A 121,896-nucleotide genomic window follows, 5' to 3' on the forward strand; every position below is an offset into this window, starting at 1 on the left:
GAATTTTTCATCCATATCTTGTATTTTTTTTTAAGTTCCTTAAGTTGGTTTTCACCTTTCTCTGGTATCTCCTTGAGTAGCTTTAATAATCAACCTTCTGAATTCTTTATCTGGCCATTCAGAGATTTCTTCTTGGTTTGGATCCATTGCTGAAGAGCTGATGTGATCTTTTGGGAATATTATAGAACCCTGTTTCGTCATAGTACTAGAATTACTTTTCTGATTCCTTCTCATTTGGGCGGGCAAGGCTTGCTGTTCAGATTCTCTTGTGTCATGGAGTGATCCCTTGAAGTGGTGCTCTTCCCCTTCCCCTAGGGATGGGGTTTCCTGAGAGCTGGACTGCAGTGATTATTATTGCTCTTCTGGGTCTAGCCACCCAGTGGGGATACCAGGCTCTGAGCTTGTGCTGGAAGATGTCTGCAGAGTCCTATGATGTGATCTGTCTTCAGGTCTTCCAGCCGTGGATACCAGCACCCGCTCTGTGAGAGTCTTTGGTTGTAGATATGTTTAGTGTGCTGACTTTCTTGAATGCCGGTTACGCTAGTGATGAGGTTTCATGTGGACACCCTCAGGACCTCTGGTTAGCCAAGATATTGCAGGCAGCAAAATTAGGTGTTGTATTCTCCTTCCTGGGATCAAGGTTATTCTGTCCTGAGTTGTTGTAATGACCTGAGTTGGTTGGCCTCCAGCCAGGAGGTGCTGCTTTCAGGGGAGCAACAGCTGCTGTAGTAGTAGGAGGCTCTAAGCTCTCTAGGCTTGCCCAAAGATGGCCAGGGTAAGTATTTTGATTTATCAGGCAATGGATAGGGCCATAAAGCTTCCAAGAGTCTCTGTGTTTTGTGTTTGGCTATGAGGACAAGTAGGGAAATACCATCAGGTCCAGGCAGGGTTAGGCAGGTCTAGGCTCACACTCTTCTCGGGGAGGGTTTACCTTGGCCACTGTGGGGAATAGCGGAGTGTCTCTCAGTCCAATGGGGTTAGGTCCAGAGGGGATTATGACTGCCTCTGCCATGTCATGTAGTTTGCCAGGGAAGTGGGGGATAGTTGGTAGCAAGAGGCCTCACCCAGCTCCCACATAGTTGGCAAGACTAGTCTTGCTCTTGCAGTGCCCCACTCAGACCTTGCCCCAGGCCATGAGCTACCCCACTGAGAAAGCAAGCACAGCTCTCAGACCTTGCCCCTCGCCCCTCCCATCTGCCCACTCTGACAGTGGCAGCTCCTGTGCTTCTATGCTCCCTCACTCACTCATATCCAGCTCTTGCTCGTCCCCTGGACTCCACTCAAGAAAATGTGTGCCCAGTCGAAACCACAACCAATTTCAGTTGGGAGTTTCCTTTGTCCCACAACCCCTCCCCAGTTCCACTGGCTGCCTTCCCCAAGGGCCCCTGTGAGATATAAAAGCAATGGCTTCCCAGGGCTCGAGCTGGAGACTGAGAGCGCGTTAAGGCTCTTCCCTTGAAGCTAACTGTACTTTTATATTTCTTGCACCTCCCTAAACCTGTTTCATTTCTAGGTAAGGTTAAATCCTTCTCCTGTGATCTGGATTTTCAGATTCCCAGTGGGGATGTGTGTTCAGAAGTGGATTTTCCCCCTGTCACACTTTGGGAACTCACAGTTTTTCACCTGTTTCATGGAATTTGCATCAGGGTGCCGCTTCTTTCAAAGGATCTGTGGATTCTTTTGGTTTTCCTGGTACATTCCTACAATGGTTCTTGGAGCAAAAGATCATGGTGTGAGTCTCCACACACTGTTCTGTCCATCCATGTGGGAGCTGCATGTTAGCCCTGTCTCCTATCCACCATTTCTATCCTTAAACATCATTAACTGAGTGGTTACTATATGCCAGGTACATAGTACAACACAGATGGTTCAGGTACAAAAATCAGAGGCAATTTCTTTCTTCTAGGAAATTTTAGTTCAGAAAGAGAGATAGGTAAAAATAACCACTGAATTTCAAACAAAGTTAACCAAGTAACCATCATCACTCCATCATCATCACATCTGCTAACATTGATGGAGAGCCTATTACTCTGGTGCTAGAGTACTCTACATGTATCACCTCATTTAATTCCCACAATGACTTATGAGGAAGTTCCCATTATTGATTCCAGTTTACAGATGAGAAAACAGAGACTAAGTAATTGCCCCAACATCTTAAAGCCAACATGCACCAGACCCAGTATAAAACTTGAGTCTGCCTCCAGAGTTTCTTTTTTTTACATTATTATTTCTATTATTTATATTTCTATTATTTCTAATTATTTCTAATTTCTATTATTTCTAATAATTTCTAATTATTTCTATTATTTCTATTATTTTACATTAAAATGGGATATGAGCAGACTCCCATGGGGCAGTGATGGGCAGAGCAATTCCGAGAAAGAAATCAAGGAAGGCTTTATGGAGGAGGAGGCACTGAGGCAGAGCTTTGAATGATGAGTTGAATTCCAAAAGGTGAGGAAGAAGGGTAATGGCATCTTGCACGGTAGAAGCTGCTGGGGGGCTGGAGCCTTGGTTGCCCTGCAAGAGTAACCCAAAAGTTTGACCAGTGCTACAATAAATCAATTTTATTTAACACTCAATGGCTACTTGATTATTGTTCTTCAAAGGAGGCCTCTCCTGCATGTTCTCACTTGTTATGTAACTCCTACAACTCGTCAAAACATAATCTCAAATTCCTCTTTAGTAATTGGAGAGTACCAGCCAGGCACGGTGGCTCACATCTGTAATCCCAGCACTTTGAGAGGTTGAGGCAGGCGGATCACGAGGTCAGGAGTTCGAGACCAGCCTGGCCAACACGGTGAAACCCCATCTCTACTAAAAATACAAAAATTAGCTGGGTGTGGCGGTGCATACCTGTAATCCCAGCTACTCGGAAGGCTGAGGCAGGAGAATCACTTGAACCAGGAAGTCGGAGGTTGCAGTGAGCCGAGATCGCACCACTGCACTCCAGCTTGGTAACAGAGTGAGAAATTGGAGAGTACCATATTGTATGTGATGGCCTCAATGGTGTTACATTGCTTCTCTTTCACTGCCCATTTTTATCTGAAACGTTACCAGACACCAGAGGCTGACACATCAGGAGAGTGCTTTTGCCTCGTGAAAGCTGCCAGATAACAGGCTCAAAATGTGGCACTATCAAAGTGCCAGCAAAGATGCTTGGGGACACTAAGATGTGGCTTGCCTTGCTTGGAGACAGGCTGAGAGAAAACGCCCTGCTCACTGGCCTCCCCCCTTGTCCACTACGTGTGGCTTGGCAAGGGAGCCTTCGTGGACACTTAGATCATGCTGCTTGGTGAAGGTGAAGCCGGGGAAGCAGGCAGGAGTGGATCCTGGAGGGCCTGGAAAGCCGCGCTGTGGAGTTTGGCCTTGCCCTGCAGACGATGGGCAGCCGTTGCCCGTTTTTGAAGAGAAGGGTATTATGATCCAAAGTATGTTTCAGGAAGAGAACTCTGGCTGTAGTCTAAAGAAACTTTAACATCCCTCTCTCCACAACTGATGAAACAACTTGACAACAACATTAACAACTTTGAAACAAAGTTGAGTAAGATGTAGATGAGCTAATGGTATCAATCACTATGCTCAACAGCTGAAGGCTCTATCTTTCAGTGGACTATGTCTGTTTACCTGATGCTGGGTCATAAACTAAGTCTCAGTAAGTTTACAAAGATTTAAATCATGCAGAGTGGAAGTAAATGGAAATAAATTAAAAATCAATGATAAAACTGTATCTAGAAATTCAACAAGTATTTGCACATTAAGCAACAAACTTCTAAATAACCCAGAGGTCAAAGCAGAAATCACAAAGGAAATTGGAAACTATTTAAAGCAGAGAGAAAAATCTGTGCAATAAAGCTAACACAGCGCTTGGAGATAATTTATAGCTTTAAGTACTTACACTGGAAAAGAAGGAAGGTCTAAAGTTAATAGTCTAAGTTTCTACAGTAAGAAATTAGAAACAGAAAAGCAAAGTAAAATCAAAGGAAATAGAAGAAAGAAGGTAATAAAGATAACAGCAGAAATAATAAAATAGAACAGAAATACTACAAAGAAAAATAACAAATCCAAAAGTTTATTCTGTGAAAAGATACAAGAAAAAAATAATAAATACCTAACTAGACTGACCAAAGAAAAAAATAAATACAAACTACCAGTAGCAGAAATAAAAGAAGGGTTTTTCTGCAGACGTAACTAGACAGTGTAACTCTAATATCAAACCTAACAAAGATATTACATAAAAAGAAATTACAGATAAATATGCCATATGAATATAGGCACAAAAATCTTAATAAAATATCAACATACCAAATCCAGTACTGTATCAAAAGTATAATGCATCGTGACTAAGTTGGTTTTATTACAGAAGTACAAAATTGATTTAACCTTTAAAAATCAAATAATATATATTGCCATATTAATAAGATAAAAGAGAAAAACACATGATAATTTTAATAAATACAAAAAAGATACCAAAAAAGCATTTGACAAAATTAAATGCACATTCATAATAAAATTATCAGAAAAGTTTGAGGAAAGGACATTTATTAAAAATACTACAGCCAGACGGGTGAGGTTGCTCATGCCTGTAATCCCAGCACTTTGGGAGGCTGAGGTGGGCAGATCACCTGAGGTCAGGAATTTGAGACCAGCCTGGCCAACATGGTGAAACCCCACCTCTACTAAAAACACAAAAGTTAACTGGGCATGGTGTCGGGTGCCTGTAATCCTAGCTACTGGGGAGGCTGAGGCAGGAGAATCACTTGAATCTGGGAGGCAGAGGTTGCAGTGAGCCGAGATGGCACCACTGCGTTCCAGCCTGGGCAACAAGAGCAAAACTCTGCCTCAAAAAAAAAAAAAAAAAAAAAACACAAAACTACGGCCAAATCGTACTTAATGGTGAAGTAGTTAATATTTTTATCTAAAGACCAGGAGTAAGGCAACATATATGTTATCATCTTTTCTACTGAATCCTGTACTGGAGGTTGTAACCATATAATAGGCATGTAACAATCGAAAGACACAAAGGTAGGAAGGAAATAAATAAAGCATTTTTGCAGATGACATCATTGTTTACATAGAAAATGTTAAGCTACAAAACAACTACTAGAATTATAAAATGAATCTAGCAAGGTCACAAAATACAGGGCAAATATACCTTAAAAAAATCAATCAATTTTTTTTTTTTTCTTGAGATGGAGTTTTGCTCTGTTGCCCAGCCTGGAGTGCAGTGGCATGATCTCGGCTCACTGTAACCTCCCCGTCCTGGGTTCAGGCAATTCTCCCACCTCAGCCCCCAACTAGCTGGGATTACAGGCATGCATTACCATGCCCAGCTAATTTTTGTATTTTTAGTAGAGACGGTGTTTCACCATGTTGTCCAGGCTGGTCTTGAACTCCTGACCTCAGATGATCCACCTGCCTTGGCCTCCCAAAGTGCTGGGATTACAGATATGAGCCACCAGGCCCGGCCTCAAATTTTTATATATTAGCAGCAAACAATTTGAAATTTAAATTTAAAAAGTAATGTTATTTATCACAATATCAAAACCACAAATATTTATAAATAAATGTTTCTTTAAAAAAGTGGGCGAGATCTATACACTGAAGGCTAAAAAGCGTTGCTGTAAACAATGAGAGAAGACTTAGAGACAGAGCTAGACTATTGCTCATGAATGTCAAGACTCAAGTTTTATAGATGTCAGTTTTCTTTTAAGTGATGTATGGATCTAATGCAATCCCAATAAAATCAGTTACAAGCAGACTTTTTTTTTTACAGAAATTTGACCATGTAGTTCTGAAATTGAACTGAAAGACCAAGAACCTAGAGTATCTAAAGCAATCTTAAGAAGAGAGAACAAAGTTGGAGGACTTACACTATCTGACTTCAGACTTCAAGATTTACTCTAAAGCTATATTCATTAAGAGAATGTGATACTGACCCAAGGCTTGACAAACAGATAAATAAAACAGAATAGACAGCCCAGAAATAAATCCACACTTACATGGCTATTTGATTTTTGATAAAGTGCCAATATAATCCAATGGGGAAAGAAAAGTCTTTTCAATGAATTGTGGAACGATTGGATAGTGATATGGAGGACAAAATGAACCTAGACCTCTGCTTCATACCAATAAGCAAAGCTAATTTAAGATAAACGGTAAGCATAAAGGCTAAAATAAAACTCTAAAAGAAAATAGGAAAATATCCTCATGATTTAGGGTAGGCATGAATTTTCTATACAGGACACAGCGACAAGCATAAACTTTTTTTTAATTGAAAAATCAGAATTTATCAAAATCAAAGCCTCTGTGCACCAGAAGACATTGACTAAAAATAAGTAACTGGCCGGGCACAGTGGCTCACTCCTGTAATCCCAGCACTTTGGGAGGCCAAGGTGGGTGGATCACGAGGTCAGGAGTTCGAGACCAGCCTGACCAACAGGGTAAAACCCCATCTCTATTAAAAATACAAAACTTAGCCAGGTGTGGAAGCGGGCACCTGTAATCCCAGCTACTCAGGAGGCTGAGGCAGGAGAACCATTTGAACCTGGGAAGCGGAGGTTGCAGTGAGCCGAGATTGTGCCACTGCACTCCAGCCTAGGTGACAGAGCAAGACTCTGTCTCAAAAAAAAAAAAAAAAAGAAAAAGAAAAAAAGAAAAAAAAAAAAGAATAACCCAGCCAAAGCCTGGAAGAAAATATTTTTACAACATATATCTGATGAAGCACTGGAACCCAGGATATATTTTAAAACTTCTATACCTCAATAACAAAAAGACAACACCACAAAAATTTAGCAAAAGATTTAAACAAAGACATTTCACAAAAGAAGATATACAAATGGCCGATAAGCATATGACAAAGTATTCAACATTATTTGTCATCAGGAAAATGCGAATTAAGACCACAATTACATACCATTCATAGTCCTCAAGGAGCTAAAAGTTGACAAGTCTGACAATACCAAATGTTGGCAAACATGGAACATCCAGGACTCTTGTATACTTAAGCAGTATACATTCACACGCTATAAACTATTACTGTATTCGCACACACAACTTCTTATAAAGTGCAGCATATGCTTACCTTATAATTGGGATTTCTGCTCCTAGGTATTTGCCCAGGAAAAAAAATGAAAGCATATATCACAAAGCTTCTGCATAAGAATGTTTTCAGTAGTTTTACTTAAAATATCCCCAAACTAAGGCCGGGTGCAGTGGCTTATGCCTGTAATCCCACCACTCTGGGAGGCCGAGGCAGGCAGATCACTTGAGACCTGGAGTTTGAGACCAGCCTGGCCAACATGGAGAAACCCTGTCTCTACTAAAAATACAAAAATTAGCCAGGCGTGGTGGCACAGGCCTGTAAACCCAGCTACTTGAGAGGCTGAGGCGAGAGGATCGCTTGGACTTGGGAGGCAGAGTTTGCAGTGAGCCAAGTTTGTGCCACTGCACTCCAGCCTGGGTGACAGAACGAGACCCTGTCTCAAAATAAAATAAAATATAAAATATCCCCAAACTAGAAACAACCCAAATGAACATCAACAGGCAAATAGATAAATAAGTGTAGTATTTTATTACAATGGGATATTGCTCAGCAGTAGAAATCACCAATATACACAACACTGTGGAAAATTCTCGTAGACATATTGAACAAAAGAAGCCACACACAAAAGACCACACAATGCCTGATTCATTTTACATGAAGTTTGAGGACAGGCCAAACTAATCTACGGTAGTATAAATCAGAAAGTGGTTGCCTTTGAGAAGCTGAGTGCGGTGGCTCACGCCTGTAATCCCAGCACTTTGGGAGGTTGAGGTGGGCGGATCACCTGAGGTCAGGAGTTCAAGACCAGCCTGGCTAACATGGCAAAACCCTATCTCTACTAAACAAACAAACAAACAAAAAAATAGCTAAGTGTGGCTGTGGTGGCAACCACCTGTAATCCCAGCTACTTGGAGGCTGAGACAGGAGAATCACTTGAATCCAGGAGGCAGAGGATGCAATAAGCTGAGATCATGCCACTGCACTCCAGCCTGGGTGATGACAAAACTCTGTCAGAAAGAAAGAAAGAGAAAGAGAGAAAGAGAGAGAGAGAGAGAGAGGGAGAAGAAGGAAGGAAGAAAGGAAGGAAGGAGAAAGAAAGACAAAGAAAGAAAGAAAAGAAAGAAAGAAGGAAGGAAGGAAAGAAAGAGGAAGGAAGGAAGAAGGAAAGAAAGAAAGAAAGAAAGAAAGAAAGAAAGAAAGAAAGAAAGAAAAAAGAAAGAAAGAAAGAAAGAAAAACGGTTGCCTTTGAGAGGTGAAGGTTGACTAAAAGCGGCCATGAGGGAAATTTGTGGAAATGAAAGTATGCGTTCTCTTGATTGGAAGTTGGTTTTATATACATACATATTTGTTAAGATCCACCAGATTGTACATTTAGGATCTGTGCATTTTGTGGGATGAAAATTTTACCTCAATTTAAAAAGAATTGCATATATAAATAAATATAAAAATGAGAAAGGAAATTTATACAGAAAATAAAATAATTGAATGGTTAAGCAGAAAAAGTAAAGAAAATAAATATTAGAAAGGCATAGCTTCTCCCAGGCATATGGGCCCATGCTGTAGAGCATGGCTTGGAGGACTGAAAGCGAGCTTGATTTTAGCTTAATTCGTTCCTGGCTAGACACCCTTGGGCAGGGCACCACCTACATGATTCTACAAAGCACTTGTGCCCAGCTCCCTCCTCAAGTGGAAGGACAAGGATGCACAAACTAGTATATGAAAAGCCCAGTTCCTAGGCTGGTTAGAGCACTAGGATGGGAATGTGGAGACCTGGGCTCTTTTTATGGCACTGCCATAAACTCCCTGCATGTCCCCAGGTAGGTATGTTCCATCTCTCAGGCTTGTTTTTGTCATCCCTACATCAGCAACCTTGTGCCTGTGGGAGGTCTGTGGCTGGGGAAAAAAATGGGTGCTGGAGCTTCTAGGTTATTGGCTCTAATTTTGTCCTTGGAGGGAGTGTGGCATTGAGGCCCAAGAACCATCTTTTGGACCAGCATCACAGGTGACCCTAGGGTAGTTACTCTAAGAGTCAGACTTGCAGATTCCCAAGTTGCCCTTCCCAGTTTCAAAATTCTGTGATTTCACCTTCTGCTAAGTGTAAAAGAGCATTTTCTTGAGGAGTCCACATAGATGAGAAGGCAGCCCTGGCAGTGGGCTTAATGTGCATACAGACAGATCCCTGGAGAACAGCTGCCTGTCTGGAGGCAATGATAGCAGAGACATAATGACCTTAGCCTCCGAAAGGCAGCTGCAGAATCCGATCCTTTGCAGGGCTAATCACTTTTGGGACTTATACTTCCTGGATTGCAGTGGGCAGTGGCCCAGGATGCAGGTCAGATAGCTGAGAACTATGTGGCAGGTTCATTAGCTGGAAAACCTCCCCACCCCAACTAATCAATTGTGCAAGGCCTGAAACCTGGGAATGAGGGAAGCCAGCCACCTGCAGCACACCACAACCCCTTTCCTGGGTAGGTAATAGCTGGTTCATGCAGAAATGAGTTGTATTAGCACAAAGAGTGGATCCCATGAAGAAACCAGGAGTTTGATGGAAAAAACTAACTCTATTCCTGTTCACTGTTCATATATACATATATATATACACATATATATTTGTTTTGTTTTGTTTTGTTCCGTTTGAGATGCAGTCTCGCACTGTCGCCTGGGCTGGGGTGCAATGGCGTGACCTTGGCTCACTGCAACCACCGCCTCCCGAGTTCACGCATTTCTCCTGCCTCAGCCTCCCGAACAGCTGGGATTACAGGTGCACACCACCACACTCGGCTAATTTGTCGTATTTTTAGTAGAGACGGGGTTTCACTATGTTGGCCAGACTAGTCTCGAACTCCTGACCTCATGATCTGCCCACCTCAGCCTCCCAAAGTGCTGGGATTACAGGTGTCAGCCACAGCGCCTGGCCATTCACTTAAATATTTACGGCTGCACAAACAATCTTAGTGCTGCCCTAATCGTCCAGTCTCCTACGGGTACATGGAGGCTTTAAAAAACTACATTTTGAAATATGGCATTGTTGAGAAAACTATTTCAAGTCCCACACTGAAGAGTTAAATGAAGCTCGGTTTTGAGATGGGAGCAGCCTGTCCAGCAGGAGGGCCATAGGTGACAGAGACAAAGGCTTGTGGCCCAGTTTGGGGAGAATTGGTTTCTGCTGGGCTTTGACATGGAATTTGACTCAAGAAGAAGGGAGTTGGAGTCTTTCCAAACGTAAAGCACAGCCAAGGATGAGGATGAACAGAGGTAGAAGGGCTCTGGAAGGCATCTGGTAGACCCTGAGGTTGGTAGCCCATCATTTCATCCCAGTGATGAACCTGACCATTAGAACATGGCATTCCCCTGGTGACGATGATCTGTTAAGGGGTGCACACGCCCCCTAAATTGGCCCAGTCAGATTCAAGAAAAACTTGACAAGACTTAGAAGAGAGGTTTCTCCATCTTCTCCTTGTGGGTGTGGATAAGGCCTTTGGGAGGCCAAGGTGGGTGGATCACTTGAGTCCTGGAGTTCAAGACCAGCCTGACCAACATGGCAAAACCCAGTCTCTACTAAAAATACAAAATTAGTCGGGTATGGTGGCACAAGCCTGTAAACCCAACTACTCGGGAGGCTGAGGTGAGAGGATCGCCTGAACCTGGGAGGTGAATAAGGAAGCATATTGACCTTGTGGTCACTGGCTGCCACCCCACAACCACGAGATGGACCAGCCTCAGGGTGACGTCAGTGCTGAGAATGGAAGAGCAAGAGACTGGAAAGGACGTGTTCCCTGATGCCAGCATCAAACCACAGAGTGTCCTGTACCTGAAGGCCCCCCTGGCTCTGCACTGCGAGCTATGTGAGATGCATTTCTTTATTGTTTAGCCCCCCCTTTTTTTGAGACAGAGTCTTGCTCTGTCGCCCACGCTAGAGTGCAGTGGTGCGATCTCAGCTCACTGCAGCCTCTGCCTCCCGGGTTCAAGCGATTCTCCTTCCTCAGCCTCTCGAGTAGCTGGGATTACAGGTGCCTGCCACCATACCAGGCTAATTTTTGTATTTTTAGTAGAGACAGGGGTTTCGCCATCTTGGCCAGGTTGGTCTCGAACTCCTGACCTCATGATCCACCCGCATCAGCCTCCCAAAGTCCTGGGATTACAGGCGTGAGCCACTGCACCCTGTTTAGCCCCTTTTTAATCAGATGTCTTTTCTTTGCTGCAAAAGCCTCCTGGCTGGTACAACATCCTGCAGAAGAAGTTGCACATGGAAATGTGGACAGGAGCCTCACAGAGAATCCTAATGAGTAAGGCAGGCTAGTCTGTAGGAACCTATCACGTTTGTTTCAAACATTTACAAAATGTCAGTTTTGACGGTGTTTTTTCTGCAAAGACACACTTGATTTGTATATTAAGTATTAGGAATATTCTTCCATTCCACCAAGAAAAATGTTCTCACCCATGTTTGATAAAACCTAAAGCTCTCTCAGTGTTCATTTTCTATTTTTGAAAAAAAGTATAGGTAGGAGAAATATCTCACATTTGTCTTTAAGAAAAAAAAAATTCAGCGTAGGTGCAATGGCAAATTGTTAGAGCCACATGGCCTCCGTGTGAAGGAGACAACAGAGAGTGGTGGGGACTGGGGCAAAACGGAGAGCTCATGGCCCATCTAAAGGGCTTCAGCAGCTGGCGACATGTAGGACTGTGGGCCTAGGGTCACCTGTCTCTACTAAAAATACAAAAATTAGCCGGGCATGGTGGCATAGGCCTGTAAACCCGACCACTCGGGATTCTTCAACAGAAGCTATAACATCAAATTTGTATGTGAATTCTCCAGACTTTCCCATTTTAAAAAAAGTAAATCAACCCTGTGTGAGCCAAACATCATAAATCTGAAGTTGTTTATGCTTGACTGAGGCTCGGCATAGCAGCTGTCATGCTGCACGGAACAGGCCCAGCATCTCCAAATATATGGCCAACTAGGTACAACATCACAGTGTCATCACACTGTTATTTATAACACTGGCAATGTGGAAACAACCTTAATTTCTGTAACAGAGATTAAGTAAATTATGGCAAATCCACTTAGTGGAAGATTATGTAACTGTTTAAAGAAGATATTTACAAAGAGTAACTTGAGAGAAGTGCATATGATACAATGTCAACTGGGGAGAAAGAGTCTGAAGAACTGTCTACCAACTTGGTTACAACTCTGACAAAGAATACAAAATAGAGCAATGCCTTAAAAATTAACTCTGAAAGTAAACAAACCAGATAGTAACAGGAACTGTCTCTAGGTGGAGAGAATGTTGCTCAATCTTCATTTCCTTATACTTTTCTTAACTTTGCAAGTTGTCTATAATTTTATAATCATGAAAGAATAAACTTGGTTTTCAGCTTTCTAAAGCGCTAGGGTGATGACTTCCCTGAGCCCTGTCTTCATCCACATCACCCTCAGCAGGCCAAGTTCAGTTGGGTTCAGGTCTGCAAACTTTTCCAAACCAGCGATTTTGTGCCATACTCTGGTCCAGGCATGGAGGGTGCAGCCGAGTTAGAGCCAGTCTCTGTCCTGGAAGAGCCCACGGAACAGTTGCACAAACCAGATAACTTTAAAACCAGGTAGTGAGAAGACAGGCAGCTCAGAATACCACCTGGAGCCCAGAGATTGAATGGCCTGATCTTTAGATGAGAGATGAGGAGACAACATCCAGGCTGAGTTGGGAGGGCTTCTAAGAGCCCTCTAGCTGAATAAAAGTGGCAATGGGGTCCTAGGAGAAGATCCTCATGGTGCAAAGGCACAGAGGCAGGAACCAACCTGGCCCACGCAGGGGACCAACTTACCTGGGGAATAATGAAGGCCAGGCCTCATGTGTGGGCCTCAAATTCCTCAGATCATCTGTCTCGACTGCTGTTGGGGGCGAGTCAGGTTGTATGAGTCTCTCACTAGGGAGTGGGTCAGTTGTCCACTTGAGGCTTGAGTCACCTTTGGGTCACCCAGGTTCAAGGACAGAGGCTCTGCCATTGGTCAGTTCAACTGCATCCTTTCATCTAAGGGGTGGGGTGGCCTAAGCGCGAAGCAAGGTGCCTGTCCTCCCAACACACCTGGATATCCACTGAGATGGGTTACACGGCACTGTTTTGGGGGAGCCTGATTCTGGGGAGACTCTGAGACCATCAGTGTAGTTGCCTCAACCATTGTCCAAGATGGGAAGGAGAGAAGGAAGGAAATAAACATTTTGAGTGCCTGCCAAAATGTAGGAAAGAGAGGAACCAGACTTTCTGGCACTTTGCTAATTGCTTTTATACATACTACCTCGCTTATCCTAGCCCGGTGCGGGAGGTTTAATTGTCTTTGCTTCAAAGCTGGAAAAGCATGCCTCAGAGAGGGCAGGTAGCTTGCCTGAAGCCACACAACTAGTCAGTGGTGGAGCCAGGACTAGAACCAGGCGTCCTGCCTTCCAGGTGTGGGCTCTTCTCACCAGTCCACATTACCTCAATGACAGGGACTGGGTTTATAGACTTATTGAGCTTTCTTCACTCCATAATTGAGTGCGCTTCTGGACTCCTTTGCCAAGCATTTTAGTACCAGAGCTGCTATGAACACCATCTATCTAAGCAACCTGGGCTTTTGAGCCATTTCCACTCTTAATTGCTCCTCCCAGAGAGCACCTGTCTTCTGGGGAGGGAAAGAGTGTGTCAACACAACTGGAGAATGTCACAGCAGAGCTGATGCCAGGCTCATGATTCCTGGGATGCTGTCTCTCAGGCATGGCATAAAGATTCCAGAACTCTCCTTCTCTACTTTCCTATGGGTTAGAGGTAAGCTTCTGATTTGTTAGCAAGGCAACATTTAACCCTTCTAAGAAAAGGCAAATGATGTGGCAGTGAGATGGGGAACAGCCACCCAGGGGAGGCAGCCAGGTATGGCAGGCAAGCCATCCATGGATCACAGATGGCGGCCTTTAAATGATGCTGGACAAATCATGGTCCTCTCTGGGCCTTAAGGACTAGGTCTGAATTGGAGCCAAGGCTTTCGGACTTGGGGAGGGAGGAAGAAGTCATCTGTGGCACTTGTTACAAACTTGCAGCCCCTCGCTCTCTCTAGATTGTCCATTTTAAACACTCTGCCCAGATGAGTCTCAGAAAAGATGATTCATAACAAATCTTAGTCTGTGGTCTGAGCTCCTCTCAGGCTCCTGACCTGCACACAAGTCAGTCTGCTTGACTCCTTTGCTCTTATTTTCCTTAGATGTCTCCAACTAGAAGTGTTCTAATCAGAACCTCCAAGTCTTCCAGGCCACCCTCTACCCCCATCCAGCCTCACCTCCCACAGGCTTCCCCAAGTCTGCCTTGGTTCCTCTCTTTCCTGCATACTCCACATCCAATTCATCAGCAAACCGCACCCTCTTCCTACGCAGTATATCTGCAGTCCACCACTTCCCTCACCTCCCCGGCTACCCACTCTGGTGAAGGTGACCAAGACTACAGCCATAACCACATACTTGGTCTCTCAGGTTCTACTCTTGCCCCCTAAAATCCATCCTTTGCACAGCAGACACAGTGATCCTTTTGGAGGACCTAGCAGATCGTCACACCACTGCTTACATCGCCCCTGCCCCCCAGTGATTTCCCAGTGATGCTGGTACAGGTCCAGGCCCTGGGTGATGTCAGGGTCTGCATTTCTATGAAGTTCTTGGCCTTTTCCTCATGGTCACAAGAAGGCGGCCTCATCCAGGCAGGAAATGGTTGAGATCTGTGGCTTTCCAGTTTCCAATGATCTCATGCCTTGAACCATGCCCAAGGGCACTTTCATGACTTGCATGGGCCCAGTGAGTACCAAGACAACTCCGCTGGCCTCCTGGAGCTGAGCCCCTTCTATGTGTCAGTGGCTCTACCACACACTTGACCTCAGCTCATTGTGGTGGGAAGAATCCTAAAGATGCCCTCAATTCCCATCCGCTAGTTCTTCAAGCAAACACTAACCTAGGTACTGCTGTGAAGGGACCTTGTCAAGTGGGCCTGAAGTGATCAGGTGAGCTCTTTAAAAACAGCACATTTTTAGCTTCTTCACCCCTAAAGAAACAACCAGCAGAGTGAAGAGACCCCCTACAGAATGGGAGAAAATATTTACAAACTATTTATGCAACAAGGGACTGACATCCAGAGTATAAAGGGAACTCAAACAACTCAAAGCCAAAAAAGAAATAATATCATTAAAAAGTGAGCAAAAGATCTGAATAGACATTTCCCAAAAGAAGACAGATAAATGGCCCACAGGTATGTGAAAAAAATGCTCAACATCAGGGAAATGCGAATCAAAACCCCAATGAGATATCATCTCACCCCAGTTAGAATGGCCATTAGCAAAAAGACAAAAAATAACAAATGCTGGTGAGGACACAGAGAGAAGGAAACCTTTATACACTGTTGGTCGGGACGTACATTGGTACAGTCATTATGGAAGACAGTGTGGATGTTTCTCAAAAGTCTAAACACAGAACTATCATACGACCCAGCAATCCCACTACGAGATATTTAAACAAACGAAAGGAAATCAGTATATGAAAAGGATACCTGCACTCACATGCTCATTGCAGCACCATTTGTATCAGCAAAGATATGAGAACAACCTAAGTATCCACCAATGGATGAATGCATCCAGAAAATGTTGTATATATACACAGTGGAATACACAGCCATAAAACAATGAAATCTTGTCATTTGCAGCAACATGGATGGAACTGGAGGTCATTATGTTCAGTAAAATAAGCCAGGCACAGAAAGACAAATATTGCATGTTCTCACTCATGTGTAGAAGCTAAAATGTGGATCTCATGGAGGTGGAGAGTAGACTGACAGTTGCCAGAGGCTGGGAAGGATATTGCGGGGCCAGGGGAGATGGAGAGAGGTTGGTTTAGGGGTGCAAAATACAGTTCAATAGAAGGAACACATTCCAGTGTTCAATAGCACAGTAGAGTCACTTCAGTTAACAACATAGTGTGTATTTCAAAATAACTAGAAGATTTGAAATATTACCCACACAAAGAAATGCTAAAGGCTCAAGGTGACGCATATTCTAAATACACTATTTGATCATCACACGTTATATTCATGCATCCAAATACCATGTGTATCCCATAACTATGTACAAATATTATACGTCAGTTTAAAAAACAGAACAGTTTCTCCAGTTGGAGGCAGAAGTCAGAGTTATCGGAAGCACAGAACGAGGTCTATACATCATTGTTGTCTCTGAGGATGGAGGAGGGAGGGGAACATGCCAAGAAATGCAGTGGCCTCTAAAGGTTGAGAGTGGTCCCCAGCTCACAGCAAGCAAGAAAATGCAGGCCTTGGTCCTACAACTGCAAGGAACTGAGTTCAGCCCACAGCGTGAGTGAGTTTGGAAGCAGATTCTTCTTCCAGAGTCTCCAGATAAGAGCCCAGCCTGGCCAACACCTTGATTTTGGCCTTATTAAAACCTAAGCCGAAGGCTGGGCCTGGTGGCTCATGCCTGTAATCTCAGCACTTTGGGAGGCCGAGGCAGGCAGATCACTTGAGGTCAGGAGTTCCAGACCAGCCTGGCCAACATGGTGAAACCCCACCTCTACTAAAATTACAAAAAAATTAGCCAGGCGCGGTGGCATGCACCTGGATTCCCAGCTACTCAGGAGGCTGAGGCAGGAGAATCACTTGAACCCGGGAGGTGGAGCTTGCAGTGAGCAAAGATCGTGCCACTGCACTCCAGCCTGGACGACAGAGCAAGACTACATCTAAAAAAAAAAACTCTAAGCTGAGAACCCAGCTGGCCTGCCTGGACTTCTGACCTACAGAACTTGAGATGACAAATGGGTTTTCTTTTAAGCTGCTTCTAAATGTGGGGTAATTTCTTATGCAGCAATAATAAACAAATGCACTCCTATAATCTTCCATCCTTAATCCACTAATCCTGCTGGGTAGATATTTTCATCCCCCATCTTACGGGTGAGACTCAGAGAGGTCTAGTCCACCAGGGCTCCCCAGGGGACCCCAGCCTGGAGCCTGACCTCTCTGACTCCCTGCCTCACCTCCCCTGTCTTCGGAGCACTCATGGTGTGCAGGCCCAGGGCTGGGCGCTACAGACTCAGAGATGAACCTGACAAAGTCTTTGTGGCTGAGGAGCTCACAGTTTGGTGGTGGAGAGTTACCAATGAGATGGGAAGAAGACAGGAAGAAATTAACCAGAGAGAATCACAGAACAGAACTCAACCAAAGCCTGCTCTCTAATCCAACAACATTTTCAGACTAGAAAGGGGAGTTGGAAAAAAAAGTCCAAGCCTAGAACCCACTTCTGACCCCTGTGTGTGCTCTCTCTGTTAAGGGGCAATGGTGGACTCTTTCATCCCTTGAAAAACAAGGAACCAGTGAGGACCAGCTGCCATGCTGGCCTCCAGGGCAGCAGAACTCGTCCTCTGGAAAAGCAGAAGACACTGACATGCATGCCAAGGCTGGGAGGGAAAGAGGAGGTGGGGACGGAAGAGCCACCCATCTTCTTCCTCCCCTCTCCCTCCCTACCTTCTCCCCTATCCCCAGAGGCCAGGACAATGGGGGATGAGTGGGGGTGGGGGAGGGGGAGAGGCAATGACAAAAATAAAAGAGTCAGGGGACGGATTGATTGATTGATTTGCCTTCAAGAGCCCAAGGGTAAAATTCCAGTGTGGCAGGAGCCTCATCTCAGGTGTCCCCAAGCTCCCTCCCCAGCTGTAAGCGACTGCCTGTCATAAAGAAGCCAGGGAAGATGAAGCCCAAACCACGGGACTTCGCAAGCACTGCTCTCTGGCCACACGCACTGTTCCTGTAACACCGCATCAAGACACAGGGGAGCTTAAAACCCTGACCACAGGGGTGGCCCAGCCAAATACCTCTGCAGCCTGGATCGCCTGCCTGGGGCAGAGGAATCCTTAAGCATGAATATGGAACAAATGTTCTTATGGCCAAGGATGGAATGTGACAGCACAAGGAAACACTGGGCTGTCACTTCCCTTCCAGGCTGGCACACCTCTCTGTCCAGGAAGCCAGGGAACACGTGGTTCTATGCAACCCAACAGGAGACTGATGTGGGCTCTGTATAGGAATATAGGAACCCGAGAGGTGGAGCTGCCACTTGCAAACATGTCTCTCTACCAAAGGGGAAAGATCGTGTTCTATGGGAGGCCCTTCTGTCCTGCAGAGTACGGGGTGGGTTTGGACAGGTAAATATGGGCTGGGGAAGGGTAGATTGCCCTGAGGACCTGCAGGGAGGGTGGGGAAGGAGGAAGAGAAGGGGAAAGACAGAGTCATGAATTTGTAGAATGGCAGGAAGCCGGGACTCTAGGCTGGCAGGGAGAGACCCAGTGGAAAGTGGCCAGAGGGTTTTATAGGCGGGCACAGCTGGTGGCATTGCTGCAATGCACACGCCCACCACCTTCTCCCCAGACCTTCAAGAGAGTGGGCTACACACTCTCAATGTGCAGGGTTGTCCTATTTCTTTTGTTTGTGGAAAGGGAGAGTCGAGTTCCATGTTGAGCTTGACACAACACGGGTGAGACACGGGGCAGCGAGATAAGCCCTAAATTGGAAGCAGATGCTTGGGGCCACAGGCATCCTTGGGAACTTAAGCCCCCAAGACATCCTGGAAAAAGCCAATCGTATGTAGGTTGCAAGAGTCAGGGAAATCTCTGCTGACTGCAGGCCCACGTCATGAAAGTCTCTCTATCACACATGCCCACACACCTGGCCACCCCCAGTGCCAGGTCAGAGTCCCTCTGTGAGTGCCCACTTGCATTGTGCCTATGACTGCCACTGGGCCACCCACTACACCATGTCATCATGGCCAGTTCACTTCCCTGCCTCCCTGTTCAGACTCTGGGATCCTCAAGGCCAGGGACTGTATGTTAATCACCTCAGACACCCCACCACCTCGCTCAAGCCTCAACAAAAATTGGCGTTGGGTAGAAGAGAACTGGATGGACACTTCTGGAGTCTGACATTGTGCCAGGCTCTGAGGGTACAAGTTGACTAAGACCTGCAGCCTGCTCACAGGGTGCTCATGGGCTCAGTGAGATGGGTGTCCTAAGAGGCAGTGAGGTCCTCATCCCTGGAGGTAGGGAGGTGGGCTGGGCCCCAGCTTGGCAGGAAACTGAGAAGGGTGATCAAGCTCCCATGGGTGAGGGTCTAGATGGTTTCAGTGTCCGTCTGGCCCTTGGATTCCCTGACTTCTGAGATCTTGGTCCTGTAAGATACTGGCTCCAAAACATTCAGCTGTCTCTCCACAGTCTTCCAGTTGCTAATGAGTAGTCCATGACCAGAGGGAGGTAAACAAGAGCTGAGTCACCCTGTGGAATCCCCGAGTAGAAGTCACCTCCCTTCTTAATAGCCATTATAAACACATTAGCAGCAGCTCTGTTTATTTGCTGTTTGGAGTTTATGTAGCTGCACGGAATGTAATATGGAGGATGAGCTACAAACATCTGACCACCCCATATTTAGCCATCTTTGTGTCTGGTCTGTATGTCATTCCACATTCAACATCCTTGTGCTGGCCAAGAAGAGGAGGTGGGCGGGCTACTGCCAGCCCCACCAGGGGAGCCCTTATGGGCCTCACCATCAACTAAATGGTGTCCTCATCTCATAGGAAGCTGAAGGACCCTTTGGGCTGAACCCCGGGGAGCCACAGTTTTCAGCACCTGTCTCATGCTGTTTTCTCTGATCTTTGACTGCCATCAATCCCTCAGCAAGGCTGGGTTCCTCTCTCCTGGCACTACAAAAATAAATCCATGGCCGGGCGTGGTGGCTCACGCCTGTAATCCCAGCACTTTGGGAGGCCGAGGTAGGTGGATCACCTGAGGTCAGGAGTTCAAGACCAGCCTGACTAACATGGAGAAACCCCATCTCTACTAAAAATACAAAATTAGCTGGGCGTGGTGGCGCATGCCTGTAATCCCAGCTATTCTGGAGGCTGAGGTGGGAGAATCACTTGAACCAGGAGGCAGAGGTTGCAGTGAGCCAAGTTCGCATCATTGCACTCCAGCCTGGGCAACAAGAATGAAACTCCATCTCAAAAAAAAAAAAAAAAAAAAAAAAAAAAAAAAAAAAAAAATCAGTCAGGCACAGTGGCTCATGCCCATAATACCAGCACTTTGGGAGACCGAGCTAGGTGGATCATGAGGTCAGATCGAGACCATCCTGGTAAAACCCTGTCTCTACTAAAAAATACAAAAAATTAGCCAGGTGTGGTGCATGCACCTGTAGTCCCAGCTACTCAGGAGACTGAGGCAGGAGAATCGCTTGAAACAGGAGGCGGAGGTTGCAGTGAGCCAAGATCATGCCACTGCACTCCAGCCTGGGTGACAGAGCAAGACTCCATCTCAAAAAAAAAAAAAATCCGTAAGTTGCTGGGGACCCACAGCATGTATCAGATGAACTTGCTGTTTCTGGTTTTCTCAAAAATTGAGCTTTAAAATCCCATTTCACAGATCAGGAAGCAGAGACCAAGTAGGGTAAAGGATTTTCCTAGGGCCCCAGTTGGCCACAGGCCATCCCGGCTCTAGGTGGCAGGCTCTTTTCCTGCCACTCTGATCCTTCCAAACCTGTTCCCCTTCCAGGGTTCCGAATTTTAGCTGATAGCATCAACCTCCACATGGTCTTCATCCCCACTGTATGTTGTAGAATTGGCTTGAACTGCATGTGTCAGAAATCCAGCTCCAGTGGCTTAACCAAGGAGGGATCTCTGTGTTATGTGGCAAAATATCTGGAGGTAGGCAGTTTGGAGCTTTGCACCTGTGTGAGAAAGCCACTAAGAACTCAGGTTCCTCATTATATCCTGTTCCACCCTCCTTACCTCAAAACTCTCGTCCTCATGATCACAAGAGAGATGCTCTACCTCCAGACATTGCAACAACTTTCCAAGCAGGAAGAAAGGTTTATGTCACCTGAATTTTTTCCCTTTTATATAGGAAACAGCAGCTTTGCCTGGTAGATTTCTGTTTACGTTGCATTGTCACAACTGGGCTACTTGACCACTTTTAACTGCAAGGCACCTGGGAAGCTGAGCAGTAACCAATCACATTGCTTCCCTGAACAAAGCTGAGTTTCTGCTGGGAAGAAAGAGGAGAATGGATATTGGATCAGCAATCAGCTGCCTGTGCCTGCCACACCCACTTCCTACATTTACCCAGCCTCTGAGTCCCATGCAGTCTAACTACTCAGTTTCTTGAAATCCACTTTTCTTTTTCTTGCCAAGATTACTACCCCAGTGCAGCCCCCTCTAACCCTGCTGTCTGCGAGGCACAGTGGGGTGACTGGCTGCTGCCCACTCCCACCCTGCCACTATCAATCTTTCCAAAGCACAGAGCATGTGGCTTCCCTGTTCTCAAATCCGCAGTTCCTCTCCATTGCTTATTAAAGACATCCAGATTCCTCAAGCTGACACTGACGTCCTTTTACACTCCAGCCCTAACCTAATTCTTCCCTTGCCTCCTAGAACTCCCGATGTCCAGCCACGCCACTATCTCCCAATCTGTGGGCAGTGGGTTCTCTCCCAGGCCTCCTAAACTTGGCTTGTGCCGTCTCCCTGTGCTTGACATGGCTTTCTTTGTGCCTATTCTACTCATTGGAAATTATCCTTTAAGTCTCAGCTCAAATGCCACGTTTCCTGTAACCATTTACTAAGCACCCCAATCAGAATCCACCTCTCCCTCCTCAGCGCTCCCCTTGGATGTACAGTGTGACATGGAGTCCAGCTGGTTGTTGCAGAGTCTCTGATGGCTAAGGCTGCCCAGCACCGATCTTCCTCCAGTAATAGCCTTTTGGGGATCCACCCCTTCCCCATCCTTGGTCCGTGGGGTCCTGAGGTTCTGGTGACACCATATGATACATTAACCTGCTTAAACATCTCCTGACCTAGATATATCTCTAGACTTTTCAGTTACATTAGACTCTATAATTCCTTTTCACTTGAATCCGTTTCTTTTGAATTTTCTTTCAGGTGTGGTCAAAAGTCTTCCCAGAGAGTGCTGAGCATCTCTTCCTGGCCGGGTTGGAAACTCCTTGATGGACAAGGTCTATAGTTCATTGCACTTTGCTCCCCTTGCCTGGTACAGAACACCTTCCTTGGGAAGGAGGAGGGATGGGGGAAATGAACTGAGATACTGATGAGATGAGAGATCCACGCCCCCACCCCTGACACCTGTGCGGCTTCATCCTGGAGCCTTCTGGGTCATCACCTGTTTCCCGATGCCTTAATTCTGCTGAACCGCGTTAGCCATGTGTGTTCTGAGGCCTTTCCCTGACCCCTGGCATTTGTTTAGCAAAGTCACACTCAGTAATGTGTGCAAAATGAAGTCTCTCTGCTGGCATCTCTGGTTCCAAGCCTTGTTCTGTTTAAGCTGGCAGGGCCTGGCTCATAGTAGGCATTTAACACTGTCAGTTGTTTTTATTACCAGGCGTTTAATGCATATTCATTGCATTTATTGTCCAATTATTTGGGTAAGCTGTTGAGTGAAACACCTGCCGCCTATCAGTGCTCAGTAGACACCCATTACTGTAATCACAGTGTGGTGTGAACATGTAACAGTGGCTCACCTTCCTTTTACGATCCCAAGTGATCCATAGAGATCCAGTGAGCCCCCAGCCTCAAGCCACCATCATCTCTCTCCTGAATTGTTGCAAAAAGTTCATGACCATTCTCCACCACCCACCCTTGCCTCCCTGCCGTCGGTTATGAACACAGCAGCCAGCATGATCTGTTGAAAGGTTAAGTCAGATCTGTTGCTCCTCGGCTCAGAACCCTCCAGGGCTTCCTCCCATCCCACGCAGAGTAAAAGGCAACATGAATCACTTGGCTGGCCCCCAGGCCCTCCAGATCTGGCCCAGGACCCCTCACCTCTCTCCAGGCTCACTCTGACCCGGCTCCACCGCCTTTCCTTGGATGCTTAGGATATTCCAGGCTCCCTCCCATCCTACGACCTCCCCACTTGTGCTTGCTTCTGCAAAGCTGCTCCCCCAGAGAACGGCACACCTTGTCCGCTTCCCTATCATTTGAGATCCTCTAAAGTGTCATTTCATCTGAAATAGCATGTCCCCCGACCCCCATGCTCCACATTCCCCCTCGTGCTGTCACGTTTTCCAGCATGCCATGCTCACTGCCTGACATAGGGCTTAGCTACATGCACACTCATTTAGCGTCTGTGTCCAGGGCAAGCACCGTGTCTGTTCACAACTGTAGCTCCAGGCCAACTGTGCACAACACACAGGAAGTGCTTTCATCCTCCAGAAAAGTATCAGCAGAACCCCTCGCCAAAGGGTATAGTTGGTGAAGCCCTTCTGGGGCCATTCTGCACTTCCTGTCTGAGAAGAAAGGATGGATAGAAAAGTGGCAACGTTTATTACGCATCTGTTATGTGTCAGGCAAAGGGTTAGGAGTTTGCCTTCAATGAACACATGGAAGTGGAAAAATAAGTCTTCACCCACTGTCTTTGTCTGTGTGGGCTGCTGTAAAAAAGTACCTTATACTGGATGGCTTATCAACAACAGAAGTTTCTCACCTTTCTGGAGCTTGGGAAGTCCAAGATAAAAGCCCCAGCATGGTCGGTGTCTGGTGAGGGCCCTTCCTGGTTCACAGATGGCAGCTTCTTGCTGAGTCCTCACATGGCAGAAGGGATGAATGAGCTTCCCTTCACCTTTTTAATGAAGGCACTAATCCCATCCATGTGATTCCACCCTCATGACCTAATCGCCTCCCAAAGGCCACACTTCCTCACACCATCATTTTGGGGGTTAGAATTTTGACATATGAATTTGGGGAGGTGGGGGGGCAGAAACATTCAGATCATAGCACCTGCCTATGCTGACCACCGTGAGCCATTATTTAAAGTACCACTTTCTCTCCCCCTCCACTTCATCTGCTTGGGTGCCTCTGCTATGTGGGTGCCTTAGGCCCCCAGCTTCATTGCCTGTTAGACAATCCAATAGTGACTAACTCCACTTTACAGATGACAAAACTGAGGCACAAAGACGTTCAAAACTTGCTCCGTGATTCAATTCAGGCCCATCAAATCCTAGAGCCCCCCGCTAACCATCCAACCCCAGATGGAGCATCTCCTGTGACATCCCAACCTGCTGGTTCCCATTTCACTCCTGACCCTGCTCTTGAGAGAGCCCTCCCAGGGCTGATGCCTGGCCCAGGAAGACTGAAATCTAACTCCAGGTGCTAGATCACATGTACATCTCTCAGGTGGGTCTGCTGGATTTGGGTCCAGCTTTTTTTTTTTTTTTTGAGATGGAGTCTCGCTGTGTCGCCCAGGCTGGAGTGCAGTGGCGTGATCTCAGCTCACTGCAAGCTCCACCTCCCAGGTTCACGCCATTCTCCTGCCTCAGCCTCCCAAGTAGCTGGGACTACAGGTGCCCACCACCACGCCTGGCTAATTTTTTGTATTTTTAGTACAGATGGGGTTTCACCATGTTAGCCAGGATGGTCTTGATCTCCTGACCTCGTGATCTGCCTGCCTTGGCCTCCCAAAGTGCTGGGATCACAGGTGTGAGCCACCACGCCCGGCCTTTGGCCCAGCTCTTAAACCAACCACCCCAGTGTTGTTCACCTCTCAGCAGCAGACACACCAGAGGCATGGATGCATGTTGAATTCTTTGAGATTGTTTGCTGCTGTTCTCAAGAGCAGCATATTCTCTGCACTGGGCCTCCCCACAGATGATCTGGGTTGTTGATGGGTAGAGTCCTAAATGTAAAGGTGGGTTAGCATCTCTCAAGGACTTCAGTGTCCTACAACCCCAGGAGACTGGACTTCACAGAAGGCTTTTCCTCCTGCACCAGGTGGCTGCCTTCTTTTCTCTCTGGTTATGAGGGACATAACCACGGCAAAGTCAAGAGACCTCTGGCAGCCCCTGGGCATTGCCAGCTCCTGTGTCCCTTGCTGTCTTTTCCTGTCCTGTGCCAGCCCCACTGAAGCTGCATGGGGTCTGCCCTGGCACATCTCTCCTGCACAGCCACAGTCTGTGGACACGCCTGGCTACGCTGAAACAGACCTTTCAGTCATGACTTCTTCCACTCATCTCATGGGCTGGTAGCTGCCTCTGAGAACCTGGAGGCCTCAATCTGTCAGGCAAGATACACTTTCTGAGCCTCCACTATTGCAGGCACCTTCTAGGCACTGGGGACACAGCCATATGGATGGACCTCTGCCCCCAAGGAGCTGATGTCCTGGGGCAGAGTGTAAAGATGTAAGATACACATGAGTAAGACAAAGCCAGAAACCAAGGGTGTCTGAGAAGAAGAGCGGGGCTCATGGAGAAAGTGACAGGGCAGCTCTGTAGAGGTGGCGTCTGTCTAAGTCCTGAATGTCAAGAAGGCAGCAGCACCAAGATCTCGGGAAGAGGCATCCAAATGGAAGGAGGAGATGTGTAGAAGCACAGAGGGCTTGCAGGGTGTGGAGCCAGGACAAGGTCTGTGTAGCTGCAGCTCAGAGGGAGACCTGGGGACATGAGGGTGCGAGACAGGCAGGGCAAGGGCGCTGGCCCCATCAAGGGATTGGGATCCCATTGACAGTGTGATGGGACCCACTGGAGGGCATTAGCCGGGGCGTGGCATGATCTGACTTACACCTCAGTGAGACCACCCAGCTCTGTGAGGAGAGGGCAGGTGGGACATGGGTCAGCAGCCGCTGTAGGCCCAGGGGAGCTGGTGGCAGCCTGGGCTCAGGGGAAAGGTAAGGTGCTGAGGGGCAGTCACCTCAGGATCAGCTTTAGAGGTAAAGCCATCAGGAGTAACTGCGGGGTTGGCAGTAGGGTCTCAGGAAGAGAGGAATCAAGGGTAACGTCTGAGTTTTGACTGAGCCACAAGGCGCGTGGTGATGCAATCTCCTGTCTCAGGGAAGATTGGAGAAGCAGCAGCCTTGGCGGTGCGCTGAGAGTCAGTTGTTCTACCTTGTCACATTAGTGGGAGGTGTGTGTTATTCATCTAGGAGGAGAGGCCCAGTGCCGGGTAGACAGAAGGGCCTGGGGCTCGGAGGAGTCCAGGATGCAGAAGGGAATTTTAGAGTCAGCGTATGGCAGGTGGCATTTGAGCGGTGGGGCTGCATGAGCTCCCCTAGAAGTTGTGGACAGAGGGAGGAAGGCTGAGGCTGTCCCCAGGGCGCTGTACCTTCCAGGGGTCTTGTTGGCAAGAAGGAGGATCCAGCAGAGGAGACAGACAGGCAGCGGCTCGTGAGGCAGGAAGCCTGGAGAGGGAAGAGCTTCCAGAAAGACAAGGTTGGTCACATCACATGATATAGGAGGTTGAGTCAAACGAGGACAGAGAAGTGAACACTCGCTGTGGCCACATAAGGCATCAGTTACCAGTAGACCCATCTCATGGGGTATGATGGGGACAAGAACCCAGGTGGAGAGGCTCTAAGAGAGGGTGAGAACATGAGCCAGCAGCCAACGTGACTCTTCGAGGTGCTGTGAAGGAGGCAGAAAAGGAGGTGGTGAACAGAAGAAGATGGACAGTCCAGGGGTGTTCAAAAGGGGCTGTGCGGGCTGCTTGGGGACGTCTGGCAGGAAGGTGTCATTGATGACAGGGGAAAGAGATGGAAATAAGTAGAGAAACAAAGTCCTGGAGAGGGAGAGAGGGAAAGGGATCCTGAGCCACGTGCATAGAAGCAGAGACCCATCTTCCACGTGGAGCATGTGGAGACCAAACATGCTGGCAGGCTGGGAACTGCTGAGCACTTCTCATCTGAGTACATAGACTCTATCAAACATGACAGGAGGCCACTGGCCAAGAGAGAGAGAAGAAAGCACCGTGGAAGATGTAGAGAAAGGAGTGGTGAACTAGGAAAGTGAAAGAGTACGTTTCTAGGGAAGTGTGATGGATGTAGAGAAAGTGTTCATTGCCCTCTAGAGATCTGTGCTCCTAAATTTAAAGTGAGAGCAACTAGCAGCATTGTACGATGTTTCCCAGCCATAATCAGCTTCCAGGTGAGGGCTGAGGAAGAGCAGAGTTGGGGCAGAGATGTTTTGGAAGGTCATGAGGTGGAAAAATAGGAGACGATAGCAAGAGGGATTCTTGGAATCAAGACTGAATGGGGGTTGGGCGCAGTGGCTCACGCCTGCAATCCCAACACTTTGGGAGGCCAAGGCAAGTGGATCACCTGAAGTCAGGAGTTCAAGACCAGCCTGGCCAACATGCTAAAACCCTGTCTCTACTAAAAAAAATACAAAAATTAGCCAGGTATGGTTATACATGCCTGTAATCCCAGCTGCTCTGGAGGCTGAGGCAGGAGAATGGATTGAACCCGGCAGGCAGAGGGTGCAATGAGCCAAAATCGTGCCACTGCACTCCAGCCTGGGCAACAGAGCGAGACTCGATGGGTGGCTAGGCTGGGTGGCAGAGATGATCACTGGCTGTCCCTTGAGATCAGGCAACTGGAAATGCTTGGGATTAGACAGTGGAGTGGCTGCTGCTGGTGCCCTGTCCAAGCCCTTTCCAGACCCCAGGAGGCTGTGCTCTGTGCACTCTGCAGACCTTGGCCAATGCCAGCCTCATGGCTGCCACAAAGTTTGCCCTGGAGATAGAGGGCACTAACTCATTGGTGCGCCAGAGCCCCCCATGGGATGAGGCAGAAGCTGGGCTCCAACCAAGACCACCTGCTTAGCTTTTTCCACCTGCTGCATCCTGCTTCCTTTGCCCCCCTTTTCCTGGGAGTACTCCCCAGTAAATCATCTGAGCAAGAATCCAACCTCAGGCTCTGCTTTAAGATCTATGAATTTTCATGTGCCAAGAACCATGATGGGGGTGGTGGTGGAGAAAGAGCCAGTGAATCCAGTACTAACAATATCGGTGAGCAAGGAGGGTGATGGGGCAGTCAGGAAATGACAGCTGGCAGGAGTCGGGGTCATGAAGAAGGACCATGCCTGTCAAAGGGGCTTTGAAAAGGAAGGAGACAGGTAGGGGACTGGCTGGAGGGCAAGGAAGGTATTGGCCCTACTACTTCCAGATCCTGCAATTATGGAGTGTGATAGAAAGAATTAGCCACTTAAGAAGATTTGGGGGAAAGCAGGACTTTCAACAGACAGCCAAGTTTGAGATAGTATAAGAGGGTGAAATGATCAGAACTCATGATAAACCAAGAGTTTTGGATGGCTCAGAGGAAGGGGTGGATAAGCAAGGAAGGATGGGTGATGGGGTCAGATTAGGAAATATTCAGAGCATCTGTAGGAAGTGGAAGGTCTCAGATGATTCAGAAGGCTAAGTTTCTGCCAGAAGCTGAGGGGAAGGGACATTTAATTCTTGGTGGATTTGGTCCTGGGGCTGAGCGCTCATACTGACAAGTGCCCCAGGGCAACAGACTCAGCAGAAGGATGTTGGCCATCATGGATGGGAAGAGCAACTTTCTCAGGCCATTTATCCAGGTTCCTGAAAAACTAATTTAACTGGTTTGCATACACAAAACCAAGGGTTTAGCGGGGCCTCCCTGCCTCTTGGGGATTTGGAGGAATTTCACCCAAACTCCCAATGTGTGGGCCCTGAGCATCCCAAGGATTCCTCCCCACCCCACCCTCCAACCCTCAAAATGATTTTTCTGGCTGTTTGACAGCTTGAATCTCCAGCGCTGCACTCCTGTATCCCGGAGGGACTGACTGTTTCCTGGCCTCAGCTCTCTGAACGTGAAGCTCAGGCTTTGCTTCAGCTGCCAAATTTTGTGAGTTGAGCAATTTAAGGCACAGAGGAGCAGGAGGAAGAGGGGCAGTGTGCGTGCATTGCTCTCTGCCGAGCTGGGGCTCACCGTTCCTCTCTTTTTCTCACCCCACTGACCTCAGCATGAGTGCATGTGCACGCGCGCACACACACACACACACATGCTCACACACATCAGAGTAGTCAGCATCTCCCGTGGTCTCAAGGAGGATGTTTCTGCCCACATGCAGGCCCTGGGGGCTCAGCTTCCATTCCAAGTGCCTGTCCAGGAATTTATTTCCAAGACATACAATGCTCTTATTGAAAGAAATTTGGAAAGCAGTTTTGTCCCTCTGAGAAAACAATGTGGTGTCGTGGTCAGGGGTACAAACTCCGGGATCACGCCACAGCAAGGAGCTGAACCTTCCTGAGCCTTGATTTCCTAATCTAGACAATGGGGGTGATAATACCACAGTTGACATTTTCCAGCACTTTCCTTGGGCTTGGCACTAGGCCAAGAACTTTATAACCATCATCTTAGTTAATTCCAACATTAGCCTTATGAACTGGGAATTACTCTCACTGATCAAAGGATAAAAATGAAGTTCAATGAGTTTAAATAACTTGCCCACCATCTCCTGGTTTTTAGTTGGCTGAGCTAGGATTCCATGGCGGGTCTTTTTCACTTTGAAGCCTTTGCTCTTAAACTCTCTGCACCATACAGAGTCAGGAGCCCTCGGAGCACCTGCTGGCTCTGCCACTAACTTGACCCCCCTCCCCTTGGGCCTCAGCTGCCCAATCTGTAAAATGTAAAAAAGGTCCCTTCCAGCTCTATCCCAATTGAATTTTTGAAAATGGCAGTCTTGGCCTTGAAAGAGTTAACACAGATGCATGTGAGTCAAAAGTCCCTTCTTACTCTGCTTTGTCCCAAGTTTCCTAAGATAGCTTTGAAGACCAAAAGCGCATAACGGCTTAAGATTGAAGGCAGAGTTTAGGAGGAGGTGAGCGTGCAAACAGCCACTGCAGTTCTTCTGGGAGGCCCGTACATTATCCCTAAATATTGCTTAACTTTTTATAGTGTCCTATTTTATCAGTGATGAGGCTTCCACCATGAAATCACAATGTTAGAAACCGACTCAGAGAGCACTTGGGTTTAACAGAGAAACAGGCAGGGGAGGGGGGTTTCCTGAGGCCCCTCACGTGCCAGGCTTCATCACAAGTTCAGTACACGGAGGGGAAGCTCAGGTCCTGAGAGGGTGGGGCATACCCTGCTCCACCCACACACAAATCGTGGCAGAGCCAGGACCCTGAGCAGATCTTTGAGCCCAGGGCGTTCCTTCCGAGAGCTCCCCTGCCAGTGCCTGTCCTTTCTCATCTGTGTTTTTCCAGAATTTCTTAAACAACACCGGGGGATGAGGGGGCTGCCCAGTGACCAGGGCTCTGGGCCCTACCTGGCTTCAACCTGAGCAACTTTGTTTTTATCAATCTAAGATTTTGTTGGAAAAAGGCTTTGGTTGCTTACAAAATTTTTTAAAGTTTATGTTCCAGCCTGGGTAACATGGCCAGACCTCGTCTCTACAAATAATTAAAAAAAAAAAAATTAGCCAGGCATGGTGGCTCCTGCCTGTAGTCCCAGATACTAAGGAGACTGAGGAAAGAGGTCGAGATTGCAGTGAGGTATGATCGCTCCACTGCACTCCAGCCTGGGTGACAGAGCCAGACCCTGTCCCCCTGACAAAAGCAGTTTGGAAATGCAGCTACACTTTCCACATTCATTTTTTTTCTTGCTCCTAAATTGATTTCAGCAAAAAATGGAAGCTCCCTGATACCAGGAATGCAGAGAAGGGAGACATACAAAGCAGCTCTGCATTTGGGGCAAGGAATTCAATTGCGCTGTAGCGGTGTGAGTGTGTTTGTGTGTGATATGTGTGTGCATGGGTGTGCATGTGCGTGCCCCACACCCACTCACAGCGAGTCAGGGTGACAGGTTTTGCACAGACATCCTGATCCCTGCTAAGAGGTAACCACAGCTGGCACCCATGGCCTTGTTTATGCTCCCAGATGCTGAGTGACACAAGTGATAAATCCAAGCAAGTTGTTTGCCTGCAGAGTTCCTGGCCTGCTCCAAAGTTGCAGCTGGGGGAAACCCACAGGGCTCTAGACCCAGCCGTGCAGGTAGAGCCCTTCCATGTGCTTGAAGATGGCACAGCGGGAACGTCCCAGCAGCCAGGCCATCTGGTGGCTAAGAAATGAAGTTCCAGACGGAGCCCTGGGTTGGACACATTCTGGTCTCAGATCAGACCTTGGTCTCTAGACCCCTGGCATGTCCTGGGCTTCAGTGGCCTTCCCCAGATGTCTTCCAGAGCCCTCACCTTCATGTTCACCCAGCTACAACCATCTCTCACCTCAGTGAGCTTCTGACTCTGTTCCAGCGCACACCTAGGCCAATAGGAAGCCACCCAGACCCCATGGCATGATGTGCGAAGCCCTTCATAGCCTGGGCCCACCAGGAAGGCACTCCATCAATTCACTCCTGACTTTATTCCTGGATTCAGGGATACACAAATGCCTGATCCAGGATCTGTTTCCCCTCTGTGCCATCCAGAGCCTTGCCAGCACTTGGCAGAAAGGAGGTGGGATCAGAGCTGATGGAGAATTGAATAAATAAAAGAACCAATGAAATATGCAAGAGTCCATTGAACACTATAAAGAACTGAAATCATAAACGTAAGAAATTACTACTATTAGGAAGAATGTGATTATCACATGCCCCACTGGGCAACTTTTTTGGCCCTGTGACAGGGCTTTATGGAAATAAATAATTTAGCTTTAAGAAAATCAGTCAACCAATTTTAGAAAGTAATGACACCTGTTTTTTCATTGTAGAAAACTTTGAAAACACGATGAAAAGATTAGTCACATATAGTCCAAACAACCAGATATAGCCCAATGACACTGGGTGTATTTTCTTCCAGGCTGCTAGGCAAGTGTGTGAATGTAAAAAGTAATGTAAGTGGGATGAAATTGCATACTGTTTTATATCCTGTCATTTTCAGGTAATATTTTGTTGTTTATACTTTGCTATGTTTTGACCCCTGAAGTCAGGTTCCAGCATCCCCACTTTCTGGCTCTGTGACCTTGGGCCATTCATTTCACCTTGCTGAGCCGCTATTTCTCATCTCAGAAATAACCACACTCTTACTGGAGCCAATATCAATTTTCTCCTCTTTGTGAACATATTGTTAAACTATATTTCCCAGCCTCCTTTGCAGCTAGATGAGGCCACATGACACTCTTCTGGCCAATGGGATGTAGGAGGAAGTGATGTATGCTGCTTTTGTGCTTGGCTCATAGAATCTCCCACCAATGGTCCTCCAATTTCCCTCCTTACCCTCCAGGGCCCCCATGCTATTGAGTTGCACTAAGGCATTCAGGAAACCCTGAGATGGAAGAGCCACCAGCAGGACCCAGGATGGAACAGATCTGGGTCCCCATGTCAGACCCTGGAGAAGGAGCCAAGTGGCCTATGATGTGAACAAGAAATAAACCCATGCTGCTTAAAGGTATCAGGATGTATTTGTTGCTGCAGCCCAGCTTAATCTGACAGCTACTTACCTCGTAAGGCATGCTGTGCCATTTAAATGAAATATGTGACATCAGTAGCCCATAAAAAGCACTTCAAATCTGAGCCATTACAAATTAAAGAACATTAAAGGATAAATAAGCCATTTAGTAAATTGGATAATACACACCGTAAGGTTTGTGGGACTTCAGGGAAGACAGCAATCACTTTGGACAGCATGAGCAGTAAAAGGCGTGTTGAGGGGAATTTCTAGGATGTGTGTGGCTGTGGATCGGAAGAAGATTTGGAGATGTTTCATTCAACCAGTGTGAGTTTGCCAACCTCCAGGAGGCAGGAAGAGCAGTGAATGGGGGTTGGCGGAGGGGCCCTGTATGATTACAGGAAGGTGAGAAAGCACCCGACTGGAGACTCATGCCCAGCTCCCAGGGCCTGCCCAGCAGAAGCTGATCCCGCCTCACACAGAACCTAGGCTCCTCTCTCCAATCGGCCTCTCTGTCTGTTCAGCTTCAACACAAAGCCTGAGGACCCCCTGACATTCCAACTCCCTCAGCCACGCCCAGTCCTTCATGAAGTCCTGCAATTCCAGCTAGTAAACACCTCTCCAAACAGAATCAGCATCACCACCTCCCTCCTACCATCTTCGAACAGTCACTTTCATCTCTCCCCTGGGCTGCTCCTTCTGTACCTCTCCACACACATGCACGCCAACCACACACATGCACGCCAACCACACACATGCACACCAACCACACACATGCACACCAGCCACACACGTGCACACCAACCACATACATATATGCAGGTCCATCTCCCACAACAGCAGAGCGCCCTGGGAAACGCACATTGGATCATGTACCACACCCCATAAATACACACCATGATGATTAATGTAATGTGTCAAATCAGCTGAGCCACTGTGTCTAGATGTGTCGTCAAACATTATTCTGGATGTTGCTGTGAGGATGTTTTTGGAGATTAACATTTAAAGGGGCAGACTTTGAGTAAAGCAGACTGCCCTCCCCAGTGTACAGGGGCCTTACCCAATCAGTTGAAGGCCCAAATAGGATTAAAAGACTGACCTTGTGCTTAATATTCATCTTTCCCAAAAATCAATGTCCTCCATCAAGGAGCCGACAGAGCCTGCTTTGTTCACATGGAGTCCCCAGTGCCTGCGGTTGGGGCATGTCATAGGCCTGCATACAATTTAAAAGACTAAATAAATGAATATCTATTATAATCCAAATATGTATTTCCAGCTGGACACAACAATGATCGTTCCTTCTCATTTCTGATCACATATTGTTTGGCTGCATGACGAATGCTCACACTCAAAAATGTCTCCATCATTACACAATCCATGATGGGAAACTGACTAAAGCAGGTTGCCCGTGGCAGCAACCCCACCCGGGACATTCAGCCACGTAGCCAAGCGTCCCTGCTGCCCCTCCTAGCCTTTCCCTCCCCAACCCTCACCATCCAGCCGAACATCCTGATCTCGGATGCCAAGGCCCCCAGGTCTCCCCCCAGCTTCCCTCCTTCCTTTCTAATAAGAGGAGACTCCGCTCTGAGGCTAATTCTCTGTGTAGCCTGGGTCATATTCCTTAACCTCTTTGGCTCTGGATCCTCCTCTATAAAGTGAGAGACTGGATCAGAGGGTTGTCGGAGGCCCCCTGGCCCTGACTATGCGATCCACAATCATCTACGTCTTTCTGCACCTTGGCCTGACTGCCCCTTCTCACACTGCCAGGACTTCCGGTGGCTCAGAGCCAAAACCCACTACTCAACCGTTCCAACCCAAGTGATTCTTAAGCCACCACACCATGCCATGCCAGCCTTGCCAGCCTGGAGGTAAAATCAGGATCACAAATATAAAACAGGATTCTTCTCCCTCTTTCCTTAACTGCAATTGTAGAAGTGGACTCAGCTGTCCTCAATGGGTCTCTCCCACACACTCACTCATATATGCACATACACATACACAAACACTCACACATACACATTCACATCACATTTTCTTTGTTTCAGGCAGGGTGTTTTCATTATGAGCAACAGAAACCAATTCTGGCATATCTAAGGAGGAGGGAGAGAGGAAGCAGAGAAGGACCATGAAGAACAGGATGAGAAAGAGGAAAAATTGGAAAGTCTCCCAGAATCACAGGAGCCTGAACAGCGAGGTCTTGGGAAGGACAAGGAGCAGCTGGGTCAGAGATCCAGGAACAGGAACCAGCCAGCGACCTCTTCAGAGCTGGACAAGCAGGATCACCAGCCACCACTGCATCCTTGTTTTTGTTATCAAATTACGTCATACATATAAGAGATTATATTCAGAACATATCAGTATCATTTCAAAAATATACAAATAAACTGGCCTCCATGGATCCAACAACCAGGTCAAGAAATAGAACTTCACCAACATGTCTGAAACCCCCAGGAGCCAGTTTAGCCTGCAAAGCCTTAACTCTTGTCCATCCTCACCTACACGCACTCAAGGGTCAAGCTGCTCTTCCAGGAACTTGATTGGCCCAACTCAGTCATACGCCAACCACTTGATTTTAAGTCTCAATGAAACTTCGTGCACTGGGGAGCCAGAAGGCCACCAAAAGGCAATTGGGGGACTACTATGAGAAATGTGGACCTGAGTACTGGCTGGCACAGCAAGTGTCCCCTGGTAGGTTACCCTTGGAAAACTTGCCCCAAAAGATGCTTCTTTCACCTGTGTTTGAGGATTTGTTTTTGGTTTTGACTTGCTTTTCTTTATACCTCCTCTTTGACTTAGATGTGTGTCCACGGGACTGAGCCAAAACAACGCTTAAATGGCAGACAGCAGGCTGTGCCCACAACCTCTTTTCTCCTATTTTGGCCATTTTTGTCTTGAACTTAGCAAAAATGGATTAGTCCCCTAGAAGGAGTTATTTCCCAAGAAATCCCTGGCTTCTTTATATAAAGACGCCACTGATGGGACTGGCCTATGGCTTGAATCCTAAGGTGTGCCCAGCACCCCCTTCCCAACAAAGAAGGCAGAGATGAGTTGAAGCCAACGTAATGGTTTCTCCTGTTGCTCAGTGTGATCAGGATTACTAGCTGTCCACCAAAACTTATTCCCCTGATTTCTTAGTAACAGGCATGTAGCCAGTGATGGGCTGCCCTGTTAGATAACACTCCCCATGCTATCTTGGATGTGATATGTGCTATTTGCAGGTCTAGAATTTAAGCCTCAGGGCACGCTTCCTTCTCACTCTCTTTTTCCTTTTCCCATAAGCTGGAACCTGGACATGGCAGTGACCCAACTCTAATCACAGAAATGACCAAGGTGACCTGGAGAATAATGGAGTGCCACCACCCTGACAAGCTGAATGGCTTGCTCCAGGACTGTTACGTGAGAGCGAGAGATTGCAAGCCAGTCCTCACGTAAATGAATACACCTACAATCAAAAAGGCCTTTCTCTCAGTACCTAGAGGAGGCATCCCATGATGTGGAACCAGGAAAAGCCTTCTGGTCAACAGATACCAACCCAACTTCTAGCCATTTTGTAGGACGTTGGCCTTTTGGTAAAAGCATTTCACCCCAGCACACTGACCAAGAAAGTGCACATGAATCCTGAATAGAGTAATGCATTTCTCTATGTTCCATTAGCCGAGATAACGGGATCTGAAAGAATGATACACAAGACTGACAGAATTTTGGAAGGGAGGACAATAAAAAAAAAACGCTAAGACTAAATTATAGTCTGACGAAGATTGAGGAGATAGGGCACTGGGGATACCAGAGATTAATTTGTAAGAACTGCCAGGTGCAGTGGCTCATGCCTGTAATCCCAGCACTTCAAGAGGCTGAGGCAGGCAGATGACCTGAGGTCAGGAGTTCGAGACCAGCCTGGCCAACATGGTGAAACCCTGTCTCTACTAAAAATACAAAAATTAGCCAGGCGTGGTGGCAGGCACCTGTAATCCCAGCTACTCGGGAGGCTGAGACAGGAGAATCACTTGAACCCAGGAGGGGGAGGTTGCAGTCAGCCGAGACTGTGCCACAGCACTCCAGCCTGGGCAGCAAGAGTGAAACTCCATCTCAAAAAAGAAAAAAAAAAAAACTTTGTAAGAACCATGAGGGAAAATGAGAAGCCAAAGAAAAGGACACAGAAAAAAACAATGAGAAGCATAGATAAAAAAACAGATGCAAAATCTGCTTGCAAAGTAAACCTTAGATTCAGAGGGAGAACTCTCACCAACAAGGACAGAGGGGAAGGGAGATAGAGACGGAGACAGAAAGGGAAAGAGACAGAGTGAGAGAGTGAGAGAGCAAATAAGGAGGCTGGTGTTAATGATCACATTTATCCACATCAAAGCCTAGGATTTCCATCTGCTCCCTGGTGCCCAAGTTCCATCATCGCCAAGATGGAAACCATCTGGCTGTATGCACGCGGCCCTCCCAATGTTTTTCCCACAACACTGGTGTTTTTCCAGCTCCCCGACCTCGTGGGGAATTTCATGCCTGAGTCAGAGGCACAATGTCAACTGGGCCTCAATCCTCTCCCCCACTGGTCTGTCATTGCCAGTGGAAGCCATTGCCCAGTGTGTTGGCCCCGTGCACATTCACTGAGCCAGTCTCCCTCTGACCCCTCACTCGGCTGGTTTCTTACAGTGCCATCTGCCCAGAGCATAACCAGAGACTCAGGTATTGTCCCAGGTCAGGGGAGGAGGGAATGTGAAGAGCCTGGGTGGGCGCTGAGATAGGGGACCTGCCCGCAAGAGCTGACCCTTCTGTCTCTCAGTTGTGTAACCTGAGGCAAGTCACTGCTCCTCTCTGAGCCTCAGTTTCCCCATATATAAAATGGGACTGGTAATACCTATTTCACAGTTGTGTTTGAGGATTAAATAACTATTATAAGAAGACTTAAGCCAAGTTCTAAGGAACAGGAGAGGCTGAATCATAGCTGATAATCATGTATTATTATTGGCAGGCAGGTGAGGAGGTAAAATCTTCCTGGCTGGCTCCATGGTTTTTTAAAACATGCCCCTAGACTATATCTTTGTGTGGGTCCCGGTCCAGGTAAAAGCCTCCCCAGTCAGTGGCCAAGCCCCAGGGCCAGGCATGAACTCCCATGACCTGGAGCCACAGAGAACGAAAAGCCTTGAGCTGTCCTGATGTTGTTGCCCTCATGAGTAATGAGGATGCACTAAATGAGCACAATGTTAAGGAGATGTGGTGGGACCCAGAGTGACCTTGGGGAGGCGGAGGCAGGGAAGGGAGCAACGTCCCTGTAGTGCCAGGATCTGGACATTACACAGGGCACCTAGCTGCCTCTATTTTCAGCCTTTACTAACCTGACTCAAGTATGCCACATTCTCCTCCAAAGATGCAGGAAGGCAGTTCTGGAAGCTTCCTGCTACCCATGGTCATGGATCAATTGCCTAGAACCCAGAATAATAGTTCCTGAGAGATGCATGCAGGCACTGTGCATGCATTAGCTTGTTGAATCCTGGCACAAGCCTAGCAGATAGGTTCTGTTGCAGCTGCGTTGAACAGATGAAAAATCAAGCTAAGTACCTTGAGATTTGCAGCAGAGGCAGAGGCAGAATTTGGACCAGGCAGTCCACCTCCCTGGCTGCTGCCCTGCCTGCCATTCCGGGACCACAGGGGACCTCTCTTCACCATGCTTCAGAGGGCTTGGGTGTCAGCAGCCCGAGTTCTGGAGGTTTGGCTGACATGGACCCCAGAAAGCTTCCAGGACAGAGAGAGCCCATCCAAGTTCAGTCAGCTCCTCCTCAGGGTCACACGGGCTATGCCCTGGGTTAGCAGCCTCTGGGCCGGATGAGATGGACATACAGCACCTCTGAGACTCCACAACATCTGATCTTAGCACCACTGTGTCTGCAAGTGGATTTGAGAATGCCATAAACACCCAAGAGGCTGTTTCTTAACCTCTCAGAAGCTTCATGTGCAATTTAAGGCTTTTATTTCCGAGCTGGGAATGGACTACTTTGTCTGTTGTAAGATAGCTTAGGGCAGCAGTGAGCATAGTGGTGATGCCTGGCAGGCCAGGGGCCACCAAAAGTCCATACTCATTCTAGGAGATAGCCCATTGCATCTATTATGCACCAGACGCTGCTCTAAGAGCTCAGAGTCCACTGGTGAACAAGACAGGCAAGGTCCTTGATGTCTTGGAGTTTACGTTCTAGTGAAGGAGCACCTCCAGTGAGCAAGTAAACCCATGGCCCTCAAAAGCAGGACAGTGATCGGGCTACGAGGAAGACAAACAATGGTAAAGAGATAGAGGTCAAAGCCTCCGTGCATATGTGTGTCTGTGTGCGTAGCATCCATGGGGTGTGTACGTGTGTTTGTGTGATGTGTACGTTGGTGGAGTTTGCATTGGTGTGCCCATTGTGTGTGGTTTATCTGTGTGATGTGTATGTGTGTGTTGTGTGTGGTCTGTGTTGGTGTGTGTGCGCTGGTATGTGTGACGTGTGTTTCTCTGTGTGTGCATATGTTTATGTGTTGTGGGCTACTTCAGATTGGGCGGTCAGGCTGGCTTCTCTGGGAGAAGTGACACTTGAGCCAAAGTGGCCAGGGGACCTGGCTATGGAAGATGAGACAATCAGGGTGATGGTTGGGACTGGCTGCCCCCAGGATTAGGAGACTCCCAGCTGTGGCATGTGGTGCCCCATCAGCCCTCCTCTTATGTGGGGTTGCTCCTGGTGAAGGAACATGAAAGGTGTCCTCCCTTCCAGGGTCCACAGAAGGGCAGAATGCAAACCCAGGCCTGAGCTTCCCAACTCTTCTGAACTGCTGGCAAGATTACAGCTGTGCTGGTGGAGCTTCCCAAACACCCAGAGGAAACCCATGCCCCAGTGGGGCCTTTCTCCAAACAAGTCATTGTTCTTAACTGCCTCTTGCAGGGACCCTGCCCAGCAGGCACAGCCCTCAGGCATCCACTAGCTGTCTAGAGAGCCCGGATTCCCTGGGGGACTTTCCAGGCCTCTGTGGCCTGCCCAAGTTCACCCATCTGCATGGAGCTCATTCATTTCTTCTCACTCTGGAGTGCAAGAGGCCAGACGTTTTTTGCACAGCAAAACTCCAAAACCAAAACCACAAAAGTCCTGTACCTGCTTATCTACACATTCCATTCCATCCATCAGAGTGAAAATCCAAGCAAGGTTTTCATATGCCTGATACTGGCTGACTGGGTAACCATGCACACATAAAATCATTTTTTCACTCATCCACCTTTCTCAAGTGACCACAGGATTGGAGACAGTGATGTATAGAAGATGAGATCGCTGCCTCCAGGAGTCCATGGGAGGGAGAAAAGACATCCATCCAAACAATCACTGAGCACCTGCTCAGCTCCAGGTGCCCAGGGAAGGGGAGTAATCTCTTGGCAGACACAAAGTAAGACAGGGAGGCACAGGCGCAGTGGATACGCATGGCAGGGCAACAAGCCCCTGCAGGCTGAGCTTCCAGAGAAGGTTCTGTGGAGCACGGACAGTTAAGCTGGGGCCTGAATGATAAATGGGTGTTGCCAGATGCAGGGAACAGTGATGAAGCAGGTGGATTACTTGAGGCCAGGAGTTCAAGACCAGCCTGGCCAACATGGTGAAACCCTGTCTCTACTGAAAATACAAAAATTAGCTGGGCATGGTGGCGGGTGCCTGTAATCCCAGCTACTCAGGAGGCTGAGGCAGGAGAATTGCTTGAACCCAGGAAGTGGAGGTTGCAGTGAGCCAAGATCTCACCACTGCACTCCAGCCTGGGTGATAAAGCAAGACTCCATCTTAAAAAAAAAAAAAAAAAGTAATGAGGAGAGTTCCAGGACTAGCAGAGGAAAGATTTAGCCAGTACACACTGGATATTAAATACCAACATACTTCCTTATGTATGAATAGACACCTTCCCACATCCCATCCCAACACTCGGCTCACCCCAACCCCTGCTCCTGGAATCCCCTTTTATGGGGTAAATTGTGTCCCCCAAAAAGGAGTTGATGTTGTAACCCCCAGTAGCTGTGGACATGACCTTATTTGGAAATAGAGTCTTTGCAGACAATCAAGTTAAAAGGAGATCATTGGGGTGGCCCTAATCCAATGTGTTCTTATATAAAAGGGAGTAACTTGGACACGGATGTGCACACACAGGGAGAATGCGATGTGCAGACAGGAGTTCTGCTGCCACAGCTAAGGAGTTACCAGAAGCTACAGAGAGGCCTGGAACAGATTCCCCCTACAGCCTTCGCAGGGTTCCCGGCCCTGCCCACACCTTAATGTCAGACTGCTAGTCTCCAACACTGTGAGACAATCAATTCCTGTCGTTTAAGCCGCTCCATTTATGGTACTTTGTTATGGCAGCCGTGGGTAACTGACACACTCCCTATGATCCAAACGTTAAAGAGGAAACTCCTGGTAGACCAAGAGGTCTCCAAGAGGCTGTTCCATCGTATTGCCATTGGTAAAGATTTTAAACATCACTCCTGGAGAAAGCAAATGTAAAAGTCCTGAGTCCAAGATCTCTCTGAAACTGAAAGAAAGCTCCAGGGGACAGGAGAGAGAGGATGAAAGTGGGAAGAAGAGATAGCAGGAGCCAGGCACCACCGGTGGCTTGGTCCTTACTCTAAGAGCAACAGAAGCACTGTAGAGTTTTAAGTGACAAATGCTGACTTACGCTTTTGGAAGGGCCCTTGGGCTGCCAGGAGGGGAAGGGGCAAATGTGGCCATGAAGACACTTTGTAGGAAGCAGAGCCTTATCCAGGCTGGAGACGTGGGTGGCAGCTCTGTGCTGGGAGTGGGAACAGCTGGGGGAGTCCTCACTTCTGTTTTGTCTGTAAAGTAGCAGGAAAGGTTATTTGTGTGGGATGATGGGGAACTAGAAGGTGTCAGGGTGTGAAGGACAAGCAGATGGGAACCCCAGGGAGGCTCTGGGCAGCCCGTGGGGTGCTGCCAAAGCTGGTGATTCTGAGTCGGCAGTGGTGTTGTGTGTGGTCTGTGTTGGTGTGTGTGCGCTGGTATGTGTGACGTGTGTTTCTGTGTGTGTGCATATGTGTATGTGTTGTGGGCTACTTCAGATTGGGCAGTCAGGCAGGCTTCTCTGGGAGAAGTGACACTTGAGCCAAAGTGGCCAGGGGACCGAGCTGGGGAAGGCCCATCGTCAGTGCCCTAGCGAATGTGGAAGTGCTCGAGGGACAGGGAGGGGCTGACGGCCATCACACCAGTGAGGGGGAAGGCAGACGCAGTGGGAGCAGTCCAGTAACTTATCTGGAAGGCAGGAGGGTTATAGGCAGAAAATTAAATGACAGTATTGGCTAAAAGTGGCAGATTCATCACACGTCAGTGTGCTCCCTCTCCCAAAACCTCTTTAAAAATATTAGTAAAGGTGTTGCGATTTTTCAAAAGATGTTGCTGTACAAGAACACAGCACACAGAAGATGCTGCAGTAGCAGCCGAGAGTCAATAAACTGTTAGTTGACTGAAAGCAAGCCAGGGATCTAGCAGAGTGAAGACGGTGTCCACCCAAGGGCATGAGGAAAGGGTGCCGTCAACAAGCCACTTGACCACAGAATCTAGGGGCTCAGTGTTTTGAAGTAGCAGGTGTCACAAAAGGAGGGCGTTAGATATGAGACTCAAGAAAAAGGAGATTGGATAAAAATTTGTCTGCAAAATGGTTGTGTTCTCAGTCCCCTCCTTCTAGCCTCTGTTACGCTCCCTCTGACCCAAACATTAAAGAGTAGACCGAGAGGTCTGACTCCAGCAATAGCTTCTTCTCCCTTCCCCCACTAAATACCTCCAGCCCCTACACTAGCTTTACTCTCTGGGAAAATTAAATGGGAGAGATTAGAGGTGAGGCATGCGGCTGAACAGCTTAGGGTTCCATGGAAATCTGTATGTGGAGCTCTGGCACCCCAGGCTCCTTCTGGGTCCTGTTCCCACAAGGCCGATGCCAGGCCTATGCTTGTCAGGCAGGGACTGCAGTGCTCTAGAGGGAACACCTGCAGAGCTGACATTGGAAGTGTTGATGAAAAGAGTCAAACTCTGTAAAATATTTGAAGAGATTTATTCTGAGCCAAATATGAGCAAGCATGGCCCATGACACAGCCCTCAGGAGATCCTGAGAACATGTGCCAGGGTGGTCAGGGTGCAGCTTGGTTTTATACATTTTAGGGAGGCATGAGACTTCAATCAAATACAATTAAGAAATACATTGATTTGGTCCAGAAAGGTGGGACAACGCAAAGTGTGTGGTGGGGAGGGGTGTTTCAGGCTATAGGTACATTTAAACATTTTCTGGTTGACAATTGGTTGAGTTTCTCTTTTTTTTTTTTGGCATTCCTCCTTTTTTAATTTTTTAATTTTTATTTTTTATTTTAGTTTAAGTTCTGGGATACATGTGCAGAAGGGGGACGTTTGTTACATAAATATACATGTGCCATAGTAGTTTGCTGCACCTAGCAACCCATCATCTAGGTTTTAAGCCCCATATGCATTAGGTATTTGTCCTAATGCTCTCCCTCCTTTTGCCCCTACCCACAGACAGGCCCTGGTGTGTGTTGTTCCCCCTCCCTCTGCCCATGTGTTCTCATTGTTCAACTCCCACTTATGTGTGAGAACATGCGGTGTTTGGTTTTCTGTTCCTGTGTTAGTTTGCTGAGAATGATGACTTTTGGCTTCATCCATGTCCCTGCAAAGGACATGAATTCATTCCTTTTTAAGGCTGACTAGTATTCCTAGTGTATATGTGCCACATTTTCTTTATCCAGTCTACCACTGATGGGCATTTGGGTTGGTTCCATGTCTTTGCTATTGTAAATAGTGCCGCAATAAACATACGTGTGCATGTGTCTTTATAGTAGAATGATTATTTAATGGGTGCAATATTTTATCCTTGTGAGGTTTTAATAATAATTTAATTTTTTTGATAGTCTTCACTGCTTATTCTTGGTGTCTTTCCTCTTTGCTTGCTTTAGTGGGTTTCTTCAAATGGCCAGTGCTGCTGGCCCCCTGCTTACACTGCATAGTGAGCTGGCCCCAGGGTCTGCACAGCTGGTCTGGCCTCAGTGCCAAGAGTGCTTCATGGAGGAAACATCCAGCAGCAAGCTAGGAATGCCGGTGGGGGCCTTTCTGAGGACTAAGCTCTGATTTTTCAATCTTGCCCAAATTCCTATCTAAGGGGTCTTGGGAGTCATGCCTTACAAACCATAAATTCTCATCAGATGTGTTTTATTTAACCCTATATATCGTGACTTACTTTCCAACCTGACTCTGGCATAATATGAGATAAGGAGGAAAATCAAAATATTTTACCCCAAAACATTTTTCTTTGCCGTATCTTGAAATGGCCCTGCAAAGCTGTCCTTTGTGAGGGAAAATTTGCATCTGAAATGAATCTCTATTAACATAGCTAGATCTTTTTCTTCCAGGCCCTGCCAATCCTGAAGAGATTAACTAAGAGTCTAGCACATTGTAAAGATCTGAATAGGAAAGATTTGTCATCCATTGTCTCTAAGGGCAGCCAATATAAGACTTCAAAAGAACCCTGGTCTCCACAAACTTTTATCTTAACCTGAACATTTCTTTTGTATTGATCCCAGGTCTGTAGACCATTTGACCCAGCAATCCCATTACTGGATATATACCCAAAGGATTATAAATCATTCTACTATGCAAACACCATCCTTGGGGATGTCAATGTTTTGCCAAGCAGGAAGAGCAGCAGGGACAGACATCAGAAGGGCTCTTACTGTCCTCATGGGGTCCAAAGGGCGCAACACAAAGGCAGCGAGGAAAGGGAGGGTGGCTCTAGGCTCAGAGCCTGGTGGGGCTGCCACTGTGGGCAGTGACCATGCAGTGGGGATGGGGCCTGCTGGATGGAATTAAGTCACAGGACCTCACTGGATGAAGCTCGTGAGGAGGGGCTTAGATGGTGGGGAGGGGTAGGAAGCGGTCCTCTTGCCCAAGGACCCATGGCACTGGTATGGGTGAGCAGCTCAGGGGACCAACTCTGGGGCAGGCATTACAGCAAGCAGCGGCCGGAGTGTGAGCAGAAGTTTGCTCATCTGACACCTGGGGCTGGGCAGAGCCCCTCCCGGGGGCAGCTCTGGGCACCCTGTGGAGAGACTGATGCAAGACGGGCAAGTTCAGAGAACGAAAGATTCCTTCCAGCTGAGGGACACCTGAAGGAGGGGACATTGGCGCTGAGACGTTCTAGAAGGTGGGACTTGTAACATGGAAAGATGGGGAAATACACAGCGTGGATCTTGCTAAGTGCAGGGGGCTGTTCAGGCAAAGGCTCAGAGGCAGAGAACACCAGGGACATGTGGCCCAAATATGGGAGGTCTGGAGCGGGGTCGTTGTGAGTGTGTTGGTTCTTGTGGGTCTTTCCTGCCTCTCTGAACACCCTTTCTGGGTGTGGGGGATTCTCCACCTGATGAGGGTGGCAAATGCTCTCCCACCCTTTTCTGCACCTGGGGTGCAGGTGGTAACCAGGATTCCCTCATAGGATGCTCCCCCATGGGACTTTGAACCAGGAGCCAGTGATGGGGAGAGGGGAGCGCACTAGGATCCCGTCCAAGGAGGGTGGCAGAAGCTGCAGCCAGCTCCCAGATGCATCGGGGCAGCGTGAGACTGTCCAGCATGGCCTGGGCTCATCAGCAGCAGCAACTCCAGATCTGTGCCCACAGAGGCAGCGGCAGTGTCTATGCAGGAGCAGCTCTGAGGTGACTTTTGGGCACCATCATTCCTGGCTGCTTGTCCCCTAGAGTTCCCCCGACCCCCACCAGCCAGAGAACTGCTGAGTCCTTCTCGGGTGGAGGAGATGCACAGACCGCCTGGGTTTCTATTGTTTGTCTCGAAGCACTCCGTATTCAGGGGAAGAAGGCGTTTGTGATTCAATCAATAATTATTCACGACACAATTCCCTTTGCCAGGCACCATGCCAACCTCCATAACGACGTAATTCACTTTTGCTTCCATTAAATTGCTAAAAATGTCCCCAAATAAACCCTGGAATCAAAAAAGGGACCTTCGGGAAAGGAAAGGTCACCTTCTCACTTTCTGAATCATCTGGTCTGGGAAGAGAGCCTAGCTCAGTGCCCGGAAGGGCGGCCAATCTAACAGCCTCGACCCACATGGGCTCTGCTGCAGGGGGCCCTGGCTATTCCTGGCAACAGGGGACTCTGGATCCTGCTCCCACCTCTACCCCTTGGGGTTCGTTCCAGGGCCATGTTTAGGAAGGTGGTGTCTATTTACGGGGCAGGAGCGACAGGATGTGTTGCTCAGGGCCACCTTGATGTCTCCAGGCTGGCTCCTCCCTCCGTCCAGCACCCCTCCCCCAGGACTGCCACATCTCCCAAGACTGCCACTCTCATGACTCGCCAGGAGACCAGGGGACCCTTTGCCACCTCCGAAGTGTAGTGGGTAGAGGGCTGGGGGTGTTCATCTTGACAAGGAGAAAGCGGGACCAGCTTCCCAGCTCAGGGAGTCCTAGGCTGGCACATGGGGACAGAGGTGGCCTCCATGGCCATTTGAAGAGCAGATGAGTGAGAATTCTGGGGGATCCATGAAATGGAATAGGAAGGGTGTAGACTGAGGAGTCAGCCAGAAACTGGGTTCACAGCTGGCTGCAGCCTCTCTTTCTCTGGCCAAGGGGTGTTTATCGAGCACCTGGCATGTGTCTGCCTGCGGATCAGTGGATGGCACAGACACAGCCCTTGCCCTCTGCACGTTCATGGTGACACGGGAGAACAGCAAATCAACAAGCTCACCACTCCACAGAGGAGGTATGCTGCATACAGGGAGGGCAGAAGGCACCTCCCTAAGCTGCTGCATAGGGAGGGCAGAAGGCACCGTCTTCGTCAGGATGGCAGGGGAGGCCCCTGAGGAGGAGCCACTGAGCCTGTGCCTTGGGGAGGAGAGGTGCTGGCCATGTGGGGCAAGGGGAGAGCTTTCCTGACATAGCCAGTGGTGCCAGTGGCCTGCGGCAGCACGGGGCAGGTGAGGAGGCCTGCAGAGGGTGGTGATGGGGGCTGGGGATTGCTGAGAGACGGTCGGAGGTGTGGGGCACTGGTGAGAGACGGTCGGAGATGTGGGGTCCTGGGGCTCACACCCGGCAAGGTGAGAGGGTGTTTGGGTTTTATGGTGGGGGCAGTGGAAACCAGAGGATGGCATACCTTCTTAAAAATTTCTCTGGACAGTGGTTGCCAAGGGGTTGGGGGTTTGTAGGACTTTGACCACAAATGGGACACGCAGGCCATGAGGGTGACACACTGCTCCAGGGGGCCAGAGCCATGGTTCTGCACCTGTCAAAACCCACGGAACTAAACACCACAGAAAGTGAACTGTACTGTTGTGCAATGTTTTCTAAGTTCTTTAATTGAAAAGGCCCTTCCAGCAGCTGTATGAAGGTGTGGCCGAAGTGTGGGAGGCAAAGGAGGGGAAGTGAGAAACCGGCCAGAGTCCCGGAGGAGACCCCTGGTCAGAGTGTCTGGGTGAGGTGGGTGATGGCCGTGGGGAGGGGGCTATGAGCTCAGGTCCTCTGGGAGCCTCTGAGGATCCTCAGCTTCCTCATCAGGGACACTGTGCAGCAATTTCCACTCAGGAGCTGTCCATGTGGTCTGGGGATGGTGCCTATAACCTGCCTGGCAGGGCCTGGCTGGAGCAGGTGCTCAGCCCTTAGGAGCTGGATGATTGACCTTTTTCCAGAGGGTGGCTGTGGCTGGCCTCAGGGTGCCTGGAGGTGAGCCATCCACCCAGGGAGCAGGGAGGGGGCCACCTTCAGAAAACAGACCTGAAGGGCAACTGTTCAACAGTGAAGGACACCTGGCTGGAGGCCCTTGGCCTACGGATCAAGTGACGTCACCCCAAGCCGAGGAATGTGACCCAGAATGTTGTGTACTTAGAGGGTTTCTCTCTCCCAGGGAGGTCTGAGCATTTTTGTGGGGCCGAATCAGGATCTGGCTGAAGCACCAGCCTTGGGAGGGGGAAGGTGCAGGGCGGGCAGCTCCCAGGGAAAGGTGTCGGCTCAGGACTGGAGCTCCAGGCTGCAGACCAGGGCACTGGGGTCAGGAGGACTGGATTCCTGCTTCAACATGGCCACACATTACCTGGGCGGCCCTGGGAAGGTCGCTCGCCTCTGCCTGTTTATAAGGTCAGATGAGTAGAACATGGGAACGCCCCTTGGTGCACTATGAAATACTCTCCCAACACAGGGATGGACAGGATGGTGATGCTCACGGTGACATTTGGCACCTCGAGTGGGTAGAAACTCCACTGCCCCTGGGTCAGTGTCCTTCCAGACTCAGTGAGCTGTGTTTGAACCTGAGAGTGGAGATCAAAAGATAAAAGGGATATTGCTGGTAGGAATGTGCAGCAGCCACTGAGTAAACAGTCCGGCCACTCCTCAAAAAGTTAAGCATAGAGTTAACCACGTGACCCAGCAATTCTCTGGGTCTTCCAAAAAGAATGGAAAACAGACTCAGGCAAACACTTGTACGTGATTGTCCCTAGCAGCATTAGCCACATAGTCAAGAGATGGGAATAGCCTGAATGTACATCAGCTAGTGAATGGATAAACAAAACATGGTATATTTAGACAGCCTTAAAGAGGAATAAAGTACCTACACATGGTGCAATATGGATTGTGTTAGTCTGTTTGCATATAAATACCTGGCCGGGCACGGTGGCTCATGCCTGTAATCCTAACACTTTGGGAAGCCGAGGCCGGTGGATTGCCTGAGCTCAGGAGTTCAAGACCAGCCTGGTCAACACAGGGAAACCCTGTCTCTACTAAAATACAAAAAAATTAGCCAGGTGTGATGGCATGTACCTCTAGTCCCAGCTACTCAGGAGGCTGAGGCAGAAAAATTGCTTATACCTGGGAGGCAGAGGTTGCAGTGAGCTGAGATTGCACCACTGCAATCCAAACCGGGAGACAGATCAAGGCTCCGTCTCAAAAAAAAAAAAAAAAGATAGAAAGAAATACCTGATACGGGGTAACTCATAAAGACAAGAGGTTTGCTTGGCTCACAGTTCTGCAGACTGTACAGGAAGCACAGTGCTGGCATCTGCTTCTGGTGAGGGCTCAGGAAGCTTCTGATCGTGGTGGAAGGCAACTGGAAGGTGGCGTGTCATGTGGTAAGACAGGAAGCAAGAGAGAGAGGGAGGAGGTGCCAGGATCTTTTAAACAACCAGCTTTTGAGGGAGCTCATCGTGTAAGAACTCATTACTGTGAGGACAGCACCAAGCCATTCCTGAGGGATCCACCCCCATGACACAGTCATCTCCCCCTCAGCCCACCTCCAACACCAGAGTGACATTTCAACATGAGATTGGAAGGGGACAAATATCCAAACCATATCACGGATGAGCCTCAAAAGCGTTTTGCTAAGTGAAAGAAGTCAGACACAAAAGTTCACATATTGTAAGGTTTCATTTATATGAAATGTCCAGAATAGGCAAATCCATAGAAACAGAAAGTCAGCTGGTGGTGGCCAGGGGCTGGGGGTAGGAGGGGGTTATGGGAGCAACTGCTTAGTGGGCAATGTGGTCCTCTCTGGGGGTGATGAAATGCTTTGGAACTAGATAGAAGGAATAGTTGTACCTTATTGTGAATGTACTAAATGCCACTCAATTATACACTTTAAAATGGGGAATTTTATGTTATGTGAGTTTCACCTTGATTTTTTCAAAAGGGAGGAAAAGGAGTGCTTGTGGCCACTGCCAAGAAGAGAGGAGTAATCCAGTGAGGACTGGGCTTCACGCAGATTCCCACCTGGCCATCCCAGTAGCCCTGTGATGGACCTGTTCATATTAATACTTCCATTCTACTGGTGAGGAGCCTGGGGCTCCTGCCCAGGCTTGTGTGGGTTGTGAGTGGCGGCACTGGGCTTGAAGGCGAGGTCTGTGGCTGTCTTGTGCAGTCCTTGTCGCAGGCCTGCCGCTCTGCTGCTTGCCTCGTAGCAATCGTCTCATCTAATTTTCACAAGCCGTGCAGCAGGTGCTATCTCTGTGTTATAAAGGGCATGGGTGGACAGGGGGGTTACAGCCACCCTGGTGACAAGTGATCAGAGGACAGGAGGTCCCTGGCCCAGGGCCTTGAAGGAAGACAAGTCATGGGTCACTTGGGAAGGCACAGACAGACAGTAAGAGGCTGTGACAAAGCGGCTCAGAGGGAACGCGGGCTTCGGGAGCAGGCACATAGCGCGGGACTGGAGAGGAATGGGACTGGTCTGCAGCGCTGTGAGGAAGGGAGTCCAGGGGAGGAACAGCACACGCCAAGCACAGTGTGAGCCAAGAACAGGGCCCCAGGGGACTGGAGGCCTGGTCAGGTGAAGGAGCTGATTGGTAGACAGGCGGACCAGGTGGACATGGCTAGATCATGGAGGGCTCCTGCCAGGTGCCAACCCCCACTCCTGTGTCTTCTCGGAGGCAAAGGCCCCTTGTGCCACCTCTGGTGGCCAATAGGCTGGAACCTGAACTTGGGATATGGAGGGCAGATAAGGGTGGGGAGGGCAATTCTATGGGCAGGCCGAGCGGGCAGCCTGGGACTCTGGCTCAGCTGTCAGTCCCAGGAGAAGAGGGGTCTGAGGAATTCCAGGAAGCAAGGGGAGGAACCAGCCCCACTGCCCCTGCCTCAGAATCCCCCAGGCGGAAGTCCCAGCACCAGGAAGTGAGTAACTGCCTCTCCAGACCTGCAGACAACAGCCCTGCAGCCAAGGATAGAATTAGGAAGCATGGCCAGGCCGACTGCCAGGCTGAGGGCTACTTCCCGCCAAACCTGGGGACCCACCGTCACCTCCCAGGGCAGCAGAGGGATAGACGGACAGAGGAAGGACTGGCCTCTTCTTCACCTTGCTCCCACCTCAGGTCCCTCTCCATCTCACTTCTGAAGGTTTTTGCACCAGGAATAGCCAGGACTTTGCTTGCTTTAAGCGTTTATTTCTTCCAAACGCATTTCATAAACCCTTCAGAGGACTTTGCGTATTTCCTTAACACTAAGGACCTCTATTTATAAGACACCAGCTTTCCAGGGAAAGAATAATTGCAGATTAAATCTACCCACTTCAATTTCTTAAGTGTCAGAATGGAGAAAAGTCTCTGAGTTGGGGAAGTCCCTGCCAAGCCCTGGGTGAGGAACTGGGCATTCCCTCTCTCCCTTGTTTGCCCAGCAACCCCCAGAGGTGGAGGGTAGGGCTCACTTCTCCAGAGTCTTGTCACTCCAAGTCTCTCTGCTGGAAGCGGTGGTGCCCGGTTCAGAGACACTCAAAGTGAGTCCAAGGCGTTCCATCCAGAGGCCACGCTTTCCATTCAAACCGGGACTTGCTTCAAAGGCAGAAAGAAGGCAGCGGCGTTCTAACAGATACCAAGGCAAGAGACCCGGTCACATCCTTCCTTACTTGTGTTGTTTCCCTACATTGGCCAACCACACCCACCAAAAAGGGGAGGGCAGTGCCCCAGAGTTCCTGCTCCTTTGAGTCCCCCCACTCCTTGTGAGAGGAAGGTAGAGAGTGCTGATGAAACATGCACATACCAAGAAGTGAAAGGAAAACAGATGAGCTTGTTTTCTGCAGTGTTTCTGCAAGCTGTGAAATAGGCACAATTCTGGTGGTTTTAAATAAGAGCTAAATGCACTGGTTTTTGTGCTTATAACTGGCATTGAGTGATATCAAGGTGAATGGTAAATGCATGCTAGTAATTTAACGTTTTAATTTTTCTATACTTAGAACAACATTAAACAGCAAATTTTAAAAACACCGTGACAGGCCAGGAGCAGTGGCTCACTCCTGCAATCCCAGCATTTTGGGAGGCTGAGGGCAGGGAGATCACTTGAGGTCAGGAGTTTGAGACCAGCCTGGCCAACATGGTGAAACCTCATCTCTACCAAAAATACAAAAATTAGCTGGGCATGGTGGCACACACTTGTAATCCCAGCTACTCGGGAGGCTGAGGCAAGAGATTTGCTTGAACCCGGGAGGTGGAGGTTACAGTGAGCCAAGATCACACCACACCACTGCACTCCAGCCTGGGAGAGCAACAGAGTGAGACTTGGTCTCAAAATAACAAAACAACAACAACAACAAAAAAGAACACTTGTCATGACAAGACAAAAGAGAGACCACAGAAGAAAGGAAAAAGCCTTATGGCTTAATACCTTTACCAACACTTCTTTCCTGCTTTTTGAGGAATGGGCCCATTTTTCACTTTGTACGGAGTCCCACAAATTCTGTAGTTGGCCGGGCTGTCATACGTTTTCGTGAATGCTAAGGAAAGGATGGTGGCTGGAGGCGGAGCTGTGCAAGAAGAAACAGAGCAATACAAAAGGGGGAAATTCGGCCGGGCGCGGTGGCTCACGCCTGTAATCCCAGCACTTCGGGAGGCTGAGGAGAGCGGATCACGAGGTCAGGAGATCGAGACCATCCTGGCTACCACGGAGAAACCCCGTCTCTACTAAAAATACAAAAAATTAGCTGGGCGTGGTGGCGGGCACCTGTAGTCCCAGCTACTCGGGAGGCTGAGGCAGGAGAATCGCTTGAACCCGGGAGGCGGAGCTTGCAGTGAGCCGAGATCGTGCCACCGCACTCCAGCCTGGGGGACAGAGCGAGACTCCGTCTCAAAAAAAAATAAAGGGGGGGGTGGGAATTCCGCTTACAACAACAGCATACATAATATGATGCTGTTCATGTAAAGTGGGATATATTGAAGTACAGACATATATAACACTATATAATGAATATATGTAAACACACAGAAACATGGCATCAAATTCTTTTTTTTTTTTTTTTAATTTGAGACACAGTCTCACTCTGTCACCCAGGCTGAAGTGCAGTGGCGCAATCTCAGCTCACTGCAACATCCGCCTCCTGGGTTCAAGTGATTCTTCTGCCTCAGCCTCCCAAGTAGCTGGGATTACAGGCTCCTGCCACCACACCTGGCTAATTTTGTATTTTTTAGTAGAGACGGGGTTTTACCATGTTGGCCAGGCTGGTCTCAAACCCCTGACCTCAAGTGCTCCACCTGCCTTGACTTCCAAAGTGCTGGGACTGCAGGCATGAGCCACCGTGCCCAGCTGGCATCAAATTCTTAATCATCTCCAAGCTGTACACTTTTCAGTTGATTTTCACTTTTTATCATACACATTAAGTTCAGATAATAGAGAAACAATACATCCATATTATGTATATGATCAGCTTTTTTTTTTTTTTTTTTTTTTTTTTTTTTTTTATGACAGAGTCTCACTCTGTTGCCCAGGCGAGAGAGCTTTTTTAAAAAGCTGCATTTTCATTTGGGGAAAGGGAAGACATGCCGATGGAGTCAGACTTGGACTCAGCTCTTGGCTCTGCTGTTTCCACTGTGCAGGATTTAGGCCAAGTTAAGTAACTTCTCTCAGCCTCTGATTCTCCATCTGTAAAATGGGGATACTGACTGATAACCACCTCATCAGGCTGTTGTGAAGGGTCGTGTGCTTACGTAGGGCCTGCTACAGAGATCACTTGGCAGTGAGTCGCCATGCGGGGCTAGGGCTGGGGGGCTCATGCCTGTGCCAGAGGACAGTGCCCCCACAGGCTGTGCAGGAGGCTTCTGGGAAGGGAGGCCAGAGGCAGAGAAGGCAGGCCAGAGATGGCACGCATGGGCATGTGGGCTGGGAGGCACTTTGGGGACGCAGAGGCTCTCTAGAGTTCTTAGGTGTGAGTGTTAGTGCCAATCAGGCAAAACTACAGGCTCTGCATGGGTTTTGCAATGAACCCAAATCAGCACTTATCCTCTGACCCTGCTTTCCAGTTTCCCTGCTGGTCTGTCTGACCTGTGTGTAACTGGTCAGCCTTTTGCAGGGTGGCTGCTGATTCACAGAGGACCAGGGAGTGCCTTTCTGGTCAGCACTGTGGCATTCTGGACAAAAGCACAGCCCGCTCCTGGAGGCCGACGAATAGAATAATGGCCTTCCTGGGAGCACCTGTGCCTTACACACAGACATGTGGAGAGAATGATCTGGAACATTGGGGTGGAGGGTGGACTTTCATAAACAAACATGTACACACATGTCTACAGCCCGCTTTTATGCTGTTCTGTTTGGCCTGGTCTTTCCTTCATCCCAGTAAGGTTGGATCTGGGCACTTTTCCCTATAGACTGCTTGCGCTCCTTGCAGAGGGTGCCTCCTATGTGCCGGGTGATAAATAGCAATAAGTAAGACGGAGTCCTTGCCTCGTGGTGTTCTCAGACCACCAAGAAAAATTCCGGGGTGTGTTAGAAAACAGGCATGCAAGAGGTGCGAACAAGACCAGGGGCTTCAGGAAAGGCCCCCAAGCAGCCTCCCAAGAGAAGAGCAGGCTTGATTCAAGCGAGGGCGAGAAAGGGCATTTCAGGCAGAGATTGCCACATCAAAGGCCCCGGGTCAAGTGCAATCCTGCCCCACTCAGGAGTGCGACGGGGGTCTGTGGGGCTACAGTACAGAGGGCTGGCCATGGCTGGGGAGGCTGCAGTGGCCGGGGAGGAGACAGCAGGAGGAACAGCTTCTTATCGTGCCGTGTGAAAGAGCCCTGCTTAGTGGGGCAGGGTTTTGCCAAAATAACTGGATCCCTCCTGTGGTCCTTGCTGAATGCAGTTGGGCTGACTCGAACCTGGAGGCTTTACAGGGCTGAGCCACCACCTGCAGACCCCAGCCAAGGAGACTGAGTGGTGAGGAGTGTGAAGAGGCTGCCACTGCAGGGACTTTGCAGGGGCGTTGAGACAAACCTTCTCGTAGCAAAAATGCAGTACAAAAGTGTGCTGCTCCAGACATAAACTGGGTGCTACTGAGTCCTCAAGGAACACTTTGAAATCCTCCGCCTGGCTCTGCCCATAGGCAGGGGACTGGCCTCAGGGTAAACTCCTCTGAGGCACGGGGATGTCTGATTCATTAACTTCTGCTTGACAATGCACTGCCTGGCTATGTGGGTATCTGATAAATGAGTGTGTGGGTGGATGGATGGATGGAGGGAGGGAGGCAGTGAGAGAGGGAGGGATGGACTGATGGATGGACAGACAGACGGATGGATGGAAGGACGGACGGACAGATGGATGGATGGATGGACGGATGGATGGATGGATGGATAGATGGATGGACAGAGAGACAGGCGAATGAGTAAATGAATGGTTGGATAGGTGGATAGGCAGGTGGGCGGATGTGTGGGTAGATACCAGTGTAGATGAATGGAAGAGTGTGTAATTGTTTTATAAGATTAAAATATTCTTTTGATGGCAGGACACAACACAGTGACACTCAGATAAATGAAAGGTAGAACTTTTGTTTCTTACAGCTCCAAATGAGAGGCTGTCAGGCTGGGCCACACAGGATGTGCAACTGGGGACAGGGTCCAAGCAAGCTGGAGCTATAGGCGGCAGCTACGTGTGGCACGTAGGGTGGTGTTAACGAGGTTTCCTTGGCTCGCTATGGATTGGCTAACTTGAATAAGTTTGTGAGTTCCAGATGATGGGAGCTGTCCATTATTGTTTGGTACCTGGCTCCAAGGCCATCAGGGCAGGTGGCTAGTGGCCCAGAGTGTGAGAACCTGGTAAGAGAAAGGGCCAGAATGTGAACTTAATCAGCTGCTCATGACCTGGCTGGCCTCCAGCCAGGACCTCAAAACTGGTTTAAAGTAGCCTTTTTAAAAAACTGTATGACAGAGATGGATGGAGATGTGTGCAGATGGACAGATGTCTTTTGGAGATTTCTGCCAATGATATTTACAGAAGCATCAACATTGGATTCAGATCCTTGAGGCTTTTCAACTCATAGATACAGAGCCGTACAATATCTAAGTTGGAAGAGACTTCAGAGGGTCTCTGGACGCTCATGCAGGTCTCAATATGTTGTAGATCTCAGAGCTCTTCAATATTTTAGCGAAAGCTATAGATGAGGCTCCATAGGGGATAAAGCACAGACACACCTTTTCAGAGGGCTTGTGGACTCTGGGCAGCCTGTCCATAGACCTCTGTCCCCAACTGGCAAGTCAGGAAACTCCAGATTAAGGAGCCCCAATGTGGTTGAACAGCCAGGTGCACAGATGAGTCAACCACACAGCCAGGCCAGGGAGGGCCTTCACTCAAGAGCCTACAGCCAGTTCACAGCCAAGCCAGGGCTAGCGCCCAGGCCGTCCATAAACTTATCTGAGACTCTGTTTCCCTGTCTCCATGATGATGGGATCAGGCTTGATTGCTGGTTTGTAGGCTTGTTATGAATCAAGTCACAGGGAAGAGGAGCTGATGGGCTGGCGGGGAGGTCCTCTGGCCCTCCTGTCTCTTCCCCAGATCCACTGGGCCCACTCTTATCTGAAGGAAGGGTTCTCTTCTGAAGGAAGGGTTTTAAGGCTTCAAAAACAAAAAAAAAAAATGTTTTGAAAGTCCCTGCCCTTTCCAGCTCCTACCGTCTCAGCCCTGGGAGTGTAAAGTGCTACAGATAGTAAGTCTTTGAGCAAAACTGAGAAAGCCAATCTGAGCGTTGACATGGGAGAAACCTCCGCCATGCATCTCCGAAGAAATGGCCGCGTGTCTCAGGGGAGCGCAAACACCCGTACCCAGGAAACAGGACAGCTTCTGCCACTGTCGCCCTTGGGAGCCGTACATGGCATACAAAGAAATCCCAGGACTCCTCCTGCCCACCTGACCACCCTCTGTTTACACCTTCCGCGTAAACGCCCACTGTTTACATCCAAAACTCAGACACAAAATAACCACCTCAAGAAGATAAATAATGATAAGAAATAAATGTTACGTGAGGCAAATTTATTCACATGGGGCTTCCCAGGCCACTTTGTGGTCAGCCGAGAGGGACGTTTTTGCCGTCCCACGACTCCAACGGGCAGCCGGGCTATGCAAACATGGAAATCTTCCAAGAGCCTCGCTGGCCCCCAGGGCTCAGAGGGTGGCAGAGCGGAGAGCGAAGGTGGCCGCAGCCTTCCCGGCCCCACAGCCAGCCTGGCTCCAGCTGGGCAGGAGTGCAGAGCTCAGCTGGAGGCGGAGGGGGAAGTGCCCAGGAGGCTGATGACATCACCACCCAGCCCTTGAAAGATGAGCTGTTCCCGCCGCCACTCCAGCTCTGGCTTCTGGGCTCCGAGGAGGGGTGGGGACGGTGGGGACATCAGGCTGCCCCGCAGTACCAGGGAGCGACTGAAGTGCCCATGCCGCTTGCTCCAGAGAAGGTGGGTGCCGGGCAGGGGCTGCTCCAGCCGCCTCACCTTTGCTGGGAGGACAAACTGTCCCAGCACAGAGGGAGGGAGGGCAGGCAGTGGGGAAAAGTTTCCCTGGGGTCGTGGGGAGTTGGGAAAAGTTCCCTTCCTTCCGGAGGGGAGGTCTGACAGGCGATGGGGAGAAGGGTTCCCAGCAGGAGGAATCGCCCTGTTTGTCTGTTGTAGGTTTCTCTTCTCTGAATCAAGGTGACAGACAGGCTTGTGTGTGTCCAGTGTGTGAGGGATTTCGTGATTGGATTTTCACATACTTTGGGTGGACACCTTGGAGTAAGGCAGCGAGGTGTGGTGCAGCAGGGATGGGTGCTGGGTAGAGGCTCCAGAACCTGGCTTTTCACCCACAGCTGTGCCACTCCTTGGCCCTGTGTGACCCTGGACAAGCTACTCAACCTCTCTGAGCCTCAGTTTCTCTGTCTGCAAAGCAGCCTGCTCGCTGGCTCCCTGGGGATGGCAGGGTTAAATCAGAAGCAGGCGGGGGTGGGGGGGGGGTGGGGGGAGGGTTTGTGAATGCTGGCTGATGTGCCTCCAGGAGGCAGGTGGTAGTGACTATCTCAGATGGGCTTAGAGACCCTCTTCCCACGGTCCTGGCTGACCAGGGCAGGGGGATAGGATGGTGCAGGGGTTCCGAGCACCGGCTTTGCATCCAGCCCAGGTTGCAGTTCCAGCTCTGCTCTCACCCTGTGGGTGACGTTTTTGGGCGAGTTATTTTGTCCCGTCTCCTGAGCTATAAAGAAGACCTGGAAGTTCCTCTTTATGCAAAGATAGAGGTAGGCTCTTGCCTGTGAAGCACCACGTGTGTCATAGGCACTAAACAAATGGCAGCCGTGATTCGAGTTGCTGAGAGTAGGTTGTTTCCGCAGCCTGGGTGGAGGTGAACAGCAGGTGTTGCTGTTCCAGGCAGGTCAGAATGTGCCTCACTGAGTCACAGGCCGCCTGTGGCTCCCCAGCCTACAGGAAGTGGGAGCCCTGGCCTGGGTGTGGGGTGATGGGGGCCTCCCTGGCCAACCCCACCCCTAATTCCATTTCTGAGTTGGAGAAGGGCTTAGGTGGCAGGGTAACAGGTAAGCAACCCCAGAGGACATTGCAAAGAGGCCCTGCCCGAGGTTCTCTGGAGAAAAAACTGTGCTGCGTCCTTCGGGCCCTGGCAGCAGCAAGAGACATTCCACAGTTGTGAGCCCCACAAGCTTGGAGGAAGCATTTGCTGTTTCCCCTGCTTGGGGTGAGAGCAGGGGACAGCCAAGAGAAGGCGTCTTTGGATGAAAAAGAGGAAGCATGCGTGCTGTCCCCACAGGCAGGACCCCAGGCCTCATCCCAGCTCTCCCTGCAGCCCTGCACTCCAAGCCTCTCACTGCACTGATGAGGAAACTGAGTCTCAGAGGGGGAACATGACCTCAGCCAGCCCCTCACTCAGTGTCCAGGGAAATGCCTCAATCTCTTTGGGATTCAGTCTCTTTGGGATTCCCTCCCTTGCAAACGGGGAGGTTCCCATGGTTGGGCCTGCACGATGGGTCTGAGGACTTTGAATTTGGTCGTTGCCTGCCGGTGGGACCCAACATGGAAATATTAGGTTGGTGCAAAAGTCATCTCGGTTCTTGCCATTAGAAGTAATGCCAAAAACCGCAATGACTTTTGCACCAACTGAATAGCTGCGCCACGTGGTTTTTGCTAACACAGTGACTGGTTCAGTAACAAGTTTGGTGGCTCCAGAGGTAACATTAGGGCGGCCTCCTCACCTGTGCTGCTTGTGGTCAGGGAGGGGCCCACCTGGGCGCAGCGGGGGGAGCCCTGCAGATTTGCCCAGTGTCATAGCCTGTTTGAGCTGCTATAAGAAATACTTTAGACTGGGTAATTTATCGAAAAACAGACATTTATTGCTCTCAGTGCTGGAGGCTGGGAAGCCCGAGATCAAGGCACTGGCAGATTGGGTGTCTGGTGAGAACCTAATCGTCATAGATGGCACCTTCTATGCGTCCTCGTATGGTGGAAGGGTGAACACGCTCTCCCAGGCCTCTTTTAAAGACCACCAATCCCATTCACAAGGAGGCGGACCTCATGATCTAATCTCCCCCCCAGAAGCCTCACCTTTTAATATCACCAGCTTGGGGATTAAGTCTCAACAGGTGAATTTTGGAGGGACACAGGCATTTGGATCATAGCACCGGGGGACTCTGGTTTTCAGAATGAAAGTAGGGGCCTTGTCTATCCGCTCAAGCTGCCTCCTCTGCACTGAAAACGATGCCTAGCCCAACATGGATGGATCAGTGTTTGCTGAAATGCTGAATGGTTAAATGAATAAATAAATATTGGTCATATAGCAGGCAATAAAAAAGCATACAGAACCTATCACTAAGTGAATGAAGCCACTCTGAAAAGGCATATGCTGTATGATTTCAACTATATGTGACATTCTGGAAAAAGGCAAAACTATGAAGACGGTAAAAAACAAAAAAATCAGTGGTTGCCAGGAATTAGGGGAGGGAGGAGAGAATGGGAGGAGCCCAGAGACTTTTAGGGCATTGAAACTTCTGTATGACACTGTAATGGTAGAGGCATGTCATTATGTGTTTGTGCAAACCCACAGAATGTCCATCACCAAGAGTGAACCCTGATGAAAACTATGGGCTTTGGGTGATGATGATGTGTCAAAGCAGGTTCATCAATTACAACAAATTGACTGCTCTTGTGGGGGATGTCAGTAACGGGGGAGGCTATGTATGTGTAGGCACAGGGGATATATGGTAAGTCTCCGTACTTCCTGCTCAATTTTGCTGTGAATCTAAAACTGCTCTTTAAAAAACAAAAAGGCACACACAGAGCAGATCTGCATGTTGCTTTGAGGATTCAGAAGGCACTTAGGACAATTACAGTACCTGAGGGTCATGAGTCAAACAATCAGAACTGCCAAGACTTGACACCCCAAATGCATCACTTCTGACATCCGTTGGGTCCAGGAATCCCCTGCCTCATGAATATTCATCTTAGTGTGCATGCCTCCAAGAATGGGGAGCTCACTACTTTGCGAGGCAGCCCGTTCCATCTCAGGAGAGTTCTACTGTTTAAAAGCTCTTCCTCCAACTGCCCCCACTGAGCAATGGGTCCACTTTCATTTCCTTGGGGTTTGTACCATTCTAGTCCTATTGCTTCTCTCTGAGCTAAATATCCACAGCTACTAAATCTGCCCCCCCTTGAAAAGTGTTAAATCCTCAATTCCTCCTCTGAGCTCCTCTGGTTTTCCTGGGGACCTAAGGCTCTGCTTCCCCAAAACACCCACTCCAGGGTTGTTTTCTAGAACAAACGTAAGGCATGAAGTATTTCTTTGACTCTTTCATCACAGTGGGTTCTGGAAGATTCTGGAGGCTGGAAACATATGTGCCTCCCCCTTCCCACACACATTCCAAAAAAGTCATCACAGCAGAAAGCAGGGTGGAACAAACAGCTCTCGGTTCGAATTCACTGTCACTTACTGGCCAGGAAAGTTCTCTGAGCCTCAGTTTCTTCTCCTGTACAATGGGGATCATCATTCCCCATTTTTTGAGGACCACTGGGAGGCTTACCTCTGATTGTGCTGATGTAGTGAAAGGAGATGTCAGGCACACTGCAGGAGCTCAGGTACCAGACGGACGGTCTATGGAGGCAGGAGTGAGGGCCTGGGGCAGTCATAGAGGTTGCATTTGCTTTGCAGTAAGGCCATGGCCGCTTAAGGGTGTCCAGAAAAAAGCCTTCTCCGACATGCACATGCTCCTGTGTCCAGGCAATGAGCCTGTGGGCACTGACAGCAAGAGTCCTTCTCACGCTTCTCTTCAGGGCTCAAACTTTAGATTTACTCCGGCCTGTCCCATCCCATTCACTGCCAACACCTCTGAGCCTCTCTGATCTGTGCCACCAGTGAAGGGCAGTGGTGGGGCACAGAGAAGTGGCCCAGCTGAGTGACATCTGGAAATGAGCAGTGCCTGAGGAGATGTCCGTGGGTTGTTGTGACCTGTACAGTGCCAGGCTCCAGCACAGCCCCATCGCTTCTGTGGTTCTTATCATGGTCATGAGGTCGCTTCTCCTCTTCCCTGCGGGTTTCCTAAGTGGTCACACTCCAGTGGCAGGGTGGTCTGCCGGAGAAAAACCAAAATTTGTCGTACTTTAGAATCACCTGGAGACTGGTCACCCACGCAGGTGCGGGGGTCCTACTCTGGGGACTGTGATTTGAAGTCTGGGTACTATTCACTGAAATGACAGACTGCGGCAAGTCTCAATCAATCAAGGTTCATCGAGTTGATAAACTTCAATTGACATTTATCGAGAGTTTGAGGGTGCACCTGGGAAAAACATGAGCCACAGAAAATGTGTGTGGCCTATGCTCTCCGAAGAGTCATGAGACTTAGTGTTGTAAATCAAAGAGAAACTGACTGAAGCAGGTCTCAATTATTTTTGAAGTTTATTTTGCCAAGATTAAGGATGCACCCCGGAAAGAGGGACACGAAATCAAAGGAAACATCTCTGGCCCATGCTTCTTTCAAAGAAGGGTCTTCACTATTTAAAGGGAAAAAAGCAGGCAGTAGGGGAAAGAAGGAAAAATCGGGGGAAGGTGGCCAAAAGAGGCAAGCAGTTGCACCCCTTTGAGCCTTCTCATTAACTTCACTGAATGCACATTTTTCATGTGAAAGAAGCAGGTGGAGGAATCATCAATTCCGCATTCACCTGGTGCTCAGTCAATCTGCATTTTTATATAAGATAAAATAATCATAGGGCTGGGCACGGTAGCTCACACCCGTAATCCCAGCAGTTTGGGAGGCCAAGGTGGGTGGATCACCTGAGGTCAAGAGTTTGAGACCAGCCTGTCCAACATGGTGAAACCCTGTCTCTACTAAAAATACAAAAACTAGCCAGGCATGGTGGTGCATGCCTGTAGTCCTAGCTACTTGGGAAGCTGAGGCAGGAGAATCATTTGAACCCAGGAGGCAGAGGATGCAGGGAGCTGAGATCACACCACTGCACGCCAGCCTGGGTGACAGAGCAAGACTCTATCTCAAAATAATAATAATAATAATCATCATCATCATAGCATATAGGAAGCTGTCAGCTATGCACTCGTCTCAGGTGAGCAGAGGGATGACTTTGGGTTCTATCCTTTGTCCCATACCTGTGAAGCTAAGCTGTTAATTTATATCATGAGGGTGAAATACAACAGAGCTGCTTGAAGGTAAAAGATCCTAGGGCCCACAAGGAATTTCACTGTGAGCAAAATGTGAGGGAAGTAAATAGTTATCCATTTAGACACAAAACGGGAGGCAGGTTGCATGACCCAGCTCCCAGCTGGACTTTTCCCTTTGGCTTAGTGAGTTTGGGGTCCGGGGATTTTAATTTTATTTTTCTTTCACAGTATTTACACATGTCCTTGAAGTGGAGAAAGCATGTAGGAAGAGGAGTTTAGGCAGAAGGAGGCCTGATCTCATCTTGCCTTTGTCTTGCTTTTGTGCTGTACCTGGGGAGATCAGCACCATCAGCGTGACTCTAACAGATTTGAGTGTGAGGAGCTCGGCTTGGATTGCAGACCTCAAGTTACAATTGATGTGTCCTTGTTTTGTGGTAAGATCCACATCTTGAAAGGTTTCACCCAGCAAAGAACAATTTGTGGGGGCAGTCATGGGGAGATATCCGAGGCCTTTTCCTTTCTGTGGGGGTCTGGCTAATGTCTAAGGTTGTGGAGTAACAGCTGTCATTAGGAATAAGGATGACAATGTTGGCTGACTCAGTCTCCAGGCTTAACTTTCCCTTTGGCATAAAGAGTTTGGGGGTCCCAAGATTTCTGTTTTCCTTTACAGTACTCAAGGACTTGCTAATATCTCTGGGGATTTTGGCCACACTTTGAAACAAGCTACCTTAGCAAATGGTCTGTCCTGGACCCAAAAGCCACTCTCCTCAGGCCCTTCCTCCTATTCCCACCAGCCAAAAAACTTGGGGTCCCCAAACCTGTTCTTCACTCTCTGGCACCTGTGCTCATGTGCCTGCTGCCTCAGGAAAGGACAGAAACCCTCCCCGATACAAGTTATTAGCAAACTGCACATCTCCACAAAAATTTAAATGGATAGATTGTTAAATGCACACAGCTCACAGCCAGCTCCCTTCAAGGTAGATTTGGGCCCAAACATTTTGGGAAGCATCAGGCTGTGCCCCGCCACCGCTACCAAACAGGAATCCTCTCGAGGGAAAAGACTGGGCCTTTCCCTTAGCCCCTAGCACCCACTCATGCTTGGCACCTGCTGTGCTCTAAGAGTGCAGGGGTCACTCCCTGACCACAGAGGGAGGCTCTCTGGGGTTCTCCCGGAGCCTCGGAGATTGCACCTTGCGCATGCGCTGCTGCACCTGGGGTACATCACCCCCACTCTGGAGCCCACTGGCCAGTTAGCAAAGTGAGAGGTGAGAGAAGGACCTCTTGGGTCTTCTTTGAACAGAAAGATCCAGAAAGCAATGGCTAGAACACAAGAACAGGGCAGGGGAGGCAGGAAAGGGCCTGCACACCTGCTACAGGTGTGCTCACACGTGGGCCAGGGCCTGCAGATGAGGGATCTGTGCTGATCATTTGTGATAGCCAAAAATAGTGAAAACTTGGGGGGACTCCTCAAATGAACTGTAGCTTGAGCACATTAGGGAGATGGACTCTGTGAAGATGATTCCTCTCTCCACCCACTTCCCTTCTCCCTCCTCCTCCCGCTCCTCCTTTTTCGGAAGCCAGGCACAGGGATTGAATCCCACCCCATTCCTCCCCTGCTGTGTGACCTAGGGCAAGGGATGTGGTCTCTGGGATCCTTTGGTTCCTTCAGCTATAAATAGTAGTAGAATTGCAAACTACCTACGAAAACTGGGAACTCCCTGCGAAGGCCGGTGTGTTACAGGGCAGTCCTACTCTGAAATACTGTGAGGCTATTGAAAAGCAAGGTGGGTCGACAGATTGTTAAATGCAAAGAGGTGAGGACACAGCCGGCGGTGCATTTAGGGTGCTTCTGCAGGCGTCCTTATACATGGATATGTGCACATCTGCTCCTGAAAGCTCAGAAGATGTCTGGAAAGCAACAGGAGACACCAGTGAGCCTGGCTGTCTCTTGAGGCAACAGGCAGGGACAGAACTTGGAGGGAGACCTACCCCTCACTGTATTCTTTTTCGCACTCTGAAATGTTACCATGAGGATGCATATCTCTTTGCAAAAATTTAAATATAAAAAGCAAAACAAACTTGAATAGAAATAAACTACTTGAAAATTTTAGAAAACACTGTTACATCAAAGAGACAGATCATCAAAACTGAAATTATAGATATTTGAGAAACAACTAACTATAAGAACACTGCTTACCAAACTTACGGGATGCAGCCAAAGCCATAGTCAGGGGATGAGTCATGCCTTTAAATTTTTAAATTATTAAACCAAAAAGATTGCAAAAAAACTGTTCAACTCAAAAAACTAGATAATAATGATCCAAAGTAGTAGAAGAAAAGAATTACAAAAACAAAATGACAAGTTAGAAAGATAAAAAGCATTAATGTCAGTAGGCCATCTAAGGATGGCTCTTTGAAGAGCAGACAGGAGAAGGGCAATCCCAAGAAGTGCTATGTGCTATGCAGAGAATTAGAATAAGTTGATGGCAGAGATCAGTGGGTGGCGGCTCGCTTGGGTGGTAAAGAGTAGCCTGCAGCCAAAGTTGGGCACAGCAGTGCAGTCTTCATTGGGGGAATGCCTGGGAAGCAAGATTTGCCTGGGTAGGAGTTTCCATCAGCACCCCCAGAAAGGTCTCCTTTCTACCCTGGCCCCCAGTTCTTTGATGGGTTTTGCTAATGTTCCTGTGTCTCTGAACAGCAGGCGCCTCACCTATAGAAAGGTAGGATAGCAGGAGTTAACGCCCCCTCCCCCATTCCATGGCCCCTGCCTGGGATTCTACCATCTCTCCTTCATATGCTTTATAGGAGTTCGGTCTGAGCCCACAACCCAAACAGGCTCACAGATGTGCTAGCTATTTCGCCACCAGTATTTTTTTAATAGTCAATATTTAGAAATTGGCACCAACTGGCCCGATTGTTCAACAGTCCTGGGTTAGGTTACTAGGCCAATTACTTGCTGAGTAACCCAGGGCAGGTCACTGACCTCTCCGAACCTCTCCTTTCTCACCTGTGTGATAAAGACGACTGCTATGCCACAGCAATAGGACTGTGTATGAAAGTACCCAGACTGTGCATGAAAGTACCCAGACTGTGCCTAGACTCAAGAAGCTGGTTTATTCCTTCCTCCCCTAACCACTTACTGAGAGACTGCTCAGGGCTCCCCTCAGCTCAGAGATCTTTCCCCACAAGGAGCTGAGAGCCTGGTGGGAGAGACAGGCAGAGACCCAAGTGGTTCTAACACAGCTCTCTGAATCTGTAACCCCAAGTCCCATCCCCAGAGGACACTGGGACAGTCACACTGATGGTTTGTCCCTAAGCCTCCAGCATCAGGAGCCATGTGGCAGGATCTCCACTCTTCTTCTTCCTGGGCCTCTGTCTGGACCGACCCAAACACACACACACAGACACACACACACACACATGTGTACACACACAAGCTGCTTCTTTGCTGCCTGCATGTCCCCCCACCAGCTTATGACACACCTACAATGTTTGATGTGTCATTGTGGGCAGGTTTCAAGTTGGAGGACCTAGACCTAGGTAAAGTAGAGGGTCTGCCTAAGTGAGGAAGGGTGCGCAGTGGAGAGAAAGGGTAGGGGAGACTGCCCAGTGCCATTGACATATGCCTGAGCCCCAGGGCACCCTTGGCCCCCCAAAACGATCACAAGTATCCCCCCTGACAAACCTGCCAAGTAGGCATTGTGTCTCCACTTGACAGTTGAGGAAATGGTCCCTAGAGGTGAGACAGAGCTAGCTAGAGACTGGGCTGGCCCTGGAGCCTGGCCTGGGTCTTCCCATCGTATCCTGCCTCCCTACATAAGCAAAGGTCGAGAGGTGGGAACTCCCAAAGATGCTCAGGCAGGGCCAGGGGAGACCAGTGGGGCAGGGAGGGGACAGGAGGGGAAGGAGGAGCTGGGGCTGGAGAGATGGGTAGGAGCATGAGTCCCTTGCCTGGGCCTCCCCATGGTGGGCGGTGATCCAAAAGCCCCAGTCAGAGCCCTCTGCCCTGTGACGGGGGCACCCTGCATGTCCCCTCACTCCCTGCCCTCCAGTCCCCGCCAGTCCTCATGTTTTCCATGAGGATGAGTAGCAGCCGCAGGGACTTTCCTTGCAAGTGGCCTGGGCCGTATCTTCCGGGAGTCTGTTTGGACTGTGGTGTCTGTGGCTGAGGGGGTGGAGGTCAGGGCACCCAGGCCCATCACTTGACAGAACAATCTGTGGATTTGGGGGAAAGAGGAGGCGACTGTCATTCCTGAGAGAGGACGGGAACCAACAGGAAGGATTCCTGAGTGCCAGGGATGACCACACTGGATCCTCACAACAGCCCTCCTGCCGGGGACAATGCTCCTTATCCCACAAGCGGGGACCTGGGCTCTGACAGGAGGCCACAGACTTACAGTCCCGCCCTTAGTGACCAGCAGAGCTGGGATTTGAACACCCCTGGTGAGACTCCCTCGTCCAGACCCCTTTGTTGTACAGCAGGTTTGCCTCACATGCCAGAGTCGGGGTGGCCTCAGGGCACAGCCAGGGGATGTCCCCAAATCCTGAAATGTGGTTTGAGTAGTCCCTCCTCTCTCCAGCCTCCAAGCCCTCACCTATGCAATGATGCCTTGCCCGGCTCGCAGGTTATGAAAAGGGGTGAGACGAGACAGTGTCCCCTAAATACATCTGACAGCACTTTTGAATGGAAAAGAGAAAAAGAAAATACTATAAGCATCCAGATTGACTGGAGGTTGGGGAGTTGGTGGGGGCGGGGACAGGCAATCCATAAAGCAAGAAAAATCAGGCTGGGTTCAGGCTTTTCTGCAGCAGCGAATGCATCAGAGCTGCCAGCGGGGCAGCTGTAGACCTAAGAGAGTTCCTTTAAGCACAGATTGGCTGATTATCTTTTTTACGTAAATAAACCCATAATTCATTCCAAACACTTGGCTTATTTAAATATTTTTATTGCCAAAGGAATATATGTTCTTCACAGAAAACTTGGATACCATGACAAACAGTAAAGAAAACCCAAAAGCAACCTATGATCCCATGCTCAAAGACAACCAGTGCCAGTAAGAATTTGGTATTTTGCCTTCTCAACTTTTGAACTTTGTTGTATATACAATTTGGTTACCCAGCTTTTTGTTCCCCTAACATGTTATCAGAAATATTCTCTCATTTTTGGTGAACTCTTAGAAGCATCCTTTTTTCATGTCTGCTTGACATTTGTTGAATGGATATAAGATCATGTATTTAACCAACTGCCTGGTCCTAAACATTTAGGTTGTTTCCTGTGACCCTTCTTCTGCATGATGAGGAACATCTCTGTGCATAAAGCTTTTCCTGTCCTTTTGATTATTTTCAAAAATGCCAAAAAAAAAAAAAAAAAAAAAAGGGAGGGGGTTGAAGGTTCTGGGTTTTCTTCACTGAATTATCCAAATATTAAATGATCTAGAGACAGGTTTGGGAGCCACTAAACCCTCTCCTCCTGTCTGACCCTATTCAGAGAAGACATTGGAAGCTGCCATCTGCTTTCCTCTCACAGTCTGTAAGTGGCTCATCAAATACCTGCAAACTAGATTATTTTTATGTTGTCTTGGCTACAGGAGTTTCTGCAGGAATCAGAAACAGGAAGAAAAGGCAGGTCCTTGGAGACAGAGGAGCTGGCATCTTATCAGATGCAATTTCTTATTAATAGTCATCCCTAACATTGATTCGGCATCTACTAATAATCAATCCCGTCTTACAGATAAGGAAACTGAGTAGCAATAATCTATCCCATCTTACAGATAAGGAAACTGAGACTCAGAGAGGTTAAGGGCACTGCAGTAAGTGCAGACACAGAGCTATGACTCCCGTTCTCCGTGTCAGCCCCTGCGCAGTGCGAGTGGGAGGTGAGCCACTGTTGCGTGCCCTCTGCCAGACACAGGCCTGCAGGTCAGACTCACAGGGGCCAAGCAGAGCATCTGGGAGGATTTTGTTTCTGGCTCCAAAAATGAAATACCAAGGGAAGTAGGCAAGCTCATGCATGTCAGAATCCTCAATCTCAGCTCAGGAAGTAGGAATTTTCCACCTTTGTTAGCAGCAGAGATGACAAACCCCAGGGCCCTACATATAGCCTGTGCCTTAGTCAGGGTCTGCAAAGGCCTCACTGCCCCGGGCCAGGTTGCAAGACCCCTCCTACCAACTGAGCTAAAAATCACAGTTCCTGGAGGGTGGGCATTTATATAACAGGGAACAGAACTCTTCTGTACCTCCCACCTCCCCGCAAGAAGTAGGCCAGGCATGGTAGCTCATGCCTGTAAATGAAGCATTTTGGGAGACCAAGGTAGGAGGGTCACTTGAGGCCAGGAGTTCGAGACAAGCCTGGGCAAGATCCCATCTTTAAAAAAAGTTTAAAAATTAGTGAGCTGTGGTGGCAGGAGCTGTGGTCCCAGCTGCTTGGGAGGATGAGGTGGCAGGATCGCTTGAACCCGGGGGGTAGAGGCTATGGTGAGTTATAATTGTACCACTGCACTCCAGCCTGGACAACAGAGCAAGACCCTGTTTCAACAAAAGAAAAAGAAGAAAGAAGAGGAAGAAAGAAGGAGGAGAAGAGGAAGAAGAAGAAGGAGGAGGAGGAAGGAGGAGGAGGAAGGAGGAGAAGAAGAAGGAGGAGGAGGAAAGAGGAGAAGAAGAAGGAAGAGGAGGAGGAGATCCTACAGCACTGTTTGGAGGATTATGGGAAAATTAGGCCCACACATCTGACATACAATCGGCACATCCTACAAATGTAAAATGTGTGTCTTGAACCAGAAAGCCCAGGGAGTGAGGGGCTGTGGCATTGAGTGGGGTAGCTATACCTAGCCCTAGGGCTTAAATCTATAGAATTTAAGTAATCCTGGTCCAAATTCACCAGAAACATTGCCTAGACTTTACTTGAATACCTTTAGTGACAGGGAACTAACTACTGCCAAAGGCAACTAACTCAGCTCAGCAAACATTCAGTGATAGCTGCGCTTCCCCAGGACCAGAGATTCAGATAAGCAAACACCCTGTTCTGTGCTCAAGGGACTGATGGTGTGTGACAATCGAGATAGTGTGAAGAAAAAGGACAGCATATGTGTGTCTCTGTGCATGCATGTGCAAACACCGACACTGCAGTATGTATTCAGAGGAAGTCACTACAATGGTGAGGCCCACCTGGCACCAGAATGAACAGATTTAAGAAAGCTGGTCACCGCAGACGGTCACAGCTGGAAGGATTTTACAAAATAATCTATCTTATCATCCTCCTTTGCCCTAGAGATGGGGAAACTGAGGCCCAAAGAGTGAAAGCCACCTGCTCACAGGCATATTGTTGAGTCTAATAATAAAAATAACAATAGCAATAGCAACACTGAGGGCAGCTGTCCCAGATGGACGATGGCTCCATGCCAGCCCCTGGGCTATGCATCTGGTGGCACTAGCTCATTTCACTGCCATAACAACTGGGTCCCCCATCTTGCAGATGAGGAAGCCCAGGTTCAGAGATGTGAAGTGGGGGACTGGGGGTCTATCCCAGACCTTGTTGTCACCTCCTCACTCTCCCAGTAGCGCCAGCCAGAGCACCTGTCTTGGGAGCCCCGAGGCAGGGACAGGCTATGCAACCAGGAAGCCCCCAGGCTCTAAGGAGGCGGCCCTATAACTGCTGGATGACCAAAAATCAGGCAGGGATCCCTAAGTCCCTTCTGAGCCCCAGGCTCCAGGCTCCTCCAACCAGGTCTGCCTTACGCTTTTGACCACAATCAACACGGCTCTTTCTCGGTTCTTTTCATCTCTCTGGTGGTTTTGTATGCAGAGTCACCCAGGTCCCCACTTACGAGCCTGTGAGATGGGATAAATCACTTCCCTTTGCTGAGCCTCAGTTCCTTCATCTGTAAATGGGCATAACAAGTTCCTCCAGGACAATCGTGAGGCTCAGGGAAAGGACTGTCGTGCAAACCCACCATGGCATGAGCTGTCGAGTGCAGTGCCCGCTGCCACTAAGGAATGAGTGCCACTCTGGGATTGTGGAAAGTGCAGAGGGGCAGGGTTGAGATGCTCGTGCATGACTTTGGACAGGTCACCTCCCTCTCAGAGGTTTAGTTTCCTTACTTGTTAAGCTTGGACTAAAAATCTCTAAATGATGAGATTTTTCCAACTTCTTTGGCTCTAGCATGTCTGTGGTCCTCGATGGTTTACAAAGCGCTTTTGCACTTGAGACCCCTAAGTACTAATTCTACCACATCCCCATCCACTTCATAGTGGGATGACCTTAGCCAAACCTCTTCACCTAAACTTCCATAAGCCTCTCACTGGAATTTGAGCCTGTTTTGCTTTTTTAAAGTGAGGGCAATACTACTGGCCCCACCCATCTTACAGGACAAGGGAAGCCCAAGGACATGAGAGCGTTCTGAGCTGCATTCCAGGCCCTGCTCTGCCACTGACTCGCTGAGGCTGGGTTTCCCCATCTGCAAAATAAGGACATAAAAACCCATCTAGAGCTGGGCATGGTGGCTCATGCCTGTAATCCCAGCACTTTGGGAGTCCAAGGCAGGCAGATCACTTGAGGTCAAGAGTTCGAGACCAGCCTGGCCAACATGGTGAAACCCCATCTCTACTAAAAATACAAAATATTAGCCAGGTGTGGTAGCTCATGCCTGTAATCCCAGCTACTAGGAAGGCTGAGGCAGGAGAATTGCTTGAACCCAGGGGACGGAGGTTGCAGTGAGCCAAGATCGCGCCACTGCACTCCAGTCTGGGTGACAGAGCGAGACCCCATTTCAAAAAAAAAAAACAAACAAACCAAAACAAAACAAAAAAAACCCATCTAGAGTGTTGTGGGGATTAAATGAGTTAATATCTGTGAAGTGCTTTGAACAGAGCTGGCACGGCCGGGCACGGTGGCTCACGCCTATAATCACAGCGCTTTGGGAGGCCGAGGCGGGGATCACTTGAGCCTAGGAGTTCAAGACCAGCCTGACCAACATGGCAAGACGCTGTCTCTACTAAAAATACAAAAATTAGCAGGGCGTGGTAGCATGCTCCTGTAATCCCAGCTACTCAGAAGGCTGAGGCAGGAGAATCGCTTGAACCCAGGGGGCAGAAGATGCAGTGAGCCAAGATTGCGCCATTGCACTCCAGCCTGGGTGACAGAGCGAGACTCTGCCTCAAAAAACAAGAACCAAAAACCCCTTAAGAGAAATGGGGCTTTCTCTTATGAGAAAAATAAATATCCCCGGTGTTTCCTCTGACTTGCCCAGGGCTGCACAGCTCACAGGGGAGGGGTGGGGACCAGGACCTGGCACTTGGGCTCCTGCTGCTCTGCCCTATGCCCTTGGGGACTTCTGGACAAGGGTGGGCTTCTCTAGGCTGACAGAGGAGACAGAGGCAATGGTGTGCTGGTAAATGGTTAACAACTGGCTCTCTGGAAAAAAATGCCCTAACTGTAGCAAAAAAAAAAAAAAAAAGAGACTAGAACTGGCACATTGCAGATGATATGGGCATTTGCTGTCAATATCAGCATCAGCATCATTACTTGTCCTTTCAACAAATATTTCCTGAGCCCCTGTCATAGGCCAGGCCCAGTGCTAAGAGGTGGGGACACAGTGGAGGGAAGACAGAAAGTTAAGTGTGCTGTTTCCATAAAGTGTGCTGACAGCCATATAGGAGCACTGGAGCTGGGGTGTCTCTACGGTGCCTGGGAGGGTATCCTAGAGAAGGTGACATCAAGCAGGTTCTGAAGGATGAGTAGGAGTTGGAAGGAGTTGGAAGGGCTCCTGCCCTTTGTGGAGCGGGAGAGGGAGGTGGTCCAGGGAACTTTCTGGCCGACCAGGCCTAGAGCCAATTGTGACATTGGACTTGAAATTGGTCACTGCGAGAGTATTTATACCATAGAAATTTGCAAATGCTACGGTTAGGGCATTTTTTTCCAGAAAGCCCGTTGTTAACCATTTACCAGCACACCACTACCTCTGTCTCCTCTGTCAGCCCAGGGAAGCGCACCCTTGTCCAGAAGTCCCCAAGGGCATAGGGCAGAGCAGCAGGAGCCCAAGTACCAGGTCCCAGTCCCGACCCCTCCCCTGAGAGTTGTGTGGTCCTGGGCAAGTCAGAGGAAACGCCGGGGGTATTTATTTTAAAAAGTGTCTATCAGGAGTCTACACTATGCCAGGGGTCTCAAAGGTGAAAGAGGCATGAGTTTGTCCCTCAAGCAGCTCAGGAGGAGCTGGAGGAGGTTTCCTAGGCACGAGCTTATCCACACCATGACACATAGACCTTGAAGTGTTTTAAATCAATTACAAAAAGCAAAAATACAAGGAAGCTGACAGATCTTTACTTTAGGAGAAGTGGAGGCTTGGGAACAAATGAGATCATCAAGGTCTTTTTGTCTGTTTTCTAAGGAGTTGGGGTCATTGCCTGAGATCCTGCAGATCTGGAGGTACCAACATGAGACTCCGAGGGCCACCTCTTCTGCCCCTCCCTCCCCACCTGCTTTAAGGCCCTCTCTGGAATCCATCCCTTTTCCTCCATCTCCCCAGACCTGGCTGAGGCCTGCATCGTGCCTCTGGTCTGGTGCCTCAGACCCCTCGCTTCCTGCCTCCAGATTTTGCCAACTGCCCACCACCTTTGACCATGTCCAGGCATCCTGGCACAAAAGCCAAGATGAGATCTATACTTGAGAGCGTATATGAGAGGGATGCAACTGAGGCTACCTGGAGTGCATGGACACAGCCATGGCCTCAGGTCATCATCTCCCCCACGAAGCCTCCCACACCTCCTGTCCCCATCTTGGGCACACTTCCCACCACCTGGGAGACCCCTGAGGACAGGCACCATCTGTCCTTCACCACTATATCCCCCTATAAAGAGAGATAATGCAGTGAGGTGCCGGGGTTCAAATCCCAACTCCACCCAGCACTAGCTGTGTGACTCTGGACAAGTCACCTCACTGCTCTATTCCTCCAATTTTTATAAAATTGGGATAGTACCAGTGCCTGCATCTAAAATGGGTGTGGATTACATGAATTATTTCATGGAAAGTGCTTAGAACATTGCTTGGCATTCATAGTAAGCCTCCAAAAACTGAAGCTATTATTATTCCCTGGTTGCTGGCCCAGAGTAAGCACTCATAAATTTGTTGAATGAATGCAGTGTAAACAGGGAAATGCTCTGTAAATGCTGGTGCAAGCTCGTCAGCTTCGTTGTCGTCATCAGCATTGTCCTGATGCTATTCATGGTGGGTGTCCTGTCTGGAGCCCTGCTGGCTGTAGACCACCAATGCGGGCACAGTCCTAGCCCCTCGCTCAAGTAGGGTATGCGAGGACTCAGGAGACGTCGACAGACATTCACAATATTTACACTGGGACCTTGGAACCAGTGTGGTTGAGTAGACACCCGGAGGACAGAGTTCTGAGTTTATTTGGGAGGGGTTGCTGGGGAGAGTCAGCTGTCTGGAAAGGCTTCCTGGAGGAGGAAGATTTTCTAGAGGTGCTTGAGTGGTTGGTGCAAGGGGGCTTGTGGGGAACCAGAGCGTCCTGGTGTTCAGAGCAGCAAGGAAGAGGCTGGGTAAGGACAAAGGACACTGGGACAGACAGAAAGCCTGACTCTAGAAAGAAGGGGCCAAGGTCACTGGAGAGGAGAGAGAGGAAGGATTAAGGACGATTGAGTGGGTCATAGGGGTTGAGGGCTCTGTGTAGGGAAAACAGTTTCCCACTCAATCCTTTCGATGCCACTGTGATTAAATGTGTGGGTTTATTTCCTCAGAAATTGTCTTACAATTCCGTTCAATTCTGACATTATCTGCCCGGAGGCAGCACAGGATAAGAGCTCGGTCCCACAAGACTGCCGCCACTTCAGAACCCATCGCAAGTCTCAAGTGGCCTGCACTGCTGACCAACCAGCTGTAAGGCAGGGTTCCCACAACCCCCTCCACGGGTTCAGTAATTTGCTAGGATGGCTCACAGCATCAGGGAAACATTTACTTACATTACTGACTTATAATAAAAGGCACCACTCAGCCACAGCCAGGTGGAAGAGAGGCACAGACCCACACGTGGGGCAGGGGCCTGGAGCTTCGGTGCTGTCTCTGGGGGCACCACCACCTCAGCACCTCCCTGTGTTCACCAACTCGGAAGCTCTCCCAATCCTGTCTTTTAGGGATTTTGATGGAGGCTTCATCATACAGGCATGATGGATAATAAATTCAATCTCCAGCCCCTCTTCCCTTCCTGGAGGATGTGGGGTGAAAGTTCCAAGCTTCGTATCATGGCCTGGTCATTCTGATGACAGCCCCCATCCTGAGCCGATCCAGCCACCACCAAGAGTCACCTCATTAGAACAAAAGATGCGCCTATCATCTAGAAATGTCAAGGGAGTTAGGAGCTCCGTGTCAGGAACTGGTGTCAAAGACCAAATATGTATTTCCTAATATATCACGATATCACAGGTTGTGAGAAGAATGCAATCAATGGTCAAACTCCAGAGCTGCACACTCTCCAATATGGCAGCGACCAGCCACATGCAGTCACCAAGCACTTGAAAGGTGGCTGCTTCAAACTGGTATGCTAAGTGTAAATACACACTAGATTTTGAAGAGTTAGCAGGAAAAAATAATAATATAAAATAACTCAGTGACTTTTTGTATTGATTACATATTAAAATAATGTTTTGGATATATTTGATTATATCTCATATATAACCAAAATGGATTTCACCTGTGTCTTTTTACTTTTTTTAATGTGGCTACTAGAAAATTTGAAGTTACTTCTGTGGCTAACTTTATAGTTCTATTGGACATCACCGACCGCTCTAGGCTATGGAAAATTCTGTAGAACAAACAACTGGAAGTTGGAAGAAAAGACAGTAAGAAATAGCAAGGAAGGGTGTGCTGTTGGGAGTTGCTTGGAGGTTGGCGGCGCAGGGCTGAAGGCTAGCAAACCGAGCGATCATGTCACACAAACAAATTCACTATTCGGACAAATATGACGATGAGGAGTTTGAGTATCGACATGTCATGCTGCCCAAGGACATAGCCAAACTGGTCCCTAAAACCCATTTGATGTCTGAATCTGAATGGAGGAATCTTGGCATTCAGCAGAGTCAGGGATGGGTCCATTATATGACCCATGAATCAGAACCTCATATCTTGCTGTTCCGGCGCCCACCACCCAAGAAGCCAAAGAAATGAAGCTGGCGAGCTACTTTTCAGACTCAAGCTTTACACAGCTGTCCTTACTTCCTAACATCTTTCTGATAACATTATTATGTTGCCTTCTTGTTTCTCACTTTGATATTTAAAAGATGTTCAATACACTGTTTGAATGTGCTGGTAACTGCTTTGCTTCTTGAGTAGAGCCACCACCACCATAGCCCAGCCAGATGAGTGCTCTGTGGACCCACAGCGTCAGCTGAGTGTGACCCTAGAAGGCACAATGTGCTCTGTATCCAGAACACACTTGGCAGATGGAGGAAGCATCTGAGTTTGAGACCATGGCTGTTACAGGGATCATGTAAACTTGCTGTTTTTGTTTTTTCCTGCCTGGTGTTGTATGTAAGGTGACTTGTGGATTTATGTTTTAGCGTACTGGAAACTTTCCATTTTATTCAAGAAATCTGTTCATGTTAAAATCCTTGATTAATGAGGAAGTTTTTATAATCTAAAAAAAAAAAAAAAAAAGAAATAGCAGGGAAGGCTGTAGGTGAAAAGAAACTTAAGAGACCTATCAAACAACCCAATGTGTAAAGTCATTTGCATTCTGATTCAAGAAAACCAGCTGTGAAGAAAGTAGCATGAAATTCATATGATTGAAAGTTGTAGTACTTCCTGGATAGTTGATGCCATTAAGGAATTATTGTCAGTTTCTTCGAGATGTGATAATGGTTGTCTAGTTATGCTTTCTGAAATAAGAGTCCTTAGCTTTTAGAGAAGAATAGTGAAATATTTACAGATGAAATGACAGACATGCAGGATTTACTTCAAATATTACAGGAGGGGTAGGGTAGGTTTGGGCATAGAGAAAAAGATTGGCTGCGAGTTGGTAATTACTGAAGCTGGGTGAAGTATGTGGAGTTTCATTATGCTAGTCTATCTACTTGTGGGTATATTCCAAATTTTCCATAACAAAAAGTTAAAAAACAAAAAAAAAGAACCATCATCTCCACCTGAGGTTCTGGCCCAGACTGCTTATGTTCAAATCTCAACTCTAGTCTTGCTAGCTGTGCCTCTGTTTGCTCATCTGCAAAGTGGGGATGATAGTATTAGTCCCTACATTGCAGGGGTTTCTCTGTAATGTGCTTAAAAATGTGGAAACAATATAAATGAAATGAAGATATGTTGCAGGCACTTTGCACATTGACACGGTGCTCCCAATGCCTTGTTCCAGGGAGGTTATCCTTATTTACCAAGAGGTTAAGTCACCTGCCCTAGGTCATCCAGTCAGTGGAGGCAAAGCCAAGACATGTCCCGAGTTCATCTGACTTCTGAGTTCAGGCATGACCTGAATGTTCTTGCCTCGGGCTCAGGGCTCAGCATTTCCTGTCTTCTCTGCTTCTCCAGTCTTGAGAGATTCTGGGCCCGTTTCCCTGCAGATCAGCTCTAAGGAACATGCTTCTCTCCTGCTCCTTTCTAGAAAAGGAGTAACATTGGCAGAACCAGGAACTCTGGAATTCTGAAGGTTGACTCCCTCAATTCCAAGGGGCTCCACCTCCTGAGCAGAATTGGATAGAAGACAAAGGTCACGTGGCTAGGGTGAGGCTTTGAGATGGGCGAGGCTGTGAGCAGGACTGACAGGTCAGGGCCAGGACCCAGGATCTTCAGAAGCCAAGGGAGCAAGGCAAGGAGCAGCCTCCTTTGTGCCACACCCAGTGAAGGGCAACTTGCTAAGACAGATTTGTTCCTCCCATCTCCAGAAGAGCCGTTGGATGCCAATGAGTGAGGAGCTGAACCTCTGCAAACTCAGTGTGCTGATCCCATTGCCTCTGCTTGCATGCCTCTCAGGATGGGGAGTTCACTGCATCCCCCTCTTTAAGGACATTATGGTTGTACAAAGGTCTCCAGAATCATCTATTACATCCCCTCATTCTCCCAATGAGGAAATTAAAGCTCAGAGATGCCGAGGCATTTACCCAAGGGCACACCTGGTCCTGGGCCTACGACCCCTAGACAATACTCCTTCCACCTCTTTGCTGTAGAGTCTCAGACTAGGGACCTCGGCTGGCTGAGAAATCAGGGAAGGCTTCTTAGAGGAGGTGAGATTGGAGGTGGCCCTTGTAGGGTGGCACTAAGATGTCACTTGATATCCTAATTTTTTTTTTTTTTGCCCTGCCCACCATGTCTGTGCCTGTGCTGCCGTGTCACACTAAGCAGAGTAAAATGAAGGAAGGAAGGGATGAAAGGGGCAGGAAAGCGACTCCCAGGAGCTGAAAGGGCAATAGTATAGGTCCCTTCAGCACCTAGGGTATGTTGTGGGAAGCCCTTAGACCCCAGATACTACCCTGTGCAGATAGGGATAAAACTCCACCTGTCCCAACTCAGTGCTCTCCCCGGCTCCTCTGGCCTGCTTGCTGGGCAGGGCCCAAACCGGTTCAGGATTCCTTTTTCTCTGTGACCGACCAGCTAGGGTTCTCTGTTTACTGTGTCTCCTCCTCCTTGTTTTGTAGACCCAGCTGGGTGGGAAGAAGGTCACAGCCCAGGTTTGCACGTGGTGGAGGAGCAGGGCCAGTAACTGGTTAGGCAGAGACCCCGCCCACCGCCCTCCGCTCCCACCCTAGCAGGGCCTGTGCCATCCCCAGGACACCGGAGACCACCAGGGGGCTGGAGAGGCTGCGGGAGAAACAGCCTTCCTGGACACACCCAGCTACGGCTCACTTCCCAGCCTGAGCTGTTCCTTAGGAATTGCTTTTCTGGGAAACACACCCTCTTCCAGACCTGCAGCCTTCCTTTCTATGTGGTTTTTGGTTTTGCTCTCTGGTGAGGGTTTCTATTTTTTCCTGGTATACATGAATGGCATGCAGGAAAGTGGAATGAGGACATCATGATCACCACGCAAAGGCCATTGCTCTTAAGGTTTGATGTAAGCTCCCCACTCTCCACCCCCACTACCCCTCTGCCTCAGCCTGGGGTATGAGGTCTTGGTTTTGACAATCAGACAATATTAGCACACTGCTGTGTCTTCCACCTGCAATGGAGCACTGTAGGACGATTTTAAAAAGCAAAGTGGCAGGCTAGGCGCTGTGACTCACGCCTGTAATCCCAGCAGTTTGGGAGGCTGAGGCGGGCAGATTACCTGAGGTCAGGAGTTCGAGACCAGCCTGACCAACATGGAGAAACCCCCGTCTCTACTAAAAATACAATATTAGCTGGGCGTAGTGGTGCATGCCTGTAATCCCAGCTACCTGGGAGGCTGAGGCAGGAGAATTGCTTGAACCTGGGAGGCAGAGGTTGCAGTGAGCCGAGATCGTGCCATTGCACTCCAGCCTGGGCAACAAAAGTGAGACTTGGTCTCAAAAAAAAAAAAAAATTACAAAGTGGCTGAATACCAAGATCCTAGGAACTAGGTTCAGCCAAACTGGCTGTGTGTCCTGGTAGAATGCCTACCCTCTGTCTCTGGGCCTCCATGCCCATCTCTGTAACATGAGGGATTCTGATGAAATAATTTCCAACAGCCCTTCCCACACTAATACTCCAGGATTCTGTAAGGTTAATTTGGCAAGAATTCCAAAGGCGGAAGAAAGATGGAGGGAGGAATATGTCCAGTCTAATAACCCTATGCTCAAGTCAGAGAGCCCCTCGGGCAGTGTCCGAGAGGGCTACAGCCCTGACCCCAGAACCTGAGTCCCTCTAACCTGGGTCAAACCCCTAAAAGCCACTCCAGCAAGAGACAGGCAAAGCCCGGGCTCTTGCTCCAGGCTGGCATTGCCTTGCCGTGTGGCTGTAGACATCGTTTCACCTCTCGAGGCCTCAGTTTTCCCCTCTGCAAAAGACAGGGTGGGGTAGGTTGGGCATTTTCTTCTTCACTACCAGGAGTCTTTCCTCCAATAAAATTGTGATGGAAACCGGATGTCACACAAAGGGAAAGGAAACACTGGCATTTCTGGAGTGTTTGAAGCATGTGAAGTATTGTTTAAGGGCTTTGCAATCGTTAATGTACTTTGTGCTCACATTAACCCCACAAAGTAGGTGCTGTTATTATCCCCATTTGACACATGAAGAAACTGAGGCCCTGAGGAGTTAAGCCACTTGTCCAAGGTAAAGAGTGGGAGCTGGGCTTCTGATAGGGAGTGGGCCTCAGTCATGAAACCACAAGACTCGTGTAGTTCCAACCCCCTGGGGACATCTCCAGGCACTTGACCCATGCTCTTCCAACATTCATGTATGCACGCACACGTGTACACACACGTGCACACACACAAACACACACATGTGTGCACAAACACATGCATGCACACACAAACACATGCATGCACACACAAACACACACACGTATACACACACCAACACAAACACACATGTGTGCACACAAACACACACACAAGTGCACACACATGCGTGCACACTGTGGCTACTCCTCTGTAGCCTGCTGGCCACACTCGGCTCAAGCCCCAAATCAAAGGTGACTGGCAAGATTGCGAGACAGATTTCTGGAGATGGGAAATTCTGCGTCATCAAATTGTCTCAGGGACGGAACACCCATCAGAGCCCTGGGGGAGAGAAGAGACACGGGGCGGCTGCCAATTTTGCTGACCTATGCTGCTGACTTTCCAGCAGCCCCCGACTCCTGTGGCCAGCTGAGCCCAGGTCCAAGCTGCCCCCTGCACAGGGCTTGTTCCCTGGAGGGCTATAAGCCACAGCATCCCCTCCAAGACAGCCAGTCCTGTGAACCTGCTCAATCCCTCACTATTCCTTGGGGCCTGCCCTGGGAGAAGGGAGAGTTCCCTGGACCCCTTCTTGGGACTTGCGGTGACAGGGGTGTGGCTCACTTGCTCAAATCCCTTGTGTGAGGGGAAGCATGCAAGTGAGTGGGTGCTGGGGCCGGGGCAAGCGCTTTTGGGCTCTGGCCCTACAGTACCGTCTAGGGATGTGTTACAATTAATGCTCTTTTAGCAGTTGCCATCCACTGATGGCTAAGTGTTAACCAACTCAGTGGAGAGTGAGGGTGACAGCCTTTTACACCCTGCCCTCTTGGTACCTGGGTCCTTGTCTGGCATCCAGGAAGAATCAGGTCACATGGACTTGAAGGATGGTGAATGCAGAGGTTTTATTGAGTGATGGAGGTGGCTCTTAGTGGGATGGGGAGCTGGAAAGGGGATGGAGTGGGAAGGTAATCTTCCAGATGGCTGAACTCTTCTCCAACTGTCCAGCTGCCTCTTTCACATTCAGACACTTCTTCTCTTCTCTCCTTCTCTGCCATGCTGCTCTGCTCCTTTGCCAGTGGAGTTTGGGGTTTTTATGGGTATAGGATGGGGGGCATGGTGGGCCAGGGTGTTTTTGGCAAAAGCAACACTCAGGTGGGAAAACAGGAATGTGAAGTTCTCATTTAGGGCCGTGGGCCCAGGCTTGTGGGTGGGGCTTTTGCCAGAGAACTGTCCTCCTCTACCCAGTATTTCCCTGCCTCCTGTCCATATCACCTGCACCAAGAACCTCACTGGGTGGGAGCCAATCCACAGCCAGAGAAACGACTTGACACTTGGCCTCAGGCAGACCCAGGCTTGAATCCTGGCCCTGCCTCTGATGAGCAGGGTGACCTGAATTATCTCAGGTTGCCTCGCCGACTCTGCTTTCCCATCTGGAACATGCGAATAGCAACGCATCAGCCACTCAATGCAGTGTTGAGGCTGGAACAGGCGGGGCACACTGTAAGCTCCATTTCCTTTTGCCTCCACTCAGCAATTATGTCTGCTGGGGAGAAGAGGAGAAATAAGGATCACACCCTGCCCTCTATCAGTCAGTCAACAACCATTTATTAAACACCTACTGTGTGTCAGGCACTTGACAGAGAAATGAAATAACAACACAAGCAACTCTTATAGCTGTACCCTATAATAAATGTTATAGAAGCAGGAGGCGGGTAGAGGTGGAAGAGAACCTCCTGCTTGCAGGGGGATATCAGTCAGAGAAACAGAACCAATAGGAGACACAGATTAAGAGGTGTATTGCAAGGAATTGGCTTATGTGATTGTAGGGATGACTAGGCAAGTCAGAAGTCCCTTGGGAATGCCAGAACACTCAGCCTTGGACCAAAGCTCCTGCCCGCAAGCTGAATTTCTTCTTCTTCCAGGAAACCTCAGATCTGCTCTAAGTCCTTTCAACTGATTGAATCAGGCCCATGCAGGGAGTTAAGGACAAGCTTCCTTAGTGAAAGCCAGCTGGCTGTGGACTGTCACCACACAGACAAACTGCTTCACCCCAACACCAAGATTAGCTTGAAATGGAATAACTGGGGCCTGTCATCCAGCCAGGTGGACCCACAGACTCACCACAGCAGAGCACCTAGAGGAGGCCACAGAGGGTTAGTGACAGAGCAGAATCAGGCAGGGCATCCGGGCAGGGGGCAGACCCAGCAAAGGCTCCTAGGGCAGATTGTAGAAGAGGTCCTTGGAGATCAGGGAGTACAGCAACGTGGCTGTGGCACTATTAAATTAAATTAAATTAAATTAAATTAAAAAGGATTGGTGGCTCACGCCTGTAATCCCAGCACTTTGGGAGGCCGAGGGGGGCGGATCATGAGGTCAGGAGATCAAGACCATCCTGGCTAACATGGTGAAACCCTGTCTCTACTAAAAATACAAAAAAAAAAAAAAAAAAAAGAAATTAGCCAGGCATGGTGGCGGGCGCCTGTAGTACCAACTACTCGGGAGGCTGAGGCAGGAGAATGGCGTGAACCCGGGAGGCAGAGCTTGCAGTGAGCTGAGATCATGCCACTGCACTCCAGCCTGGGCTACAGAGCGAGACTCCGTCTCAAAAAAAAATAAAAAATAAAAAATAAAAAGGATGGGAATAAAGGAATGGCTTAGTAAACAAAAATAAACAAATGCAATGCCCTTTTTGAAGGCGTCATTACTACAACCATGATGGAGCAACACGGATAAATTCCCATGACAGGAGGTTTCATGTAAAGCCACGGTGACAGAACACAGTTGGATGTGGCATACATAAACAGCTGTGTCCAGGGATGGAACTCTGGGAGATTTTCCCATTAGTTTTAAATGCTGTTTCATGTAGTTATTCTTTTATTTTTATTTTTTTGAGACGGAGTCTCGCTCTGTCGCCCAGGCTGGAGTGCAACGGTGCGATCTCGGCTCACTGCAACCTCTGCCTCCTGGGTTCAAGTGATTCTCCCGCCTCAGCCCCCCGAGTAGCTGGGATTATAGGCGCCCGCCACCACACCCAGCTAATTTTTATATTTTTAGTAGAGACGGGGCTTAATATTAGTTTTAAATGCTCTTTGCTGTAGTTGTTTTTTTTTTTTTTTTTTTTTTTTTTGAGATGGAGTCTCGCTCCGTCACCTAGGTTGGAGTGCAACGGTGGGATCTCAGCTCACTGCAAACTCTGCCTCCCGGTTCAAGCGATTCTCCTGCCTCAGCCCCACAAGTAGCTGGGATTATAGGCACCCGCCATCATGCCCAGCTAATTTTTGTATTTTTGTAGAAGTGAGGTTTCACCATGTTGGCCAGGCTTGTCTTGAACTTCTGACCTCAGGTGATCCACCTGCCTTGGCCTCCCAAAGTGCTGGGATTACAGGCATGAGCCACAGCACCCAGCCTAGTTATTTATTTATTTATTTTTTAAAGAGAGAGATGTTATTTTTTTTTAAGGGGAACGAGTGGTATTAGGATGTCAAATGAAATTGCTTATTTATTAAAACTGAAAAACCCAGTTTGGGGAAAGAAACAAAACACACTGAGCAGAATAATCTAACCACAGTGAACAGGAAAAAAAGCCAAGAATAAAATAAGTTCCGGGGTATCTAAGGGTGAGCAAAGCCAGGCCGGCAGGCCTCCTCCTCCCTTGCAGAAAGCAGGATGGATGAGGGGCTTTGCTTCTCCAGGCTCCCTCGTGTCCCCACTGAAAGTGTTTCCAGAACATTCCAGGCCCATAAAGTGTCCAAATGCTGGAAGGACTCACATGTATATGTCTGGGATTGAATCAAATCTTCTGACTCAATTCTGTTTGGGAGTTCTGAGAATAGAGGTCACTTCCCAGAACCCCGTCCTCCCCCTACAGACAGCTTTGGCCTTCTTTTCAGGGAAGAAAAGAAAAGGGACTCTTGGAAACCCTGCTGAGGGCCACGCAGCTCCGGCTGTTGAGACTCATATGGTTTATGAGGCGCCATCACCCCCTTCCGCCACCCCCTGCCTGCTGTGGCCTGAGGCTTACCTTCGTGACTGCCCTAAAAACAGCATCCAGACTCAGTAACCACGTCAATCAGCTTTTAGAGGAAAACATTTATTCTGGGGAGGTGTCAGGGAAAGGATTCAGGAGATCTTGGTTCTTTCTAGCTCTGGCCTTGACATCGACTTGCTGGGTGGTCTGAAGGATTTCACTTATTTACAGAGCGAATATTGTTCAAGAGTTTGGGATGTGCAAAACTCAGCTGCAGGCGTGATGCAGGGTGGGAAGATGAGCAAGGCAGGGTCCTCCTCTCCAAGTACAGCGAATATGGTGGGACAGATGCACATGCACTTTATGCACGCATGCACGCACACCATGTGCTCAGCTGCCACTGAGAGGAGATAGGAGATGCAGAGGGAGAGGGAGAACAGCCGCCCTCTGACTAAGGATGGAGCCCAGCTGTCTCAAGAGCTCTCCTGGATGGACAGACTGGTGGCGTCCCAGCAAAATCCCCCATCTCTCCATCCAGCTGTGTAATGAATGACTGGAAACCTCAGCTGGCCTGTGAGCAGGAGATCTGGCCAGGTGGAAGGGAATCCCTGACACCCCACAGCCCCTGGTGTAGCTAAAGCAGACGGGCCTCCTGGGCTGGTGCAGGAAGAACAGCTTATGTTCTCGAACACATTGACCACGTGCTCCATGCATCTGACACACACGGACTCGTCTACTCCACACAGCACCCTAGGAGATGGGGCTGTTTAAAATACCAATCCCCATTGTATAGTTGAAAAAAATGAGGTGCAATGAGGTTAAATAACGAGCTCTAGAGAGGAGGACTCAATTCACAGTCAGCTTCCAGAGCCCATCGGCCTAACCGCCAGGCTGGCTTCCTGTCCGTAATGCACGTTTCCAGCTAGAGGCTTTCAGGCTGTGTTTCCCACACTTAGCCATTTACATTCACGTTCACAGTTTTTGCCATATCCATGTCACCTGTACAACCATTTCTTTAGTAGTGACTTACTTTTGAACTGCAACTTCATGTCACCAATTTAAATGGAAAATGAGTATCATTTATCATAAAAAAGATGATAACTGTACAAAATAAAAGCAATAGAATGTAAACAATGCTATTAAAGCCTGGGTAGATTCGGGGACCAGCCAAGGCTCTGAACCTGCTCAGTCTGTTGAAAAAGGAGATTACGCACATAGAAAGGTGTTGAAGACGCACGGACACCACGCTGAGACGTTCTTGTTGGCCTAATCAGGAGGAATGACTAGATTATTCAATTCAAGGTTATTTACCAGCCAAACTACTTCCCTTGCTGGGAAATGCTTCCCAGCTCTAACATGCAGTCAGAAAATACAGGACACAAGTTGACATCCGAAGGAAAAATATCTTTTCCTTCTCCACTTCTGAGTTCTTGGTTGGGGGCCCTGAAACAAAAAAACAGATGAACAAGAGAAAAGTGAACAAATTAATTTAATGTAAGTTTAATGTGACATGGGAACCTTCATAAGGAAATGAAGTGATTAAGCCTGAGTGCCTTTTTATTTTTTTGAGACAGAGTCTCACTCTATAGCCCAGGCTGGAGTGCAGTGGTGCGATACGGCTCACTGCAGCCTCGATCGCCCCGGGCTCAGCTGATCCTCCCACCTCAGCCTCCCAGGGAGTTAGGACCAGGACTACAGGTGTGTGCCACCACGCCCACCTAATTTTTTTGTACTTTTTGTAGACACAGTCTCGCTGTGTTAGCCAGGCTGGTCTCCCACTCCTGGGCTCAAGCGATCCGCCTGCCTCAGCCTCCCAAAGTGCTGGGGTCACAGGCATGAACCACTGTGCCCGGCCTGTGTTTCCATTAGATGTGATGAAGAGTGGAGAATCGTGGGGCTGTGGTGGGCCCAGGGGGCACGAGCGAAGTACAGAGAACTGGGGAAACAGCAAGGCCTGTCGGGGCTCCTCTCAGTGTCCCCAGTGCTCGGAGTGGACGGTGCCCCTTTCCTCTGGCTGTGGAATCTGGTGTCCTGCTTCAGGGAACAATCACATAGTCCTTCTGTGCCTGCTGTTTCTTGGATTCTTTCCACTTAAAATATTCAACATGCGAAGCTGCCACATTTTGGGGTAGCGTGCCCTGAACCCCATCATTGGCTACAAGGTCGCGGGCCCCACATGAGGCACACTTGGCCCTTGAGACAGTGACACTGTGTATTTCGTGGAGGCCACTGCTTCAAAGGCCCTAAGGTGTGGATTCCTGGGAAACCAAAACAGGCTGTCTCCAAGGCTCAAGTGGAATTGATTCCTAACAGCGCCAGGCCCACGGTGTCTGTGTGAGTAAATGAAGAAAGTGTTTTTACAGTAAGTCTTCTTGGATAGAATTCTGAGGGAGAGAATGAGTGAATCAGAATGTTGAATGTTCCCTCTAAGGCATCTGTTTAAAAAATCAGGGGAAAAACCCAGGAGCAGAGTCATCGCCTGTCCCCAGCTCTGAGGATCAGTGTCTGTGAGGGGCACGAGTCCACCCTCCTAGCTCTGTAGACAAGGAAACTGTGGTCCAGAGAGATGGAGATCCCACAGACAACGGCCCACCTGGAGCACCCCCTCCCCACCTGACTTTATATTCCCAGGATGCATTCATCAGGGTCTCAGTAAAAAAAAGAGGGCACATTCCAGTTGGGTAATAGGAAGAGGATGTTAATGAAGCGTTTCTTTACAGTGCTGTAGGCAGCATATTGGGGTTCTGCGAAGAGCAGGCAGCACCCTGGGTGCCTCAGGGCTGGTGCGGCAAAGCCTCAGCACCCTCCCTACCTCCTTCCCCCCTCGCGATCAGGCCCCTGATAAAAGCAGCGAACTCTGCTCCAGGCCTGGCCAGCATAAAGGCCCCCAAGAGAGGAGCCAACAACACCCCATCCTCCCACTCACCCTCCCTCAGGCTCCTGCTGGGGCTCCCACTGGCCAAACCCAAAGAGAAGCCGGAAGGCAAAGAGCCCCGTGGTACCCGTCAGGGCTCCCGAGCAGGGGCCACAGAGGAGAAGCCAGGAGGTGACCTGGAGCAGGACACAGCAGCTCCCTGACAGGGATCCTCACCCAGGGCACGCCTCTAGAGCAGATGGAGAAAACAACTCAGTAGACTTCAGACTCCCAAATTCTCCCAGTTCCTTAACCCGCCTGCCCTCTGGACTTCGGGAGAAAGTTGAGAGGGAAAGCCCTCAACTTTGTTTTGAAAATGAGAGCAATGTTTACAGCCACTAGCAAGCAATTAGGATCCAGCTGGGCTGATGTGGCCAGATCTGGGGACACCCAGCCAGGTAGATGCACAACAGACCCATAATGGAGGTCAGCGAGGAAACGCTGGACACGTCCCCCATGACTGAGCTGTGAGGACCTGAGTTATCTGTGCGGCGGTCACTGTCGTGTAGAAATGGAAGCTGTACATGCAGGCTGAGGCTTCTCAGCTGGACAGTTCAGCCCGAGTGAGCCCCAAGAGGACAGGGGAGGCTGGTCTTCATTCTTCCCCTCTGAATCACCAGCACATGATAGACCGTCAATAATTTGTTAAATGCTTTTAAAAATGAATGCTTTAAGCCGGGTGCAGTGGCTCACATCTGTAATCCCAGCACTTTGGGAGGCCGAGGCGGATGGACTGTTTGAGGTCAGGAGTTCGAGACCAACCTGGCCAACACAGCAAAACCTCATCTCTACCAAAAATACAAAAATTAGCCAGGCATGGTGGCAGGCACCTGTGATCCCAGCTACTCAGGAGGCTGAGACAGGAGAATCGCTTGAACCCGGGAGGCAGAGGTTGCAGTGAGCCAAGATTATGCCATTGTACTCCAGCCTGGGCAACAGAGCGAGACTCCGTCTCAAAAAAAAAAAAAAAAAAAATTACGCTTCAAACACATGATCTCTCACCACTGTTGAATTTTCTTTCTATGCGCCCAGGAGGGCCTCTCAGAGAGGAAAGCTCCTAGGTCTTCCTTTCCCTCTGCAAACTCCCTGCCTTGAAGGATCAGAAGGACTGTGCTGCTCGTTGCATCCTTTGCAAGTTCCAAACCCTGATCCCAGCTCTGCTTAGGGGTTCCTGCAAACCTTTTCCGGGTGTTAATTACCTCCCACTTCATTTCCTGTTTACCAACTCAGCTTTTTGTTTTAATGTGTTTGAATTCCCTGAACTGACCATTGTCTGATCTCTACCTCCCAGCTGAATTAGGGGAGCTGGGCTTCTGGAAACCCAGGTGCCGGGTGTTGCAGAGTGGCTGAAAGCTGGGATGTGGCAGATCTGTGGCTACATTCATGCACACACACACCCACATACCCACACATGAACACACACACATATACCTGCACTCACACACTTGCACATGCATAGACCACAGCTTTCCACACCCTTCCTAGACAGGGGTCACTTGGTATCCTGGAGAGAGTGTGAAGTCTGGAATGGAAAGAGAGGGGGTTAAGCCCCACCTCTAGCCATGGGACTGAGACAAGTCACCCCCACCCATCTGCGCCTTGTTTCCTCCTCTGTGAGGCAAGCACAGAGCCCATGCCTCCCTCCCTGGATGGGAGTAATGTGAAACTTGAAGAGGGGTAGAGATAAGGGTCGTCAATGGAAGCCCCTTGGGCAAAAAGGCCCTTTCAACTAAGGGCACAGAGGAGGCCCTGGGCTGAGAACTTGACAGCACCTTGTATTGGTAACCAGCCCAAGGGACTGGAAATACTCAGATGTGTCTGTCTCCCTTATTAGGTTCAAAGTCCCTCAAGACCCTGTCTCCATCACAGTGCTCCAGTCCAGACCCCTGCTCAGAGCTCCAGACCCTGCTGGACCCAACAGCCATCCCCATCCCCACCTGCCTGGAATTCTCCAAAGAACCTCCCCTTTAACAGTTCCAGCCTTTAACAGTTCCAGTCTAAACATATGACCTTTCTCCTCTAAATCAGCCCCCGATCTCTGCCTTTGCAGGAGATGGAAGCCATGACACCTGCCTCGCCCCTGTCCTCACCCCATCCATGTCCAATCAAGCACTAGGCATGTCAGGTTTACCCTCTAAACTCCTCTGGAATCCAGTCTCTCAGTCTCCATCATCCCAGGTCGAAGCTAATGGGCTAACTGGTCCTTGCTTCCACTCTACCCCCACTGCAATCCTGACTTCCTGAGTAGCAGCCAGGGCCTAATCCATATTCACACTAAGCGCCTTCCTGACTGAGATATCCTCCTGCACCCTGTTTAGTTCTGCTCACCCTCAGTGTTATCATCAATAATCCACTCGCCCTCGCAGGCGAGTTTGGGACCCCATGTTCTATGCTGTCACAGGACCTTTTGCTTGATTTCACTGTACTTAGGTCAGTTTGCAGTTATTAAGTGACTGAGCAATGTCTGGCTTCTCCAGTAGACTGTCAGCTCCTAGCCATTGTATCCCTAGCACCGCTGTGTGGGAGCACTTCACAAACGTCCATTGAGTCAGGGACTCAGCAGTCTCCATTTCTCCTCCCTGCTGGAGAATGCGTGTATTTTGCAGTCCCCAGCCCCTGTGCCATCTAACCATCTTTTCTTCTCTGTTCAGCCCAGGTGTGGCCTCACTCACATCCCACTCTGAGTCCAAATGTTCTCTCCCTGGAAGATACCAATGTTTCTGTCTGTTCGTGAGGACTCCGTGCCCACCACGGCCTCTTTCAGGTGAGTCAAAGGGATTCCTCAGTTCACTAGTTAGGGGAGGGGGGCAGACACCCTGGAGAACTCCCTGGAAAGCTCAACTCTCATGCCCCGGACAACAGTTGAAGGAACCAGTGATGTTAAGCCCAAAGACAAAACCTCTCAGGTGTCCAAGTCCCTGTAGGCCTGTTGGGAGCAGAGGGAATGTTCCGTGGAACTAGAGGAAGAGGGGCTCGGGGAGAAGGGCACATTCCTGGTTGTCATATGTGATCTATCCCAGATGAACTTGGAAGTGAAGGGAAGAGAGTTAAACATTAAAGTAAATACCCAGTGGATCAGACAGCAATGTGCCAGATTGCCTTGGAGACAAAATATCTCCAACACATGGCTGACATTTGGTGGAAGATCAGAACACCCTAAAGAGAGAATTTAAGGGGAGGGGGAGGAGGACCTGAGCCAGAGTAGAAGCAGAGGATAGGGAGATCTGTTCTTGGGGACAGCATTTGCAAGAAACAAGGCTGAGGGGTCCACTCCAACCTCTCCACCCTGCTGCAGGTGCTGCCTATGATGAAGATGAGCAGATGGCCATCTCAGCTGGGGCCACAGTGCACTGGACCTATAGTTTCCAATTCCGCACTCACCAGGCATCTTTCTGATGATCCGATGGCTTCTCAGAGCCAGGGATGGGCCAGGATCCATCCCCTTGGCTATTGTCTTGCTGAGAAATTAATAAGCAGCATCTGGTGCTATACTTTGGTCTCTAGTGAGTTAGCTCATGAAAGATGATAGATTCTCCAAGCCAGGGGTATGCAGGAAATGGGTTTTCTGTAGCTACAGAAATGGGGTTGAGGGTTGGACCACGGGGACTACCCAGGGGAAGTCTTACCTTCAGAGGACTCTGGAAAGGAGGCTGCAAGTTTTCATGGGTCAAGAATTCAGAGCCCAGTAGAGACAGCTTATCTCTGTTCCAAGATGTCTGGGGCCTTGGTTGGAAGATTCAAAGGCTAGGAAACCAGGAGCCACCAAAAGCGTAACTGGGGCCAGAGGATCCACTTTCAAGGTGGCAAGTTGGTTCCCCCCATGTGGCTGCTTGAGTATCCTCACATGGCGGCTCACATCCTTCCAAGTAAGCAGTGCAAGAGGCCAAGAAAGATGCTGCAAAGCATGTTATGACCTAGCCTCAGAAATCACACACCATCCCTGCCACCATTAGTAAGAAGTCCAGCCCACATCCAGGAGAAGAGGAAGCAGATTCCTCCTTTTGAAAGGAAGAATATCAAGTAATTTGGGGGGCATATGAAAGCCACCATGCACCACAGGGATCTTTTTAGAGCATACTTCTTATACCATCACTGTAGTTCCTTAAGACTCAGGGGCAAAGCCTCACTTCCTTAGCACCCAGTGAAGACCATGCTTACTCCCTCACTCAACCTCTTGCTACTTCCCACCTCTCCTGTCCAACATCTAGTGTCACTTTCCAGAACATACCAACAGCTTCCCCAGTTCTGTGCCTCCGCTCAGGCTGTTCCCCCTGCCCGGTCTGCTTGTCCTCCTTCTTGTCCCGTCAAAATGCTTCTTATCCTTCAAGACCCAGCTCTAGAGTCACCTCCAACCCCTTACCCACCAGCCCCCTCTCCAAGTCTGTGTCCCACAACCCCCCTGCTCCCTCCAGGGCACCCTCCACCCTCTGGGCCACAGTTGTCAGGAGTCAGGCAGGGCAGGGGCTGGGTGGTGTCTTCTTTGTGTTCTTGCACTCAGGGCAGAGCTGAGCACAGAGCAGACGCTCAAAAAACATTTAAAGGATAAAAGCATTGATTTGTGGGTCCCCCAGTCTGGCTCCAGGATGCCAGCCAGCTGCTCCTAGAAGCAAACGGACTTTTCCTGGGAAATCCCAGAGGTGATGATCAGTATCTCTCCCGTGACTTGTAGTTCAGCTCTTCCTCCATGAGCCTGACTATCAATGGACCTCCCAGAAAGAGCCCTTTTTCCTTCTCTCACCCACAGCACAGGGCACTGGGAAAATGCCCAATGAGTCCTGCCCTCTGGGTTGTGCTTTGGACTTTTCAGTGTGTCTTCGCATCCACTCTTCGACTTGAATGTTGCAACAGCCATGAAAAAAGAAATGCAAAGCGAGTCAGGATGAGAGCAGTACCCTACTCCAAAGAAGGCAAAATAGAAGCTCAGAGAGGTCAAGCAATTTGCCCAAGACCACACAGCTAGGAGTGGAACTCACGGCTGTCCAAGCCCCATGCCTCTGCTGAAGGTAGAGATGAATTACAGCAACAAGTCTAGAAAGGTGCCTGCCCTATGGTCTGTGAGTCTTGCCTAAGAATGAAAGAGGAGCCAGTGGGTTAAAGATGAGGTCACCAACAAACGGTGGTGTTGGAGTTTACCACTGGTTATTTTAATGGGTTTGCAAGAATTGTTAATTACTAATGTTTATTGAGCAGTGCTTGGGGCATTTTGCACATTGTCTCTGATCCCTATCACAACCCTGAGAGGTAGTTTTTTTAACTCCCATTTTACAGGTGAGGTCACTGTGGTTCAAGGACGTTAAGTAACTTCCCCAGCGTCACACGGCTTATAAGTAAGGCAGCCAGGATGTGAACCCAGTAGGACTATCTGGCTGCAAAGTCCCCACCCTCCCTCGCCATCTGTATCCTCCAGTCATCTTCAGTGCTTTGCTGATAGAAGGTACGGAAATACAATGCCACAGACTGTCCAGGAAGACAGAAACTAGGCAGATGGGCTGGCCATGGTCTCCAAGCCAGACTGGAATCTCCGGGTCTGGAATGATATCATTTTTCTCCTTTAATAAATTAACTCACCCGCCACACGGCTTTGAGAGGCTGAAAGGTGACCAACTCCCTTGGGAGGGCCCCGGTTGATAAGGAAGGAATGTGAATCCTCCCATCACGGAAGCTTCAAGGAGGTCAAGGGTCCAACACTTGAGATTGTTAGTGCTGTTGATGGATACTGGCCAAGGAAATATCCCAGTGGAGCCTCGAGATGAAGAACATGAGGCCCCCGTTTAGATCCAAGGATCAGAGGGGGCTCTGTAAGACCCAGGGGAGTCAGGTGCGCCGGAGCGCTGGCTGCAGAAAACAGCCTGAGCTCCACCTCGGCTTCTCCTTGTCCTGGCTGGTTGTCTTTAACCCCTGTCTCCTTCTGCACCAGTTTTTGTCCTTCCCTTGTGACCCTGAGGGGTAACAGCCTCTTTTCCACTTTCTTTCAGCGCCGACATGCTCAATGTCACCTTGCAAGGGCCCACTCTTAACGGGACTTTTGCCCAGAGCAAATGCCCCCAAGTGGAGTGGCTGGGCTGGCTCAACACCATCCAGCCCCCCTTCCTCTGGGTGCTGTTCGTGCTGGCCACACTAGAGAACATCTTTGTCCTCAGCGTCTTCTGCCTGCACAAGAGCAGCTGCACTGTGGCAGAGATCTACCTGGGGAACCTGGCCGCAGCAGACCTGATCCTGGCCTGCGGGCTGCCCTTCTGGGCCATCACCATCTCCAACAACTTCGACTGGCTCTTTGGGGAGACGCTCTGCCGTGTGGTGAATGCCATTATCTCCATGAACCTGTACAGCAGCATCTGTTTCCTGATGCTGGTGAGCATTGACCGCTATCTGGCCCTGGTGAAAACCATGTCCATGGGCCGGATGCGCGGCGTGCGCTGGGCCAAGCTCTACAGCTTGGTGATCTGGGGGTGCACGCTGCTCCTGAGCTCACCCATGCTGGTGTTCCGGACCATGAAGGAGTACAGCGATGAGGGCCACAACGTCACCGCTTGCATCATCAGCTACCCATCCCTCATCTGGGAAGTGTTCACCAACATGCTCCTGAATGTCGTGGGCTTCCTGCTGCCCCTGAGTGTCATCACCTTCTGCACGATGCAGATCATGCAGGTGCTGCGGAACAACGAGATGCAGAAGTTCAAGGAGATCCAGACGGAGAGGAGGGCCACGGTGCTAGTCCTGGTTGTGCTGCTGCTATTCATCATCTGCTGGCTGCCCTTCCAGATCAGCACCTTCCTGGACACGCTGCATCGCCTCGGCATCCTCTCCAGCTGCCAGGACGAGCGCATCATCGATGTAATCACACAGATCGCCTCCTTCATGGCCTACAGCAACAGCTGCCTCAACCCACTGGTGTATGTGATCGTGGGCAAGCGCTTCCGAAAGAAGTCTTGGGAGGTGTACCAGGGAGTGTGCCAGAAAGGGGGCTGCAGGTCAGAACCCATTCAGATGGAGAACTCCATGGGCACACTGCGGACCTCCATCTCCGTGGAACGCCAGATTCACAAACTGCAGGACTGGGCAGGGAGCAGACAGTGAGCAAACGCCAGCAGGGCTGCTGTGAATTTGTGTAAGGATTGAGGGACAGTTGCTTTTCAGCATGGGCCCAGGAATGCCAAGGAGACATCCATGCACGACCTTGGGAAATGAGTTGATGTCTCCAGTAAAACACCGGAGAGTAATTCCTGCCCTGCCCAATTTTGCAGGGAGCATGGCTGTGAGGATGGGGTGAACTCATGCACAGCCAAGGACTCCAAAAACACGACAGCATTACTGTTCTTATTTGCTGCCACACCTGAGCCAGCCTGCTCCTTTCCAGGAGTGGAGGAAGCCTGGGGGCAGGGAGAGGAGTGACTGAGCTTCCCTCCCGTGTGTTCTCCGTCCCTGCCCCAGCAAGACAACTTAGATCTCCAGGAGAACCGCCATCCCGCTTTGGTGCAATGGCTGAGTGCACAAGTGAATTGTTGCCCTGGGTTTCTTTAATCTATTCAGCTAGAACTTTGGAGGACAATTTCTTGCATTAATGAAGGTTAAGCCCTGAGGGGTCCCTGATAACAACCTGGAGACCAGGATTTTATGGCTCCCCTCATTGATGGACAAGGAGGTCTGTGCCAAAGAAGAATCCAATAAGCACATATTGAGCACTTGCTGTATATGCAGTATTGAGCACTGTAGGCAAAAGGGAAGAAAGAAGGAGCCATCTCCATCTTGAAGGAACTCAAAGACTCAAGTGGGAACAACTGGGCACTGCCACCACCAGAAAGCTGTTCAACGAGACGGTTGAGCAGGGTGCTGTGGGTGATATGGACAGCAGAAGGGGGAGACCAATTTTCCAGCTCAACCAATAACTATTGCACAACCACCTGTCCCTGCCTCAGTTCCCTCTTCTGTAACATGAAGTCGTTGTGAGGATTAAAGGCAGTAACAGGTATAAAAGTACTTAGAAAAGCAAAGGGTGCTATGTACATGTGAGGCATTATTATGCAGACATAACTGGGATATGTTTACTATAAGGAAAAGACACTGAGGTTTAGAAATAGCTCCGTGGAGCAGAATCAGTATTGGGAGCCAGTGGCGGTGTGAAGCACCAGTGTCTGGCACACAGTAGGTGCTCATTGGCTCCCTTCCACCTGTCATTCCCACCACCCTGAGGCCCCCACCGCCACACACACATGAGCATTTGGAGAGAAGGCCATGTCTTCAAAGTTTGATTTGTGATGAGGCAGAGGAAGATATTTCTAATCAGTCTTGCCCAGAGGATCACAGTGCTGAGACCCCTCACCACCAGCCGGTACCTGGGAAGGGGGAGAGTGCAGGCCTGCTCAGGGACTGTTCCTGTCTCAGCAACCAAGGGATTGTTCCTGTCAATCAATGGTTTATTGGAAGGTGGCCCAGTATGAGCCCTAGAAGAGTGTGAAAAGGAATGGCAATGGTGTTCACCATTGGCAGTGCCAGGGCAGCACTCATTCACTTGATAAATGAATATTTATTAGCTGGTTGGAGAGCTAGAACCTGGAGAACTAGAACCTGGAGGGCTAGAACCTGGAGAGGCCAGAACCTAGAAGGGCTAGAACCTGGAGGGGCTAGAACCTAGAGAAGCTAAAACCCGAGCTAGAAGCTGGAGGACTAGAACCTGGAGGGCTGGAATCTGGAGAGCTAGAACCTGGAGGGCTAGAACCTGGCAGGCTAGAACCTAGAAGGGCTAGAACCTGGAGGGCTAGAACCTGGAAGGGCTAGAACCTGGAGGGCTGGAATCTGGAGAGCTAGAACCTGGAGGGCTAGAACCTGGAGGGCTGGAATCTGGAGAGCTAGAACCTGGAGGGCTAGAACCTGGAGGGCTAGAACCTGGAGAGCTAGAACCTAGAAGGGCTAGAACCTGGAGGGCTGGAATCTGGAGAGCTAGAACCTGGAGGGCTAGAACCTGGAGGGCTGGAATCTGGAGAGCTAGAACCTGGAGGGCTAGAATCTGGAGAGCTAGAACCTGGAGGGCTAGAACCTGGCAGGCTAGAACCTAGAAGGGCTAGAACCTGGAGGGCTAGAACCTGGAAGGGCTAGAACCTGGAGGGCTGGAATCTGGAGAGCTAGAACCTGGAGGGCTAGAACCTGGAGGGCTAGAACCTGGCAGGCTAGAACCTAGAAGGGCTAGAACCTGGAGAGCCAGAACCTGGAGGGCTAGAACCTGGAAGGGCTAGAACCTGTAGAGCTAGAACATGGAGAGCTAGAACCCGGCAGGCTAGAACCTAGAAGGGCTAGAACCTGGAGAGCCAGAACCTGGAGGGCTAGAACCTGGAAGGGCTAGAACCTGTAGAGCTAGAACATGGAGAGCTAGAACCCGGCAGGCTAGAACCTGGCGAGCTAGAACCTGGAGGGAATGAACCTGGAGGGCTAGAACCTGGAGAATGAGAAAAATTTACATGGCAAAGAGCCCATAAATCCTGACCAATCCAACTCTGAATTTTAAAGCAAAAGCGTCACAAAAAAGATTCCCTCCTTACCCCCAACCCACTCTTTTTCCCACCACCCAGTCTCCTCTGCCTCAATAAGTACCTGGAGAAAGAAAACAGGTGAAAGAAGAAGTAAAAACCATTTAGTATTAGTATTAGAGTGAAGTCAAACTGTGCCACACATGGTGAATGAAAAAAAAAAAAAAGAGGCTGTGTTTTGTCACACAGGGCGATCATTCATCAGCAGAGCACATGATGGTCTGAGACTCTCTTAGGAGCAGAGCTCTGCCGCAATGGCCATGTGGGGATCCACACCTGGTCTGAGGGGCAACTGAGTCTGCGGGAGAAGAGCGGCCCTATGCATGGTGTAGATGCCCTGATAAAGAACATCTGCCCTGTGAAAGACTCAATGAGCTGTTATGTTGTAAACAGGAAGCATTTCACATCCAAACAAGAAAATCATGTAAACATGTGTCTTTTCTGTAGAGCATAATAAATGGATGAGGTTTTTGCACAGCTCTAGCATTTGTTACAACTCCCGAAACCCCCGAGTTTGGTCCCTGGGGTACCGCCTTGCACACTCAGAAGCCTTTGGGAAGGTGTGCTATTCATTTCTGCTCAATCTGTTAACACGCTTCTGGCATGTAGATCAGTGGTCTCCAAGCTTTTGTGATTGTCTATTCCTATAGGAAAAAAAGAATTGATTATGCATACCCAGTATGTATACTTATTAATCTGCATGAAGATGTACATTCTAAAATATAATCAACTAGTAGAAATTTAAGAAAGAAGTTGTAAAAAAAATATTAACAGTGCTTGAATATTTCCTTCCATCTTACATTTCTACAGGGATAACTCATTAGCAAGTTCCCACTACATGAGTGTGAGACCCTCATGAGGCCTAGAATCATAGGCGCAGCAGCGATTCAATCATTTATTCATGCAATATAGACTTACTGAGTGCCTACCACTTGACTTCCCTTCAAATCAGGAGTATCTTCTACAATATCCTGATGAAAAGCCACTTGTTTCATACTCCCAGTGATGGGGAATTCATTATCCATGCCACTTTGGGATCCCTTCATTATTCATGTATTCATTCCTTCATTCATTTATTAAACAAAACTTGCCTAGTCTGTCTCCATAAATGCCCCTCCTCCATCCATGCATCCATCCATCCATGCCAGAAACCTGGGGCTCATCGCTCAACGTACCCTCTCCTTCATCTGTTCCATCTAGTGGGTCAGCACCTCTTTTATTTTTTTCTAACTTTTATTTTGAGTTCAGGGGTACACGTGCAGGTTTGTTACATAGGTAAATTTGGGTCATGGGGGTTTGTTGTACAGATTATTTCATCACCCAAGCATTAAGCCTACTACCCATTGGTTATTTTTCCTGCTCCTCTCCCTCTTCCCAACCCCCACCCTCCACTAGGCCCCAGTGTCTGTTGTTCCCTTCTTTGTGTTCATGTGTTCTCATCATTTAGCTCCCACTTACAAATGAGAACATGTGGTATTTGGTTTTCTGTTCTTGGGTTAGTTCGCTAAGAATAATGGCCTCCGGCTCCATCCATGTTCCTGCAGAGGACATGATCTCATTCTTTTTTATGGCTGCATAGTATTCCATGGTTGTACATGTACCGCATTTTCTTTATCCAGTCTATAATTGATGGGCATTTACATTGATTCCATGCCTCTGCCATTGTGAATAGTGCTGCAATGAGCATTCATGTGCATATGTATTTATGATAGAATGATTTATATTCCTTTGGGTATATACCCAGTAATAGGATTAGCACCTCTTTTAGATTCTACTCACTAAGTGTTTCCTAAATCTGTTTCCTTCTATGTCCAACCATCGTCTGTCATGGGTGCCTCCAATACTAACTACTACCATCTCCCAATTCTTATTCTTCACTCTGCAGCCAACATGGTCTTTTAAGAATGCAAATACATTCATGGGGAGGCTATAAACATAGAGAACTGTGTTCAGGAGCCAAGACTTTAGGATTAGGTAGACCTGGATTCCACTTGTGGTTCAGCCTTGGGCTCTTATTTGCTGTGTAGTCTTGGGTACCTCAGTTATCCTTTCTGAGTCAACATTTCCTTGTCTGCAAAATGGGGATAATAATGGTATCTACCTCATAAAATTGTTAATAGGATTAATGTATGAAAGCATCTAGCACAGTGCCTGGTACATAGTTGGCACTGAACATGTACTAGCTTTGATGATGATGATGATGATGATGATGATGATGATGATGATGATGATGATGGTGTTGGCAGTGAGTGTGATGGGGGCATCCTCCAACGGAAACCCTTCCATAGTGTCCCACCCCTCTTGCGATAAGTTTCTACAGCTGTAACATGGCTTGCAAGACCCTTCATGATCTGGTCCCTGTCTTGTCTCTATGTCTCCCTCTCTCTGCTCCAGGCTCATTCTCTACCCTCCAGCCATTTGGACCCAAGAACATAGACAGATCCCAGAAGATATTTCATTCTGCCTCCAGTGCCCACTCTTCCCACCCAGCCTGCACCCCCTCACTAAGTGCCCTGAACTTGGAGGAAGTTGTCCACAAGTGCCTAAGGGAGCTCACTCATCCAGAGAATTTTGTTCACAAATGCCTGCATTACTCAAGGGAGTCTGCAATCCAGGGGAAACCACATGCCTGGAAACCTGAGCAGGGCTCTTAGCAGGCAAAAAAAAAAAAAAAAAAAAAATGCTGGGAGAGCCTTCCCAGCGAGGCAACAGGAGCAGACCCTCAACTCCTGACCCTCTCTGGCTCCAGCAAGCTGGCGCAATGAGAAGAAGCCTGGGTGGGCTCAGGAGACCAGGCAAGGGTCCTAGCTCCTGAGTCTTCCCTGGCCACAGAGGGGTGAGAATAGGATACAGAGATGCAAACTGGACACCAGATGACCTCATGGGAATTCATGCTAGTGCTGGAGCCTCTTGAGCACAGCCTTCATGACTCAGATGGGGAGTGTCTCCATTTTGTAGACCCCAGCCATGTGCTGCATTATCTCCTTGTTACCCAATTCCTGACCCTTACGTAGCTCTGATCCTTCACCAAGGATGAGGGTGGGGAGCAGGGATGAGCAACAGAGGTCATGATTTGGCAATAGCAATGGCTGAAAGTTTAATCGTTTGTTCATGAGAGTTTTATTCTGGTTTTAGTTTTTTATTTTGTTTTGCTGGCTGAGGCAAAATAGTCCCAGGTCAAAGGGACCCCATCAAAATACTTCACGCTCACAACCACTCTGGGAGTTTGCATGATCACTGGTTCATGGTATGGAAACTGGGGCCCAGAGAGGGAAGTAACTTTCCAAGGCCATGCAGTTCTTAAGGAGGGTGCTCTGGAAATTCTCTGTGTTCTTGGGGTGTTCATGCCTTAACAAACCGAGGATACAAATTCTGTCACAGGAAAAGTCCTCGAAGTGCCTTCTTGCATGAGGAGCTTATGACCCAGGGCTTGGGCTATTTCTGCCACAATAAAAGCTTTGCATCTCATAGGCCTTGTGCATACTTGCTTCCTGCAGATCACCTTCCCAGAGGTGGTGGATGTAATTCACATGCCGTACAGTTTACCCACTTCAGCTTTTACTTAATAACCAATTCATGCAACCATCACTACTGTCTAATTCCAGAACACTTTCATCATCCCCCAAGAAACTGCATATTCATTAACAGTCACATCCCATTCTCCCTTCCTCATGGCTTTGGGCAACCACTAATCTTTCTGTCTCTAGATTTACCTGTTGTGAAAGAAGCCAGGCACATGTTGTAGGATGCTGTCTCTGTAGAGCATATAACACATGCCTTTTGTGTCTAGCTCCTTTTACCTCCTTACACTGAGCTGGAATGTTTAATTGTTGGGGGAGAACTTTGGGGACCAGGCCATGGGTTCCCTACCATGCCACTTGTGTGATCTCAGCAAGCCACTTTACTCATCTTCCCTCCCACCACCTTTGGCCTTAGTTTGCTCATCTGTCAAATGGAGAGATAATAAGTCATGACTCTAACAGGCTTCTGGCATGTAGATCAGTGGTCTCCAAGGACTGCCTTATGTGATGTTGATGCTGTCCTCTATAGTTTACGAAGGCCCCAGCACCAACGGTACAGGGGCTTGGAGGCAGGTTCCTGGTTCACATCTTACCTCTGCCACTTCCCAGCTGTGGGAATTTGAAGAAGGTCAGTGAATTTCTCTGAGTGTCTCTTTTCTCATCTATTAAATGAAGATCCAAGTATTGTGAAGATTCAGTGAGATAAAGATGTTGTGATGAGTTGAAGAGTATCCCTCCACCCCAACTCATGTCCACATAGAACTTCAGAATATGACCTTATTTGGGAATAGGGTCTTTGCAGAAGTAGTTAAATTAAGATGAGGTTGCACAGGTTGAGCATTCCTAATCCAAAAATCTGAAATCACAAATGCCCCCGAATCCACAACTTTTTGAGCACTGACATGATGCTCAAAGGACATGTTATTGGAACATTTTAGATTTTGGATTTCTGGATTAAGGATGGTCAGCTAGTATGTATTCTGCAAATATTCCAAAATCCAAAAACATTCAAAATGCAAAACACAAAAACTTCTGGTCCCAAGCATTTCTGGATAAGGGATCCCCAACCTGTACTGGACTAAGGTGACCCTTAAATCCAATAACTGCTGTCTTTATAAGAAGAGGAGAAAAACACACAGAGACACAGAGAGAGATGGAGGCAGAGACTGGAGCGATGCTTCCACAAGCCAAGAAATGTGAAGGATTGCCCAGAATCACCAGAAGGGAGGAAGAAGCAAGGAGTGGCTTCTCCTTCAGACCCTCCAGGAGGAACCAACACTGTCAGCACCTTGATTTTGGACTTCTGGCCTCCAGAACTGTGAGAGGACAAATGTTCATTGTTTAGGCCACTTAGATTTGGATACTTTGTATGGCACCCTGAGCAAATGGATACAGGTATTTTAGTCTTTTTGAGCACATGCTCACCATCCAGTTGCCCATTAAGGTACCTGCAGGCCCCTTCTCTCAACAATGAGAGGGCACACTGGATGTTTTTCTCGGGTCTTTTTAGGGTTAGAGGTACTTGTTCGTGCAGATTTCCTAAGAAATAATACGAAATGCCATCTTACTGAATTGTAGAGGATTTTTTTCAAATGGAAGATACTGAGGCCTTTCCCATATTGCAGGCCAGCCCAAGCCCCCAGAGCGTGAATCATGGGCCCGGGGTGCTGAGTGTAAATGCCCATCCTTGCGGACCTAGGACCTGGGATCTGCTGATTCTTTCTTCCTTCCCCAGAACCAAAAGGCAGGCCAATTCAAAGAGTCCCAGACCACGATTCAAATAAATAAATAAATTGCCTCAGAGCCCAGCTCCCAGCTTCCAGACAGCCCAGCCACCAACCCCACCCAGGTGGGAGGCTACTTATAGACAACCCTGAAAGATGGTCAAAGATGGGGTTCCGAGACTCTCTGGATGCCTCCCTTCATGCTGAGTCACCCTTTGCGGTCCACTCAGCCGGCGAGCAATGAGTGTCTGTTTCCTCTCCTCAGTTCTGGCCAAGACAGAGCACAGTGTGTGTGGGCCCTCCTCATAATGACACTACCATCGTCTTGTGCAACAGTAAAATGATAAAATCAGGAACAGTTACTGTGGGGTGCCTACCAAAGGCCAGTTGCATCACCACATTATCCCATGCGATTACCAAATTCTACAACATGCTCCACTTTATAGACCGAGGCTCTGGAAGGTGGAATTGAAAATGGTCCAGATTCTCCAATTGCACACAAAAAATGTGTTGCTTTCTACCATAATTTCCCATTAAATTGTCTCTTTCACAAAAAAAAAAAAAAAAGAAGAAGAAGAAGAGGAAGAAGAAAATGGTCCAGATTCACCTTCTCAGCAGTGACGGAGCTAGGGTGTCAACCCTGCTGAGGCAGCTCCACACCGTACACCTGCCTGCCTGGACTTCCAAATCAGACCTTAAGGACCAGGGACGGGACTTGTTTTTGCAGTCAGATTTGCTCACTGTCTCCCTGACCTCCCTAAGTACAGTAGTCCCCCTCTTTATCCATGGTTGCAATTACCTGTGGCCAATACAGGTCTGAAAATATTAAATGGAAAATTCCAGAAAAAAGCAATTAATACGTTTTAAATTATGCACCAGTCTGAGCAGCGTGATGAAACCTCGCCCTGTCCTGCTTCGTTCCACCTGGGACATGAGTTGTCCCTTTGTCCAATGTACCCATGCTATATAAGCTACCCACCACTACTGTGTAGCAAAAAGCATAGTGTTATAAGGTTTGGTACTATCTGCAGTTTCAGGCATCCACTGGGGGTCTTGGAATGTTTTCCCCACGCCTAAGGGGGAACTGCTGTACATAGCCTCATTCCTTTCTGTTTTGAAGACCACTAGATCCTGTTCTGTTTCTTCATAGAACTCACAATCACAATCCTGTACAGGTTTCTCTGTTAGTCTGTCTCTATCCCAAGTCTGTAGCCCCCATGAGGGCTGGGACAGTCAAGAATGACCCCAAGTCTTCAAGAAAAGTTATGGTTATCTTCAGCAATTTCAGTTCCCCTATACTCAGAGTTCTGCAGCTCACAGAAGCAATTTCAGTTTCCCTGGATCCAGAGTTTTGCATCCCCATCATGGGGACCAATATGATTTATATGAAAGATAAATGCTCACAGCATCAACTTTATAATACGGTAATCCAATTCCATCTCTTTAAAACATCATAAAGGAACTACTGGTTTCTAAGGAAAACATCTTATTGCATACCCCCATTCTTTGCTGTACACATGGCTTAATTAGGCATCTAGGCTGATTGAAAAATGATGAAAGAGCTTTTCCATATGGCACTTGCTGCTAGATTAAGAAAGAAGGTCATAATACTGAGAAAAGATGCATCAACATGTACATATTCATCTTATCCTGGGAACATCTATACAGCACGATACTGACATTTCCCACACAGTTATTTGATCCTCACAGCAACTCTCAGAAGCAGGCAGGACCAGAGCATTCCAGGACCACCGGCCCGGCTCTCTTCTGGAAGCCCTGCAGGTGGGCTCCACCTGCCGTGCGCATTTATCTTTAGAATAGATCATGTAGTTAGAGCTATAAAACTCCAAGTACAGGGAAATGGAAATTGCTTCCGTGAGCTGCAAAACTTTATGCACCTGCTCTCTCAAAGCACCCTTACTCTGGGCTGAAACTATCATTCAATTCTCTTCCCTGAACCAAACCAAGAGCTGCACAGGGCCTGCTGGAGGGTAGGGGATATGGGATATTCACGGATAGCGTGAGTAAGTGGGGTGTGGGGCTTGAACCTGGGCTTTCTGACCCCAAGTTCCAAGTGAGCCTTCCACAAAGGCTTATGAACATGTGTGCGTTATAATACAAATGCTGGTCCCCCCACCTGTGATGGTTTTCTCAGCTTGCTTGCCTTCCAAACTCCTATTCAGCCCTGAAAACCTAGTTTAAATAATCCCCTGCCATGAATTCTTCCCCAACTCTGCATAATAGTCAAGGTTCTCTAGAGAAACATAACCAACAGAAAATAGATAAATATAGATAGATTTGTTATAAGGAATTGGTTTATGCAATTATGGAGGCTGAGAAGTCCCATCTGCTGTCTGCAAGCTGAAGACCCAGGAGGACAAGTGATGTAGTTCCAGTGGGATTGTGAAGGCCAGAGACCCAGGATGGCCAGTGAGAAGGTGGGAGAAGACAGATGTCCCAGCTTGAAAACAGCCAGGCAGAGAGAACCAATTCTCCCTTGCTGCTCCTTTTGGTTGTATTCAGGCCTCCGACAGGTTGGATGCCACCCACCATGTCAGGGAAGACAATCTGCCTTACTCAGTCTACCAATTCAAACATTAATCATTCGAATTAACCTACGAAGTTTAAACTCGCTCACAGACACCCCCAGAAACCATGTTTAACCAAATATCTGGGCACCCCATGGCCCAGTCAGCATGACACATAAATTACCTATCCCACTCCACCTCGAGCAGAACTCATTTTTTTCAAACCTCACACTCAGACACAGCCTCAGAGCTTCATTGCCACTCTGCTTTCTACAACATGTTGTCACTGGATGTCAGCTTGGCCTTGTCCTCAGCCATTCCAAGAGCTCCTTAAGTGGGCAGGGAGTGGGCTGTGTTCGTCTATGCACCCCCTGTGCCCACACAGGGCCTGGCCCCCACAAGGGGTTTGGCACATGTTTGTTGACATAAGACAAGCTATTGCTATTATATACTTATTTGTAATACATAGTTATGAATACACTCAGCAAATATTTGAGCACCTGCTACTTATCAGCCCTGTTGTACAAGTTGGGAAGATGAACCTAATCAAAAGAGATAAATCCGTTGCCTGGTGGAGCAGGTGGCAATAGGGCTGTGAAGAGCAGTGGAGCAGGCCAAGAGGAGGAGAGGTTATTTCAGGAAAGATCTCTCTGACAAGGGAGGATCGGTGAGGACCAGAAGGACCTGGGGGAGCAAGCATGGGGCTCTCGATGGGAAGGTGCTCCGTGTAGGGGAACGGACAGTGCAAAGGCCCTGAGGTGGGAGAGGAGGTGGTACATTCAAAACAGAGAGGAAAGGCTGGGCATAGTGGGGAGTGCCTGTAATCCCAGCATTTTGGGAGGCCAAGGTGGGAGGATGGCTTGGGCCCCCAGGAATCTGAGACCAGCCTAGGCGACATAGTGAGACCTTGTGTCAAAAAACAAAAAACACAACTCGAGGAAGCCAGGGCAGCCAGGCACCACGAGACGAGTGCTCTGGGAGGCAGCTGGGTCTGTGCATGTGCCCTGGGAGACAGCTGGGTTTGCGCGTGTGCTCTGGGAGGCAGCTGGGTCTGCGCATGTGCTCTGGGAGACAGCTGGGTCTGCGCATGTGCAGCCTTGCCGCTGTAAGGTCTCTGTTTTCCCGGGCCTGAGACAGCAACAGAGGAGTTCGAGAAGAGACGTGACACGGCCTGGCTTCGGCTTTAGGAGACAGAGAAATGCAGCTGATTTTCCCGGTACAAGCCCCTTCTGAGAGCGTGTGCACTCCTGGGATTCTCGAGGCTCCCTAAGGAGGAAGGTCTGGTGATCCCCTGCTCTGCCCGGGCCAGAAGGCCTTCATCTCCCAAAGCAGGGCCACACAAGGGCGGGGAGGAACCCCTGGCCCAGTGGAGCTTTATCTGCTCAGTGGGCACCTTCCCACCCCAGAGCCAGCACCCAGGACCCTTCACTTCTGGGCTGGCTGCCAGGCCATGGCAGCACCTGGAGCTGCCTGAATGCCCAGGACGTGCTCATGTCCACCCTGTCATCCTGTAGATCTCCAAGTGTTTGTGCTTTGCTAAATGTATATTTGGGATTTTCTGCTTACCTCCCCCCTTACACTTAGACACCGTCTGTTCACCCCATCCATTCCCCGCTTCCTATGTGCTAGACATGCATGCTCTTCTAGGGTGGCATTTGCCTGGCACCAGCTGGGTGCTCCATATGTGTTTTTAGAATAAAGGGGAAAGCACTCAGGCCCCGTGCTTAGAGAAAAGCAGAGGATTACACCAGGACTTGAATGATGGATGAACACTGAACAGTGCGAGGAGGAGGAGGTCATTTTCAGCAAATGCTTACAAGCAGGATGCATTCAGAGCCCATGAGTCACTCGCTCAGCATGGAGGGTGGCTCTGGGTGTTACAGCAAGACTGTTGGGGAGCTCGTGAATTCCAAGGGGTTGGATCGTTGTCCTGTGGCATGACAAAATCCAGGTGTTTCCAGAATATTAATCCAGCAGAAGGATAAACTGGGCATTTCCAGAATATTAATCCAGCAGAAGGATAGACTGAAGGAAAGGAATCAGAAAGCCAGGAGATTGGTTTACAGTCCTTTGTTGCAGACTTGTATGTACGTTGCATGAGTTTCTAAACCCTGTGATGGGAAGAAAGGTGTGACCGCCAACAGCCTTGGTCGGGGGTGAAAGGACACGAGCTGGACCACAGTGAGGGTGCTGTATTTCATCCTGGCAAGAATTCTGCCCAGCTGTGGCTTTCTGTCCTCCGTCTACAATTGGGAGAATACTGGAGACATCAGATGTCGTGTAAGGACTAAGAACGAACCCTGGAGAGGCTCAGCATCTGGGTGCTATTTGTAGAGGTCTGCTGGGTGACATGTACTAGAGTCTTTCATTTTGAAGAACCTGCTGGATATGACTAGAAAAGTAAAGGAGAAAAAAACTCCAGGACTGATGGATGAGAGAACTGAAAAGTGGCCCTTGATGTCACAGTGGGCACTGGGACTGCATGTCCCCAGGGGCCTCAAACTCCAGAGCTCACCTTCCCTTGAATACACATCCATTATGGCCCAAGCCCACGCATACTACAGGGAGTCCAGCCTGCCTGGAGTGCCCCCTCACTAGTATTTAGGACACCCCAGGGAAAGTTGGCCTGTCCTCTATTTCCAGAGGCAGGCCTTTATCCTCTGTGACCACCTCTTCACCCAAGTACCCACGGGACTTCATCAAGCACAGCACACATCAGACTGCAAGGTTTAACCAAACCTTATAGAGGCTGTGGGAATTACAAACAACTAAATTCAGAAAAGGCAAGCATTGGCCGGGCACGGTGGCTCACGCCTGTAATCCCAGCACTTTGGGAGGCCAAGGTGGGTGGATCACCTGAGGTCGGGAGTTTGAGACCAGCCTAACCAACATGGAGAAACCCCGTCTCTACTAAAAATACAAAATTAGCTGGGTGTGGTAGTGTGTGCCTGTAATCCCAGCTACTCGGGAGGCTGAGGCAGGAGAATCACTTGAACCCAGGAGGCGAAGGTTGCAGTGAGCCGAGATCGCCCCATTGCACTCCAGCCTGAGCAATAAGAGCGAAACTCAGTCTCAAAAAAAAAGAAAAAAGGCAAGCGAAGCCTCAGAAGAGGGTCCTCAGTGCCTACCCACTTCTTAGTCCCCTGCTGTCTTCTGCCACACTATAGGGACCTGCTTTTCTTTCACAGATTTGGGGTCCCTTCCCCCTGCCCTCAGCCCCACTCCCTTGGCCCCAGAGACAGTAGGAGACCCTCTGCTCCCCTGAGCTCGGGCCTGTCTCGCATTTCCCATGGAGATGAGCAACAAGGGGAAACATGGGTCTTCTTAAAGAACTTTCCATTCCACCCTCCACCACCTTGGCAAGGCAGCCAGTTGCAACTCCGAAGTCCAGCTCATTCAGGCCAGCTCTCTTCACAGACTGTCTTCCAGCAAGAGGCAAAGCAGAGATGAGACCTGCACGTGCTCTTCGTGGCAGAGCTGGCGTTATACGCACTCCTGGGTGAATAAACAGGGAGACATCTCCTAAGAACAAATGCTTCTCAGAAACAGTATAGTCTAAACTCATATTGAAGGGAGAATAAGCCAGCCACGGGCGGGAGAGACCCCCGCCTACATTACTAAGTAACAGGAAAGGCTAAGATTTGGAGCCTTCCTCCGGTTCAGATCTATCCCGGGAATGATGGAAGATGCTTGCCTGTTGACAATTTTTTTTTTATTAAAAATCCCACCCAGGAGGTCTCTCCTGATAGGAGGGGACCATCCTATCCTCTAAGGCAAATTCCAGGTTCTTCCCTGAAATGTACATCCGCTGCTGAGCCTCAGAATGCTATTTGTTCCACCTGCTTCCACAGTTTTAAGGTCTTCAGCAACAGGAGAAGACAGCAGGAAAACTTGAAGTGCAGTTGGCTCCCGCTGAGATGTCACTAGCAGAAAAAGGGAACAGAAGCAAAAGGCAAGATTCTAAAGACAGAGGTGACACCTTCTGCTCCAAACATTTGGAGGGTCACCTTTCCAGAAGTCAGACTCGAAGTCCTGAATTCTGGCATGAATGAGTTCTCCTACGTGTAGGGGGTGGCCTGGAAAGATCTTAATTTGTAAGATGACAGGTAAGGGGCCTTCAGTTGGAGAATCTTGCCACCTGATTCTCAAAGCCAAAAATATCTTACTGTCTGAAACATGAGGTCTTGAGTAGTTCAACTTGACCCATGCAGACATAATTTGAGAGACGCCAAGGAGGATTAGGAAAAAATATATCTGGTCTTACTCAACTCTGAACATTGCGTGAGTCAAACGTTTTCCTAGCTCTCTGTTTGTGTGATGGGTCCACTCTGATGGATTCTTGGCGATGTATCTTTCATGACCAAAATTCAAAAGAGGCCATTCGAAGTGGCTCCCACAAAAGCTGCTGCAGAGCCCCAGACATTCAGAAGCCAATAGTGAAGGGGCCAAAAGCCATCCCTCAATGTTCACTGACACTTTGCGAGCCTTGGGGCAAGTTGGCGATGTCAAAACATGTTTTTAGGGCGTGTTTGCCAACATACAGGCCTTGGGCAGGATTGCAGGCCTCTGCAGATGGTACCAAAGTAAAGGGGGAGATGGTAGCTGAATAATCTCTCATCATCCCTAAAGTGCAAAGTGAAATGAGAGTGGATTTTTCCTTCCAAATCCACTTGGAGTGAGTCCCGAAAGACTCACTTCTGCGGCAATCCCCACAATGACATCACTGGAGCGGAGGTTATATAATCTAAAGCGACCACATCCCCACAGCACTTCCCAGAAGAGAAAACTCCTCCAAAAGCAGCTCTCACTATCAGAAAACCCAACTACAGTTGTGAACGCCTTCATTTTCTGCCTGAGTAAGTAAATGACCACCTTTTTTTTTTCTTTTATGAGAGTACAATATGAGAGGAAATCTGTGTCTCTTAGAAAAACAAAAAACTTCCTTTTACACCTACCTATTGGCAAAATTTTCCACTTCTGTGAGGGTACTTTTTAAAAATAATTCTAAATCAGTTTAAGAGACTTTTATTTCATGCCTAGTTTGGGTCTTAATTGCTTTTCCAGAACAGGAGGAGGAGGGAAAGGTTTTAGAACTGGTAGGAAGGTTCCAGTAGCTCCTTGTATCAAAGTCAGGTGAAACATGTCAGGGCTGAATGCAGCCACCAGAGTTCGCGTGGACTGACCAGTTACAGCCTGCAAATTCTGAATCATAAAAATTAAATTAGTCTCTCTGGGATGGCTTACAAGATTTCAGAAGACCAATAACTGCTTGGGTTATTCGTGGCTTGAAAGTAGCATCTTACTGTGTGACCGTGCTGATGGTCTTTAACATCTGTGGCTGAATTTCCAATGCCTTTAACATCACCATGCTGTTGAAATTGGAGTTAATTTGAAGAATTAACTAATTTGTTGAAGAAAGTCACACTCTCTCATAGCCTAGGTTAAAATGTGCAGAATTCAGAAAATACCACACAGGAATTACAGAATTGCCATCTCTTGTAGACTTGCCCAGTGCCCCTTCTGAGTTCTTCAAATAGGGTCACATATTACTAACAATATTCAGAGATATTGTTTATTGAGCACCTACTATGTTCCAGGCAAATATCAGAGCTAAAGCTAAAAACTGGCAAAGGAAGATTTCTCCTCTCTGGCCAACTTTATAAACACAGACAGCAGCAGGTGAGGACAATCCCTTTAAAAATAAGCCCCATGTGAGCAGACACATGCTGTGGCTGCAGTGGCCCCAGCCACCTCCCAGTCCTGGGGATGGGGGCGGTGTCCACTGACCTAATCAGATTCGAGCTAGAGTCCCTGCGTAGCTGGTCGTCTCTGGCTTTCTGGGCAGGGTGCAGCCTCACCCCCGTGCTGGTTTCCTAAGCCTGCTGTAATTAATTATCACAAAGTTAGTGGCTTAAAACGATGCAAGTTATTATCTTACAGTTCTGGAGATCAGGAGTTCAAACTCAGTCTCGCTGAGCTAAAGTCAAGATATTGGCTTGGCTTTGTTCTGCATCCCCATGATTCAATTATCTCCCACCAAGTCCCTCACACAACACGAGAGAATTATGGGAGCTACAACTCAAGATGAGATTTGGGTGGGGACACAGCTAAACCATATCAGTGCTCAACACCCTCCCATCTCTTCTCAAACTCTCAATGCCCCAGCCCCTCCACCACAGGTCAGGACCTCGCCTCCTTTCTCCCTGAGAAATCCCAACCAATCGCAGGGGAATTCTACAGATTCCCACCTGCCAGCCTCTGTCACCATAGACCTCAGCTTCCTGGCCATCATCAGAGATAGCTAGGAGAGGGATGGTCAGGCCATGTGTGTGCACACTGCCGGGGCACCCCAATAGTCAAAAATTATTTCCCCCCAAAATTAGTATTTATAGGTAGAAAGAAAGAGGAAAGAAGGAAGGAAGGAAAGAAGGAAGGGAAGGAAGGAAGGAAGGAAGGGAGGAAGGGAAGAAGGGAGGGAGGGAGGATGGGAGGGAGGGAGGATGGGAGGAAGGAGAGAGGGAGGGAAGCAGGATGGGAGGGAGGGAGGAGGATGGGAGGGAGGAAGGGAGGGATGGAGGAAGAAAGGAAGGAAGGAGGGAAGGAGGGTAGGGAGGGAAGGAGAGAAGGAGGGAATGAAGGGAAGGAAGGAAGGAAGGAAGGCAGGGGAAAAAAGTCCAACAAAATGGTTATATTATATTGATGGTGTTATAAAGTAGTTCTAGATAAAAACTATTTTCAAAAAAAGTCTTTAAATATATATACATACACCTATGAATATTAAAGCAAAATAAAACATGTTTATGTTAATTAACTGAACATTTAAAAATAAGATAAGCAAAATAATTGTTCTTGTTGTGTATTCACATGCTACAGTTTCTTGTACCTGACTGATACCATGTCATTGGCATTTTTCACAAGAATGTATTTTCTTCAGTGGGGTCTTGTTATTTTTAATTTTTCCATATAATTGCCTGAAATCTTTTTTCCACAAATTTTACAATTAACAAATTTAAATTAGTACCTTCAATTGACTCTTCTCTTGAACCATAATATATTGAGAAAATGTTCCCTGTGCAGGTTCTGAGTGATAAGCTCTCAGCAAATTCTGCCAGGCAGAGGCTGTTCTCAAGTCCAATTCTTTGCATATGGAATTGCATAAATATTTTAGCCCAGATATTTTCACAGGTGCTGTCTTTGTGCCTTAGTTTGGAGTGTAGTGGTGCGATCTTGGCTCGCCACAACCTCCGCTTCCCAGGTTCAAGCGATTCTCCTGCCTCAGCCTCCCACGTAGCTGGGATTACAGGCGCCTGCCACCATGCCCGGCTAATTTTTGTGTTTTCAGTAGAGATGAAGTTTCACCATGTTGGCCAGGTTGGTCTTGAACTCCTGACCTCAGGTGATCCACCTGCCTCAGCCTTCCAAAGTGCTGGGATTACAGGCATGAGCCACACCGTGCCCAGCCCACACATATTTTTTTTTAACCAGATTAAACCTTTCAAATAAGTTGTACCTACTTATAAGTTTTGAATGTTTTGTCAGATTCAGATACTGCAAAAAAAAAAAAAAATCATTGGCTTTCTCAATTTCATCTCATTTTGTACAGAACATGAATTTATCCAATTAAAAAGATTCTTCCCACAAGCTGAAATGTTCCAGAGCTCATTTTAGAATTTCAAAATTAACTCCTGTACAGCATTTGATTTTGATCATTTTCTGATACATTTTATAATTTTTCTGCATACCAGCTTTGTTTTCAATATTTATAATTCACTAAAAGCTTTGAAAGTTGACGTTTTGGTGCTCTATTCATTGAATAACTTGACTAAATATCTCCAACTGATTTGGAACAAAATTCAACAAAAATTTATAGATCTGTTTTAATACACTGTTTAATAACATTTTAGGATGCTGAGACGCAATGTCCACTAAAATTGATTGATAATGGGAAAATAAAAGAGAAAACACATGTGAAAGTCCAGTTTTTTAAAAAAATTCATGAACAACTTTATCACAAGTTTGTAGTTCGGTAAATCTGTGCATATGTTTTAACATTTTGTAAATTTTGTCACGTACATCTATTTCAATTTATAGAATATTGACATTTATTTATATGCAATAACAAATTGTGTGTGCACCATGACCTGTTCCAATCACATTTCTGTTTCATTAGTGTCTTAATTTAGTAGGAATATTGTTGTTACCATGACGCTGGACTCCACCACAATTTGTGTTTTATCCTCACAAAAATGCAATGACTTTATTTCCAATGTGGAAAATTTAAACAACTTAAATAGCATTCACAAAAAGTCAGTTGTTTCACTTTGCCAGAATGAATGTCCCAAAGCCCTGCTTTGCTTCCATGAGCTGAATGAAAGAATGAATTGTGATTGGAATTAACAGGTTTTTCTGTCTGAAGAGTCTGAGGATACTGGTGTTGAGCTGGCACCATTTTGCTCTCTGTGATGTTCTTCTTATGGAGCCAACACACAGTTAGCCATCACTTCCACTGTTGCACGTGCACAAGAAAAGCCGGAATTAAATGTGAGCTGAGTTAACTTAAAGAACAGTCATTTGATCTAAGGGAAAGGTCATGCCTCTCAGAATGATCTTATATCAGCATCTTTTGCAGCTACATGGATGAGAACCATGTCTTAGGGTGCAATTTTTTTTTTTTTTTTTTTTTTTTTGAGACAGAGTCTCGCTCTGTCACCCAGGCTGGAGTGCACTGGTGCGATCTCAGCTCACTGCAACCTCTGCCTCCTAGGTTCAAGCAATTCTCTGCCTCAGCCTCCCAAGTAGCTGGAATTACAGGCACCTGCCATCACACCCAGCTAGTTTTTGTATTTTTAGTACATACAGGGTTTCACCATCTTGGCCAGGCTGGTCTTGAACTCCTGACCTCATGATCCACCTGCCTCGGCCTCCCAAAGTGCTAGGATTACAGGCTTGAGCCACTACGCCCAGCCTGGTGCAATGTTCTTAAAATTACTAATTTCTAAAGTAGCAGCTCTGTGTCTTAGATTTTCTTGCAATCAGTGAAATTGCTACAGACCCCATAGTGATGCAAATGTCAACAAACGTTCTATGCAAGCTATCTGCTCATCAACAACTTCCTTGAGCAACAGAAGTGCAGTACTTAAATTTCCATTAAATATTTGTTTTTTAGCTCATCACTCCAAAAGGGTTTATTGCAAATTCTTTAAGTATTGCCAAATGATAAAATAAACATAGTTTTGGATTTATGCCCTGCAAAAAATGACCAAACTATTGTAACAAGAGCCTCCAGCCTCCTCCATATTATGCTCTGGGTGGGGACTGCTCAGCTTCCATGTGCCATGGACATTTCACAACCACCAAATCATAATTTCCCATGTCTCCTGTTGATCTGTCAACCAGCAGCTGTGCAACTTCTGCTCTTTTATCTACTCTCTCCCTTGATGATTTCATCCAGCCTTGTAGCTTTAAATGCCATTCCTGTAGTTACAACTCCCAGTTAGGTCTCATCATCCCAGATCTTGTCCCTGAATACCACACTTGTCTATCTAATTGCCTGCTGGATGTCCCCATGTGATGTCCAATTTATATCTCAACCTTAACAATTCCAAAGTTGAACTCCTGTTCTTCCCCACCCCCCACAAGAAAAACTGCTTCATCTTCATTCTGTCACCTTCATTTCAGCTGATGACAACTTCATACTTCCCAGTGTTCAGTCCAAAAACCTTGGCATTGTCCGATTTCTCCTTTCTCCCACCCAGATCCAACTGAAAATCACGGTGTTACTACCTCCAAAACACCTCTAGAGTTTGATCACTTGATCAGTTCTCACCACCTGCCCTGCTACTCTCCCCAGCTGTCACCCGCCAGCATGTTTATTTAGTGTGTGTATTGTTTATCAACTCCTTCCTCCTGCTAGGCTTATACGCACACTGAGAGCAGGGATTTTTGCCTGCTGTATTCACTGCTTTGTCCTAAATACCTAGAACAGTGCCTGGCACATAGTACATTCTCAGTAAATACTTGTTCAGCAAATAAATAACTGGAGGAACCAGTGAATTATACCCCGGTGTGAATAACTCCATGTGAGTGACATGACAGAATGTCAGAGCTAGAAGGGCCTCTTGAGGACATCATGTCTTCCTTAGATGAGGAAAGTCAGGCTCAGAGACATGAACTGACTCTCCCGAGGTTACACAGCCAAATGTGCTCTTCCAAGGTTAATTCTCTGCTACACAATAGCTTTTGTTGGTATCTGTGAGGCTTTGCCAGGTTGAAGGAATCTCAGGTGTCACCCATTAATAACAATCATGATGGTGACAACTAATGTTTGCCACGCGCTTACAATAAGTCAGGAACCCTGCTAAGCGCTGGGTGTATATTAACCTATCCAAGCTGGGGAAGAATGTTTAGGCTCTGAAGATTGTCTGGAGCCGCATAAATCCCGCAGCGTAGGCAGCTGCTCATTCTGCGGATAGTATTCTGTGGATCCCTGAGTTGGCTGTGGCCGGTTTTGCCAGCAGGAGGCCACGAAGCCATGAGCACAGGATGGGATCTACCCCTTGTGGGACCACAGAGGGCTGGGAGATGCAGTCCTCCCTGTGGAAAGAGACAGAGCTTTCTATCCCTCTCCCGGTGAAACTCAGCATGGGAGCATGGGAGGCAGGTCAGCTGCGTGGCTATGAACATGAGCTATGGGGTGCATGCAGACCAAGGTTCATAGTGTACAACTGTACCCACCAGCTGTAGCTCCTCCAGCAAGCGTGGGAGGCCAGTCAGCTGCATGGCTGTGAGCACAGCCTCTGGGGTCCATGCAGGCCAAGGTTCCTAGCGTAGCACTGTAACCACCACCTAGGTCTTCTCCGACAAGCTGGTTAACTTCTCTGAGCCTGGCTTTGTCATTCACCAAGTGGGGACAGGTGCAGCAGAAGCGAGCAGACAGAAGCACAGGATCTCAATCAGGCTCTTGAATCAGACTGCCTGGGTTTGAATCCAGGCCCTATTGACCAGCTGTGTGACCTCAGACAGGTGACTCCGGGTCTCAGCACTCAATTTTCTAATTGGCCAACTGGAGATGACAATGGCCCCTACCTTGAATGGCTGCCAGGAAGATTAAATGAGAAAATACTTAAATGTGAAACACTTAGAATGGCGCCTGGAACACAGAGACCATTAATACCATCTAACAGATGTTAGTTGTTATCCTTATTTATTACTCATGCTTTCCTTTCTCTTTTATCTTTTCTCTCTCTCTCCTTTTTTTTTTTTTTTTTTTTTTTTGTTGTTGTTGTTGAGACAGGGTCTCAGTCTGTTGGCCCAGATTAAAGTGCAGTGGCACAATCATAGCTCTCGCTGCAGCCTCGACCTTCCAGGCTCAAACGATTCTCCCACCTCAGCCTCTCGAGTTGCTGGGACCACAGGTATGCACCACCATGCCCAGCTAATTTTTGTATTTTTTGTAAAGACAGGATTTCACCATGTTGCCCAGGCTGGCCTTGAACTCCTGGGTTCATCTGATCCATCTGCCTTGGCCTCCCAAAGTACTGAGATTACAGGTGTGAACCACCACACCCGGCCAATACTCATGTTTTTCAAGCCTGTAAGAGGAACCTCCTAGCACTGTCCCCACCCCGGCCACCACACTGGTCCCAGCCCCAACAGGTCAGCTTCCTTTGCTGTTCCCAGGCTTCCCTCAGTTCTGTCTCAAGCCATGACCTCTGTCTCCATGTCTGCAGCCCCATGAGGCTGGGGCTGCTCTGTCCTGCATATCTCCAGTGCCTGGCAAGGGGCTGGCAAGAGGTAGAGGCTCATTAAAAGCCTGTTAAAACCCTAATAGTAATAATAATAATGGTACAGTTGTTACTAAGACTAATCACTACCTTCCAAAGTCTTTCCTCTATGCAAGGCACGGAGCTAAGCACCCTGTAGATCCTGACAACAGCCCTCATGTGATCCCACAAGAGAGACATGATTCTCTCCAATGTTTAAAAAGGAAAGTAAGTCAATGGTTCTAAGTAGCTCACACTGAGTGATTGTACCGGGATTTGGACTCAGGCACCATCCCTTAAACCAGAGGTCAGCAAACTTTTCCTCCTCAGGAACAGATGGTAAATATCTTCAGCTTTGCAAGCCAGACAGTCTCCGTTACAAGCGCTCGACTCACCCTTGTAGCATGAACACAGCTGTAGATAATACGTCCATGAATGGGTGTGGCTCTGTGCCAATAAAACTTTATTGTCCAAAAACGGGTGACAGGTTGGTTTGGCTCATAGGCTGTAGTCTGCCACTTCCTGTTTTATTCTACCTTCTGTTCATTTCAGGTCACTGTGCATGGCATCATCCTGGCCCCCTCTAGAGCTCCAATCCTCCAACCAGAGCCAGCTCTTCCCTCAAAATGCTACGGCCTGTGACAATGCTCCAGAAGCCTGGGACCTGCTGCACAGAGTGCTGCCGACATTTATCATCTCCATCTGTTTCTTCGGCCTCCTAGGGAACCTTTTTGTCCTGTTGGTCTTCCTCCTGCCCCGGCGGCAACTGAACGTGGCAGAAATCTACCTGGCCAACCTGGCAGCCTCTGATCTGCTGTTTGTCTTGGGCTTGCCCTTCTGGGCAGAGAATATCTGGAACCAGTTTAACTGGCCTTTCGGAGCCCTCCTCTGCCGTGTCATCAACGGGGTCATCAAGGCCAATTTGTTCATCAGCATCTTCCTGGTGGTGGCCATCAGCCAGGACCGCTACCGCGTGCTGGTGCACCCTATGGCCAGCCGGAGGCAGCAGCGGCGGAGGCAGGCCCGGGTCACCTGCGTGCTCATCTGGGTTGTGGGGGGCCTCTTGAGCATCCCCACATTCCTGCTGCGATCCATCCAAGCCGTCCCAGATCTGAACATCACTGCCTGCATCCTGCTCCTCCCCCATGAGGCCTGGCACTTTGCAAGGATTGTGGAGTTAAATATTCTGGGTTTCCTCCTACCACTGGCTGCGATCGTCTTCTTCAACTACCACATCCTGGCCTCCCTGCGAGGGCGGGAGGAGGTCAGCAGGACAAGGTGCGGGGGCGGCAAGGATAGCAAGACCACAGCGCTGATCCTCACGCTCGTGGTTGCCTTCCTGATCTGCTGGGCCCCTTACCACTTCTTTGCCTTCCTGGAATTCTTATTCCAGGTGCAAGCAGTCCGAGGCTGCTTTTGGGAGGACTTCATTGACCTGGGCCTGCAATTGGCCAACTTCTTTGCCTTCACTAACAGCTCCCTGAATCCAGTAATTTATGTCTTTGTGGGCCGGCTCTTCAGGACCAAGGTCTGGGAACTTTATAAACAATGCACCCCTAAAAGTCTTGCTCCAATATCTTCATCCCATAGGAAAGAAATCTTCCAACTTTTCTGGCAGAATTAAAACAGCATTGAACCAAGAAGCTTGGCTTTCTTATCAATTATTTGTGACATAATAAATGATATTGTGATAGGCTAAATGATTACTCCCGTAGATTGGGGGTACCTAATCCCTGGACTTGATGAATGTTACCAAATTAAGGGTCTTGAGATGGGGAGATGATCCTGAATTATCCAGGTGGGCCCTATATAATCACAAGGGTCCTTACAGGAGGGAGGCAGGAGGCTCAGAGTCAAGAGATGTGACTATGGAAGCAGAGGCCAGAGGAATTCAGGGCGGCCACTACGAGCCAAGGATTGCAGGCACCCTCTAGAGGCTGTAAAGGGCAAGGAAATGGCTTCTCCCCTGGAGCCTCCAGAAGGAATGGGTCCTGCCAACTCCCTGTCTTCAGCCCAGGAAAACAGCTTTAGGATTTCTGGCCTCCAGAACTGTTAGAGGATACATTTGTGTTTTGTTTTGCTTTGTTTGCTTTGCTTTGCTTTTTTGAGATGGGGTCTCGCTCTGTCACCCAGGCTGGAGTGCACTGGCACAATCACGGCTCACTGCAGCCTCAATTTCCCAGACTCAAGGGATCCTCCCACCTCAGCCTCCTGTAGCTGAGACTACAGGTGTGCACCACCATGCCTGGCTAACTTTTCTATTTTTTGTAGAGATGGGGTCTTCCTGCATTGCCTAGGCTGGTCTCAAACTCAAGGGCTCAAGTGATCCTCCACTTTGGTCTCCCATAGTGCTAGGATTATAGGCGTGGCCACTGCGCCTGGCCCCATTTGTATTTTAAGCCGCCGAGTTTCTGGTAATTTGTCATAGCAGTAGCAGGAAACAAATAACAAGTATCGGGTAATGGCCTCTCTTATTACACTTCCATTTGTCTATTCAAAGCTTTCTAGGCTAACTGCCAGGAATACAGGGATGGTATAGCTAGAAGTTCTATATTCAAGGAACTTACATACATCTAAATATTATAATATAAAAAGTGAAATGAGAAATTGCATGAACACACCACGGATCCAGCATCTTGCGCCTTCAGAGAGAAAGGGGATGGGTTCCCTCTCAGGTTAGCAGAGAAGACGCTGTGAAGGGAGTCAGCCGTGAGCCTGGTTTCCACAAAGGGTGCAATCTGGATACGTGGAGACAGGGAGGAAGGGCTGGCGGAGGCGGGAAAGGGTGAGCTGCTCACAAAAGAATGCTTGTGCATGCTCTTATTGAACGTGTAATGCATTGGTGCTGGTCTTGCTATGAGAGACCCAACGGTGAGCCTAACAGTGTGTCTACCCTCCAGGGACTCACAGCAACCAGGACAATAATTAAGAGATTGTCATAGAGCAGGATGCCCGCCACCATCAGGGTGAGGGGTGCCGTGAGAACCAGAGCAGGGCTCCAGTCTGGGTGGCTGGGAGGGATGGTTAGAGAGGGGTTCCTGGAGGAAGAGACACATAAACTGAATCCCAAAAAATGAGAAGCTGGCCAAGCAAAATGGGGGAAAGGAGTGTTCCAGACAGAAGGAACAAAGTAGGCCCAGAGGCAGGTGGGGTTACAGGTTAGGAGGGAGAGGTTGAAGGGCGGCAGAGGAGGAGGCGGGTCATGGAGAGAATTGGGGCTGGAGGAGAATGGACAGGCTGGGTCCACAATGGTCAGCTGGCAAAGACAGTTCACCCAGGAAGGATGGTGGGCTCCAGGCGGCTTTGAGGGCCCCATTGAAGCTGGAAAGCGTGGCTGTGTTGTGTGAATTTACTCTGATAATGCTCGACAGACCCAGGAAAGGATTGCTCTGGAGTAGGGTTTAGCCAGATAGACGGCCATATGTCATGGGAGTTGGGGATCCTGGTCAGACTCGGGGGAATGATGGAGAGGGAAGAAACGAGCATAGGGAGAGAAGGAAGTGAAGTGAGATCAGTGTGTTAAAGGACGGGTATAGTGAGAGAACCTGGGTGACAGCAAGAAAGAGAAGAAGAGCCAGGCGTGATCTTCTGTACACTGTGAAGGGAGTCAGCCATAAGCCTGGTTTCCACAAAGGGTGCAATCTGTAATCCTAGCACTTTGGGAGGCTGAGACAGGTGGATGGCTTGAGCCCGGGAGTTTGAGACCAGCCTGGGCAACATAGCAAGACCCCATCTCTACAAAAAATACAAAAATTATCCAGGCGTGGTAGTGCGCACCTGTAGTCCCAGCTACTCGGGAGGCTGAGGCAAGAGGATCATCTGAGCCCAGGAGGTCAAGGCTACATGCAGTGAGCCAAGATTGTGCCACTGCATTCCAGCCTGGCTGACAGAATGAGACCCTGCCTCATTAAAAGAGAGAGAGGAAGGCATAGCCACAGAGCAGGAATGTTTGAATAGAACATTCCAGAGGCAGAGCCACCTCAGGAGATGACAAGGACCAAGGACCAAGTGTATCCCTGGCACCAGGTGGCTGAAGTAGAGGGAAGAAGAAGGAGGTTGGAGACAACATAGAGAAAGGAGAAGTCAGGTGGTGGGTGGGCCCTACCTGGGCCCCCGCAGGCAGGCGGGACACTGTCAGGCCCTGGGGAGGAGACAGTCCGTGGGCCAGGAGGCCATTCCAAGGTCAATTTCCATGGAGTGGGGGAGAGCGTGTAGTGACTGGACTCCAAGACACTTGGGGGAATGGGGAGAATGGCAGTCCCCACGGCTGCACGGGAAGGGCTGGTCCTCACAGAATAGCAGCAAAGACTCATTCATTCCAGGAATGGAAAGAATGCCATGTTCTTGGAGCCTGGAGACAAGGTGTGAGAGGCTGGCAGCGGCTGGGCCACCGGGACCTCATCAGTGATAACCCTGTGATCAGTGCTCCAGCCCCTGCAGGTTTCCTGGAGAGCAGAGTGTCGTCAGAAGGCCTGGAGCTGAGCCAACAGGCAAGATCCAGCCTGCACATGTGTTTAATTTGAACCACATGGTATTTTTTACAACTCCAAGCCCCCAGGCTCTTGAGTTGGTTACCAGTACTGAAACTCCCCATTGGGAGCCAGCTTTCCAGTTTCTTTTGAAAGTTTGGAAGATCCAGCAACACTGATTCAATTTCATTCATTCAGCAGATATTTATTAAGCATCTACTTTGTCAGACACTGTTTTGGGCACTGAGAATATGGCAGTGAACAAAAGAGAGGAACATCCCTGGGCCCCTTGGAGTTGACCTTCTAGGGTCCCCCCAGGGCTCCAATTCTTTGGTGCTGTGTAGCAGAGGCGCCGTGAACAGGGCGCCCTCCCATCAGGTTCACACACATGGCAGCTATGGAAGGTTGAGTTTGCAACCCCTGATCCAGACCATCCCTTCACATACAGTCTAGGAAACAGAGAGCAGTAAGACCTGCCCCAGCACACCCAGTGCGACTCACAGCAGCCACACACAGGAGTAGGCTCAGTCATCTCATTTAATTGCCTGACTCCCTTGTGAGGTCTGTTTCAGGATGTCCACTTTCTAGGTGAGGAAGAGGAGACTAAGGAAGGCAGTGCTTGCTCAGACTGCAGAGGCTGGATTCACCCAACTCATCTGACTCCAACACCAATGTGATTTCCAAGCCCCCAGGCAGGAATTCACTGGGCAAAGGCTCTGTGGCAAAGTGGCAAAAGTAGGCAGGAACAGGCAGGAATAGAGAGTGGGAAAGGGAAAATAATACCTGATTCCTCTTCTATTCCGAGGGAGCTGACCCACATATGCCCTCCTTTCTTCTTTTTCAGCCGGCCTTAAGCAGGTGGCTTATCAAAATCCTTTCGAGGGCTTGCAAAAACCAATCCCACACTCGAGAAGAATGTGCTGGCCAGTGAAATCGGACAACATTGCTCACAGGATGTAATTCAACGGTAGACTGCAGCCACAACCTGAGAACTCAGACACCTGATTTATGAGACGCACATAAGTAACGTTTACCGAAGCCCAGCAAATGGCCCCACAGTGGGAGAGAAACTGGCAAACCCGTACAGTAGAATTCTGTTGCCCTTCTGTGGGGAAGGCCAGTTATTCATTTACAGAGGGAGAAATTTCTGCCTTGACTAAAAGGATCGATGCTGCGGGAAAAGGTAATATATCTGAGTTCCCATGGATCTGGTTGAAAGGTTCGCCTGGCGTGTTCCACATGGGGCCAGGCCCAGGCCATACCTGTGGTGCTAACACCTGGGGTGGAGGGAGGAATTAGCAAATAGTCTTCCAGCATCCCCAGCTCCAGCACCCATGTGGGCTTCCACTCTCTCCCTGAGAAGGGCCAAGTAGAAAGAGAGAACAAGTTTCACTCCAATCCGTTCCCAGCTTCGGGTCTGTCCTGGGCTCCAGAACCGCGTGATCAGGGGCCATATGTGGCCTTCACTGCTCTCTGCAGTGGGAAAGTAAGAAAACTGCCCCCACCCTGCCCCATCATCACCCCAATCCATCATGGGGAGTGGGTGGCGCTAAGGCCCTCCAAATCCCAGCCTCGGGGAAACTCCCTGATGTTGCAATGGCCACAGGCAGGCTCTTGTTCTCCGGAGATGAGTCACAAGTCTGATGAGGAGCAGGTCGGAAGCAGCCCTGGAAAGTGTTCCTCCCCACCCCTGCTCCCACCACAGCTCCGAGGAGCCTGGGCATCCAACCAGGGCTGATCCAAGCCCTTGGCTCCGGCTGAGCTCCGCTCTGGCCTCTGTGCACCTTCAGCTCCTTCCTGCCCTTCTGTTTCCCTGTGCCTAGCCCCTTTCTCCAGACCCCCTTGATTCCTTCTCAGCACCCTCATGCCTCCCCGGACCACCCCCAGCTCAGGCCCCTGCCCAAGAAGGGCCTCACCGCGGGGCTGCAGAGTGCACGGTGCAGCCGGTCAGAGGCCCAGGTCTCTGAGTCGCACATACCACTGTTCCAGTCCTCACTCCACCACCGCATGGGCCTGGCCGACCACCGAAACTCGGCATCCCATCCGTAAAATGGGAATGAGGAGAGCAGTGCCTCACTGTGTCGTTGTGAAAATTAAGTGACCCAAAAGGATGGCCTTATTCCCTTTTTGGAAAGAGGTAAGGGGCAAAGAAAGGGAAGGAAAGGCGAGAAAGGACAAGAGGAAGGTCAAAGATGTATGTGAGACACCAGGACGGCGCCACCCCAGCAAGCACCAACAACCATTTTCTCCTATGAGCAGAAGAGGCTTTAACTATGACTGAAATGAATGCATGTCAAAGCACAGTCTGAATAAAATCCCAAAAATGGTGTCCGTGTCACTCTCCTGGTTGTGATATGGCACGATCCTTGTGTAAGATGTTACTATTAGGGGAAACTGAGTAAAAGGTAACGGGGCTGGGCACAGTGCTCATGCCTATAATCCCAGCACTTTGGGAGGCCAAGACAGGCAGATCACGTGAGCCCAGGAGTTCAAAGACCAGCCCAGGCAACATGGTGAAACCCT

At 48.7% G+C, this 121,896-nt stretch overlaps 3 protein-coding genes across 7 annotated transcripts; all 3 read left to right on the top strand.

Annotated features, from left to right (window-relative positions):
- Window positions 1-56,178: 56,178 nt before the first annotated feature.
- BDKRB2 (bradykinin receptor B2) lies at window positions 56,179-96,126 on the top strand. Of its 4 annotated transcripts, XM_055361993.2 has the most exons (4): window positions 56,179-56,445; window positions 61,862-62,067; window positions 88,500-88,612; window positions 91,824-96,084. In XM_055361993.2, the coding sequence occupies exons 3-4, from the start codon at window positions 88,539-88,541 to the stop codon at window positions 92,923-92,925; spliced, it is 1,176 nt and encodes a 391-aa protein (XP_055217968.2). In that variant the 5' UTR covers window positions 56,179-56,445; window positions 61,862-62,067; window positions 88,500-88,538; the 3' UTR covers window positions 92,926-96,084. The 4 variants fall into 4 exon arrangements, with proteins under 4 accessions (XP_055217968.2, XP_004055711.3, XP_055217969.2 ...); XM_004055663.5 differs by lacking the exon at window positions 61,862-62,067 and having other exon boundaries at window positions 91,824-96,126; XM_055361994.2 differs by lacking the exon at window positions 61,862-62,067 and having other exon boundaries at window positions 56,317-56,445; window positions 88,505-88,612.
- Window positions 74,314-75,168, top strand: LOC129526772 (cyclin-dependent kinases regulatory subunit 1-like). The gene has a single exon (XM_055361996.2). It carries the CDS (start codon window positions 74,562-74,564, stop codon window positions 74,799-74,801), a length of 240 nt encoding a protein of 79 aa, XP_055217971.2. The 5' UTR covers window positions 74,314-74,561; the 3' UTR covers window positions 74,802-75,168.
- An 8,089-nt stretch (window positions 96,127-104,215) lies between the features above and the next one.
- Window positions 104,216-116,547, top strand: BDKRB1 (bradykinin receptor B1). 2 transcript variants are annotated; one of them, XM_004055661.5, is made up of 3 exons: window positions 104,216-107,998; window positions 114,436-114,556; window positions 115,457-116,547. In XM_004055661.5, the coding sequence occupies exon 3, from the start codon at window positions 115,467-115,469 to the stop codon at window positions 116,526-116,528; it is 1,062 nt and encodes a 353-aa protein (XP_004055709.1). In that variant the 5' UTR covers window positions 104,216-107,998; window positions 114,436-114,556; window positions 115,457-115,466; the 3' UTR covers window positions 116,529-116,547. The 2 variants fall into 2 exon arrangements, with proteins under 2 accessions (XP_004055709.1, XP_055217972.1); XM_055361997.2 differs by lacking the exon at window positions 114,436-114,556.
- The last annotated feature ends 5,349 nt before the right edge of the window (window positions 116,548-121,896 follow it).

Source organism: Gorilla gorilla, chromosome 15, assembly GCF_029281585.2.
Source record: "Gorilla gorilla gorilla isolate KB3781 chromosome 15, NHGRI_mGorGor1-v2.1_pri, whole genome shotgun sequence".
NCBI classification, from domain to species: Eukaryota; Metazoa; Chordata; class Mammalia; order Primates; family Hominidae; genus Gorilla; species Gorilla gorilla.

Bases quoted from the DNA above. Each gene is read 5' to 3' on its own strand.
- LOC129526772 (XM_055361996.2), top strand. From the start codon at position 74,562: ATGTCACACAAACAAATTCACTATTCGGACAAATATGACGATGAGGAG.
- BDKRB2 (XM_004055663.5), top strand. From the start codon at position 88,539: ATGTTCTCTCCCTGGAAGATACCAATGTTTCTGTCTGTTCGTGAGGAC. The intron at 88,613-91,823 runs GTGAGTCAAAGG...ACTTTCTTTCAG, and splicing joins CCCACCACGGCCTCTTTCAG to CGCCGACATGCTCAATGTCA.
- BDKRB1 (XM_004055661.5), top strand. From the start codon at position 115,467: ATGGCATCATCCTGGCCCCCTCTAGAGCTCCAATCCTCCAACCAGAGC.